Source organism: Telmatherina bonti (genome assembly GCF_933228915.1).
Source record: "Telmatherina bonti genome assembly, chromosome: 17".
Classification (NCBI taxonomy): domain Eukaryota; kingdom Metazoa; phylum Chordata; class Actinopteri; order Atheriniformes; family Telmatherinidae; genus Telmatherina; species Telmatherina bonti.
The window spans coordinates 38,657,720-38,789,646 of NC_136615.1; the positions used below are offsets into that span (position 1 = coordinate 38,657,720).

Here is a 131,927-nt window from a genome sequence, read left to right on the forward strand (position 1 = left end):
TATGGAACTATAAGATCTTTTATGTCCAATGGAGCTTGGTCATGGAGAGCTTTATATGTGAGGAGAAGAATTTTAAACTTTATCCTGGATTTAACAGGGAGCCAGTGTAGAGAGGCTAAAACTGGTGAAACATGATCTCTCCTGTAGTCCTCATCAGAACCCTCGCTGCAGCATTTTGGATCAGATGGAGACTTTTCAGGGCATATTTGGGACAACCCATAAATAAGGAATTGCAGTAATCCAGTCTGGAAGTAATAAAGGCATGGACTCATTTTTCTGCATCTTTCTGAGACAAGATGCTCCTAATTTTTGCAATATTATGCAGGTGGAAGAAGGCGGTTCTAGAAACCTGTTTTACATGTGATCTAAAAGACAAGTCCTGGTCAATAATGACTCCAAGGTTCCTCACAGTGGTACTGGAGGCCAGATTAATGCCATCCAGATTAATTACATAACTGGATGATTTAGTTCTGAGTTTTTCAGCCCAAAGATAACGACCTCTGTCTTGTCTGAGTTTAGAAGGAGAAAATTCAGAGTCATCCAGGTCTTGATGTCTGTAAGACATCTTTGTAATCTAAGAAACTGATTGGTTTCATCTAGCTTCATGGAGAGGTAGATCTGAGTGTCATCTGTATAGCAATGAACATTTATACCATGCTGCCTGGTGATATTTCCTAAGGGAAGCATGTATAATGTGAAAAGTATTGGTCCAAGTACAGAACCCTGAGGAACTCCATGACTTACCCTGGTGTGTGAGGAAGACTCATCATTTACATTTACAAACTGAAATCTATCAGATAAATATGACTGGAACCAGTCTAATGCGGTCCCTTTAATCCCAATAACATGTTCCAGCCTCTGTAGCAGAATATTGTGATCAATAGTGTCGAATGCAGCACTGAGATCTAAAAGAATGAGTCCAGACGGAAGTCCTTTATCTGAGGCCATGAGAAGATCATTAGACTTTCACCAGTGCTGTCTCTGTGCTATGATGAGCAACGGCAATGCCATCTCAAGACGCTTTACAGACAGAGGGGAAAACATCATGAAAGCCAATTCATAACAGCCTATATAAGGAAACCAACAGATTGAGTTGAGTCCAACTCAATCTCCCATCCTGAGCAAGCACACTGGCGACAGTGGGAAGGAAAAAACTCCCTTTTAACAGGAAGGAAGCCTCCGGCAGAACCCGGCTCAGGACAGGCAGCCATCTGCCTCTGCTGTGTGGGGGGAAGAGGACAGAAAGACAACAGACAACAGGAACTGCTACTCCCGGCCAGGGAGACCTGCTGAGACAGGAGACATACATGTTAATGATGCAACACTGTTATTGGGGGGGATAAAAGAGAGAGATAAAGAGAAAGAAGCTCAGTGTATCAGGAAATGTCCCTCAGCAGTCTAAACCTATAGCAGCATAACTAAGGGATGCTAACCATCCCTAGCTATAGGACTTATCAAAAAGATAAGTCTTCAGCCTAGTCTTAAAGGTGGGGATTGGAGGAGGCTCTTTGAGACTCCATGTACCAGTAAGCCTGCAGTCTGGGAACGAAGTACTCTGCTTGGTATATAAGGAACTATGAGGTCTTTGATATATAGTGGTGCCTGGCTGTGGAGGGCTTTATATGTAAGCTAAAGTAATGCCATCCAGGTTCATTACAAAACTGGAAAATTTAGCTCTGAGTTTTTCAGATCCAACGAGAATTACTTCAGTCTTATCTGAGTTTAAGAGGAGAAATTTCTAGACATTCTTTATGTCTATGAGACAGTTTTGTAGCCTATCGGGCTGATTTGTTTCATCTGGTTTAAAGGATAAGTATATCTGAGTATCATCTGCATAACAATGAAAGTTTATTCCATGTTGTCTAATAATTTTGCCTAAAGGGAGCATATATAGCGTGAAGAGTATTGGTCCAAGTACAGAACCTTGAGGAACTCCATGACTTACTGTAGTTTGTGAAGAGGACTTGTCATTTACATGAACGAACTGAAGTCTATCAGATAAATATGATTTAAACCAGCTTAACGCTGTACCTGTAATTCCAACCACCTGTTCTAGTCTTTGTAACAGAATGTTATGATCGACTGTATCAAATGCAGCACTAAGATCAAGCAAGATAAGTACGGACACAAGTCCTTTGTCTGAGGCCATAAGAAGGTCATTAGTAACTTTCACCAATGCCGTCTCAGTACTATGATGAGCTCTAAATCCTGACTGAAACTCTTCAAATAAATTATTTCTGCTCAGGTGGGCATGTAGCTGAGCTGAAACTATTTTCTCCAGAATTTTGGACATAAACGGGAGGTTAGATATATCAATACATGGCGGAGACACAGAAAGGAACCAGAGGAGCCAAACATCAGCTACTGGTTGACAGAACAATCGCTTGAGACTGTAAAACCATAAAGACAAACCTGTGTGCCGCCTGGATTGACAACCAGAAAGCCTACGACTCGATGACACACACGTGGATCCTGGAATGTCTGAAGCGATACAAGATCAACGGCAACATGAGGACCTTCGTTGCAAACTCAATGAGGCTGTAGCAGACCATCCTGGAGGCCAACTTCAAGCCAATATCACAAGTCTCCATCAAATGTGGCATGTATCAAGGAGATACTGTCCCCGCTGCTGTTCTGTAGAGGCCTGAACCCCCTCAGCCAACTAATCAACAAGACTGGCTATGGATACCGACTCAGGAATGGAACCACCATCAGCCGCCTCCTGTACATGGATGACATCGAGCTGTACGCTAAGATTGAGCGGGACATCGACTCACTGATCCACACCACCAGGATCTACAGCAGGGACATCGGCATGTCATTCGGACTGGAGAAATGTGGGCGGATGATAACAAAGAGAGGGAAGGTAATCCATACGGAGGGCATTGCACTCCCAGAGGGCAGGATAACAGATGTGGAGGAAAGCTACAAGTACCTGGGCATACCACAGGCGAATGGCAACCATGAAGAAGCCACAAGGAAAGCTGCCACAGCTACATACCTGCAACGACTGAGGCAAGTACTGAGAAGTCAGCTCAATGGCAAGAACAAGATCCGGGCAATTAACAGCTACGCCCTGCCAGTGATCCGATACCCTGCTGGGATAATAAGCTGGCCAAAGGAGGAAGCTCAGACCACGGATGTCAGAACACAGAAGCTGCTCACCATGCATGGAGGGTTCCACCCCAAGTCCATTGTCCAGCGACTAGACACTAAGAGCAAAGAAGGGGGCCGGGGACTAGTGAGCATCAAGGCCACTATCCAAGATGAAACATCCATGCTCCAGAAATACATTAGAAGGAGGGCACCGAGGGATGAAGCACTTAGTGAATGTCTCAGACAATGGAGTCTGGAGGAACACAAGATGGAAGAACCATCGTGGGAGAAAAAAGCTCCTGCAAGGGATGTACCACCGGCAGATCACCGAAGTGGCCGATATAAACAAGTCCTATCAATGGCTGGAGGGTTAGACCAAAGGACAACACAGAGGCAGGAATCATGGCAGCACAGGAGCAGGTCCATACCAGGCAGGATCCCGGGTGCAGACTATGCAAATGAGCCCCTGAAACAATCCAGCCCCTCACAGCAGGGTGCAAGATACTGGCAGGCAACGAATACATAGAGCACCATAACCAAGTAGCTGGCATAGTGTACAGGAACATCTGTGCAGAATATGGACTGGAGACCCCTTAGTCCCAGTGGGAAACTCCCCCCAAGGTGGTGGAGAATGAGAGGGCTAAGATCCTCTGGGACTTCCAGATCCAGACAGATAAAATGGTGGTTGTAGCTGGCAGCATATTCGGCACAATGTTTATGTGTTGCCATGGTAACGCCGGAAGTCGGCATTCGCGCTGTTTTTTTCTTTGTGGGTTTTTATGTAAATTGAAGTCCTTTTTTTACACAGTTCTGGAGTGTTTGATTGTATTATTTTGGAAATGCTCTGATGATTTTGGCCATTATTTGATCGCTGTGCTGCTGTTTCTGTGGGAATAGGTTTGCGTTTTGAGTCATGTGACTGCGCCCCGGAAGCTGTTCACTAAGCGCCAAAAAGAGTAAAGTAATAGACATCGGGAGGAGTTTTATGCTCTTAATAATTCTACTGCTGGTCTGAAAGGCGAACACGGTATGTTTGATGAGGTATTTCTTTTGTTTATGGATATATTGTAAACAAGGTTTAAATTGGATATTTAAAACGTAAATGTATTCTTATATTTGTGATTGGAAAAGAATATTTGAGCCTTGATTTTGAAAAGACATTTTTGTCTTTCAGTTTTCACGGTGTTTCGTGGTTATAAATAAAGAAAAGTATGCATCAGTAAGAAGCGTAGTGATCGATGGATCCATCCCCAATGATGGAAATATCAGGAAAAAGGAGAAACTGGAGAAGTACCAAGGCCTCAAGGAAGAACTGGAGAAGGCCTGGAGGGTGAAAGCAACAGTAGTACCCATAGTGATGGGAGCACTGGGGGCCATGTCCCCCACACTGGAGAAGTGGCTCCAACAGATACCTGGTGGAACATCAGACATCTCCGTCCAGAGAAGATCAGTCCTAGGAACAGCTGAGATACTGAGTAGTAGAACCCTCAAGCTCCCAGGACTCTGGTAGAGAACCCGAGCTGGAGAGATGAACAGCCACCCGCCCTACCCTGGGAGATGGGAGGGGGAGGTGAGGGAGGAGGATTAATATACATATATATATATATATATATATATATATATATATATATATATATATATATATATATATATATATATATATATATATATAATATATATATATATATATATATATATATATATAATGATGAGGGAAAGGCTATTTACCATGGAAACCACAAGTTTGAAGAATACCATGGGTCAAGATGTTTCAGAAAAAGGTATAACTTTTATCTACCACAAAAAAATTTTGAAATAAAAAGAATCACATGCTAGATCCACAAGAAAAAAATAATAACTTTATCACTTTAGCAAAGGAAGGGAGGAGATCACACCAGGGCAGAGCCCAATCGGGCACCAAAACCCTCCACTCAAACAATCTTTTCATTTATACTAGAAAGATATAATCAATCTTAAAAAAAATTCATTTGAGCCATACTACATAAATCTAACTTCAAAAGCTGAATAAACACATCAGAAACTGAAATACATGAACCTGACACTATCCTGTTTTAAGAGGACAAACGATAATTGGATACCTGGCTCCGCCGTAACACAAACCAGGGCCAGGGCCAACTTTATTTGTCAGGACATATACATGTATACACTAACACACACTAACCCACACTAACCCACACACACTAACCCACATATACATGTATGCAAGCATGTAATTTTGGTGCATAACAAGGCCAAACATGGATTAGTGAAACAGATAACCAAAATAAAAAACTGTATGAGAAACCTCATGCGGCTCTGGAGCCCCATGCGGCTCTTTAGCGCCGCCCTAGTGGCTCCCTGGAGCTTTTTCAAAAATGTTTACAAAATGGAAAAAGATCTATATTTTTGTTTTGATCTGGTTCTGTAGGAGGACAAACATGACACAGACATTCTTAACGTTTTCCAATGCTGTAAAAATGTGTAGAATAAATATTAAATTTCAACATTTCTGTCAAGGAAGATTTGCGTCACAGCCTGCGACACATGTAGCCTATCAGCAGGGCGGGAGGAGGCAGGTGGCGTTGTTAACAAACCGGGGCTGTGTGATGGGACATGGATCCCAAAGGGAAAAAGAGAAAAATAACCGAGGAGAACAGAGGATTCAACGTTTCTTGGACCGAATCATTTGCAGTCATTGCCAATGCGGAAGGATTGCCTGAATGTTTGCTCTGTAGCGAGAACCCGGGAGATAATAAAGCGTAGAAAACCATTCACAGATGGTGACTACATGAAGGAGTCAGTCATCAGCATATCAGGACACGTATTTCCAGACTTCAAAAACAAAACCGAGATCATACAGAAAATCAAAGACATGCACCTCTCCGCTAAGACAGTGAAGGAAAGGACCATTAAAATGGCGGCAACATCACCGATCAGCAAATCAAGGACATTAATTCAGCACAAGTTACATCTTACATGTTGAGAAGCTGACCAGTGATGTCCGACAACAGAAGTCACATTAAACGGGGAAGAACATCATCCTTCATAGACACAGACTGAGTAACAAAGTGGATGTTTTTATAAAATGATTTCTGATTATTGTCAGTATATATGTGGAATGACACGTGGTAATGGTGCTCAGGTCGGAGGATAGCTGCGTTGGTTGCGTGTCTAAAGAGAAGAGGATGCTGCTGCGTTTCACCCTCGCACTGACTTGCTTGGCGTTTGCACAGTAATCAAACTGTATTAATTTGATTTGATATACTTTACCTTTTTAAAAGACTGCTGGTTTATATTTTATAAATGCAGGCTGCGTTTTATTGCGCTCTGTTTGCCCAGATAAGGGGCGCGTTATGCACATTCTACTTTGTTGCTTTTTTCGAATCCTCAAAATAAAAATGACATCAAAAGTCAGATTTCTTTATTGCATTTTTTTATTTCATCAAAGCAATGAAACATAACTCATTAATATAGTAATGAAGTTAAACATGAGTACAACAGAGTCGTCACGTGGTGCGTCATTCTCTACAGGATGCGCTGCAGGGAAAATAAACATTTTATCATTAAGGCTCATTATGTATTTGTAGCCAACTTAGTCATTTTGATAGTAGGCTGATATAGCTAATATAGATACATAAAGCATGTGTTGCCTTCATGATAAGGCTTATATTAGGCTTTTAATTTCTTTTGCGGCTCCGGACATATTTGTTTTTTGTTTTTTTGGTCCAATGTGGCTCTTTCAACATTTTGGGTTGCCGACCCCTGGTTTAGACAGATCAGATAGGGATATGACGCAACACGTTTTAATCAGTAAAAGAAAAAAGAGGAGAAGAGGAATAAAACTAAACTTACTCAATGAGGATTCAAGGGTTTGTGGGGGCATTCACTTCCCAATCAGAGCTTAATTAGAGAGGTAACCATCAATTTATCAAAAATGCTGCAGATGCCAAGGCAGCCATCAGCAGAATGAAAAACAGGCCGTAAGGACGCACACAGATGTGCAAACTCAGCCTCATTACTTCTTCCTCTTCACCCTTACATCCAACCAGTAGTATACGACTGCCACCTAGCGGCAGGTCATAGTGGCAAACATGACTGTCATTTCCACGGTATACCGATTCGTCTGTCCATCTCACGCTCCATCCTTCCCTCACTCGTGAACAAGACCCCGAGATCTTTAATCTCCTCCACTTCAGGCAGGACCTGACCCCCGACCCGGAGAGGGCAATCCACCCTATTCCGGCTGAGGACCATGGTCTTGAACGTTGAGGTGCTGATTCTCATCATGGCCACTTCACAATGGCTGAGAGTTGCTTCAGTAAGAGCTGGAGATCACAACCTAATGAAGCTAACAGAATCCTATCATCTGCAACGAACAGAAACCCAATCCTGAGGTCACCAAACCGGATGCCCTCAACACCTCAGCTGCACCGAGAAATTCTGTCCATAAAACCTCTGAATAGAACCGGGGACAAAGGGCAGCCTTAAGGCAATGCAACCCGAGCTCTGACAGCGGTTGTACAAGGACCGGACAGCTCGTACAAAGAGGTCCGCTACCTCATACTGCCAGAGTACACAGGGAGTCCCCGGCGGACACGGCTGAACACCTTCTCCAAGTCCACAAAGCACATGCAGAGTGGTTGGGTAAACTCTCACGCCCCCTCCAGGACCTAAAAAGAGCTGGTCCACTGTTCCGCGCCCAGGCTGAAAATCACACTCTTCCTCCTCTTCCTGCAACCTCAGTTTTGAAGTCCCTCTTCTTTATGAATTATAACCATCAGGTAAATGCTACACTGATGTAGACTCTCGTTATCTCCTGGTTATTATTTCTTTTTCTTTTCTTGGCTATTTCCCTCCCTCTCACAGGGCAAAGTGGATGAACAGTCCTCCATTTCAATGGCAAATGGCAAGTTGAATGATCCATGGTTGTCTTTGCTTGTTTCTTTCTTCTCCCCATGTCATGTTTGAAATAAAATAAACTGATGAAAGAAATTTCCGTCTGCTTTCTGAAGACACCACACTGACCACTTGTCTTTGCTTTCTGGAAGTGTCCGGTGGTCTGAAGAGACACGTTGATCGCATCTGTTACCTGCCTTTCTGGTGTTGCCGATGTCTCCAACATTTCACAGTTTTACATTTTACAACCCTGTCTGGTAGAATTTCTACCTCACATTCCAAAAAATTCCTCCTTTTTTGTCTTTTCCTCTTAAGCCGTCATGAAAATAAGATTGATTAGTATTTATCAGGGTGATCCCCTGACCTTTTATAGCCAACATGTCAGTGACAAGATGATCCCACATACCAAACGTAGTCTTGATCCTTATAAAGGGAAACATGTGTGGAACTGTTTTATAAATCAGGAGGGTTTCGTATGTCCTGTTTTCCCTTCGTACATCACGTGTAGTCTTCGTGGATATGAACGATTTTATAAATGAGGCTCCTGGACGACTGAGGTTTTCTTTGGACCTGAGGAAGACTGTGTAGTTGTGGAAGTACTCTGGCTGGTTTTCTGTAATACAGTGTGAAACCTTCAAATAGTTCTGGTCCAGGATGGCCAAGGTCTTGTTCCGGAGGCTGATGGCTGCTGGCAGGAATGATCTTCTGTATCTTTCAGTCTTACATCGGACCTGAAGAAGCCTCTCACTGAACACACTTTGTTGTTTCATCACTGTGTTGTGGAGAGGGTGTGAAGAATCCTCCATCATCTTCATCAGCTTGTGCAGCATTCTTCTTTGGACAATCAGCTCCAGCGGCTCCAGAGTTACTCCAAGCACAGAAGCAGCTTTCTGGATCAGTTTGTTGATTCTCTTCAAGTCTCTGGTTCTGATGCTACTACCCCAGCAGATGCTGCAAAGCTGACTGCACTCTCCACAACAGACTTATAGAAGATATGCAACATCTTGGTGCAGACGTTAAACCATCTCAGCTTCCTTAAGAAGTACAGTCTGCTCTGACCTTTCTTGTAGATGTAGTCAGTGTTGCATTTCCAGTCCAGTTTGTTGTCCAGCTGAACTCCAAGATACTTGTATTCCTCCACCACCTCCACCTCCTCTCCCAGGATGGAAACAGTGCTTTGTTTATTCTTCTTCCTCCTGAAGTCAACAATCATCTCTTTTGTTTTGCTGCTATTTAATATGAGATGATTGTCACCGCACTTGGGCTCTATTTTGTCTCAGACTAGTGTTTAAAAGTATATATATATATATATGTGTGTGTGTGTGTGTGTGTGTGTGTATTAGTGTTAATTTAGGTTTATTTTATTCTTCATTCATTCTTTGTTAAATGTAATGTCTTCTCCCCACTTGTTGTCTCATGATTGTCCTTTGTGCAGTACATTAAATCCTCCAGCGCTCTGCTTCGTTACTCATATATGAAGCTACGCTTTTTTTCTACTCCTACTTTTTAATTCTGTGTTGCCTCTACTGGGTTCTTGGTGAGCAGGAATAATTCTAATAATATAATAATAATTCTAATAATTCACTTGCATTTAATTATGGAAGCCCATTCCCGCCACTTGAAACAAAAAAAAAATTACAAACAGTCTCATAATTATGAGATATAAAGTCATTATTATGAAATGAAAACTCATTATTTTGGGATAAAAACTCATTATTATGGGATAAAATCTCATAATTATGAGATTTAAAGTTATAATTATGAGATGAAAAGTTATAATTATGATATTTAAAGTCATAATTACAAGATAAAAAGTCGTTATTATGAGATAAAAAGTTATAACTGTGAAATAGAAAAGAGAAATGTTCCATGTTTATATGTCTAGGGATAAGACAAACAAGTGTTTGGTTTCATTTAACACGTGAATATTGTGCCTTTTTCTCTTTCTAATGGATTGTGAACTCATTGAGGAGTATTTCTTAACTAATGATGAAATCCTTGCTTTACTGGCTGAAGTGCATGGGATTGTTCTAAGCAAGAGGACTCTGGAAAGGATTCTAAGAAATAAGAAACTTTGGCGCAGGAAGAACAAGAGTGATGTGGCTGAAGTGGCAGCTTTCATACAACAGCAACTTGAAACCTCTGGACAGTCTCACGGATATCGGTGGATGCACCAAAAATGCTGGATGAATGGTTTTGGAACAGACAGGGAAACTGTTAGGGTTCTGCTACGTCTCGCAGATGGTGAGGGAGTTGACTTGAGGTCAAGGAATTTATTACAGCTGCGGTCCCAGCTACATTTGGCACATTGATGGCTATGATAAGCTGAAGCCATTTGGAACTGGAATTAACGGTTGTATTGATGGCTTTTCTCAGAGCATTTTATGGCTTGAGGCTTACAAAACAAATAATGATCCGAGAATTATTGCTGGCTACTTCATGGATGCAGTTATTAAGGCTGAGGGTTGCCCTCAAAGATTAAGACTGGATTCTGGGACAGAAAATGTTCACGTGGCTGACATGCAAAGATTTCTGCATATTTCAGATAATCCACCTGAAACGGACGTGTAACCTTTGGTCCAAGCACTGGAAATCAGCGAATTGAAAGATGGTGGCTGATCCTTCGAAGTGAATGTATCCAATTATGGATGGACCTGTTTGATAAACTGAAAGCGGACGGCTACTTCTCTGACACCTTCTTAGACAAAGCACTGGTCCAGTTCTGTTTTCTTCACACAATACCGGTAAGCATAACTGCTTGGGTAATTTGACTTACATGGAATTTCTTCCTTTTATTGAAATCACAGCAGAATTTTCAAGGTTGTACATTTCTTTAAAGTATAAATGCCACAAAATGGTGTGTGATCATATGATTTTCAGAATACATTCCTGAATAGCAGACAGTTCACAGAACTAATTAAAATGTAAAATGTTTTTATAACTTTTAACTCTTTAGTACTAAATTGCTTTATACTTTCGGCCATACCATGTCGGTTCTCCCAGGGCTTTTCTGGTTTTCCCATGGTTTATTAAAACGCAAAATGTTCAAGCTGAAATGAATCTGAATCTTTCTGAAATTAATTTGATATGAACCGAGTTTAGGTGAGTTTCAAAATGATTATCAGATGGATCCATTTAGCATTTGCATTCACTGTAATATTTGATAACGTTTTAATTTTTTATACATGAATACCTATGATGTGATTGGACATAAACTGTGAGCTAGTTTGCACCTAGCTTTTTTTGTTTAGCTTTTATATGCAGGTTTATTTCAATCTTTTCATTTTTTGTCTACATTAAGTTTGAGTATTTCTTGCTTTCTAGGAAAATCTAAACGAGGTTGCTTCAGCATGGAATAACCACAGGATACGCCCAGCGCACAACTCACGAAGCCCTCATGGCCGTCCATTTATCATGCATGGATCCATACAGCTCAGTATGGATCCAGAGAATATCTGCATGGTGTAGATGTGAAGAAGGTTGGAATCTGCTTGGAACACTGTGGATTTAAAGACGTCCCATGTGATGAAGATGTGTTTAGCATGTGTGTGGACCTCATTTCAGAGCATAATCTGGAGGTAACAGATGATGTGTATGCAAAGGTTGATCTTTCCATAAGACTTAGAAATCTTATTACCAGTCAGCTGGAGCCTTAAAGTCAAACATTTGAGTTCCTGTTAGATTGACAAACTGTTTACCTTTGTATTTTAGAGTGACTGGTTGCAGCAGTGGATAATTTTCACCCAAACTGAGCTTTGCATCTTTTCTTTAAACTAACTGAATGAACTTTAAACTTGTGGCAAAGCCAGAGTCTTACTGGTTGAAGGAAACATTGTTAGGGAGACAAAATCATCGGATTTCTAAGCAATCAACAAAACATTTGTTTTTTGTCATACTTGTAAAGTATTAAAGTATGATTTATTTTAACTAGGTTATGTTAGTTCACCAATACAAATAAAAAAAAAAAATACAGTGGCAAATAAAAACACAATTGTAACTTGATGCATCGTGATCAATAAGTTGTAATGTTGATTCATGGCTTATGAAGAAAGAAAATCTGATTAATTCAACAGGTGTTTTATTATTTTCTGACTTTAATGCAGTCTTTACACTCAAACTCAACAAGTCTTGAACAGTTTCTTGAAACAGGTATAAAGTGAGAAGTAAAGTGCTTCAGTAGCTTCATGTAACATAAATCATAAACTGTGATGAATGTTCAAGCATTTTCTCCAAAGTATATGTAAAACCATTATGGAAGGAGCCAAAACAATTATTTGAAGAAACAGCATGAAAATGAGGTGCTTGATGCACTCCAAAGCAAAAACACTGAATTCTTCCTCAGATCTAATTATGAGTCTAAATCATAATTAAATGAGCCGCGTTATCACTGCCTTTCCACATAATGTTGTTTACATCAAGTCTTTGTATTTTCATTTTGTTTGCTGACACTAAGTTGAACACAATTAAGGAGTTGGAGCTCAAAGCAAAGCAAAGCTTAAAGAGAAATAGCAGTGAAAAAACTAAAGGTTTGTACGGACAACAGCACCCAGAACATATCTGAGCTACACTGCCTTATAGTCACAACAATATGCCAAAACTCTGAACAAAATCAGAACCAGAATTTACAATTAAATATTTGTTACCTGCACTTTTCTTCATATCAGCCACAAAGACATGAGAAGGTTTTATTTTTCTGTAACTTTGAACCAAATTAATCATATTTATTATCATATTTATCATACCAAATATGAACTTTTCCCAAGAGTATTTGTACTTGTATGTTGATTTGGAGGAAACAGGAACAGCAGAACACCTACTGCTGATGCTGTACAGACCAATATGTTGTGTCAAGTAATGTAGTACTGATATAGGAGAAGAAAACATGTTTAGCATGTCTAATAAAAATCATCTAAGGTCTAGTATTTAGACTAAAGAAACGTTTCACTGTTAACCCAGAACTGGCACGATCTCTTCCTCCAGATGAAGCTTGTCCATCACCCAAACACTGCTTTCCAAAACGTTCTTCATTTCATGCTGGAAGTCAGGGTAGTTTTCACAGTTAACTGGCAACTCCAAGAAGCAGCCACATGTGGGCAACTGGACGTCGCTGTGTGAAGCTGACGCTGATGCTCTTTCCAGGAAACAGATCAGATCCAGTGCAAAACGGCAGGAAAAGGGACTGCTGCCTCACATTCCCTGAGATATGAGCCCAGATACTTGCTAATGTGTTTCTGCTGAGTATCAGGATATATAACTGATTTCATGACCTTTCTTAAAGTTGGCCGTAGGTTTCCATATGCAGCTGTAACGCCTTCCAGTTCTGAGAACTTTGCTCCACTGCTCAGTAACAAAGGCAGGTTCCTGAAGCAGCTGTTGGTGGGCGAGCTCCTCCAACATTAGTTTGATGTTATCAGCTGTTGGAATTCTTCTGCAGCTGTGAAGATCCATGACTTCCAGCAGTTCTTCATGGTCCACGCTCGCAACATCTGAACAGCAAGATTCAAAGACCATTGGATCTGACCGTGTACGTGAGAAAGCTGGTAACAAGAGGACTCTGAATACAGAACTGCTGGCTCCAGGATTACAGGGACAAGTCCTTCTCTTTCTGCCAACCAAAGGCAACCATTCCACCAATGCTTTCCCACTCCTGCTGACCATAATCATGGCGTAGGTAAGGCACCTTACAGTCGTTCCCCATCGAGCATTGCTCATAAAAGTCTTGCCAGAACTCAGAGAGCACATCCCTCTAAACTCCCCCAGCATCAACAGCTTTTTCCAGCCGTCCATCAGGAAGTATCACCTGGATAGAAACGTCATCCTGCATGAACATGTGAAGTTAGTTCTTTAAGAATCTGGCCACGATGAAGAATCAGAATTTTCTTCATTCTTTCCCTCTGGCCGGTGGGTTCCTGTAGGGCATGAACAGGTGGGGGAGGAGGCACAGGGATAGGTGAGTGTGGAGACTGTGGAGAAAGTGGTACGGTATCATCAAGACTGAAATGGTCAACTTCACAGATGTGCCCTGTGAAGAAGGTAGCAGTGTCACTATTCTCAAAAACATCCACAGCGACGGCAGCATCAGGTTCTTGCACGCTGGACAAATCAGTCATGTCAACAGTGGAGTAAGCTAAAGAAACATTATCACTGTGTGGAAAAGTGCTGCTTGTCTGTGGGATTTGCTGCTTCAGACTCAGGCAGGCATGAATGATGGGAGCAGCGTGTTTCTGGTATTACTGAAACTCTTTGTGGAACTGTTCCTCTGTTGTTCTCCTTGTTTCTGCTTGTTAAGTAAAAACGCAGAAGAGGCAGTTTGGTCTGTTCATACAGTTTTCCAGCAGTGGTCTGCTCCTCTAATGAGGGCTCCTTAAAATCTGTTAAATCAACCACAACATCTGTGATGTCACAGGGAAAAAACAACTCCACAGCTTTTTCTATCAACTCATTTTTACAAACGTCCTTTGATACACAGATTTTTCTTGTTCCTCCACCTTTCTTGGTCCTTACTTGCAAAAACCTTCCATTGCGAAAATGGAACCACCCTATCTCAACTTTTCTCACACTTAATTCACACTTGCATAATGAATATTTATCATGTTTGGCATTTCCCTTAACATGCTAACTACCTTCTCCTTCTCCTGTATGATTTCTTCTGAAACATGTCTTGACCTTAAGAAGTCATATAGCTCATCCATCCTGTCACAGTTCAACACAAATATCTAATAAATATTGGCTATTAAAATACAGGCTTTTATAAGATGTAGCTTACTTTACAGTTCTTCATTATGTCAAGATTCTGCATCTAAACAGAATTATCTCAAAATCACATATTGTAAAATTTCACTAAAATGACAAAAACTTGTCAAGAACAGTTTAAGTTATTACATCACTGCAGTTTATTTTATTGCGATTATTGAAGAAAAAGAAATGAAAATAAACCATTATAGCATACATAGCCTATACACGAACAAAAACAAACTAAATTTATGGATTAGAAACTAAAAAACACGGGACAATGCAGTGAGAACATTTCCATCTAATTCCATCCAGGCTAAAGAATGATTCCCTCCGTCTTTGGGTGCCGGACGGAAAACGGAACAAAGTTTTCACATTGAACTTCATAACAGGACATGTTTGGATTAATTGGTCAATATAAATACAATTTGAAAAAAATATTTATCAGCTTTAGATAATTTATTAGATACTCCTTATCAACAAACAGGTCATTTTTCATTTTTGTTTATTTTTTAAAGTAAAACCAAAGTGGTAAGAAGTGTCATTTCTGTGGATTACCACGACTAAATTCTGAATGTTCTTCCGACTCACATTATCCATTTTCTGATATGCATAAAAACAATTCCTGTGCTAATTTGGGGAAATTTAGGCTTGATTTGACCAGGAGTTCATCAGACTTTTTAGAAATATTCTGACTCTAAGAGTCTAAGAGTTGAAGAGTAAAAAAAAAAGTTGCACATAAAAGCTACTTCTCAAGCGTCTGACTCACACTTTTAGCAAGGTGTAGGACTGAATCTTGTGCATCTGTCTCAGAGCAGGATTATGACCGTATCTATTGCTGTAAAATTTATTTAATTAAATATTACTTCCAAGCTCATTAAACTGACCAATTGGCACGTTTATTTATGAATATGGAAATATCTTTCAGAGACATCTCAGTGAACTGTTAAATGGACAATAGGAGTGTATATCTAGACAATAAATCAACTAAATTTTAATAAACATCTGCAGTTAATAAAAAAAAAGGTTTTTCTTATTTTACTTCTAAAAAAAATAATTGTACAATTTTGCACATGGTTACTGGATGTGTAGCTGTCTTCCTAATAAAAAAAAAGTGACTTTCTCATGTTAAGGAGACAAGTTTTATGTTTGGGAATAAAACTATTGTAATGTGATATTGTGATAACGATGTGATAAAGCAGACAGGTTTTGTCTTCCCAGTCCCAGCAGTGTATTAAACCTTTATCATTTTATTTTTAGTTTTCAGAAGACAGTACACCGATAGTTGTAAGAACATGTTAACAAAAAGCAACACACACCCAGACACACCGTCTGACTGCTGCTGACAGGTGACCTGTTGCTCAGATTTATCCACATTCCTGATTAGTATTCCAGAGTGGAATACTAATCCCAGACAAATTATGTTGATCCGATACTTCTGGGTCGAAACATCCAGAACTTCATGTTTTTACAATAAAAATTGATCGGAATAAGAACGCGATACGTTTCACGTTTTTACAATAAATGATGACGCTATGAGGAGATAAGGTCCCGGATCTTATGAGAGGAACTCTCTACGGTTCCTTCCTGGTCCCTAAAACCTCTAACATACCTGATATCCGCATTGTTCAAACAATACAGCCTGATCAGCTGCTTGTCATGACATAAAGCCAAAAGATTCCGGAACATCAGCGCAGATCTCTCTTTCCTCCGTTCACCGAGGTAAACTTTCATGTTTGATATTCAACAGATATTCGGTTCCATCCTCTACAGGAACTCATCACCACTTAGGACACTAAACATTAGAAGGAGGAGAAGTAATACGTAGGTTTGGGAACTTTGATGAATAGCTTTTATTCTTGAGTTGGGAAAAAAAGACTAAAATCCACAAATTCTCAGCACTTAGGAGTAAAATGTCCCCCTGAGACACTTGATGGACACGGCCCCTCATCTTTTTATTTAGTTTTAAAACAATATAAATTCACACTGACACAGACAACGGTTTATACATCTATAAATCCTCCGCAAATTGTAGAAGAATAAAACGAGCTTGATGACAAGCATCCAGCTCACGTTAGCTTTTACAAATCACTGCTCTTTAATCAGGCATTTCCCTCAGAATATGAATATGAATACAAAAAGCCCAAGAACCTCCAAATGCTGTTATTATACTCACAAGTCACATGCTAATTGACGAAGCTAGTTAACCAACACACCTGGATACTTATTCACATGTACGGAAGCCGAACTGGGAAATGTCACCTCTAATGCAAACTGAATCGCTCAATCATAATCTGTACAGATATGTTATTACACTTCATTATAATACTGACCTTTTCGAAAAGACTTCAAGATCGTCCAAGAACAACAGCACACTAGGGCCTCTGAAGGGGACTGTGTCCAAGTGCTAAGGGATCTCATAATAATGACTTTTTATCTCATAATTATGACTTTTTTTTATCTCGTAATAATGACTTTCAATCTGATAATTATGATATTGTTTGTAAGATGTTTTTTTATTTAAAACGGTGGGAATGGGCTTCCATATTTAGTAGATTATTCACTGTGTTAATATTATTTATCAACCAACTATGTAGAAAAGTGTTTTGTTAGTGAGTAATATGTACGCGTTGTTCCACAAAAAAGAGTTTTGTGGGGAAACTCCGCTGCCGCGGAGACCCATCCAACATGGCGGCGGAGACCCATCCAACATGGCGGCGACGCTGGTTCACTCTCCGCTCCGTGAGGCGTCTGCGTATATATGATGTCTATGGGCGTGGAGAGCAGGAAGGCGCGTGCCAGTTGACGCACAGCGTGCGCGGCCCCGCTGCGAGCAGGGGCGCGGCCAGGCGGCAGCTTTCACCATTCATCCGCATCGTTGGAGAAGGAAGCGCGGCCATGATGCAGGCTCTGAGAGACCGGTTCGAGAGGTTCCTCCGCGAGAAGAACCTGCTGACGGACGTTCTGGCCAAAGTGGAGGCCAGAACCGGCGTGAACCGGACCATCATCGCTTCCGGTGAGTTTCCAGAGCGCTCGCGGGAAACACGCCGCGTGGAGCTGCAGCTGACGCAGAGACGTGATGTGTTTCAGGTGTGGTCCTGATCACCGCGGTCTACCTGGTGGTGGGGTACGGAGCCTCCCTGCTGTGCAACCTCATCGGCTTTCTCTACCCTGCCTACATATCGTGAGTGTTGTCCGGGAAGGGGCGGGCTTGTCTTCCAGGAACCCCTCCCAGCGCCCACGCACGCACGCACGCACGCACGCATATCATCCATCCATCCATCCATCCATCCATCTTCTGCCGCTTATCCGGGGTCGGGTCGCGGGGGCAGCAGCCTAAGCAGGGAAGCCCAGACTTCCCTCTCCCCAGCCACATTTGCCAACTCTGCGGGGGGGATCCCGAGGCGTTCCCAGGCCAGCCGAGAGATATAATCCCTCCAGCGTGTCCTGGGTCTTCCCCGGGGTCTCCTCCCAGAGGGACGTGCCTGGAACACCTCACCAGGGAGGTCCAGGAGGCATCCTGACCAGATGCCCGAGCCACCTCAACTGGTTCCTCTCGATGCGGAGGAGCAGCGGCTCTACTCTGATCTCCTCCCGGATGACCGAGCTCCTCACCCTATCTCTAAGGGAGAGCCCGGCCACCCTGCGGAGGAAACTCATTTCAGCCGCCTGTATACGAGATCTCCTTCTTTCAGTCACGACCCACAGCTCATGACAATAGGTGAGGGTAGGAACGTAGATCGACTGGTAAATCGAGAGCTTCACCTTCTGGCTCAGCTCCTTCTTCACCACGACAGACCGGCGCAGAGTCCGCATTACTGCAGATGCCGCACCGATCCGTCTGTCCATCTCACGCTCCATCCTTCCCTCACTCGTGAACAAGACCCCGAGATATTTAAACTCCTCCACTTGAGGCAGGACCTGACCCCCGACCCGGAGAGGACAATCCACCCTATTCCGGCTGAGGACCATGGTCTCAGATTTTGAGGTGCTGATTCTCATCCCAGCCGCTTCACACTCAGCCGCGAATCGCTCAAGTGAGAGCTGGAGATCACGACCAGATGAAGCCAACAGGACCACGTCATCTGCAAAAAGCAGGGACCCAATCCTGAGGCCACCAAGCTGGATCCCCTCAACACCTCGGCTGCACCTAGAAATTCTGTCCATATAAGTTATGAACAGAATCGGTGATAAAGGGCAGCCTTGGCGGAGTCCAACCCTCACCGGAAACGAATCCGACTTACTACCGGCAATGCGGACCAAGCTCTGACACCTGTCGTACAGGGACCGGATAGCTCGCACAAGGGGGTCCGGTACCCCATACTCCCAGAGTACCCCCCACAGGAGCCCCTGGGGGACACGGTCGAATGCCTTCTCCAGGTCCACAAAGCACATGTAGACTGGTTGGGCAAACTCCCATGCCCCCTCCAGGACCCCAGAGAGGGTATAGAGCTGGTCCACTGTTCCGCGACCAGGACGAAAACCACACTGCTCCTCCTCAATCCGGGATTCGACTATCCGGCGGACCCTCCTCTCCAGGACCCCTGAATAGACCTTACCAGGGAGGCTGAGGAGTGTGATTCCCCTGTAATTGGAACACACCCTCCGGTCCCCCTTCTTAAAAAGGGCGACCACCACCCCAGTCTGCCAATCCAGCGGTACTGCCCCCGATGTCCACGCGATGCTGCAGAGGCGTGTCAGCCAGAACAGCCCCACAGCATCCAGAGCCTTAAGGAACTCCGGGCGGATCTCATCCACCCCCGGGGCCTTGCCGCCAAGGAGCTTTTTGACCACCTCAGCGACTTCAGCCCCAGAGATAGGAGAGTCCACCCCTGAGTCCACCAGCTCTGCTCCCTCATGGGAAGACGTGTTGGTAGGATTGAGGAGGTCTTCGAAGTATTCCTTCCACCGACCCACAACGTCCCGAGTTGAGGTCAGCAGCTCCCCACCTCCACTGTACACAGTATTGATGGAGCACTGCTTCCCCCCCCTGAGCGGCCGGATGGTGGACCAGAATCTCCTCGAAGCCGTCCGGAAGTCTTTCTCCATGGCCTCGCCGAACTCCTCCCATGCCCGAGTTTTTGCCTCGGCAACGGCCGAAGCCGCATGCCGCTTAGCCCGCCGGTACCCGTCAGCTGCCTCCAGAGTCCCACAGGCCAAGAAGGTCCGATAGGACTCCTTCTTCAGCTTGACGGCATCCCTCACTGCTGGTGTCCACCAACGAGTCCTGGGATTACCGCCATGACAAGCACCAACGACCTTACAGCCACAGCTCCGGCCGGCCGCCTCAGCAATAGAGGCACGGAACACAGCCCATTCGGACTCAATGTCCCCCGCCTCACTCGGGACATGTTCAAAGCTCTGCTGAAGGTGGGAGTTGAAGCTCGCTCTGACGGGGGACTCAGCCAGACGTTCCCAGCAGACCCTCACAACACGTTTGGGCCTGCCAGATCTGACCGGCTTCCTCCCCCACCATCTGAGCCAACTCACCACCAGGTGGTGGTCAGTTGAAGCTCCGCCCCCCTCTTCACCCGAGTGTCCAAGGCATGTGGCCGCAGGTCCGACGATACGACTACAAAATCCATCATCGAACTGCGGCCCAGGGAGTCCTGATGCCAGGTGTACATATGGACACTCTTATGTTGGAACATGGTGTTCGTTATGGACAATCCATGACGAGCACAGAAGTCCAATAACAAAACACCATTTGGGTTCAGAGGGGGGGGACCATGCCTCCCAATCACTCCCCTCCAGGTCTCACTGTCATTGCCCACGTGAGCATTGAAGTCCCCCAGCAGAACAATGGAGTCCCCAGAAGGAGCCCCCTCCAGCACTCCCTCCAAGGACTCCAGAAAGGGTGGGTACTCTGAACTGCTGTTCGGTGCATAAGCACAGACAACAGTCAGGACCCGTCCCCCCACCCGGAGGCGGAGGGAAATTACCCTTTCATCCACCGGGGTAAACCCCAACGTGCAGGCACCAAGCTGGGGGCTGATGAGAATGCCCACACCTGCTCGGCGCCTCTCACCATGAGCAACTCCAGAGTGGAAGAAGGTCCAGCCCCTCTCGAGGGTTCTGGTTCCAGAGCCCAAGCCATGCGTCGAGGTGAGTCCAACTATATCTAGTCGGAACCGCTCAACCTCGCGCACAAGCTCAGGCTCCTTCCCCACCAGAGAGATGACGTTCCACGTCCCTAGAGCCAGCTTCTGCAGCCAGGGATCGGACCGCCAGGGTCCCCGCCCCTTGCTGCCGCCCAGCTCACATTGCACCCGACCCCTACGGCTCCTCCTGCAGATGGTGAGCCCACGGGAGGTGGGGCCCATGTGACCCTTTCGGGCTGAGCCCGACCGGGCCCCATGGGCGAAGGCCCGGCCACCAGACGCTCGCTCTCGTACCCTGCCTCCAGGCCTGGCTCCAGAGGGGGGTCCCGGTAACCCGCGTCCGGGCAAGGGAACATTCATGCCCAGGTTGGTCGTCATCATAGGGGTGCACGCATATCATGACAGCCCCAAATAAAACAAACTCAGGTAGTTCAGCCTAAAACCACTAAATAACTGTGATTAAATCCCCCAAATCAGAGTTTTTCTGAAACAAATCTGGTTTTTACAGAAGTCCACATTTACAACGCAGCTTCCAGAAACGTGGAACATTCTGTAGAAACAAAAGCAGAACAGGTCGTGTTTTATTCTCAGTAGAAGCTAAACAACATGCCAGATGATGGGAAATCTGTCTGAATGTAGAAGCAGCTGCTGTGATGATGCAGGATGTGGTCCAGCATGGTGGAACCTGCAAGGTCTTCCCTGAAAGAGACGTTGTCTGGATGGGAGCAGATGTTCCAGCATTGATGGAGCTTCCCAGATGTGGAAGCTGCCCACGCCATTGGCACTAATGCAACCCCATCCCATCAGAGATGCAGGCTGATAACAAGCTGGATGCTCCCTCTCCTCTTTAGTCTGCAGGACACGCCGTCCATGCTGTCCACAAACTATTCCACATCTTCATCCAGGTTTCCACTCAGAACATTTTAAATGAGCTTTGGTCCAGAGAAGACGGCGTGTTTCTGGATCCTCTTCACATATGATGGAGCTTTAACCTGCATGTGTGCATTTCAGCCTGAACTGGGTTCACACTGGTTTCTGGAAGCTTCCTGGGTCCATGCACTGGTTTCCAGTAGAGAATCATGTCTGCTGTTAATGCAGAGGAGCACCAGCCTTGTCCCAGCATACAGAGATTCCTTGTGATTCTTTGAGTCTGCAGATGAATTTGTGCTCAGTAGATGATGGATTTTCAGTCTTTGCAATGAAATATGACTTCATTAGATTCACAAGTTATGGACCAAACTTTCTATCTGCTCAGTTTGGCCTTTTGCACAATAACATGTTTGTGATCAGTTGTCAAATTGTCAAATGAATGATGTGCAAGGTTCCAGCATGCGCTGTGTGACGAAGACAGCCTCATGAAGCAAATCATTGAATCACGTGATGCTGCAGATCTCTGAAAACAGACGTGAATGAACTAAGAACAGGAGCAGCACGAAGAGTCACGGAGCTGAAAAGTCCTCACTGCTGCAGCAGCTTATCAAACATGTTTTAGTTGCATTTTCTTATCAGAGATGCTGTGGACCTTTTATGGAGGAACCATGAGGGGTTTTCATCTTCTGCAGGTGGACAGACCGTTAGAATGACAAACCTGTTTTCCCCAAGTGGGAGGAAAATACAAACATGAGGCAACAGAACAAGTTTGTTCTGTTTTCTAAGAAAACCAGGGAGGAATTTAGTTGAACTCAAAGGAAGACGTAGAAAAGTCAACTTTTTCTACGAAAAACAAATCAAAAGTAAAAGAAGCACATTTGGACCTGACCAGTTCCATTCCTCTGCTCAGGATTAAGGCCATAGAAAGTGCCACGAAGGAAGACGACACTAAGTGGCTGACTTACTGGGTGGTGTACGGGGTCTTCAGCATCGCCGAGTTCTTTGCAGACATCTTCCTCTCCTGGTTCCCATTCTACTACATCGGAAAGGTAATCCCAATCAGTTTTCACCAGGATTCATTCTTTTATTACAGTCAGGAGAAAACTGGAGAGCCGATGCTGTTACATCTTCCATTGTAGGACAACGCAGGAAAAATACAGATTCATAACAGAAGTCTTCGTAAAACATGAAGGAAGTCACAACTGAGGTTTTAAGACAAAAAAAAACCTTAAAACATGGTGAAGTAAAGGTGAAGCTCCGCCCCTAGACTCATACGCGACGTGTCCGGGTAAAGCTCCGCCCCTAGATTCATACGCGACGTGTCCGGGTAAAGCTCCGCCCCTAGATTCATACGCGACGTGTCCCGGTAAAGCTCCGCCCCTAGATTCATACATAATGACTTGTAATGGTGAAGCTCCGCCCCTAGACTCATACGCAACGTGTCCGGGTAAAGCTCCGCCCCTAGACTCATACATAATGACTTGTAATGGTGAAGCTCCGCCCCTAGACTCATACGCGACGTGTCCGGGTAAAGCTCCGCCCCTAGACTCATACGCGATGTGTCCCGGAAAAGGTCCGCCCCTAGATTCATACATAATGACTTGTAATGGTGAAGCTCCGCCCCTAGACTCATACGCGACGTGTCCGGGTAAAGCTCCGCCCCTAGATTCATACGCGATGTGTCCGGGTAAAGCTCTGCCCCTAGATTCATACATAATGACTTGTAATGGTGAAGCTCCGCCCCTAGACTCATACGCGACGTGTCCGGGTAAAGCTCCGCCCCTAGACTCATACGCGACGTGTCCGGGCGAAGCTCCGCCCCTAGACTCATACGCGATGTCTGGGTAAAGCTCCGCCCCTAGATTCATACATAATGACTTGTAATGGTGAAGCTCCGCCCCTAGACTCATACGCGATGTGTCCCGGTAAAGGTCCGACCCTAGATTCATACATAATGACTTGTAATGGTGAAGCTCCGCCCCTAGACACATACGCGACGTGTCCGGGTGAAACTCCGCCCCTAGACACATACGCGACGTGTCCCGGTAAAGCTCCGCCCCTAGATCCATACATAATGACTTGTAATGGTGAAGCTCCGCCCCTAGACTCATACGCGACGTGTCCGGGTGAAGCTCCGCCCCTAGATCCATACATAATGACTTGTAATGGTGAAGCTCCGCCCCTAGATCCGCCCCCAGTCATGACAACGCGTCTGGTTGAAGCAGATCAGTTAATACAGGGTAAAACCATCAAGCGGTTAAATATGAGCAAGAAAAGATTCTTAGCAGAAGCCAGGGAAAGAATGGTAAAGTTTAAGTCGTATTGCAGCAGGGGGAACCCTGGATAATTCCGTGGTCATTTCTGTAGGTGGTGTCTAGACAGGAGCGATTTGGTTTCTCAGAGCTGTCTCTACTGATGGACTGGTCTGATGGTTGATGAACCAGCTTCTGTCTTCCTTCACAGTGTGCCTTCCTGGTGTGGTGCATGGCCCCGTCTCCATCCAACGGCTCGGTCCAAATTTACAACCGCATCATCCGACCCTTTTTCCTCAAGAATGAATCCAAGATCGACGATGCGATGAAGAACCTGAAGGACAAAGCCTCTGAGGCTGCTGATAAGTTCAAAGATGAAGGTACGTTGAGAAGGTCCAGTAGGATCAGACGTCCACAGCGAACAGGAAGGAAAAGTTCTGCTGGCTCGCTGATGTGCAGGAACCAGGAGAACCCGTTCTCAGGAACAGGTTCTCCGTTCCCACGAAGTCTTATGTTTCAGGTTCAGAATGAGACGTCGGTTTTATCATCCATCACCCAAACAAACCTGATTTTCCTGATCGTAAACAACTTTTTGTTTTTCTGCTTTTGGAGATGAAACGCTGCTGATACCGGTTAGAACGTTTAATCTGACTTCATGTCAGGACCGCTGTGGAATAACCACGTCATAGCTTTAAGCTAGCTGCTAACCCTGAAACACACTGCTACGGTGGAACGAAAACTCCTCCCGTCTGAAGGGCCGACGTGGCGTGGAGCCAACCTGCTCTGGCGGTGGCGCATGCTTTGCAGCGTAACACCAAACCAAGCAGCTTCTCTCATGTTTTTAATGTCATCAGTAATAACCGTATTATTATGTAATTCCTAATATTGATCTCTTTGCGTTAACACATTTTTTAAGCGCTGAGGAAATAAAGGTCGATGCGTTGCGACGGAAAAACTAAGAGCGATGTTTTATGAAAACGCTGGAAAGTTTTGATAGTTTTATTAGAGAAGACACACATGCAGGTTCTCCTGATGATTGTCTGCTGCAGAAGCTTTGACGTTTCTTTGCAGGTGGAGAAGCTGGTGTCTGTCTCTTCTACTTTCTGTCGTTGTAGTTTTCTTTTCCCGTCACTATTTTCTTTGCTTCCTCCCATCTGGATGTAATTCAGTGATAAATAACAGAAACAGATTTATTCCAAGCAAGGAAGAGTTCTGCTCTGCATCTGCACATCTTGCTCTCCAACCTGTCCCGGCTTCCAGCACTGAAGTTCTGCCAGCGAAACAAAACACACATTTTAGTCTCAAACTAACTTTTTAGCATTTAATGATAATTCAGAATTTTTATATTCTCCATTTGGATTTTTATCTGTTGTGTTTTTTTTAAACCATTTGAGAAAATATTTGTTTAGTTTAAGTCCATCTGATCTGGTCGACGTGGTCTTCAGGCCTCAGAATGGATCAACCTGGTTCCAGTTCCACTGGTAAACTGGTTCCACTGGTTCCTCTGTTCACTCTGCAGATATTAAACATTATTTATGTTTCCACAGCGAAGAAAGCCACAGCAAACATCATGTTTGAAGAGAAGAAGAGCTCCTGAGTGGGATGCAGAAGGAAAGAGGCCCTGAATGTTTTGTCTTCTGGCTTTTGTGTGAAGTGGGAGCTCGGAGCCGGCTGGAGTTCATGTCCCACATCCGACATGCAGCCCGGTCGCAACTGTAGCTTCATCAGCCAAATAAAAACATGCCATGTCAGCTTGTTGTTGACTGTCAGTCCTTCCAACCAGCTGGGAGTTTAAAGGAAACAAACAGAACGAGAGACATGAATGTGTCCGTGAAAAACCCGTTTCTTCCAGGTGGCTTTGCGGTCCTGGGTTGCATCCAGTCCGTGCTCCTTGCAGATAAACTACACACTGCTGCATCTGGGATGTATGAGACAGTTTCAGCCAAGTTGGACAGATGGACTCTAGATCTAGTCTAGATCTGACTCTCAAGCAGCGATCCTCAACCCAGGTGTCCTGCAGGTTTTCCAAGCTGCAACACACCTGACAACATGTATTTAGCAGGGACACCAGGAAAACCTCCAGGACACCGGTCCTGGAGGATCTCTGCTCTAGAGGACTTCATGGTCCACTCAGTGACTGCAAGGTGTCCAAACCATCAACAGTTTTAATTTCAGCAATACGATGTAGGTAAAATTAGAAGGTCCTAAAAGCTTTTCTGTACATTATTTACTTTTGTTCCATCTTAACAGAGTAACAAAAAAACATGAAAAGATCCCCGAATCCTGCAGGGACCCATGGTCTTATGGTTCTACAAACCTCTTTTACATTCTGGTCAAAGGGCAGAGCCTGGTCCAGAAGGACTTCAAGGTTCCTCGTTGTGTTCTGGTGAAACCATCCAGAGTCCTTCTATAGCTGGACTTCTAGTACTGGACACAGTCTCCTGGAGTTCCGGAATTGTCCAGGTCTTCGTTACGTCCTCGTAATCTGATGAACTGATTGGTTTCATGGAGAGATATATCTGAATATCATCTGCATAGAGATGATTATACTGGTGTGGTTGACATGGACAAAGTGCAGAGTATCAGTCTGAGTACAAACCTAAAGATTTCCTCTGAGCGAGGACGGCTGATGGCCAGCCACACGTGATCATTTCCACTTCATCAGAATATTTCATTTACAGTCAATTCTAAAAGCTCTCCTTCCTTTTTAACACAATGTCAGCTAATATACTCCAGTTTCCTGAACACACCATGGCACTGCAAGGTCAAATCCTGTTTACTTGTATTAACATCTCCGACCGACAGCAAGGTGTGGAAGGGTGTTGGCACATTTATTTTGTGCCTTTTGGTTGGTTAATAACAACTAGTCCAATGCATTTCCTATCATAGCAATCAATCAGCTTCAACAAGCCGCGTGTTGGAATAAAACATCCTGTTTTCATCGTCGCCTTTTTTAAAACGGGAAATCCTTCACTGAGAATGAAAAGCTCTTTCCTGTCCGACACAGCAGAGTATTTACCGACAATCACAACACATGATCTGATTCCTTTACCGATCACCCGGAACATCTGCAGACGTAGCATCCGGCTTCAAGTCCTGCAGCTCTTCTTACGAGTGTCCAGAGAGACCAGACCGTGAGGTTTCAAGGAATTTGGTTGTTTTTCCACACAGACAAGGCAGCTTTTATCCAGGGTTGGAGCGTGCCTCTGGTAGCTGCCCTGCTGGCTTTCATTCATACGGTTACAACCTGTAAGGAGAGGAAATAAAGGCGAAGTGATAAGAAATGATGGGAGAGAGTCGGCTCCTCTGGGAGAACCAAGCCGAGGAACAGGACCAGCCGTCGCCGGTCTGGGGAACCGGACCGGCAGCCGTCGCCGGTCTGGGGAACCGGACCGGCAGCCGTCGCCGGTCTGGGGAACCGGACCGGCAGCCGTCGCCGGTCTGGGGAACCGGACCAGCCATCGCCGGTCTGGGGAACCGGACCGGCAGCCGTCGCCGGTCTGGGGAACCGGACCAGCCGTCGCCGGTCTGGGGAACCGGACCAGCCATTGCCGGTCTGGGGAACCGGACCAGCCATCGCCGGTCTGGGGAACCGGACCGGCAGCCGTCGCCGGTCTGGGGAACCGGACCAGCCATCGCCGGTCTGGGGAACCGGACCGGCAGCCGTCGCCGGTCTGGGGAACCGGACCAGCCGTCGCCGGTCTGGGGAACCGGACCAGCCATTGCCGGTCTGGGGAACCGGACCGGCAGCCGTCGCCGGTCTGGGGAACCGGACCAGCCATCGCCGGTCTGGGGAACCGGACCAGCCATCGCCGGTCTGGGGAACCGGACCGGCAGCCGTCGCCGGTCTGGGGAACCGGACCGGCAGCCGTCGCCGGTCTGGGGAACCGGACCAGCCATTGCCGGTCTGGGGAACCGGACCGGCAGCCGTCGCCGGTCTGGGGAACCGGACCAGCCATCGCCGGTCTGGGGAACCGGACCAGCCATCGCCGGTCTGGGGAACAGGACCAAGAAGCTTTGGAAAAAACAGCAAAGAGGAAGATGATCTTCCTGTGGCGAGAGCGGTGGGGATAAGTGTGCGACAACGCTACCTTGGGAGTTACACCCAAGGAAATGACCTCACAGGTTCACAAAAACAGGAACAAGTTCCACTTACAAATGATTTATTTAAAAGAAATAAAACCAACTAAAAGAGAGAGTTTGGCTTGCTGGTGATGGAACAGGCTAAAACTGGAGTCAGGGATGAAGCCCAAAACCAAGAAGGTGACCCCACAGCAGATCCAATCACTGCATGCAGCAACCATAAGGACGCTCCTCCGCCGCCAGGACCAGGCGACCACACCCTGCAAAGTGCACGGCGCCACATTGGCGTAAATGTTCAGGGTCGCAGCAACAACCCAACAGTGGACTTGCTTCAGGTGTGGTTCCCACACACACTTGGCCAATGCTGAAGGCTGTCCAGCTGCTTCTCCAAAATCCAGTAACTGGTGAAAAGGGACATTTTGCCAAAGTATGTCAATCATCAGCCAGTAAACTTAGAGAGGTGGTGCTTCTGGAGTTAGCAGTGTTGTGTGTACAGGATGTTAAACTGATGGCAGCTGCCCAGGACAACATCCCCGCATGGTGGACATCTTAACACGACGTCTCAGGCTGTGGAACTTCTTGTAGATACTGGAGTGGCTGTATCTAGTTTGCCAGAGGCCATGTGCACACAGTATTTTGCAAACTGTTCACTGGAAGAGCCCGAAGTCATGCTAGTCACCAATGCTAAAGCTGAGTTAGCTGTAATCGGCTGCCTGCATCAGAGTTCTGCTTCCGTCTACATCGTCAGAGTGGTTCAGCGCTGCTAGGACCATGAAAGCACTGAAGGTCAGCATCATTGGAGGCAAAGTGAGCCATGTTGAGCCTACATCCAGCAACCAGCGATCCAAGCTTGGTAGTGTGAAAGCTTTCATCCATAAGGTACAGGTCAACAACACAGTGCAGCCTGTGTGCCAAAAGCTGAGACGCCGACCGCGAAGTATCCGCAAAGAGGAGCCAGCAGAACGAACTCGCTTACTCAAAGCAGACATCATAGAAAAAATGGACGCTGCTGAATGGGCGAATCCTCCAGTTGTGGCACGGAAGCACAGGGGAGGGCTGAACGTGTCGACCTTCATGAACCCAGTAGAAGTATCATCACAACCAGGGAGTTACCATCAGGCAAAACTAGGTGGTTGCCTAGGGCCCCCAGTTCTTTAGGGCCCCATAAAACTTGTCATACACTTATGGTTATTTATTACTTAGTTGCTTATTACTAACATAAATTGTGTTTTTGATTAAAATGCATTTGCTAAACTGCCAGCAGAATGCTTATGATATCATGTGTGTCTCGGGTCCCCCCCTTCAGTCTCCACTATATTGGATCAGTCCATACTGCACATGTGCAGAAAGGATCCAGGAAGACCACAAACCAAATGAAAACAAATGGCGCGAAGAGGTAAGAAAAGATAAGAAAAGAAAAGGAAACGAAAAGGAGCTATTAATTATATTGTTTTAAATTAATTTTTTGATTAAATAAATTCAAAATATTTTTCTGCCAAATATAATTGACATCAGCCTCAAAAAATCCATCTCAGTTGGGCCGCATTATTAACACCACCACATTCTGGATTCCTATCAGTCTTACAGGTTTGTATTGATGTTGTTTTATTGTGTTTTATTATTTACTGATGTAGATGTTTAATGTTAATTTGAAATTAATTAATTTACTATTGGGCAGTTTAAGCATTTCTTATATATTTGCATCACTAGTTTTTCCTTTGACATGTAATCTGTACATTTTCCAGCACGGCTAAGATGATACTTGGAGTTTTGGCTTCACAATTCCCCCCTCAAAGGATTCTTTCAGTTTATCACAAATATTACCACATATTATCATTATTTTGGGGACACTTGGTTTCCACTGAGCAGGAAGGGTTTGAAATATGTAACCAGCAATGCAAATAATGTACACTAGAGGAGTAGAAAGTGCAATATTCACCATATTCCACTCCTGCTCTCAGCGAAGGCGGACGCTTCTATCTGCGCTCCTGTTTCCTCCCACTCTGGCCAGCGACTTTGTCCTGTCTGACTCTGAGCCTCTTTTTACATCTCTTTACTCTACTTTACATCATGGATCTAATCAGCTGGTCTATCAACGCTATTGATCAAATTTTCTCAACCCGAAGATCGGGCAGAGGGGAGCCCGCATGTCCTGAGGGGACGCTTCCGGCTGGATACGTTCAGGACTCATGGGCCAGATGGAGACCTATTTGTCTGGTGGTTCTGTCCTCTGTGGACGTGGAGGATGTTTACATCTTTGATTATTGGTGATCGGGATTCTGCTGATTGGCGCTGATGGAGTCCTGATCGACCTGAAGACCCGTGAGATTCTGGCAACAACTGGCAGGCTGCCAGAGTTCTGTAGAGGTATCAATCAATCAATCAATCAATCAACATAAAATATGTAACTCAAAGCGCTTTACAGTTTAAAATCAGACATTAAGGAAACACACAGACAGACACATTATATAAAAGACTGGATTCAACCTCCCTTTTTAGATACATCTAAATGAGAGAGCTAAGTGCAGACGGACTAGTCGTGGAAACTCCATCCGAGGAGCCGTTTGCACCGGAGCAGCGCAATGGCAGGCACCAGTAGCCCTGCACCCTGTCCACCACCACCACCCCGGTTGCAGACAGCTCCAACAAAGCAAACACTGGAAACACCACTTAAAACATATAAAATGTATTAAGACAAAACCTAAAAAAAATAAATAAATAAATAAACCTAAAATATATGTATATATATATATATATGTATATATATATATATATATATATATATATATATATATATATATATATATATATATATATATATATATATATATATATATGTATATATATATATATGTATATATGTATATATATATGTATATATATATATATGTATATATATATGTATATATATATATATGTATATATGTATATATATATATATGTATATATATGTATATATGTATATATATATATATGTATATATGTATATATATATATATATATATGTATATATATGTATATATGTACATATATGTATATGTATATATACATATATATACATATACATATATACATATATATACATATATATATATACATATATATATATATACGTATATATATATATATATATATATATGTATATATATATATGTATATATATGTATATGTATATATGTATATATATATATATATACATACATACATACATACATACATATTCACACATATATACATGTATATATACATGTATATATACATATACATACAGATATACACACACATAAATATAAAAATGAAATAAAAATAATCAAATAAAAGAAAGTCAAAATGGAATAAATTAACCAATTAAAACTTAAGAAATCAAATAAAGGCCAAACTAAAGAGGTGGGTCTTGAGCCTGCTCTTAAAAACATGAACATCCTCTGCACCCCTGAGGTCCTCTGGCAGACTGTTCCACAGGTGGGGGCCATACCACAGGAATGACGCCTCTCCGTGAATATGTGTCCTGACTTTTGGAATCAGTAAAAGCCTGCTGCCAGAGGAGCGCAGGGATCGTGAGGGCTCGTAAGGTAAAAGTAGTACTGAGAGATAAGGGGGCCCAAGGCCATTGAGACATTTAAAAACCATTAAAAGAACCTTAAAATCGATCCCGAAACACACAGGGAGTCAATGCAGTGATTCTAAGATTAGTGTAATATGGGCCCGCCTCCTGGTTTTTGTCAGGACACAAGCTGCTGAGTTTTGTAAGAGTTGTAAACCTGAAATACTCTTTTTGGAAAGACCAGAAAGCAGGGCATTACAACAGTCAATACGGCTTGTAATAAAAGCATGCATTAGCATCTCTGTGTTAGCCTGAGAGAGAATGGGGCGGACTCTGGCGATGTTTTTTAAATGATAAAACCCTATTTTTGTGATGTTCTTAATATGTGGGATAAAAGTCAGCTCAGAGTCAAAAATCATGCCCAGTTTTTTAACTTGTTGGGAAGGATTAAGAGACAAGGATAGTAGCTTAGGTAAAAGTTTCTCTCTCTGGGCTTCAGGACCAATAACTAAAACCTCAGTTCTGACCTGGTTAAGCTGAAGAAAGTTCTCTGTAATTCCAGGATCTGATGTCTAAAATACAGTTAAAAAGTGCGTCCATTGGCCTGGTGTCATCAGGAGACGCAGATGTACAGCTGGGTATCATCAGCATAACTGTGGAAGTTGTCTCCATGTCTCCTGATGACCCCGCCAAGAGGGAGCATGTACAGGTTAAAAAGCACTGGGCCCCATAATGGATCCCTGGGGCACGCCACATGTGATTTTATGGACCTTGGAGCAGCAAGTATCCAGACCCACCATAAATGTTCTATCTGTGAGGTAAGAGGTGAACCATCTGTGAACAGTACCAGAAAGGCCGATGTGCTTTAAGCGTGATAAAAGAATGGTGTGATCAACTGTATCAAAGGCAGCACTTAGATCCAGCAGGACCAACACTGTAGTCTTTTTTTAAGTCGTAATTTAATCTAAGATCATTTAAAATCTTTAAAATGGACGTCTCTGTGTTGTGGTTCACCCGAAAGCCAGATTGAAATTTCTCAAGAACACTGTGTGTGTTTAAAAAATCAGCGAGCTGAATAAAAGCAAGCTTTTCTAAAACTTTACTTAAAAATGGTAGATTAGATATCGGTCTAAATTTGTTCAGGTCATTATAGTCTAAATTGCTCCCCTTCAGCAGGGGCCCTGCCCCCTTAAAGGCGGCAGGGAAGGCCCCAGTCTGAAGAGAGCTATTCATCATGATTAAAAGTTCTTCTCTAAAATATTCATAAAAGGACTTAAAAATGAAGTTGGGATTGGGTCTAAAACACATGTGGTAGGCCTCACTGATGAGAAAACCTTGTCTATCCCAGCATTAACCAGGCCAAAACTGTCCAGTGTTTCCTCTGGAAAAGGCAGACACCCAGCATTTAAAATAATGTTGCTTTGGTACGATAAAATATTATGTCTTATGGTGTCTACCTTCCCCATGAAGTGGTCTGCAAATGCCCTACGAGTGACTGTTGGCTTAAAAGTAGTTTTATTTAGATTAGGTTTTAAAATTTTGTCTATTGTTGAGAAGAGGACTTCTGGGTTGTTTCTATGGTCGCTGACTATTTTTGAAAAGTAGTTATTTCGTGCTTTCCTTAATGCATCATTGTATATTTTTTTGTTGGTCTCTGAAAATATGATTTACAATTATTTTGTTTTTCCTCCATCGCCTTTCTGCCATCCTACAATTCCCTTTTGATTTGCTTCAGCTCATCATTTCTCCAAGGGGCAGTGAGTTTAGTTGGGATGGTTTGTAGTTTGGGTGGGGCAAGAACTTTGAGGGCTGACTGAAGTCTACTGTTAAAATGATTGACAATAGAGTCACAGGAGGCAGATAAAGCAAGAGGAGGACATTTCTCTGCGACACCAAGAAAGTTTGCAGCCACTTCAGGGGTTAGATGACGCTTCCACATCGTTCTCACTGAGGTCTCCCGTTGGACCACAGCGGTGATGTTAAAAAACACACAGTAATGGTCAGAGACAGCCAAGTCGACAACAGAGGACACAGCGGCATGCAGGCCATGTGTAATGACCAGATCCAGACTGTGTCCCCTGTTGTGACTCGGCTGCCTTACATGTTGAATAAAATCCATATAGTTAAGAACATTTAAAAATTCACTAGTGACAGGGTCTGAGGGGTTGTCCATGTGTAGGTTACAATCACCGGTTAAAACTACCATGTTATAGGAATTATGGATGATTGATTAAAAATTCTGAAAATTCACCTATAAAAGCTGTACATTTCTTCGGAGGTCTGTAGATTGTGACAATCAAGATTGGAGGACTTCTAGAAACAATGGCATGATATTCAAAAGTGTTGTATTGATTAAGTACAGCAGGTTTGGTGGCAAGAGTTTTGGATGTTATTGAAGCAGTGTCACCTCCCCTTTTACCATTTCTTCTGGAAAAAGCAAAGTTAAAATCAGGCGGTGAGGCCTCAGTAAGGACACTAGTCACATCTGCACCCAGCCAGGGTTCTGTTAAAAACAGTCAAGTTTATGGTCTAAAATCAAGTCATTCACAAAAAAGACCTACTCTGGAGAGATCTTACATTTAGAAGAGCCATGTACAGAGATTTGTGGGAGTTTTGTTTTGGCATTTGTTCTGAGTGTTTACCAGTTTTAAAATCTGAGGTGTTCTATTGGACCGTCCGTAGGTCTTCCTGTGTGTAATTCTGGTGGGGATAAAAGAAAGTGGGCGAAAGTTGTCTATGCTGTCCTGTTGGGTGGATGGTGTGGATTGATACGACTGTGGAATAATCATAGGGGGGCAGATGGAGGGACTAATGAGTGATGGGGGTTTTGTACTGGCTGTGGTTGTGGCTGGAAGGACCAGCGAGCTGAGGTGTGTGACATGAATAGTCAGGACTGTACAGATGATTGTATGGAATAGTGTAAGTTATTTGCCAGTACACGAGACCCTAGGTGACTCGGATGAAGTCCGTCAGATCTAAAAAATGAGGGGCGATTCAAGAACAGATTGAAATTGTCAATAAAATCCATGTTCCAGGCTTTGCAGGTGCGTTGAAGCCAAGTATTGAGTCCAAGCAGTCGGTGGAAACGCTCTGCTCCGCGGTTTAGAGTGGGAAGGGGACCGCTGATAAAAACAGATTTACCACTGCTCTCTAAATACTTAAAAAGCTCCTGGTACTGTGGTAAGCAGTGTGTAATGGCGTTGAGAAAACATATATTTCTTACCACGGAGTCTCCTACAATGAAAGTCGTTGGTGAGATGAGGGGAGGTGGATGGGACGATGCAGTCATCTGGCTCCGATGAGGAATCCCGGCGAGTGCTGCCGCATCGTTGCTAGCTGTGATGGCGGAGGACCCTCAGCCTGTAAGGTCCCCTTGTCGTCTCACTACGGTGATCACCGGCTGCAGCGGATACAACCAGTGGGGCAGTTGGAGTCTCTACGTCCATAGGCCCGGGCACCGCAGCAGGATCTTCTCCGGTGTCCGATGGCAATCCCATGGCGTCACTCGGGGGCTGCCGACGCTTTGCCGCAGATGCCGCGCAAGGACGGATGCATTATCTGGCTGAGTTCCTCCAGGCACAGAGCACTCACTCCATGCAGTCGGACCACGGCTGGATGGTGGAGCGTTGGATGTCAGTGCCGACAGGACGTCAAAACGGTTACTGAGCACAAGGCCATCACGATCTGCGGCCCTCTTCTTGCGGCAGACCACTTCAGAAAAAAGTGGGTGTTTCGGTGTTGAGCTGGAAGAGGTGTCTAGATCCCAGGGTACCGTACCTGGAGAGCCGCCTTTCGTGAAGTGATATGCATAGACTGTTGGTGGGCAAGGTCAAACAGTCTGTTCAGCATTTCGTTTTTGGACTGAAGTTCATCGGAGAGCTTACGGATGTCCTCCTTGAGGTTGGTGATCTGCTTATTTGTCAGCTCCAGGTCTTCATCGAGATGCTCCGAGGCAGCCATCTTCCATCTTCTTGGTGACTCACCGCCTTCCTGGACTTTGTGAGTCTTGTTCAGTCTGTGCTTCAGTGTATGAGTTTTTTTCTCTGTATTTTCGGACCGCGTCTTCCTGGCACGGCCCGGAGTTACATGACCTTTTTTTGCCCTCGACCCCCTATGATCCTATTGTATTTCTGTTCTTATCTATTGTAAGGCAGCGCTGGTATAATAGCTGCATGGCCTGAGCCTGAGCTCAGTTCTGTATTGCTCTTTTGTCATAAATGTAACGTTTGTATGTCTGACCTTGGACGAGCTGGCTTGAACTCAGAATTTCCCCTCGGGGATGAATAAAGTATCTTTGATTTGATTTGACTTGACTTTAATAGGGCCCCAAATCTCCTAAATCCGCCACTGATGACAGACTGCCACCCCCTTCCTCATATGAAGGACTGTAGTATGCCACACACTACAGCCAGACCGTTCATTTCAATATTGTTGGACTGTTTGAACGAGGGCCGCATGACTGCAAGCTCGCAATCACTCTCATTGAATACTTGAGCCAATGGCCTTTACTTCCTCTCCTTTACTTCAGTCATGGATCCTTATGAATCCATGACTGATGATGGACCACAGTTCACTTCCTCTGCCTTGGTGGATTCCTTGAAAGAAACACATTATGACAGGTGTATACCACCCCCAAGCTAACGGTGGTGTTGAAAGATTCAACAGAGTCCTGAAGGCCTGTATCTGCTGTCCAGGGGGACCCCCTGTATGCAGACTGCATGTTACACCCCGCAGTGGTGAATCTGGCTAAGATTCGGTCAGGCAACTGTGGATGTGTTTGTGTCTGTGGAGATTGCCCCGTGTCCCTGGTTCTTCTCCTTACACAATCAGAGCCCCCCTGGGGTGGATGCTTTGGCTCACAAGTGGCCAAAGACACTCCTCTATGCCTTTCCCCAGTGGCCCTCATCTCCCCAACCCTGGTTGGAGGGAAGAGAAGCGGTCCCTGATCATGGATTGTCCAGGGAAGCATTGGCTGGCGGAGATCTTTCAGCTCCTGGTGCGGCTAGCGGGGCACTTGCTGCTGCTCAGACATTATCTCAAGCGCGGGAGGAAATTTTCTACCCACATCCAGAGAGGCCTGCGATGAACTGGCGACCTGTCCAGGGTGTAGTGGCTTCCTGAATGAATCCAGAGAGGCTAGTTTTGTGGTCATGGCCTGTAAGCGGCTCCACCTGAGTACAGCAGGAGTGCCCCCTACTGTCATTGACACTATTCAGAGTGCTAGAGTTACATGAACTAGGACGCTGTACAAATGGGATGTGTTTGAAGACTGGTGTTCAGAACGTCAGGCCGTTCCCTTTCAGTGTTCGGGGGCAGTGCCCCTTTCCTTCCTACAGGACCTGATTGACAACCATCAATGTCTACCTGCTGGCAATTTCTGCCTGTCATGGTGACTTAATGGACTGTAGGCCAGCACCTTCTGATGTGCAGTTTTATTGAAGGTGTGCGTCGTAATTTATCCATACCATCATGGGATCTTCCAACTGTTCTGACCAGTTCTCCCTTTGAACCGCTGGAGCAGGTGGGTCTGAAATTCATGTCCTTGAAGACGGTCCTATTGCTCGCTGTAGTTTCAGCTAAGCGAGTTGGTGAGATCTGTGACTCATTGTGCATCTGGTTTTCTCCAGATAATAGTTAGCCTGTGGCCTAACCCTGCCTTCATCCCAAAGAGTCAGGCTCATGTTCCCTTTCAGAGCCAGCAGCTTCTGTCACCGAGGTGCAAAGGACTTTGTGTCCTGTCCAAGTACTTAGGATTTATCTGGACAGAATGGAGCAGTTTGGGAAAAGTGACCAACTGTTTGTGTCTTGGGCCAAACCATTTACTGGGAAACCTGTGTCCAAGCAGCGTCTTTCCCACTGGATGGTGGGGTCCATCGTCTTGGTATATGCCAGTAAGGATCTGCAGCCACCTATTGGGCTCTGTGCACATTCCGTGAGGGGTCTGGCAAGCTTTTGGGCCAAATTTAAAGGTGTTTCATCCAAAAAGTGTGTGCAGTGGCATGGGCATCCCCTCATACATTTGCCAGGTTTTATAAGCTGGATCTTACAGCTCCAACCCTGTCACATACAGTCCTAGGATTGGGAGCGCAGGATGTGGGCCCGATCTAAAAAAAAAAAAAAAAAAAAAGTCTTGTTGGTTGTAACAGTTGTCTTATTACAGGCATGTCTGGCAACTCGGGAGTCAGTATTTCTCGCCACAGTGAGACACAAAACAAATGCTATGAAATGGGGCTGGGCGATATAGATCATCTGGACGATAGAAAATGTCCATTGTTTCATATTGGGCTCTATCGTTTACGCCACAATAAGCTGCTTTACTGCAGTATTTTACGTCAGGATGCGCTTTACGGCACACTGCAATACATAAACATGGAGGAAGATGGTAGCAGACGTGTTTCAGAGGATAATTCACTAAAAAAAAGAGCAGCCAACCCAAACTGATGAGCTTGTTCCTAAAAGAGGGAAATTTCTGTCTGGATGTGGTTTGGATATAAAAAGAGCAACGTGGAACCGACAACAGACTAGCTCACAGTCCCAACAACGGACTCCGACACAACTAACTCATTTGATCACCTGCAGGAAGCAGGATAAAGAATCCAGAATAAAGAATAGAGTCAACCAGCAAAAGCAGCGTCAAGTGGAGGAGAAAGCTCAGAATAAACTCCAGACCAGACGCAGGTTTTTACCTGTGGAATGTCATACGGCCATAGTTCCCCCAGATGGAAGGAGATCCCTGTTGCTGTTGCCTAGCAACATCTGATACATAACTGATGACTGACACAACATTACACAGTTTTATATGGTTATGGATATCGTTATGGAGATGTAGGATGAGCGGTATCAGGATATGACGTTTTGGTGACTGGTGCAATCCCAGTTCTCTGAGCAGCATGGGTGAGTGTCACCAGACCACCCTCCTTGCTGCAGAAGCAGGTGAGCTCATTTTGACCAACAGTCATGTCACACAGATATATTTGGGGCTCAGGGCTCTTCCAGGAGGCCTTCCCCATTGTGAGATGCTACTCAAGAGAACCGGCGTTACGCCAGTAAGCTGAAGGCTCCACAGCTGTTCAGTCCCTTCAGCTCCTTCAGGTGGAAATGTTCTTACTTTCATGACTAAACATGGTCCCGAGTTCTGCTGCTGGTTTTCACCAAATGTTTAGCTATCACTCAGGATGTTCCCCACCATCCTTCCAGTTTTTAACAACATGTTGGCCAGTTCACAACCCAGTTCTGCATCTGCTGTTTTCTCTGCTTGATGCAGATCACTTGACTCTTCTGACAGACCAACATCCTTTTTGTGTCTTTCCACATGCTGGTTTAACCTTTACCACCATCTGAATCATATTTGAGCAACAGTTTGAGACCGCGTCCATCAGTTTTTTTTAAAAAGTTGGATAGCTCTCTTCTGCCCCCCTGGTGAACATATTTTGCACTACAATAATCTGGACAAACTGCAGGATGATAAATGGTTCCCCCTGCAGAGACAGGGATAACTGTTTCCTAATTTCAATCCAATGGTCGTGTTGGAATGGGAGGAAATCAGAAGACAGCAAGACAGGCCAGCAAAAGATCCCTGCAAACCCCACTCACAGGCCTCCACACCGAAGCAGAACCCCCCATCTTTCCAACTATCAGGCCGCTGCTACAAAGTCCCACAATCCTGGAAAAATAAACATCTTTAATTCCCACTCCAATCTGCATTCACACAAGTTTCTTGCTTTTGGTTTGTTTTCATGTGCAAATGTCAGGCCATAAACTCCACCTCATCTTCCTGCAGTTCAGACATTTCCCAGACACATTTTACAGCTTACAACTTCGGGCCCACGTCATGGCCTCCCGGCAGGAACCCTGACGCATGCACCAACCTCCTGGGATATGTTCCGGATCGGACCACCGGCTCTGAGGGAAGAAACCGCCTGCCATCCACCGCAGTGGCTTTCCGTGGTCGTCCAGGCCACCTCATGCTGCCATTGCTGGGGGGTTTGTTCTGTCAGTTTGAGGATGGCCTGGATTCACAGAGAAGCCTCTTGGGACCTCACCCTGAGAGCTGACAGTAACACGTTCCAGATGCACACGTCGCACCTGGAAACAGCTGCTTACCCGATGACACCTGTCCACAGAACAGCTTCTAAATATATGTCTCATGACTTTTGGTCGTTTAAAAAGTGAGGCCTGTCCAGAAACCTGTATTTCCTACACCGTTCGTCGCCTGGATTGGACACCTGCAAAGCTGAAAGTCCACGGGGTGTAAAGATCCCTAAAGTGTGTTTATGTCCCAATATTTACGGTCCGGTCCGGTATCCTGCAGGTTTTTTTTTTCTTGTCTCCCTGCTCCAACACACCTGATCAAAATGACTAACGGGTAGAAAAGAAGCTGCTGGATTAGAATCAGCTGTGTTGGAGGGGAACAACAAACCGCTGCCGGGTACCTCGAGGAGTGCGACACCCCCGCTGTAGAGTTAAACTAGCGTAAACTAATGGGAACGGCATAGGCTGGGACGGACATGAAAAGCTTCCCTCATGTGAACCAGAGCGAAGTGCTGGGTCAGACACGTTGACTGGTTGTACGAGTGAGTACAGTGACTGATTTTAATGGTTTCATAAACAACTATATAAAAGTTAATAAAAATTCATGCGCTTTCAGTGTAAATTCATCTGGAAATATAGAGGAAATCTGTACAAGTCTGACCATAACAGTGGCTTCATTCAGCTGGTTCACAACAAACATACTTGGCTGCATAGAAACGTTGACATTATTATTGCCTACATGAAAAAGAATAAAGTAAAAGTAGAAAGTCTAGCTGGACTCTAACCTGTCTGTACATGTGTTCCTGCATGCCAACACCACGTGTTGTTAAAGTCCTTTCCCTTTTCCAAAAGTTACATTCTGAGCGCATTTTCATCATTATGAAACAACTATTGAAGAAACTCACTCGTAGAACGACAAAAAGCCTGAGTTGACAGGGAAAGTCATGATAAACCCGCCTGAGGATAATCCACATTCTCTATCTTACAAAAACTATTTACATTTAGGAAACAAAAAAACATGATAAAAGTTTCTCTAAAAAAACATTTCTTTTATACATGTAAAAAAATTTTTTTTTTTTTTTTTTTTTTACATGTATGTATTAAATAAATCATGGTTGTGTGGGGGGTGGGGAGCTGAGGAAATGAGGTACTCCAGGTGTTGGGCCTGAGTCCAGACTGGATTCAACCAGACACGTTACATCGCCTTGCACCGCATGACGACGGGGAGAGGACGAAGACGGACAGACAGAATCCAGTGTCACCAGTGTCACCAGTTGGTAGGAAGATGACGTAGCATTCAGGGTCCGTTCGTCCGTTTCAGCGTCAAAACAAACAGAACCTTTAGAAAAGTAAAAAGCAGCTGCAGAGCCGACAACTTCAACTCTTACATAGAAAAATAAGTGTTTGTGCAGACCCAGCAGCCTGGTGCCCGGTGCTCCCAGCAGCCTGAGGGGTCCGTGTAAGGCATTTCCTGTGTAGACTACGGCGCTGCAGGTGGACCCCCAGCTCCTGCTATGTCTTGCGGCTGCTCCAGATCTGCTCCGGCGTGCTCTTGTGGTCCGACGAGTAGTCAAAGGGGGAGCGGCGGCCCAGCGGCGAGCGGGAGTCGTAGGGGGAGCGCTGGTCTCGAGGAGACCGGGTCCCGCTGGCTGAGGCCCGCTGCTCCGTGGACCAGTCTGGGTGGTAGCGGTGGGACAGATGGTGGTCCGAGTGGGACGAGTCCTTGACGTCCAGCCGGTGTTCTCTGCCCCCGCGGTGATCCTCCGTCTTCCTGTGTTTGCCATCATTATAAAACCTGAACACACAAGCAGAAAGGGTTAATCGCCACGCCGACTGAACTGGACCGAACTGGACTCACGACATCCTGGCTCATCTCTACTGGTCCCATCATATCTACTGGTGCCGTTCGCTTCTCTACTGGTCCCGTCCCTTCTCTACTATTGACATTACCATCTCTACTGGTGCCGTTCCTTCTCTACTGGTCCCTTTCCCAGTGGTCCAATTCCCTTCTATACTGGTGCCATTCCTTCTCTACTGGTCCCTTTCCCGATGGTCCAATTCCCTTCTATGACGGTGCCGTTCCTTCTTTACTGGTACCGATCCCTTCTCTACTGATGCCGTTCTCATCTCTACCGGTCCCGTTCCCATCACGACTGGTGCCGTTCCCATCTCGACTGGTGCCGTTCCCATCTCGACTGGTGCCATTCCCGACTGTCCCATTCCCCTCTGTAACGGTGTCTATTCCCTTCTCTACTGGTGCTTTTCCCATCTTGACTGGTGCCCTTTCCATCTCGACTGGTGCCGTTCCCACCTCGACTGGGGCCTTTTCCATCTCGACCCGTGCCATTACCGATGGTCCCATTCCCCTCTGTACTGGTGTCTATTCCCTTCTGTACTGGTGTCTATTCCCTTCTCTCTTGGTGCAGTTCCCTTCTCTATTGTCTACTCCCTTCTCGACTGGTGCTTTTCCCATCTTGACTGGTGCCCTTTCCATCTCTACTGGTAACATTCCCATCTCGACTGGTACCGTTCCCTTCTCTACAGGTGCCGTTCCCATCTTGACTGGTGCCTTTCCCTTCTCTACAAGTACCATTCCCGATGGTCCCACTCCCTTCTCTCCTGGTGCAGTTCCCTTCTCTATTGTCTGCTCCCTTCTCGACTGGTGCTGTTCCCATCTCTACTGGTCCCGTTCCCATCTCTACTGGTACCATTCCATTCTCTACTGGTCCCGTTCCCATCTCTACTGGTACCGTTCCCATCTCTACTGGTACCGTTCCCATCTCTACTGGTACCGTTCCCATCTCTACTGGTACCGTTCCCATCTCTACTGGTACCGTTCCCATCTCTACTGCTACCGTTCCCATCTCTACTGCTACCGTTCCCATCTCTACTGCTACCGTTCCCTTCTCTACTGGTACCATTCCCAATGGTCCCATTCCCTTCTCTACTGGTGTCTATTCCCTTCTCTACTGGTGTCTATTCCCTTCTCTACTGGTGTCTATTCCCTTCTCTACTGGTGCCGTTTCCATCTCTACTGGTGCCGTTCCCATCTCGACTGGTACCGTTCCCATCTCGACTGGTACCGTTCCCATCTCGACTGGTACCGTTCCCATCTCTACTGGTACCGTTCCCTTCTCTACTGGTACCGTTCCCTTCTCTACCGGTACCATTCCCAATGGTCCCATTCCCTTCTATACTGGTGTCTACTCCCTATTCTACTGGTGCCCTTCCTATCTTGACTGGTGCCGTTCACTTCTCTACTGGTACGATTCCTGATGGTCCCATTCCCTTCTATACTGGCGTCTATTCCCTTCTATACTGGCGTCTAATCCCTTCTCGACTGGTGCCGTTCCCATCTCGACTGGTGCCGTTCCCATCTCTACTGGTACCGTTCCCATCTCTACAGGTGCCGTTCCCATCTCGACTGGTGCCTTTCCCTTCTCTACAAGTACCATTCCCGATGGTCCCACTCCCTTCTCTCCTGGTGCAGTTCCCTTCTCTATTGTCTGCTCCCTTCTCGACTGGTGCTGTTCCCATCTCGACTGGTGCTGTTCCCATCTCGACTGGTGCCGTTCCCATCTCGACTGGTGCCGTTCCCATCTCTACTGGTGCCGTTCCCATCTCGACTGGTGCCGTTCCCATCTCGACTGGTGCCGTTCCCATCTCGACTGGTGCCGTTCCCATCTCGACTGGTGCCGTTCCCATCTCGACTGGTGCCGTTCCCATCTCGACTGGTGCCTTTCCCTTCTCTACAAGTACCATTCCCGATGGTCCCACTCCCTTCTCTCCTGGTGCAGTTCCCTTCTCTATTGTCTGCTCCCTTCTCGACTGGTACCGTTCCCATCTTTACTGGTACCGTTCCCTTCTCTACTGGTACCATTCCCAATGGTCCCATTCCCTTCTATACTGGTGTCTATTCCCTTCTCGACTGGTGCCGTTCCCATCTTGACTGGTGCCGTTCCCATCTCTACTGGTACCGTTCCCATCTTGACTGGTACCGTTCCCATCTCTACAGGTGCCGTTCCCATCTCGACTGGTGCCTTTCCCTTCTCTACAAGTACCATTCCCGATGGTCCCACTCCCTTCTCTCCTGGTGCAGTTCCCTTCTCTATTGTCTGCTCCCTTCTCGACTGGTACCGTTCCCATCTCTACTGGTACCGTTCCCATCTCTACTGGTACCGTTCCCTTCTCTACTGGTACCATTCCCAATGGTCCCATTCCCTTCTATACTGGTGTCTATTCCCTTCTCGACTGGTGCCGTTCCCATCTCGACTGGTGCCGTTCCCATCTCGACTGGTACCGTTCCCATCTCTACAGGTGCCGTTCCCATCTCGAGTGGTGCCGTTCCCTTCTCTACAAGTACCATTCCCGATGGTCCCACTCCCTTCTCTCCTGGTGCAGTTCCCTTCTCTATTGTCTGCTCCCTTCTCGACTGGTGCTGTTCCCATCTCGACTGGTGCCCTTCCCATCTCGACTGGTACCATTCCATTCTCTACTGGTACCATTCCCAATGGTCCCATTCCCTTCTATACTGGTGTCTATTCCCTTCTCGACTGGTGCCGTTCCCATCTCGACTGGTGCCGTTCCCATCTTGACTGGTGCCGTTCCCATCTCGACTGGTGCCGTTCCCATCTTGACTGGTGCCGTTCCCATCTTGACTGGTACCGTTCCCATCTCGACAGGTGCCGTTCCCATCTCGACTGGTGCCGTTCCCATCTCTACAAGTACCATTCCCGATGGTCCCACTCCCTTCTCTCCTGGTGCAGTTCCCTTCTCTATTGTCTGCTCCCTTCTCGACTGGTGCTGTTCCCATCTCGACTGGTGCCCTTCCCATCTCGACTGGTACCATTCCATTCTCTACTGGTACCGTTCCCATCTCTACTGGTGCCGTTCCCATCTCTACTGGTGCCGTTCCCATCTCTACTGGTGCCGTTCCCATCTTGACTGGTGCCGTTCCCATCTCTACAGGTGCCGTTCCCATCTCGACTGGTGCCGTTCCCATCTCGACTGGTGCCGTTCCCATCTCGACTGGTGCCTTTCCCTTCTCTACAAGTACCATTCCCGATGGTCCCACTCCCTTCTCTCCTGGTGCAGTTCCCTTCTCTATTGTCTGTTCCCATCTCGACTGGTGCCCTTCCCATCTCGACTGGTACCATTCCCAATGGTACCATTCCCTTCTATACTGGTGTCTATTCCCTTCTCGACTGGTGCCGTTCCCATCTCGACTGGTGCCGTTCCCATCTCGACTGGTGCCGTTCCCATCTCGACTGGTGCCGTTCCCATCTCGACTGGTGCCGTTCCCTTCTCTACAAGTACCATTCCCGATGGTCCCACTCCCTTCTCTCCTGGTGCAGTTCCCTTCTCTATTGTCTGCTCCCTTCTCGACTGGTGCTGTTCCCATCTCGACTGGTGCCCTTCCCATCTCGACTGGTACCGTTCCATTCTCTACTGGTACCGTTCCCATCTCTACTGGTGCCGTTCCCATCTTGACTGGTACCGTTCCCATCTCGACTGGTACCGTTCCCATCTCGACTGGTACCGTTCCCATCTCGACTGGTACCGTTCCCATCTCTACTGGTGCCGTTCCCATCTCGACTGGTGCCGTTCCCATCTCGACTGGTGCCGTTCCCATCTCGACTGGTGCCGTTCCCATCTCGACTGGTGCCTTTCCCTTCTCTACAAGTACCATTCCCGATGGTCCCACTCCCTTCTCTCCTGGTGCAGTTCCCTTCTCTATTGTCTGCTCCCTTCTCGACTGGTACCGTTCCCATCTCTACTGGTGCCCTTCCCATCTCGACTGGTACCATTCCATTCTCTACTGGTACCATTCCCAATGGTCCCATTCCCTTCTATACTGGTGTCTATTCCCTTCTCGACTGGTGCCGTTCCCATCTCGACTGGTGCCGTTCCCATCTCGACTGGTGCCGTTCCCATCTCGACTGGTGCCTTTCCCATCTCGACTGGTGCCTTTCCCTTCTCTACAAGTACCATTCCCGATGGTCCCACTCCCTTCTCTCCTGGTGCAGTTCCCTTCTCTATTGTCTGCTCCCTTCTCTCCTGGTGCTGTTCCCATCTCGACTGGTGCCCTTCCCATCTCGACTGGTACCATTCCATTCTCTACTGGTGCCGTTCCCATCTCTACTGGTGCCGTTCCCATCTCTACTGGTGCCGTTCCCATCTCTACTGGTGCCGTTCCCATCTCGACTGGTACCGTTCCCATCTCGACTGGTACCGTTCCCATCTCTACAGGTGCCGTTCCCATCTCGAATGGTGCCTTTCCCTTCTCTACAAGTACCATTCCCGATGGTCCCACTCCCTTCTCTCCTGGTGCAGTTCCCTTCTCTATTGTCTGCTCCCTTCTCGACTGGTGCTGTTCCCATCTCGACTGGTACCATTCCATTCTCTACTGGTACCGTTCCCATCTCTACTGGTACCATTCCTGATGGTCCCATTCCCTTCTCTCCTCGTGTCTATTCCCTTCTCTCCTGGTGTCTATTCCCATCTCTATTGGTTTTCTAGGTGTTGATGGACTCAGCGCCGCTCCAACAGACTTACAGACCACTGAACAGAGACTTCACTAATAATTATTTGAAACACATACTGTGTGATCGAAGCTGGAAAGAGCTGGTTGCGATGGGGACCCAGCGGTTCCGACAGGCCGGTCTCTAATACGGGCCAGACCTGGTTCAGCACAGAGATCCAAGGACAAAGCTGTAGGGGGGGAGGGAGGGGGGGCAGTCCAGTCCTGAGAGCGGCCATCATGCAACACCTCCAACACTTGAATGAAATGATGACTCCTTCCTTCTGCAGAGCAGCATGCTACCTGCCTCACACGGCGGTCGCCATGGCGATCATCTGGGAGCAACGTGACGGTTGGACGTGTTTTCGGACGGAGCTGTGACTCAGCAGACTGCTGTTTACGATGAAGCCCATCCCTCCATTTTGGCTTTCAGAGATTGCCAACGTTGCGTGAAAACGCCAGTTTTGTCCGTGCATACTTTTAACTGAGACCCCTGAACTTCCAGCATCTGCCTGATTGGAAACCAGTTTATCTGACGGAAACCAGAGAAAATATCAAGTTTCACCACGTTCCAAATGAATCGCTGACATTCCAGAATGGCTGCTGTTCAACTGGAACCAGTGTGGATCTGTGTGGCATTGTGGCAGTGTTAAAAGTGGCATTTAAAGGATTCAAAGCCTGAAAGGTTCTGAGCTGTTCCTCACCTGTCCGGTCTGTCTCGGTCCCGGCTGCCCGGTCTGTCTCGGTCCCGGCTGCCCGGTCTGTCTCGGTCCCGGCTGCCCGGTCTGTAGTGGTCTCGGTGGTCTTTGCCGTTGCTGAAGGAGGAGTAGGGTCTCTTCCTGGACTCCGGGGTCTTCCTGTGCGACTCCGAGCTGTGGCGGTCTTTGTTGCTGCTCTCATGGGATCGACCTGAAGGCCGGTGGCGGTCCGAGCTGTAGCTGTCCCTGCTGCTGTCGTCATGGTGACAGCTGTCCTTCAGCCGTTCAACATCTGCGGGAGAGGAGGAGCACGGAGGTGAGTCCGGACTGGGATCCTGCAGGAGTCTGGAGGAGAAGCGCGACCCACCTGCGTGTTTGTAGCTGTGAGGGTTCAGACTTCTAGTGTGGTGCTCGGCGGCCTGCGGGATAAGAAACAGACCACATGGAGCGGCGGCCCAGCAGACGGACGGACAACCTGCAGCACCACCGCCACTTACCTGACAGTTTTCCTGCCTCTTCTTGATTGCATGCTTGTAGAGTTTATGTAGTTTTCTGGCATCAAACTCGGTAAACTTGGAAACGAATATCCACAAGTTCCTGTTCAAGAGAAGCGACAACCCATCAGGAACCAGACAACAGGAACCTGCATCAGCTGCGGCATGGCAAACTTACTTCCTCCACTGCTTGATTTGCTCGGGGTTGGAGTACTCCTTCAGACACTCCGTGATGTGGTCTCCGATCTTTATCAGACACTGCCTGGTGTGCTCCAGCTGCTCGCGCTCCGACAGGCCTTTCTCCGGCCGGTCCAGCTGCTTCAGGGCGGCCTTCACCGGCCGCATCCTTTCCTTACACTGCAGCAACCACAGCTTCAGGTTACACACACACACACACACACACACACACACACACACCCACGGATCACACGCTTCCCTAAAGGCCCCTTTCTGCTGGACGCCCAGGACAGACACGTTTCACTGGTCTCCTGCAGCGCGTACAGACCTAATCTGGCTTCTTTTCAATGACTTGACACAGAAACACCAGGGTTGAGTTTTACAGCCGACACACAACCAGAGAAAGGAACAAACCACAGAAGAAGAGGAGGACCAGAGAAAGGAACAAACCACAGAAGAAGAGGAGGACCAGAGAAAGGAACAAACCACAGAAGAAGAAGAGGACCAGAGAAAGGAACAAACCACAGAAAAAGAGGACCACCAGAGAAAGGAGCAAACCACAGAAGAAGAGGAGGACCAGAGAAAGGAACAAACCACAGAAGAAGAGGAGGACCAGAGAAAGGAACAAACCACAGAAGAAGAGGAGGACCAGAGAAAGGAACAAACCACAGAAGAAGAGGAGGACCAGAGAAAGGAACAAACCACAGAAGAGGAGGAGGACCAGAGAAAGAGACAAACCACAGAAGAGGAGGAGGACCAGAGAAAGGAACAAACCACAGAAGAGGAGGAGGACCAGAGAAAGAGACAAACCACAGAAGAGGAGGAGGACCAGAGAAAGAGACAAACCACAGAAGAGGAGGAGGACCAGAGAAAGAGACAAACCACAGAAGAGGAGGAGGACCAGAGAAAGAGACAAACCACAGAAGAGGAGGAGGACCAGAGAAAGAGACAAACCACAGAAGAGGAGGAGGACCAGAGAAAGAGACAAACCACAGAAGAAGAGGAGGACCAGAGAAAGGAACAAACCACAGAAGAGGAGGAGGACCAGAGAGAGACAAACCACAGAAGAGGAGGACCAGAGAAAGAGACAAACCACAGAAGAAGAGGAGGACCAGAGAAAGGAACAAACCACAGAAGAAGAGGAGGAACAGGAAGAAGACGACGCAGAAACTGCCAGACAAAAAAACACAATTGTTCCAAAAATTCATGCTTTTTTCCTCTTCTTCTTGTGTTTTTTTCAATGGTGGTTAACCAGTTAATAGTGGTGCGTCCGCACTCCCATCATGGAGGTGAACTCTGATCCATACTGGCCACTAGTGGATGAAGCGCCGTGACAACCATGGTGGCGGGAGACTAATGGCGAGCAGAAATGGACCTTCAAGTCTCCGTAGTTTCAGACCGACTAGAGACGTTTCTGACTGGAAAAGGAAAATGTCATTTTTCCACATCTGCAGGATCTGTCTGCAGATTAGCTTTCTGAGCCAGTTTAACTGGTGCTGGCCCAGTTCCCATGCTGGTTTAAACACATACTGGACTTCCTGATGATCTGCTACTTATTGTGTACTATGGACCCCACAAGGTTCTGTTGTTTCCACTGGAACTGGTGCTGGCCCAGTCCCCATGCTGGTTCCGGCTCCGGTGGACATGCAGAACGTAAATTCCTGCTCGCAGCCAGGACACACAGCAGGACGGTGTCTGTGTGTGTCTACCTGTCTGGTGGGAGGTTCTTTAGGCCACAGGTATGGTAGAAACGCTGACGAGTCTAAAGCGAAGCCCACAGCTCCGTGTGGACGACCGACACAAACGTGGAAATAACCACAGACGTTTATCGCAGTATATTCCGGATGGGAATAAATCCAGGGATAAAACATGGATCCCGTCATGCATATCAGTGTTTCTACTGTATTTTCTATTTCTGCATGAATCAGTCCTGAACAAATTCTACTTCTCTGCTGTTTCTACTTGCATCCAAATGACTGTACGCACCACGCTGAAGGTCCTCTGGTCCAGTTCCTCTGACTCCTCAGAGACCAGAACCGGTTCGGAGCCGGCCCTCTTGCTGTGCTCCCGGACCTCCAGCTTCGCCTCGTTCTGGGGAAACGGTTGGAGAATGAGACGTTGTCATTCCAGACGTCGGGATCAGGAGCGACGGGACAGACTCACCTTCTCAGAGCTCTCCTCCTGCTTCTGCGTTGCCTCCTTCACCTCACAGTCTTCCTCCTCCTTCACCTCCTTCTCTCTGCCCTCCCCTGAAGAGGACAGATCCTGCTCTTCCTCCTCCTCTTCCTCGTCGTCCTCTTCCTCCTTCACCACCACCTTATCTGCTCTGCTGCGTCTGCTCACCGTCGTCACTGGCGCCGCCTCCTGAAACGGACCATCCAGGTTACAGCGAGCGGAGACGGCGGCCGCCAGCGACCACCAGGACCGCTTACCTTGTCCTCATCCAGCTCATCTTCATCATCGGACCTCTTGTCTGACAGAGGATCGGAGGAAGGACTCTTCGTCACCTCGTCCATCTTCATCTTCGGAGTTCTGCTCTTTTTACTTCGTGGTTTCCTTTTTCGTGAATTTGTCTGTAGACGTTCAAAGAGACATGACAGAGGTTTACTATTCCTTCATCATCATCACCATCATCATCACCTGGGGAGGATTGAAAATAGTTTCAGCTCAGCTACATGCCCACCTGAGCAGAAATAATTTATGCGAGGAGTTTCAGTCAGGATTTAGAGCTCATCATAGTACTGAGACGGCATTGGTGAAAGTTACTAATGACCTTCTTATGGCCTCAGACAAAGGACTTGTGTCCGTACTTATCTTGCTTGATCTTAGTGCTGCATTTGATACAGTCGATCATAACATTCTGTTACAGAGACTAGAACAGGTGGTTGGAATTACAGGTACAGCGTTAAGCTGGTTTAAATCATATTTATCTGATAGACTTCAGTTCGTTCATGTAAATGACAAGTCCCCCTCACAAACCACAGTAAGTCATGGAGTTCCTCAAGGTTCTGTACTTGGACCAATACTCTTCACGCTATATATGCTCCCTTTAGGCAAAATTATTAGACAGCATGGAATAAACTTTCATTGTTATGCAGATGATACTCAACTATACTTATCCTTTAAACCAGATGAAACAAATCAGCCCAATAGGCTACAAAATTGTCTCATAGACATAAAGACTTAAATGTCTAGAAATTTTCTCCTCTTAAACTCAGATAAGACTGAAGTAATTCTCGTTGGATCTGAAAAACTCAGAGCTAAATTTTCCAGTTTTGTAATGAACCTGGATGGCATTACTTTAGCTTACATATAAAGCCCTCCACAGCCAGGCACCACTATATATCAAAGACCTCATAGTTCCTTATATACCAAGCAGAGTACTTCGTTCCCAGACTGCAGGCTTACTGGTACATGGAGTCTCAAAGAGCCTCCTCCAATCCCCACCTTTAAGACTAGGCTGAAGACTTATCTTTTTGATAAGTCCTATAGCTAGGGATGGTTAGCATCCCTTAGTTATGCTGCTATAGGTTTAGACTGCTGAGGGACATTTCCTGATACACTGAGCTTCTTTCTCTTTATCTCTTTCTTTTACCCCCCCCCCCAATAACAGTGTTGCATCATTAACATGTATGTCTCCTGTCTCAGCAGGTCTCCCTGGCCGGGAGTAGCAGTTCCTGTTGTCTGTTGTCTTTCTGTCCTCTTTCCCCCACACAGCAGAGGCAGATGGCTGCCTGTCCTGAGCCGGGTTCTGCCGGAGGTTTCCTTCCTGTTAAAAGGGAGTTTTTTCCTTCCCACTGTCGCCAGTGTGCTTGCTCAGGATGGGAGATTGAGTTGGACTCAACTCAATCTGTTGGTTTCCTTATATAGGCTGGAATTGGCTTTCATTATGTTTTCCCCTCTGTCTGTAAAGCGTCTTGAGATGGCATTGCCGTGATGTGACGCTTTATAAATAAAGTTGAATTAAATTGTATCACCAGCAGCTTCATTATCATCACCTCCATCATCATCATCATCACCAGGTGGGGTCAGCACGACATGTTTATTTCCATCACTAGTCCCACATCATGCCTTCGGTAGAGAAAGGAAACCAGTATAACCAGTTTATGGTTCCAGCAGTGCAGACGAGCCAGAACACAGCAGTCTCACCTGGTGGAACACCTGACAGGTGGGTGAAGCAGAGCAGCCAGCCTGGACTGGTTCTTTCATAAGAGAGGACACTGGAAATGACAGATTTTCTAACGGCCATACTGAATGCTTGCCAGGACTAACTTAGGGCCCTGTACTTTCTGCGGTCACAGAATCGTGGAAGGAATTGCAGAATTGACCGATTAAAACCGAATATATATTTTTTAACGCGGAACATCACGGAAGTTGACTTAATTTGACTGCAAAACTTTTTTCGTTTGGAGAAGGAACGTTTGTCCGGAGAAAACTGCATGGAGGCAAAGAAATCTGGTGGCACAACAAGCCGCTTCCACTGTCCTTTCCAGTCCCCTCCAAGTCCTTTCCAGTCCTCCCCAGTCCCCTCCAAGTCCTCCCCAGTCCCCTCCAAGTCCTTCCCAGTCCCCTCCAGTCCTCCCCAGTCCCCTCCAGTCCTCCCCAGTCCCCTCCAGTCCTCCCCAGTCCCCTCCAGTCCTTTCCAGTCCCCTCCAAGTCCTTTCCAGTCCTCCCCAGTCCCCTCCAAGTCCTTTCCAGTCCCCTCCAAGTCCTTTCCAGTCCTCCCCAGTCCCCTCCAAGTCCTTCCCAGTCCCCTCCAGTCCTCCCCAGTCCCCTCCAAGTCCTCCCCAGTCCCCTCCAAGTCCTTTCCAGTCCCCTCCAAGTCCTTTCCAGTCCCCTCCAAGTCCTTTCCAGTCCTTCCCAGTCCCCTCCAGTCCCCTCCAGTCCTTCCCAGTCCCCTCCAAGTCCTTTCCAGTCCCCTCCAAGTCCTTTCCAGTCCTTTCCAGTCCTTCCCAGTCCTCCCCAGTCCCCTCCAAGTCCTTCCCAGTCCCCTCCAAGTCCTTCCCAGTCCCCTCCAAGTCCTTCCCAGTCCCCTCCAAGTCCTCCCCAGTCCCCTCCAAGTCCTCCCCAGTCCCCTCCAAGTCCTCCCCAGTCCCCTCCAAGTCCTTCCCAGTCCCCTCCAAGTCCTCCCCAGTCCCCTCCAAGTCCTCCCCAGTCCCCTCCAAGTCCTTCCCAGTCCCCTCCAGTCCTCCCCAGTCCCCTCCAGTCCTCCCCAGTCCTTTCCAGTCCCCTCCAGTCCTTTCCAGTCCCCTCCAGTCCTTTCCAGTCCTCCCCAGTCCCCTCCAAGTCCTTCCCAGTCCCCTCCAAGTCCTTTCCAGTCCCCTCCAAGTCCTTTCCAGTCCCCTCCAAGTCCTTTCCAGTCCCCTCCAAGTCCTTTCCAGTCCCCTCCAAGTCCTTTCCAGTCCCTTCCAGTCCCCTCCAGTCCCTCCCAGTCCCCTCCAGTCCTTCCCAGTCCCCTCCAAGTCCTCCCCAGTCCCCTCCAAGTCCTTTCCAGTCCCCTCCAAGTCCTTTCCAGTCCCCTCCAAGTCCTTTCCAGTCCCCTCCAAGTCCTTTCCAGTCCTTCCCAGTCCCCTCCAAGTCCTTTCCAGTCCCCTCCAAGTCCTTTCCAGTCCCCTCCAAGTCCTTTCCAGTCCTTCCCAGTCCCCTCCAAGTCCCCTCCAGTCCTCCCCAGTCCCCTCCAAGTCCTCCCCAGTCCCCTCCAAGTCCTTTCCAGTCCTCCCCAAGTCCTTTCCAGTCCTCCCCAGTCCCCTCCAAGTCCTTTCCAGTCCTCCCCAGTCCCCTCCAAGTCCTTTCCAGTCCTCTCCAGTCCTTCCCAGTCCCCTCCAGTCCTTCCCAGTCCCTTCCAGTCCTCCCCAGTCCTTTCCAGTCCCCTCCAAGTCATTTCCAGTCCCCTCCAAGTCCTTTCCAGTCCACCCCAGTCCCCTCCAGTCCTCTCCAAGTCCCCTCCAGTCCTTTCCAGTCCCCTCCAGTCCTTTCCAGTCCCCTCCAAGTCATTTCCAGTCCCCTCCAAGTCATTTCCAGTCCCCTCCAAGTCCTTTCCAGTCCACCCCAGTCCCCTCCAGTCCTTCCCAGTCCCCTCCAAGTCCTCCCCAGTCCCCTCCAAGTCCTCCCCAGTCCCCTCCAAGTCCTTCCCAGTCCCCTCCAGTCCTCCCCAAGTCCTTTCCAGTCCTCCCCAGTCCCCTCCAGTCCTTCCCAGTCCCCTCCAGTCCTTCCCAGTCCCTTCCAGTCCTCCCCAGTCCCTTCCAGTCCTCCCCAGTCCCTTCCAGTCCTCCCCAGTCCCCTCTAGTCCTTCCCAGTCCCCTCCAAGTCCTTTCCAGTCCCCTCCAAGTCCTTTCCAGTCCTCCCCAGTCCCCCCCAGTCCCCTCCAGTCCCCTCCAGTCCTTCCCAGTCCCCTCCAAGTCCTTCCCAGTCCCCTCCAAGTCCTTCCCAGTCCTCCCCAGCCCCCTCCAGTCCTCCCCAGCCCCCTCCAGTCCTCCCCAGTCCCCTCCAGTCCTTCCCAGTCCTCTCCAGTCATTCCCAGTCCCCTTCCAGTCCTCCCAGTCCCCTTCAAACCACACTCTGAGGTCCAGCCCAGACCTGGATCTCCTAACCACCAGCTCAGCTTCTGATTGGTTGTTAATGAGTGTGATTGACAGCACATGCTCTCTCCCCGACGGCGGCGCCACCTACCGTCCCGCTCTGCTTCTGGGCTTCTCTTTTGGCCAGGTCTTTACTCAGTAACTTGATGAGGTAGTCGGCTCGGGTCTGCAGCTGCTTGGCTTGAGGCTTCTTATCAGGATCATCTGGTAGAAGCTGAGAAACAGGTCGCATGGTCTTAGCCATCGTCATGACGACAAACCCAAACACGTCATGTCAATGAAACGTCTGAGGCTGAACTCACCTTGTGTGTGAGGTTCAGGTCTGGATCCATCTTTATCATCTCCCAGCTGCCATAACCGTATTCATAGATTCCTACCAGGAGGCTGGAGTCGTCCTCCTTCCCCCACTCGATGTCAAAGTGTGCTGCCTTGGAGTGACACGGGATCATGTACCTGCGAGATCAGACCAGCCGTCAGCTTTCCTGCCACATGCAAAGGGAAACGGGAGAAAAACTGCCTGATGGGGTGAGAGGAGATAAGATAGGTGGACGGAGCATGGAGCCACATCATGGCCATGTTCCATCCATCTGCTGCTTATCCGGGTCGGGTCGCAGGAGGCCGAAGAACCCCAGACTCAGGTATAGGTTTTTCTTCAATCTTTTCTTCCTGCAGTTTAGAAAGAATCATCGCTGAAAGATCCAGTTTGGTCCGATCGGGTCTCATGTAGAAGACCATCCTGCACACATATGTTCAGTTCTGCTTCTGAATGAAAACATGTTGTGGTCTCCGCTTACGACACAACTGGTCCCAAGCCCTGGTCCAGTCTGAGTGGACCAGTACTGGCTGATGCCACCATACCAAGTTCTCCTTTTGGTACCGATACCATTTTGCTTTTCAATGCTTTTTAGTCGATAGGAAAACACTCTAATGTCAAGATACCCTTTATTTTCCAACAGACTTTGGGAATAGGAACAGGAATATTACCAATAAATACCCGGCATGGGAACTGCAATGTTCCGGCCTTTAGAACAGAGAGAACCAGTGGAACACAGCAACAGCCGTTAAATAAAACTGCAGCAACTGAAACCTCTCTCAGCTTCCTCACCAAGAGAGTGTCCACATTTTCCTCTGTCAGTCTGGAAGCTTCAGTGTTTTAATTCATACGGCGGGGCCATTCCATTTGAAATCGTGATTCATCAAGCAAAATAAAAACTTCAAACTTAAAATGTGATGGTGGAGGATCTGCGCATTTGCAGGCTGTCCGCTGGGGGTGGGAAATCTAATTTTTCCCTCTAGCCAGGTCTGTCTGTCCGCAACGCGACTTGCCGTTCTCCCGTCCCAGGTCCGCCTCGGCGACCACGCCACTCGCCGGCCTCGCCGTGCCGAAAGGCACCGGTTCCAACTTACCAGCTCTTTTGTGTTAAAAGGAAAAAAAGTCGTTTTTAAATGCTGGCATAGCTCCGATATTGCAGTACTATACAGGTACTGGTTTCTTGTGCACCACCAGAACCAGAACTCTGAACCCTCTCAGACCAGAAGAGGCCCAGTTCTGTCCAACAGAATCCGGACAGAACGGGATCCTCACCTCTTTCTCTCCTCCGGATCAGCAGGAATGGCTTTGTGAAGTGGAGCCAGCTCTTCTTCGTGGGAGATGACGAGTTTGGCATTAACCTGGACCCCGGAGATCCTGAAGGTCGGACCCTTCACCTTCCCCCTTCGTCCTCCTGGTCAGAACACAGAAGGACAGGACTCACTTTCCACTGGAAAAGGGATCAAATGAAGTGAAACTGTTGTAACCGGGCCTGGAGCAGGCGGACAGACACCACTAAGCTCATGCAGAATTCCACATTTTCCACCTTCATGGAATGTTGCATCAGCAGCCTTCCCAATGAAACCAGGAGGGGAGGGAATTATCTGTTTCCATTGTGACAGACATCACACAATCTGGCGCAGGATCCAAAACCTGCAAACGGACCGGAAACCTGCACCCAGATCCAAACCTGCCTCCATCCTCCCAGTCTCTGCTGACTTGCAGACTGGGTCAGAGCCAGCACCTGATCCTGTCAGCTAAAACCAAGTGCTGGATCACCTGAGGTCTTCTCCGGTCCGCAGGGGTTTTCCCGTAGTGTTCTCAGGCATCCATTGTGGACCGTCTCCGCCAGTCGTTTCAGGTCGTGTTCAGACTTATCCACAAGCTCAGCATCCCGAGCGATGGCGTCCAACCTGGGGACAAAGCAGGAGCGATCAGACCTGCAGCATCTTGGTGAGTCGGGAGGAAGACCTGCTGCAGCATCTCACCTTTCCAGCGGTCCTCCAAACTTCTTGTAGCTCTTCACAAACCTGTCGGGAATCCAGATGCATTAAACGAGGATGAAAACATGAGCAGAGGAAGGTGCGGACAAGTCGAAGCCTCACCTGCGGATCTCAGCGTCACTAAAACCTTTGATGTTTTCTCGTGGAATGGTCCGAGGTCGTCCCCGTTTTTTTGGTCTTTTCCGGTCCGAGGGGGAGTCGCTGTCGGATCCGGAATATCTCCTGTTCCGACTCTGCCGGCCCTCAGAAGAGTTAAAGCTGATCTGTTAAGGAGGAGCAGAGCTGGGGTGAGGACGGGAGGCAATCCTCCTCCTTCCAGATGAGGGGGAGAGAAGGGAGCGCCGTTACCTGCTTGGCACAGTTCCTCATGCGCGGTAACAGGTAGATTTCTTCCAGTTCCTTCTGTCTCTCCTCCGCCTCCATCCTCCTCCTCTGCTCCTCTGGAATGATGTCGTCCCAACTCCGCTGGCTCCGCTCTGAGTCAATATCGATGTCCTCATCCTCCATCATGGAGAAGTTGGCCACCTGTACGCATCAGATGGACACGTTTACATAAAGCGGCACGGCTCCAGCAGCTTCCTGGATAAACATGGCCGCTCTGACCTTGAACTGAGACAGCAGTTCTTCCCCCACCGTGGAGGGTCCAGGATCGTTCTCCCTGGTCTCTGCTCTTTTCAGGATTTCATCAATGTCCATCTCCTGAACAAAGCAAGACACAAACATCTTGAACAAGGCAGGACGAAACCGATGAATAATGAGAGCAGATCATCCTGTCAGTGATGAACGACAAGCTGAGCATCAGGTCAGTCTGAGGACCGGAGACAAAATTATCCCAAAGATCTGCTTCCGCTCTGATGACTGGAGCTGAATAATTCACTCTGATCCAACATGAGCAGTTAATAAATCGGAAAAAAACAGGCAGATAAATAATAAACGGAAGCTAGCTTCCAGCTAGCACGAAGCTAGCAGAAAGCTAGCAGGTAGCTAGCACGAAGCTAGCTTCCATCTAGCAGGTAGCCAGCAGAAAGCCAGGAGGAAGGTAGCTTCCAGGTAGCATGAAGCTAGCATCCAGCTAGCAGGTAGCTAGCACGAAGCCAGCTTCCATCAAGCAGGTAGCCAGCAGAAAGCCAGGAGGAAGCTAGCACGAAGCTAGCATCCAGCTAGCAGGTAGCTAGCACAAAGCTAGCTTCCAGATAGCAGGTCTCACCAGTACACCCAGCATATTCATGTAGAGGCGACCCAGTCTCACCAGTACATCCAGCATGTTCATGTAGAGGCAAACCAGTCTCACCAGTACATCCAGCATGTTCATGTAGAGGCGAACCAGTCTCACCAGTACACCCAGCATGTTCATGTAGAGGCAAACCAGTCTCACCAGTACATCCAGCATGTTGATATGGAGGCAAACCAGTCTCACCAGTACACCCAGCATGTTCATGTAGAGGCGAACCAGTCTCACCAGTACACCCAGCATGTTGATATGGAGGCAAACCAGTCTCACCAGTACACCCAGCATGTTGATATGGAGGCGAACCAGTCTCACCAGTACACCCAGCATGTTCATGTAGAGGCGAACCAGTCTCACCAGTACACCCAGCATGTTGATATGGAGGCAAACCAGTCTCACCAGTACATCCAGCATGTTGATATGGAGGCAAACCAGTCTCACCAGTACACCCAGCATGTTCATGTAGAGGCGAACCAGTCTCACCAGTACACCCAGCATGTTGATATGGAGGCAAACCAGTCTCACCAGTACACCCAGCATGTTGATATGGAGGCGAACCAGTCTCACCAGTACACCCAGCATGTTGATATGGAGGTGAACCAGTCTCACCAGTACACCCAGCATGTTGATATGGAGGTGAACCAGTCTCACCAGTACACCCAGCATGTTCATGTAGAGGCGAACCAGTCTCACCAGTACACCCAGCATGTTCATGTAGAGGCGACCCAGTCTCACCAGTACACCCAGCATGTTCATGTAGAGGCGAACCAGTCTCACCAGTACACCCAGCATGTTGATATGGAGGCGAACCAGTCTCACCAGTACACCCAGCATGTTGATATGGAGGTGAACCAGTCTCACCAGTACACCCAGCATGTTCATATAGAGGCGAACCAGTCTCACCAGTACACCCAGCATGTTCATGTAGAGGCGAACCAGTCTCACCAGTACACCCAGCATGTTCATGTAGAGGCGAACCAGTCTCACCAGTACACCCAGCATGTTCATGTAGAGGCGAACCAGTCTCACCAGTACACCCAGCATGTTCATGTAGAGGCGAACCAGTCTCACCAGTACACCCAGCATGTTCATGTAGAGGCAAACCAGTCTCACCAGTACACCCAGCATGTTGATATGGAGGCGAACCAGTCTCACCAGTACACCCAGCATGTTGATATGGAGGCGAACCAGTCTCACCAGTACACCCAGCATGTTGATATGGAGGCGAACCAGTCTCACCAGTACACCCAGCATGTTGATATGGAGGCGAACCAGTCTCACCAGTACACCCAGCATGTTGATATGGAGGCGAACCAGTCTCACCAGTACACCCAGCATGTTGATATGGAGGCGAACCAGTCTCACCAGTACACCCAGCATGTTGATATGGAGGCGAACCAGTCTCACCAGTACACCCAGCATGTTGATATGGAGGCGAACGTACCTGAGGCTCCTGCTCTTCCCCCTCCAGCTCTTTGAACAGTTCCTCAGCACCAAACTTCAGGATGGCCGACAGCTCTTCCTTGTTGAACGGCGCTGAACTGCATCACAGAAAACACATCCATGAGACCCAGAGACCAGACTGAACTGGAATTGGCAGACTGAACTGGAACTGGCAGACTGAACTGGAATTGGCAGACTGAACTGGAACTGGCAGACTGAACTGGAACTGGCAGACTGAACTGGAACTGGCAGACTGAACTGGAACTGACGGACTGAACTGGAATTGGCAGACTGAACTGGAACTGGCAGACTGAACTGGAACTGGCAGACTGAACTGGAATTGGCAGACTGAACTGGAACTGGCAGACTGAACTGGAACTGGCAGACTGAACTGGAACTGACGGACTGAACTGGAATTGGCAGACTGAACTGGAACTGGCAGACTGAACTGGAACTGGCAGACTGAACTGGAACTGGCAGACTGAACTGGAATTGGCAGACTGAACTGGAACTGACGGACTGAACTGGAACTGGCAGACTGAACTGGAACTGGCAGACTGAACTGAAATTGGCAGACTGAACTGGAACTGGCGGACTGAACTGGAACTGGCGGACTGAACTGGAACTGGCAGACTGAACTGGAACTGGCAGACTGAACTGGAATTGGCAGACTGAACTGGAACTGGCAGACTGAACTGGAACTGGCAGACTGAACTGGAACTGGCAGACTGAACTGGAATTGGCAGACTGAACTGGAATTGGCAGACTGAACTGGAACTGGCAGACTGAACTGGAATTGGCAGACTGAACTGGAACTGGCAGACTGAACTGGAACTGGCAGACTGAACTGGAATTGGCAGACTGAACTGGAACTGGCAGACTGAACTGGAACTGGCAGACTGAACTGGAATTGGCAGACTGAACTGGAACTGGCAGACTGAACTGGAACTGGCAGACTGAACTGGAACTGGCAGACTGAACTGGAATTGGCAGACTGAACTGGAACTGGCAGACTGAACTGGAACTGGCAGACTGAACTGGAATTGGCAGACTGAACTGGAACTGGCAGACTGAACTGGAATTGGCAGACTGAACTGGAACTGGCAGACTGAACTGGAACTGGCAGACTGAACTGGAACTGGCAGACTGAACTGGAACTGGCAGACTGAACTGGAACTGGCAGACTGAACTGGAATTGGCAGACTGAACTGGAACTGGCAGACTGAACTGGAATTGGCAGACTGAACTGGAACTGGCAGACTGAACTGGAATTGGCAGACTGAACTGGAACTGGCAGACTGAACTGGAACTGGCAGACTGAACTGGTTTGGCAGCAAGTGTCCTGGTATAGGAGTCTACTTGCCTAGAGGGAGCAGCTCCCGTATGAAGGACGGTTTTTCCCGTGGTGTCCATCCTCTGAATGACTAAGTGGTCCAGCACCATCTTCTTTTTGGCCCTCTCAATGATGTCCTCCTCCACAGAACCTTTAGTGACCAGCCGGTAGATGTTCACCTGCCAGTGATACAGGACACACTGGGTTTATCCTCGGAGCAGCATCTCAGCGTTTCAGTGACAGCAGTTTGTGGAGTTATACAGTTACCACAGCAGAGATAATGAGACAGTTTGCTGTCCTGCAGGTTTGAAATTTTTCACTTCTCCAAATTAACAGCAGATTGTCAAGTTCTGCAGAAGACATCAGGTACACTGAAACATCTAAAACCAGTAGGACAGTGCACCTAGTGGACTGGAGTTGCCTGGAGGCTGAAGACACAGACCTGTCTCTTCTGTCCAATGCGGTGGGCTCGGGCCTGGGCCTGCAGATCGTTCTGGGGGTTCCAGTCAGAGTCAAAAATGACCACCGTGTCAGCTGACGCTAAATTGATACCCAGACCACCGGCTCGTGTGGACAACAAGAAGCAGAAGTCCTGGGCAGAGGAGATGTTTAGTGTGTAAAATATCTGGATTTATCAGGTCTTCGATGGGAGCAGTAAACTACTGGTACCTCTGAGCCTTCTGCATTAAAATGGTCCAATGCCTGCTTCCTCATTTCGCCCTTGATGGAGCCGTCCAATCTCTGCACAGATAACACTTCACATTGAAAAACAGGAAACGTTAAAGTGGACGTGTGGGGACAGGGTTCAGATACCTGGAAGAGGAACTGCCGGCACCGCAGGTACTCAGCCAGAATGTCCAGCATCCGGACCATCTGGGAGAAGATGAGGACTCGGTGGCCTCGCTCCTTCAAACGGACCAGTAGTTTGTCCAAAAGGACCAGTTTTCCACTGCTCCGGATCAGCAGCTGCAAAAAGAAAACCAGTTACTGGTTGATTCCCAGTAAGAGCTGTAATGACATGGAATTTAGTTTGTCAGACTGGAGTAAAGTCAACCCAAAGCGGCAGAAAGCCACTGAAAGAATCCTAAATGTGTTCCCAAAAATAGTCATTTCGACTGAACGTATCGGTGACTCCCTCTTCGTCCCGTCTCTTCTCTGAGTCCCTCCCCTAACGACGTCTGATCCTCCATCGTCTTCGTCCCGTCTCTTCTCTGAGATCTCCCGTAACGACGTCTGATCCTCCATCGTCTTCGTCCCGTCTCTTCTGAGTCCCTCCCCTAACGACGTCTGATCCTCCATCGTCTTCGTCCCGTCTCTTCTCTGAGTCCCTCCCCTAACGACGTCTGATCCTCCATCGTCTTCGTCCCGTCTCTTCTCTGAGATCTCCCCTAACGACGTCTGATCTTCCATCGTCTTCGTCCCGTCTCTTCTCTGAGTCCCTCCCCTAACGACGTCTGATCCTCCATCGTCTTCGTCCCGTCTCTTCTCTGAGTCCCTCCCCTAACGACGTCTGATCCTCCATCGTCTTCGTCCCGTCTCTTCTCTGAGTCCCTCCCCTAACGACGTCTGATCGTCCATCGTCTTCGTCCCGTCTCTTCTCTGAGTCCCTCCCCTAACGACGTCTGATCCTCCATCGTCTTCGTCCAGTCTCTTCTCCGAGTCCCTCCCCTAACGACGTCTGATCCTCCATCGTCTTCGTCCCGTCTCTTCTCTGAGTCCCTCCCCTAACGACGTCTGATCCTCCATCGTCATCGTCCAGTCTCTTCTCTGAGTCCCTCCCCTAACGACGTCTGATCCTCCATCGTCTTCGTCCCGTCTCTTCTCTGAGTCCCTCCCCTAACGACGTCTGATCCTCCATCGTCTTCGTCCCGTCTCTTCTCTGAGTCCCTCCCCTAACGACGTCTGATCCTCCATCGTCTTCGTCCCGTCTCTTCTCTGAGTCCCTCTCCTAACGACGTCTGATCCGGCATCGTCTTCGTCCCGTCTCTTCTCTGAGATCTCCCCTAACGACGTCTGATCCTCCATCGTCTTCGTCCCGTCTCTTCTCTGAGTCCCTCTCCTAACGACGTCTGATCTTCCATCGTCTTCGTCCCGTCTCTTCTCTGAGTCCCTCCCCTAACGACGTCTGATCCTCCATCGTCTTCGTCCCGTCTCTTCTCTGAGACCCTCCCCTAACGACGTCTCATCCTCCATCGTCTTCGTCCCGTCTCTTCTCTGAGATCTCCCCTAACGACATCTGATCCTCCATCGTCTTCGTCCCGTCTCTTCTCTGAGTCCCTCCCCTAACGACGTCTGATCCTCCATCGTCTTCGTCCCGTCTCTTCTCTGAGTCCCTCCCCTAACGACGTCTGATCCTCCATCGTCTTCGTCCCGTCTCTTCTCTGAGTCCCTCCCCTAACGACGTCTGATCCTCCATCGTCTTCGTCCCGTCTCTTCTCTGAGTCCCTCCCCTAACGACGTCTGATCCTCCATCGTCTTCGTCCAGTCTCTTCTCTGAGTCCCTCCCCTAACGACGTCTGATCCTCCATCGTCTTCGTCCCGTCTCTTCTCTGAGTCCCTCCCCTAACGACGTCTGATCCTCCATCGTCTTCGTCCCGTCTCTTCTCTGAGTCCCTCCCCTAACGACGTCTGATCCTCCATCGTCTTCGTCCCGTCTCTTCTGAGTCCCTCCCCTAACGACGTCTGATCCTCCATCGTCATCGTCCAGTCTCTTCTCTGAGTCCCTCCCCTAACGACATCTGATCTTCCATCGTCTTCGTCCCGTCTCTTCTCTGAGTCCCTCCCCTAACGACGTCTGATCCTCCATCGTCTTCGTCCCGTCTCTTCTCTGAGTCCCTCCCCTAACGACGTCTGATCCTCCATCGTCTTCGTCCCGTCTCTTCTCTGAGTCCCTCCCCTAACGACGTCTGATCCTCCATCGTCTTCGTCCAGTCTCTTCTCTGAGTCCCTCCCCTAACGACGTCTGATCCTCCATCGTCTTCGTCCCGTCTCTTCTCTGAGTCCCTCCCCTAACGACGTCTGATCCTCCATCGTCTTCGTCCAGTCTCTTCTCTGAGTCCCTCCCCTAACGACGTCTGATCCTCCATCGTCTTCGTCCCGTCTCTTCTCTGAGTCCCTCCCCTAACGACGTCTGATCCTCCATCGTCTTCGTCCCGTCTCTTCTCTGAGTCCCTCCCCTAACGACGTCTGATCCTCCATCGTCTTCGTCCCGTCTCTTCTCTGAGTCCCTCCCCTAACGACGTCTGATCCTCCATCGTCTTCGTCCCGTCTCTTCTCTGAGTCCCTCCCCTAACGACGTCTGATCCTCCATCGTCTTCGTCCCGTCTCTTCTCTGAGTCCCTCCCCTAACGACGTCTGATCCTCCATCGTCTTCGTCCCGTCTCTTCTCTGAGTCCCTCCCCTAACGACGTCTGATCCTCCATCGTCTTCGTCCCGTCTCTTCTCTGAGTCCCTCCCCTAACGACGTCTGATCGTCCATCGTCTTCGTCCCGTCTCTTCTCTGAGTCCCTCCCCTAACGACGTCTGATCCTCCATCGTCTTCGTCCCGTCTCTTCTCTGAGTCCCTCCCCTAACGACGTCTGATCCTCCATCGTCTTCGTCCCGTCTCTTCTCTGAGTCCCTCCCCTAACGACGTCTGATCCTCCATCGTCATCGTCCCGTCTCTTCTCTGAGTCCCTCCCCTAACGACGTCTGATCGTCCATCGTCTTCGTCCCGTCTCTTCTCTGAGTCCCTCCCCTAACGACGTCTGATCCTCCATCGTCTTCGTCCAGTCTCTTCTCCGAGTCCCTCCCCTAACGACGTCTGATCCTCCATCGTCTTCGTCCCGTCTCTTCTCTGAGTCCCTCCCCTAACGACGTCTGATCCTCCATCGTCATCGTCCAGTCTCTTCTCTGAGTCCCTCCCCTAACGACGTCTGATCCTCCATCGTCTTCGTCCCGTCTCTTCTCTGAGTCCCTCCCCTAACGACGTCTGATCCTCCATCGTCTTCGTCCCGTCTCTTCTCTGAGTCCCTCCCCTAACGACGTCTGATCCTCCATCGTCTTCGTCCCGTCTCTTCTCTGAGTCCCTCTCCTAACGACGTCTGATCCGGCATCGTCTTCGTCCCGTCTCTTCTCTGAGATCTCCCCTAACGACGTCTGATCCTCCATCGTCTTCGTCCCGTCTCTTCTCTGAGTCCCTCTCCTAACGACGTCTGATCTTCCATCGTCTTCGTCCCGTCTCTTCTCTGAGTCCCTCCCCTAACGACGTCTGATCCTCCATCGTCTTCGTCCCGTCTCTTCTCTGAGACCCTCCCCTAACGACGTCTCATCCTCCATCGTCTTCGTCCCGTCTCTTCTCTGAGATCTCCCCTAACGACATCTGATCCTCCATCGTCTTCGTCCCGTCTCTTCTCTGAGTCCCTCCCCTAACGACGTCTGATCCTCCATCGTCTTCGTCCCGTCTCTTCTCTGAGTCCCTCCCCTAACGACGTCTGATCCTCCATCGTCTTCGTCCCGTCTCTTCTCTGAGTCCCTCCCCTAACGACGTCTGATCCTCCATCGTCTTCGTCCCGTCTCTTCTCTGAGTCCCTCCCCTAACGACGTCTGATCCTCCATCGTCTTCGTCCAGTCTCTTCTCTGAGTCCCTCCCCTAACGACGTCTGATCCTCCATCGTCTTCGTCCCGTCTCTTCTCTGAGTCCCTCCCCTAACGACGTCTGATCCTCCATCGTCTTCGTCCCGTCTCTTCTCTGAGTCCCTCCCCTAACGACGTCTGATCCTCCATCGTCTTCGTCCCGTCTCTTCTGAGTCCCTCCCCTAACGACGTCTGATCCTCCATCGTCATCGTCCAGTCTCTTCTCTGAGTCCCTCCCCTAACGACATCTGATCTTCCATCGTCTTCGTCCCGTCTCTTCTCTGAGTCCCTCCCCTAACGACGTCTGATCCTCCATCGTCTTCGTCCCGTCTCTTCTCTGAGTCCCTCCCCTAACGACGTCTGATCCTCCATCGTCTTCGTCCCGTCTCTTCTCTGAGTCCCTCCCCTAACGACGTCTGATCCTCCATCGTCTTCGTCCAGTCTCTTCTCTGAGTCCCTCCCCTAACGACGTCTGATCCTCCATCGTCTTCGTCCCGTCTCTTCTCTGAGTCCCTCCCCTAACGACGTCTGATCCTCCATCGTCTTCGTCCAGTCTCTTCTCTGAGTCCCTCCCCTAACGACGTCTGATCCTCCATCGTCTTCGTCCCATCTCTTCTCTGAGTCCCTCCCCTAACGACGTCTGATCCTCCATCGTCTTCGTCCCGTCTCTTCTCTGAGTCCCTCCCCTAACGACGTCTGATCCTCCATCGTCTTCGTCCCGTCTCTTCTCTGAGTCCCTCCCCTAACGACGTCTGATCCTCCATCGTCTTCGTCCCGTCTCTTCTCTGAGTCCCTCCCCTAACGACGTCTGATCCTCCATCGTCTTCGTCCCGTCTCTTCTCTGAGTCCCTCCCCTAACGACGTCTGATCCTCCATCGTCTTCGTCCCGTCTCTTCTCTGAGTCCCTCCCCTAACGACGTCTGATCCTCCATCGTCTTCGTCCCGTCTCTTCTCTGAGTCCCTCCCCTAACGACGTCTGATCCTCCATCGTCTTCGTCCCGTCTCTTCTCTGAGTCCCTCCCCTAACGACGTCTGATCCTCCATCGTCTTCGTCCCGTCTCTTCTCTGAGTCCCTCCCCTAACGACGTCTGATCCTCCATCGTCTTCGTCCCGTCTCTTCTCTGAGTCCCTCCCCTAACGACGTCTGATCCTCCATCGTCTTCGTCCCGTCTCTTCTCTGAGTCCCTCCCCTAACGACGTCTGATCCTCCATCGTCTTCGTCCCGTCTCTTCTGAGTCCCTCCCCTAACGACGTCTGATCGTCCATCGTCTTCGTCCAGTCTCTTCTCTGAGTCCCTCCCCTAACGACGTCTGATCCTCCATCGTCTTCGTCCCGTCTCTTCTCTGAGTCCCTCCCCTAACGACGTCTGATCCTCCATCGTCTTCGTCCAGTCTCTTCTCTGAGTCCCTCCCCTAACGACGTCTCATCCTCCATCGTCTTCGTCCCGTCTCTTCTCCGAGTCCCTCCCCTAACGACGTCTGATCCTCCATCGTCTTCGTCCCGTCTCTTCTCTGAGTCCCTCCCCTAACGACGTCTGATCTTCCATCGTCTTCGTCCCGTCTCTTCTCTGAGTCCCTCCCCTAACGACGTCTGATCCTCCATCGTCTTCGTCCCGTCTCTTCTCTGAGTCCCTCCCCTAACGACGTCTGATCCTCCATCGTCTTCGTCCCGTCTCTTCTGAGTCCCTCCCCTAACGACGTCTGATCCTCCATCGTCTTCGTCCAGTCTCTTCTCTGAGTCCCTCCCCTAACGACGTCTGATCCTCCATCGTCTTCGTCCCGTCTCTTCTGAGTCCCTCCCCTAACGACGTCTGATCCTCCATCGTCTTCGTCCCGTCTCTTCTCTGAGATCTCCCCTAACGACGTCTGATCCTCCATCGTCTTCGTCCCGTCTCTTCTCTGAGTCCCTCCCCTAACGACGTCTGATCCTCCATCGTCTTCGTCCCGTCTCTTCTCTGAGTCCCTCCCCTAACGACGTCTGATCCTCCATCGTCTTCGTCCCGTCTCTTCTCTGAGATCTCCCCTAACGACATCTGATCCTCCATCGTCTTCGTCCCGTCTCTTCTCTGAGTCCCTCCCCTAACGACGTCTGATCCTCCATCGTCTTCGTCCCGTCTCTTCTCTGAGTCCCTCCCCTAACGACGTCTGATCCTCCATCGTCTTCGTCCAGTCTCTTCTCTGAGTCCCTCCCCTAACGACGTCTGATCCTCCATCGTCTTCGTCCCGTCTCTTCTCTGAGTCCCTCCCCTAACGACGTCTGATCCTCCATCGTCTTCGTCCCGTCTCTTCTCTGAGTCCCTCTCCTAACGACGTCTGATCCGGCATCGTCTTCGTCCCGTCTCTTCTCTGAGATCTCCCCTAACGACGTCTGATCCTCCATCGTCTTCGTCCCGTCTCTTCTCTGAGTCCCTCTCCTAACGACGTCTGATCTTCCATCGTCTTCGTCCCGTCTCTTCTCTGAGTCCCTCCCCTAACGACGTCTGATCCTCCATCGTCTTCGTCCCGTCTCTTCTCTGAGACCCTCCCCTAACGACGTCTCATCCTCCATCGTCTTCGTCCCGTCTCTTCTCTGAGATCTCCCCTAACGACATCTGATCCTCCATCGTCTTCGTCCCGTCTCTTCTCTGAGTCCCTCCCCTAACGACGTCTGATCCTCCATCGTCTTCGTCCCGTCTCTTCTCTGAGTCCCTCCCCTAACGACGTCTGATCCTCCATCGTCTTCGTCCCGTCTCTTCTCTGAGTCCCTCCCCTAACGACGTCTGATCCTCCATCGTCTTCGTCCCGTCTCTTCTCTGAGTCCCTCCCCTAACGACGTCTGATCCTCCATCGTCTTCGTCCAGTCTCTTCTCTGAGTCCCTCCCCTAACGACGTCTGATCCTCCATCGTCTTCGTCCCGTCTCTTCTCTGAGTCCCTCCCCTAACGACGTCTGATCCTCCATCGTCTTCGTCCCGTCTCTTCTCTGAGTCCCTCCCCTAACGACGTCTGATCCTCCATCGTCTTCGTCCCGTCTCTTCTGAGTCCCTCCCCTAACGACGTCTGATCCTCCATCGTCATCGTCCAGTCTCTTCTCTGAGTCCCTCCCCTAACGACATCTGATCTTCCATCGTCTTCGTCCCGTCTCTTCTCTGAGTCCCTCCCCTAACGACGTCTGATCCTCCATCGTCTTCGTCCCGTCTCTTCTCTGAGTCCCTCCCCTAACGACGTCTGATCCTCCATCGTCTTCGTCCCGTCTCTTCTCTGAGTCCCTCCCCTAACGACGTCTGATCCTCCATCGTCTTCGTCCAGTCTCTTCTCTGAGTCCCTCCCCTAACGACGTCTGATCCTCCATCGTCTTCGTCCCGTCTCTTCTCTGAGTCCCTCCCCTAACGACGTCTGATCCTCCATCGTCTTCGTCCAGTCTCTTCTCTGAGTCCCTCCCCTAACGACGTCTGATCCTCCATCGTCTTCGTCCCATCTCTTCTCTGAGTCCCTCCCCTAACGACGTCTGATCCTCCATCGTCTTCGTCCCGTCTCTTCTCTGAGTCCCTCCCCTAACGACGTCTGATCCTCCATCGTCTTCGTCCCGTCTCTTCTCTGAGTCCCTCCCCTAACGACGTCTGATCCTCCATCGTCTTCGTCCCGTCTCTTCTCTGAGTCCCTCCCCTAACGACGTCTGATCCTCCATCGTCTTCGTCCCGTCTCTTCTCTGAGTCCCTCCCCTAACGACGTCTGATCCTCCATCGTCTTCGTCCCGTCTCTTCTCTGAGTCCCTCCCCTAACGACGTCTGATCCTCCATCGTCTTCGTCCCGTCTCTTCTCTGAGTCCCTCCCCTAACGACGTCTGATCCTCCATCGTCTTCGTCCCGTCTCTTCTCTGAGTCCCTCCCCTAACGACGTCTGATCTTCCATCGTCTTCGTCCCGTCTCTTCTCTGAGTCCCTCCCCTAACGACGTCTGATCCTCCATCGTCTTCGTCCCGTCTCTTCTCTGAGTCCCTCCCCTAACGACGTCTGATCCTCCATCGTCTTCGTCCCGTCTCTTCTGAGTCCCTCCCCTAACGACGTCTGATCCTCCATCGTCTTCGTCCAGTCTCTTCTCTGAGTCCCTCCCCTAACGACGTCTGATCCTCCATCGTCTTCGTCCCGTCTCTTCTGAGTCCCTCCCCTAACGACGTCTGATCCTCCATCGTCTTCGTCCCGTCTCTTCTCTGAGATCTCCCCTAACGACGTCTGATCCTCCATCGTCTTCGTCCCGTCTCTTCTCTGAGTCCCTCCCCTAACGACGTCTGATCCTCCATCGTCTTCGTCCCGTCTCTTCTCTGAGTCCCTCCCCTAACGACGTCTGATCCTCCATCGTCTTCGTCCCGTCTCTTCTCTGAGATCTCCCCTAACGACATCTGATCCTCCATCGTCTTCGTCCCGTCTCTTCTCTGAGTCCCTCCCCTAACGACGTCTGATCCTCCATCGTCTTCGTCCCGTCTCTTCTCTGAGTCCCTCCCCTAACGACGTCTGATCCTCCATCGTCATCGTCCCGTCTCTTCTCTGAGTCCCTCCCCTAACGACGTCTGATCCTCCATCGTCTTCGTCCCGTCTCTTCTCTGAGTCCCTCCCCTAACGACGTCTGATCCTCCATCGTCTTCGTCCCGTCTCTTCTCTGAGTCCCTCCCCTAACGACGTCTGATCCTCCATCGTCTTCGTCCCGTCTCTTCTCTGAGTCCCTCCCCTAACGACGTCTGATCCTCCATCGTCTTCGTCCCGTCTCTTCTCTGAGTCCCTCCCCTAACGACGTCTGATCCTCCATCGTCTTCGTCCAGTCTCTTCTCCGAGTCCCTCCCCTAACGACGTCTGATCCTCCATCGTCTTCGTCCCGTCTCTTCTCTGAGTCCCTCCCCTAACGACATCTGATCCTCCATCGTCTTCGTCCCGTCTCTTCTCTGAGTCCCTCCCCTAACGACGTCTCATCCTCCATCGTCTTCGTCCCGTCTCTTCTCTGAGTCCCTCCCCTAACGACATCTGATCCTCCATCGTCTTCGTCCCGTCTCTTCTCTGAGACCCTCCCCTAACGACGTCTGATCCTCCATCGTCTTCGTCCCGTCTCTTCTCTGAGTCCCTCCCCTAACGACGTCTGATCCTCCATCGTCTTCGTCCCGTCTCTTCTCTGAGTCCCTCCCCTAACGACGTCTGATCCTCCATCGTCTTCGTCCCGTCTCTTCTCTGAGTCCCTCCCCTAACGACGTCTGATCCTCCATCGTCTTCGTCCCGTCTCTTCTCTGAGTCCCTCCCCTAACGACGTCTGATCCTCCATCGTCTTCGTCCCGTCTCTTCTCTGAGATCTCCCCTAACGACGTCTGATCCTGACACTTAAGTGGTACTTTTACTTTCTGCTTGCATTTTGCTGCCACCGTTTTTAAATGCCACAGTTAAAGAATACATCCAGTCTGAGCTTTTCAACTGGAAATCTTCTCTGCCTCCCCTCCCACTTCAAACCAACGTCTAACAAGTCGTATCTGAACCAGGTACTAGTAAAACCAGTGTTCTTTTATACCTGTAATGCTTCGGCCTTGTTTAGAAAGTCGTTGTCGTCCGGAGGCTTGATGAGGTAACAGTGGTTACAGCATTTCTTCAGCTCCATCATGATGTTCAGAAAGCCTGAGGTGCTGCCTTTGGTACCTTTACTTAGAGCCTTGTAGTTCCTGGTCAGGATCCATCTGATTGCACAAGCACATATAGACTTTTACCACAACAATCAGGCAGAACACTGAAACACAAAGCAGCAGAAAGATGACAATCTTTCGCATGCTCCAGGCATCAAGCATTTCACACTGACTTGTAATATTGCTTCTGGATGGCAGACATCTCCACACGCAGGATCTGCTCCACCTTAGCAGGGAGAGATTTTTCCACATCCTTCTTGACGCGACGCAGCAGGAAGGGCTCCAGCTCTTTGTGAAGGCTGGTGTATCCCGAGTCCCGGCCTTTCCCGTGTTCCTCCTCGAAGAGTTCCCAGGAGTGGAACCTGACAAGCAGAATGGAAAGCAGTGAAGCATCCGGAGCTCTAGATGTTTGTCTAACTGAACATGCTCTGGTCTGATGTCATTGCAACATGTCCACTGGTCGTCATGAGCAGCGAAGGAGGAAACACGTATGACTGAGATGATTCAGATGGATGTAAAATGCAGATGGACAGACAGGTGCATGGACGGATGGATAAGGATGAGACTCGTCTATTCCAGATGATCAGAATATCAGATGAATGTCCAGTTTCCAGTTACAATACAGACATCATCTCTGTCAGGGATCCTTCATCCCGGTCCTGGAGGACCAGAAGCCAACCAGCTCATAGCAGTTTCCTCTGCAACACACCAGACTCGGGCTCAAGTCCAAGTCAGGCGAGTTGGTTCAGGAAGCTTCTACAACCTGCACGACTCCGGTCTTTGTGAACCAGGATGAAGGATCCCTGATCTGTTTCACGCCAATGGCTTTGAATCAAGAGCAGAGTCAATTTTTCTTTCCTTCGTTATTTTAGGCCGGAGGTGAAGAAGCAGCATCAACGCTAACATTAAACATTTCATTCCCTGGATTCTCCATTTCAAAGTGAACCACATTAGAAGTGACGTCTTTTTCTGCTCCCTGTTTCATATAAACTCATGTGCCACACTAGCCCGCGACAGAAACACAGCTCCACTTCCGTACACGTTCATCTTCAACAGGACCTGCTCTCTAAAGAAGTGGAATCCATCAATAGTACAGGTTGTATGTATTATGGCTTATGTACGCCATTTCTGTCACCACATGGTTGGATGATTTATATTCCTGATGCGAGTGCATGTTGCACCCCTGTAAAGGGGAATAATGAAAAATGGAGAGACACGGCGTTGCTGCCGTCACGTCCAGTCTTGTGATGGACAAGCAGGAGCAACACGTTTCCCCTACGTTATCTCAGACATCATCTATTGAGAGATGATCAGCTGGTAAAACTCTCAAAACACAAACTTTAAAGGAAACGCTATGAAATCAGTGTTCAATGAAACAATAAAAACAATATTCAAGTCATGGCATTTTTAACATGGCTAAAGCACCCTTTTCATAGCTGTTTTTTTTATTACATGACCAAAGTAGTCGATCACAGATAACTCGATCAGTAGTAAGTGCATTCACCAAACGTTCCTACAAAGAGTGGTTGCAGAAGAATCTTTTCTCCTTTTTTCCTGATTACCATTATGAATAAAAGCACCTTGCTTTTTATCATATAATATTACAGTTCCACTTTACTCCATCAATCCGTTCTATCCATTACATGCACACAGCTGAGAAAACAAGCTACGGATTTCCTCTGAATGAGCTTCAGCTACGACGTGTCCAGCCCACCACTCCGCCTCCTGTTCCCAGCGGAGGGACCTACTTTTCAGGCATGATGAAGTGCAGCAAGGACCACAGCTCCTTCAGGGAATTCTGCAGCGGTGTTCCTGTGATCAGGAGCCTGTGGTTGGACTTGAAGTCGATCATGGTCTTGTAGAGGAGCGAGTCGTCGTTCTTTAGCCGGTGCGCCTCGTCCACACCGATGAAGGCCCAGTTAACGCTGCCCAGGAATGACTGCGGACAAACAGGAGTCTTCATCAGACAGTGTGGAGGACAGACGCTGCTGGACAGGATGGACACGCTCACCTTGTCTTTGAGGAGAATCTCATACGTGGTGAGGAGGATGTTGAACTTCAGCCTCTTGCTGTGGACGTGCATCCACTCATGTGTTCTGATCTAGAGGTGAAAGACAAGTCTCCATCATTAGACAGCCATGAAACTGGAACGGTTCAGCCCAACTGAGCTTTTGCTTTACCATGTTCCTACTGCTGATGTCTCCAAGGTAGACAACAACGTTCATCTGAGGAGCCCACAGCTGGATTTCCCTCTGCCAGGAGGTCACCGTGGACAGAGGGACCACCAACAGGAAGGGCCCAAACAGCTGGTGCTCATTGAACAGGTAGTTGAGGAAGGAGATGGTCTGTATGGTCTTCCCTAGGCCCATCTCATCAGCCAGTATACAGCTGTTGCCTCTGCAGATGAAAACAAAGTTCAGATGGTGGAAGTCTCCAGAAAGATGCAGCTGGACTTTCAACACAGGAACATACTTGCTCCAGGAGTGTGCCATCCAGTTCAGACTGTCTAGCTGGTAGTCTCTGAGCTCCAGTCCTTCTCCTCCGATGTAAGAAGGCTGCTTCTTCATGGGAACAAAACGAGGTCTCTGTTTCAGCACCTGATGGAGAGAAGAGTCTCAGATTAAGGCGAGAGGCGAGTTGGATCTACACCGTAGACGCTCCTGGTGGAAAGGAGGACTCTGATCTCAGACTGTTTTTGTGGTTTCTGTGATTTTTCAGTCCTTTTGTGCTTTTTGCTGTTTCTGTGAGCCCACTAAAGCTGGAAGTTTGTAAATACTGAACTCAACACCGACCAGGGCTGCTCCATTATGGCAAAAATTATTGTCACGATTATTTTGACTGAAACTGAGATCTCGATAATTTAACACAATTATCCCGTATTTATAAACAACGCTGCGCGTCGTGGTGTTCTAGACTCCGTGTCATGCATTATAACCGTCTAATGGACGGTTCCGAGTTGTTTAATCCGATTTTACCGGCCTGGCCTGGATGTACGTTTTATACCAAACAACCGCTGTCAGGCTGCAGCGCGTTTCTCTCGTTCACCTGTTAAAAGACGGCTGATCTGAACCAGCTGGTTAACGCGTTGCTATGGTAACGCCCCGTAACGGAGGGATATTACAGTGTTTAACTGGCTGAACTATGTATAGGAAAATAATGCAGCCAGTTGTCACTGACAATGGTATAAACTATGTTTAGGTGAACTTCCACAACCTACTGCAGTTATTCTACATGGACCTGCAGCCGGAGCCGACTGAGACTGGCCGCCTGGGAGTGCTTTAGGACGGGAGAGGCTCCCGCTGCTCCTTCCTTACAGTAACTGCAGAACAATATGTGCCTTCAAGTCAGTCGCCAGAACACCAGAAAAGTCTCTAATAACTCCAGTAAAAGCTGCTAGATTTGTCGCTTTTAACAAAAAAGTCTCCAGATTTAGCAGAAAGTCTCCAAGTTGGCAACAGTGTCTGAATGAAAGCAAAGCAGCTGTGGGAGGAGTTTACAGCACAGCGCTGCAACGCCAGAGACGCTCGATTAGCAGCTGAAGACAGCAGGAGAGGAAACTGCCGTCTTATAAATAATCACACCCTTTTAGTTTTATCATCGTTGGAAACCCAGATCGTACTGAGATTAAAATCCGATTAATCGCCCAGCTGGTTGCAGCCTCTTCCTGCCTGTTGCAGCCGGTTCCTGCCTGTTGCAGCCGGTTCCTGCCTGTTGCAGCCTCTTCCTGCCTGTTGCAGCCTCTTCCTGCCTGTTGCAGCCGGTTCCTGCCTGTTGCAGCCTGTTCCTGCCGGTTGCAGCCTGTTCATGCCGGTTGCAGCCGGTTCATGCCGGTTGCAGCCGGTTCATGCCGGTTCATGCCGGTTCCTGACTGTTGCAGCCGGTTCCTGACTGTTGCAGCCTGTTCCTGCCGGTTGCAGCCTGTTCATGCCGGTTGCAGCCGGTTGCAGCCGGTTCCTGACTGTTGCAGCCGGTTCCTGACTGTTGCAGCCGGTTCCTGACTGTTGCAGCCGGTTCCTGACGGTTGCAGCCGGTTCCTGACGGTTGCAGCCGGTTCATGCCGGTTGCAGCCGGTTCATGCCGGTTGCAGCCGGTTGCAGCCGGTTCATGCCGGTTGCAGCCGGTTCATGCCGGTTGCAGCCGGTTCCTGCCGGTTGCAGCCTGTTCCTGCCGGTTGCAGCCGGTTCCTGCCGGTTGCAGCCGGTTCCTGCCGGTTGCAGCCGGTTCCTGCCGGTTGCTGCCGGTTGCTGCCGGTTCCTGCCGGTTGCAGCCTGTTCCTGCCGGTTGCAGCCTGTTCCTGCCGGTTGCTGCCGGTTGCAGCCGGTTCCTGCCGGTTGCAGCCGGTTCCTGCCGGTTGCAGCCGGTTCCTGCCGGTTGCAGCCTGTTCCTGCCGGTTGCAGCCTGTTCCTGCCGGTTGCAGCCGGTTCCTGCCGGTTGCAGCCCGTTCCTGACTGTTGCAGCCTGTTGCAGCCCGTTCCTGACTGTTGCAGCCCGTTCCTGACTGTTGCAGCCCGTTCCTGACTGTTGCAGCCCGTTCCTGACTGTTGCAGCCCGTTCCTGACTGTTGCAGCCCGTTGCAGCCGGTTCCTGACCGTTGCAGCCGGTTCCTGACCGTTGCAGCCGGTTCCTGACCGTTGCAGCCGGTTCCTGCCGGTTGCAGCCGGTTCCTGCCTGTTGCAGCCGGTTCCTGCCTGTTGCAGCCGGTTCCTGCCTGTTGCAGCCGGTTCATGCCTGTTGCAGCCGGTTCATGCCTGTTGCAGCCGGTTCCTGCCGGTTGCAGCCGGTTCCTGCCGGTTGCAGCCGGTTCCTGACTGTTGCAGCCGGTTCCTGACTGTTGCAGCCGGTTCCTGACTGTTGCAGCCTGTTCCTGACTGTTGCAGCCGGTTCCTGCCGGTTGCAGCCGGTTCCTGCCGGTTGCAGCCGGTTCCTGCCTGTTGCAGCCGGTTCCTGCCTGTTGCAGCCGGTTCCTGCCTGTTGCAGCCGGTTCCTGCCTGTTGCAGCCGGTTCCTGCCTGTTGCAGCCGGTTCCTGCCTGTTGCAGCCGGTTCCTGCCTGTTGCAGCCGGTTCCTGCCGGTTGCAGCCGGTTCCTGCCGGTTGCAGCCGGTTCCTGCCGGTTGCAGCCGGTTCCTGCCGGTTGCAGCCGGTTCCTGCCGGTTGCAGCCGGTTCCTGCCTGTTGCAGCCGGTTCCTGCCTGTTGCAGCCGGTTCCTGCCTGTTGCAGCCGGTTCCTGCCTGTTGCAGCCGGTTCCTGCCTGTTGCAGCCTGTTCCTGCCTGTTGCAGCCTGTTCCTGCCTGTTGCAGCCTGTTCCTGCCTGTTGCAGCCTGTTCCTGCCTGTTCCTGCCTCCAGACCCAATGGATGAAGTTGTCACTGTAAGGTCAGTGTTTAGCTTGCCAACGTCTGTCTGCGCTGAACGGAGCAGCAGTCAGGTGGGAAACCGCGGACAGCTACCGCCACGCTGCAGCTCAGTGCAATACATGGTAATAGTTTGTCACAATACAGGACGCATCGTTTAAGACCTAACATGTAAAAGACCAAAACAGTCTCATTTAAGGACTTTTTAAGGTGGAAGATGCTGATATTTGTTCATTCAAGACTTTTAAAGAGCCTACAGGAACCCTGTACAAATCACCTGGAGGAGCACTTGACAAATAACTGGTTTAAATGGGAACAGGTCAATAATGTGGCTTGATATAACAGGAGAATTTCAGAGCGGCAGAGTCTCGAAGATGGAAAGATGAGACAAAATGGATCTAAATAAAATGTTCCTCAAAGATTCAGAGGATCACAAGCAATCTCTGGTTGATCATCTGCACTGAAGGCAGACATGATTATCTACTGGAAACCAGTGCATGGACCCAGGAAGCTTCCAGAAACCAGTGTGAACCCAGTTCAGGCTGAAATCCATCAGCTTCACAGATTCAGTGGTGGAAAATTCAAACAGAGAAAAAGCAGAAAGCTGGGTGTAAAACACGGATTTCCTACACTGTGTGTGACCCTGAAGTTGCTTTTAACTCTTCAATGTGATTGGTCAGAAATGCTTCAGTGATGGTCCAATGAGAGAGCAGCAGGTTTTACTCTGTGAGGTGAAGCAGGTTTACCTTGCAGTCTCGGGATGGAATGGTCTTGGACTGGTTCCTGCTCATGTAGTCATCAATCCGTTTCTGGAACTTCCTGGCGATCAGAGCTCCGTCTTCCCAGCTGCACTCCGAGTACGGTAAACCCTGCCACTTGCACAGGTAGTCCGGGTAACCGGCCGCGGACTTCTGGTTAGAGTGTCCTACGCAAGAAGACAAACACCTGCTGAGTTTAAATGGTCCAGACCCAACGGGTCCAGACTGAACAGATCCAGACCCAACAGATCCGGACAGATGCAACCTCAGTGGGCAGCGTACCTATGATTCGCTCGACGAGCTGATACTGAGAGTGCAGGTCGTCCATCAGCTCCTCCTGACAGTTGAAATACTCAATATCCTCAGGCGAAGCTGCCTTCAACCTGCACAGACCACAAATGCATCAACAGCTCAGAGAGGTTGTGTTTCAGGTCTAACCTGGCGGGTCTCGGTTAGACCACCTCCTGTTGTCAACTGGCCACACTGCCCATGTTTTCCAGAGAGGAGTTCGGTCTGAAGGTGTAGATGTCTGGGTTTCCATGGATACTGAGGAGGGGATCTGACATGTTGGTCACAGTTTCACTGTGTGTAGACGTACACACAGATAGATTCCACATGTACTGCTGGTTCCTACAGGTTCTGAAAAACTGTCAGACAGAACTTCCAGTTTTCAGCCCAGTCTGGCTCAAGGAAGCGAAACCGGGTCCCCGTCCAGCTCTGGGAACCAGAACCGGGTCCCAGTCCAGCTTTGGGAAGCGGAACCGGGTCCTGGTCCGGCTTCGGGAAGCGGAACCGGGTCCTGGTCCGGCTCTAGGAAGTGGAACCAGGTCCCGTTCCGGCTATAGGAAGCGGAACCGGGTCCCGGTCCGGATTCGGGAAGCGGAACTGGGTCCCAGACCTCCTCTCTACCTTCCTCCCTGGCAGGAAGTGAGCTGAAGCTCTTCATCGTCAGTGGAAAAAGCGGAGATGCGATAAAAGCAACCCACCATTTCTTCTTGTCCTGCTCCTTCTTCTTGAAGTTGTCCAGTTTCTTCATGCCTCTCACGTTCTGCAGCTTCAGCGTCTCCTCCGTCTCCCAGGTGTTGTGGATATGGGCCCAGTTCTTCCACTTGATCAGATACTGGATCTCCCCGGCTTCTTTGTTGGGATTAAAGTTCCCATTGGGGTCTCCATCTGCTTCTATGGCATACACGGTGGTCACGCTTCCAGTTGCTATGGAAAAGAGAATGTGATGAAATGACCCCGTTCAAAACCAGTCTCCTACCTGGATCATGTTTCTCACCTCTTTTCCTGCCGAGCCTGCTGTCCATGACCCTCTCTATGGTTTCAAACTCTTCCTCCTCAGGCTGAGGGACATCTTCGCCCAGAACCTCCACCAGGTCATCAGAGTCTGTCTTCATGTCCTCGTCCTCTTTGTAACTGATGTTGACGGTGGCCTGCCGCCGTGGCCCTGCAGAGGCCGCCTTCATGTAGTTATCATTCTCATCTTCAGAAGAGGAAGATTTCTGGGCTTTCTTTCGCTGGGGGATGCTCTTCTTCCCGTTCCGAGACGCCACCCTAGCAGACAAACACGTGGGACATTATCGTCAGCTTAACATGCAGCTGTTTTGTGTTTTATTATTCTGCTCCATAAATGGCAGATGTGTCTGAATGCAACATCTGCACACCTGCTGTTCATCTGCACGAGAGTCACTACGATGTCAACAGAGCAGCATGCCTCCTCATGTGAAAGACTTCCAGAGGCAGCACTACCACGTCTATTTTCTGCAACATTACCAAGCATCTGGGTTCTGTAACGTGACACGGGACGAGGAGGGCTGCCTCAAAGGAGAAGTACAAAAACTCAACGACAACAAACACTGGAAATATGTTTCAAAATGAGGAGTTCATAAAGAAAAGCCACAAATTCACCGTGATGACGAAGTTTTACAATTCGTATGTTGTGTCCGTTTCCAAGACTTTTTTCATGTAAATTCTTTGATTTGGATTTATTCACTCAATGATTATAAAACTTTAAATTTTTCAAATTGGTTAATGAAACATGACATATTAATATGTAAGTAATGGTTTTATCGGTAAACTACCAAATAAATAGATTAAACTACAAACCATTAAATATTTCAGGTTTTTTAGTTTAATCTATGCTCGGCCACTGAATGACAGCAACTTTATTATCATACATCAGTCCTTAAATTAAATGCAGCACTTAGACCCAAGAGATCACATGGAGATAAGATCTGAAACCAGCAGGTGGAGATCTCCTCGTTCTGACAGGGAAACACTTCACATGATGTATGTCAAGTTCTGCCACCTGTTTGCTTGGGAGATGAAAACATTTGCCGACTTGACCAAAATCAGTCTGAAGCGTCATGTTTGTGGTGCAACAGCACAATGCACCACAAACCTGTTTCTGCAAAGGGAATAAGCCATACGAACAGCATCATGTACAGCAGCAGCTACATGTACAGCAGCAGCTACATGTACAGCAGCAACTGCATGTACAGCAGCAACTGCATGTACAGCAGCAGCTACATGTACAGCAGCAGCTACATGTACAGCAGCAACTACATGTACAGCAGCAGCTACATGTACAGCAGCAACTGCATGTACAGCAGCAACTGCATGTACAGCAGCAGCTACATGTACAGCAGCAGCTACATGTACAGCAGCAACTACATGTACAGCAGCAGCTACATGTACAGCAGCAACTACATGTACAGCAGCAGCTACATGTACAGCAGCAGCTACATGTACAGCAGCAGCTACATGTACAGCAGCAACTGCATGTACAGCAGCAGCTACATGTACAGCAGCAGCTACATGTACAGCAGCAACTACATGTACAGCAGCAACTACATGTACAGCAGCAACTACATGTACAGCAGCAACTGCATGTACAGCAGCAACTGCATGTACAGCAGCAGCTGCATGTACAGCAGCAGCTGCATGTACAGCAGCTACATGTACAGCAGCAACTGCATGTACAGCAGCAGCTACATGTACAGCAGCAGCTACATGTACAGCAGCAACTACATGTACAGCAGCAGCTACATGTACAGCAGCAGCTACATGTACAGCAGCAACTGCATGTACAGCAGCAGCTACATGTACAGCAGCAACTACATGTACAGCAGCAGCTACATGTACAGCAGCAGCTACATGTACAGCAGCAGCTACATGTGCAGCAGCAACTACATGTGCAGCAGCAACTGCATGTGCAGCAGCAACTACATGTACAGCAGCAGCTACATGTACAGCAGCAGCTACATGTGCAGCAGCAGCTACATGTACAGCAGCAACTACATGTACAGCAGCAGCTACATGTACAGCAGCAGCTACATGTACAGCAGCAGCTACATGTACAGCAGCAGCTACATGTGCAGCAGCAACTGCATGTACAGCAGCAGCTACATGTACAGCAGCAGCTACATGTACAGCAGCAGCTACATGTACAGCAGCAGCTACATGTACAGCAGCAACTACATGTACAGCAGCAGCTACATGTACAGCAGCAACTGCATGTACAGCAGCAACTACATGTACAGCAGCAACTACATGTACAGCAGCAGCTACATGTACAGCAGCAACTGCATGTACAGCAGCAGCTACATGTACAGCAGCAGCTACATGTACAGCAGCAACTGCATGTACAGCAGCAACTGCATGTACAGCAGCAGCTACATGTACAGCAGCTGCTACATGTACAGCAGCAACTACATGTACAGCAGCAGCTACATGTACAGCAGCAGCTACATGTACAGCAGCAGCTACATGTACAGCAGCAACTACATGTACAGCAGCAGCTACATGTACAGCAGCAGCTGCATGTACAGCAGCAGCTACATGTACAGCAGCAACTACATGTACAGCAGCAGCTACATGTACAGCAGCAGCTGCATGTACAGCAGCAACTACATGTACAGCAGCAACTGCATGTACAGCAGCAACTACATGTACAGCAGCAGCTACATGTACAGCAGCAGCTACATGTACAGCAGCAACTACATGTACAGCAGCAACTACATGTACAGCAGCAGCTACATGTACAGCAGCAGCTACATGTACAGCAGCAGCTACATGTACAGCAGCTGCATGTACAGCAGCAACTACATGTACAGCAGCAGCTACATGTACAGCAGCAGCTACATGTACAGCAGCAGCTACATGTACAGCAGCTACATGTACAGCAGCAGCTACATGTACAGCAGCAGCTACATGTACAGCAGCTACATGTACAGCAGCTACATGTACAGCAGCTACATGTACAGCAGCTACATGTACAGCAGCTGCATGTACAGCATCAACAAGCACTTTTTTCTCGTCTGTCAACATGAACAAAGCTTCATCATTCATTCATCGTTCATTCCATTCTAGATTGCGCCGATTGTTAGCAGCAAATTTTTGTATCTCTGACTTGCTATCTTGATTTTTTTAAAAAGTACAAACCCGTCTCATATAGACATTACTTCAAATTAATCTTTTTTTTCCTGAGGATTTCATGCCGGTTCGGAGGGTGTGCTGCAAGGAAGATTTTCTGCATATTTTTGGCTCTTTCAAGGCTTGTTATGATGAGTCTCCATGGCAACGAAAGACTTGTTTACAATCAGGATCAACTAATTAACCTCTCCCAAATCAGGATTATCAGCAAAACCACACATCAAATCCCGATGGAGTTGAAAAGAAAGAGAAGAGGATGCAGAGCGGGAGTGAGACAGAGGAGAAAGTGATGGAGATTTAAACCATTTCTCCCAACCGTCCTCATGGGTAATGTGAGATCGCTAGCTAACAAAACGGACGAGCTCGAGATGCTAACAAGGTCTCAGAAAGAATACACAGAGTGCAGTATTATGTGCTTCACCGAGACATGGCTGCATGAACACATCCCTGACTGTAATGTGTCTGTACCGGGCTTTAAAACGGTCCGTGCAGACCGCAGTAGACAACACAGCGGAAAGCTAAAGGGTGGTGGAATTGCAGTGCTGGTTAACCAGCGTTGGTGTCATCCTGGACATGTTACTGTCAAGGAGAAGAGATGCACAAGGGACATGGAACTGTTAGCTGTGAGCTTCCGTCCATATTATTTACCCAGAGAGTTTACCTGTGTTATTCTGGTAGCGGTTTATATAATACCTGGTACCGCACCAGACACAGCCTGTGATGTCATCAGCTCCGTCGTTGCTCGGCTACAAACACAGCATCCAAACTCATTCATGGCGATCTCCGGAGACTTCAACAACGTCTCCCTCTCTGCAACTCTACCAACATTCCAGCAGTTTGTCAGCTGCTCCACCAGAGAAAATAAGATGTTGGACTTATTTCATGCAAATATGAATAATGGATCCAGTTGTTCTGCCCTGCCTCCTTTAGGAAGATCTGACCATAATCTGGTTCTTCTCACCTCCACCTACAAGCCCATCGTTCAGCAGCAACCAGTCATCACAAAGACTATCAATATCTGGTCTGCTGAAGCTGAAGATGCTCTTAGAGGAGGCTTTGAGGCTACAGACTGGAACGTCCTCTGTGAACCTCATGGAGACGACATCAACGCCATGACTGAGTGTGTGACAGATTACATAAACTTCTGTGTGGACAGCATCGTCCCAACAAGAACAGTGAGGTGCTTCCCCAATAACAAACCCTGGATCACCAGTGACCTGAAAAAGCTGCTGAACATCAAAAAGAAAGCCTTCAGGGATGGAGACAGGGAGTTATTGAGGGCAACACAAAAACAACTTAAAACACAAACTAAGAAGTGCAAGGAGGACTACAGGAAGAAGTTAGAAAGTCAGCTCCAGCAGAATAACCTGAGGGACGTGTGGTCTGGAATGAAGAAGATCACCGGCTTCAAGTTAAAGGGGGACCAGCCTGATGGAGGTCTGGACAGAGCTAATGAGCTGAACATATTCTTCAACAGGTTCAGTTCACCCCCTACCTCCAGCCCAACAGACCACACACCCTCCATAAGCCCACTGCTTTCCTGTCACGCCTCCAATCTGTCACCCTGCAGCTCAGTCATGGACCAGAACACAGCTTCATCTCCCTCCACATCAGGACATCCTGAGACCTCCACCTTGTTTGTCTCCTGCAATCAGGTTAAGAAGCAACTTGAGAAACTGAACCAGAACAAGGCTGCAGGTCCAGATGGTGTCAGTCCCAGAGTTCTCAAGACCTGCTCAGAACAACTATGTCCGATTCTCCAGCACCTTTTCAACACCAGTCTGAGACTAAATAGAGTCCCAGTGCTGTGGAAAACCTCCTGCCTTGTTCCAGTGCCTAAAAAAACACAACCAGCTGAACCAAGTGACTACAGACCAGTTGCCCTGACATCTCACATCATGAAAGTCCTGGAGAGACTCTTACTGGCTCACCTCAACAAGCAAGTAAACACCTTTCAGGACCCATTCCAGTTTGCATATCGTAATGGACTTGGGGTTGAAGATGCCATCATATACCTGCTCCAGAGAGCACACTCTCATCTGGACCATTCAGGCAGCACTCTGAGGGTCATGTTCTTTCATTTCTCAGTGCTTTTAATACCATTCAGCCTGCTTTGTTATGTGAGAAGCTCCATAAATTCCAGGTGGATACCTCCACAACCACCTGGATCTATGACTACCTCACAAACAGACCCCAGTTTGTGAGACTGAAAGGTTGTGTGTCTGAGATGGAGGTCAGCAGCACTGGTGCACCACAAGGAACTGTACTCTGGCCATTCCTCTTCACTCTGTACACCTCAGACTTCCAGTACAACTCTGAGTCCTGTCATCTGCAGAAATACTCTGATGACTCTGCAGTTGTGGGGTGTATCAGGGATGGACAAGAAGCAGAGTACAGAGAACTGGTCAGTCAGTTTGTTAAATGGTGCGGTGACAATCATCTCATATTAAATAGCAGCTAAACAAAAGAGATGATTGTTGACTTCAGGAGGAAGAAGAATAAACAAAGCACTGTTTCCATCCTGGGAGAGGAGGTGGAGGTGGTGGAGGAATACAAGTATCTTGGAGTTCAGCTGGACAACAAACTGGACTGGAAATGCAACACTGACTACATCTACAAGAAAGGTCAGAGCAGACTGTACTTCTTAAGGAAGCTGAGATGGTTTAACGTCTGCACCAAGATGTTGCATATCTTCTATAAGTCTGTTGTGGAGAGTGCAGTCAGCTTTGCAGCATCTGCTGGGGTAGTAGCATCAGAACCAGAGACTTGAAGAGAATCAACAAACTGATCCAGAAAGCTGCTTCTGTGCTTGGAGTAACTCTGGAGCCGCTGGAGCTGATTGTCCAAAGAAGAATGCTGCACAAGCTGATGAAGATGATGGAGGATTCTTCACACCCTCTCCACAACACAGTGATGAAACAACAAAATGTGTTCAGTGAGAGGCTTCTTCAGGTCCCATGTAAGACTGAAAGATACAGAAGATCATTCCTGCCAGCAGCCATCAGCCTCCGGAACAAGACCTCCTCTAGTTATTATTATTATATACTACAAAACTTTCCTTTGGGGATAAATGAAGTATTTTTCATTCCATTTCATGAACACATTCTAGCTTAACTGGTTTAGAAAATGTGAGTTTTGCTAGTACCATGCTAGAAACAACTAAAAGTGAAATTAACACTCCTTAACAGAGGCTAGCTTTTAGCCTCCCAACATGGCGGCGAAACCATAGACTGTATATAAAAGATGGGCGGAGCCTCCATGACGTCACCCGTAGGTTTCTGAAGAGCTGAATTGAAGCTCGGTGGGCGGTTCCTACCGTCGCCATGTTGGCAGCGTCATGCGCGTCGTCTCGCCCAGAAAATACAAATATGAGGTGGAACTGAGAGGGGAGCTGTAAGCATCATGGTGATGATTGACATTGATTGACAATGATGATTGACAACTCAGCTTTCTGTAGCTCAATGAAAAGGAAAATTTGCCGATCTTTGAGATTAAATTACTTTTAAATGGGTGAGTTAGAAAAAAATCCCCCCCAACAGTTGTCATGAAGGTAAACCTGACCTATTAAACCTAAAATGGATTTTTGATCCAGGTTGTAAACATGTTTATTTCTGCTGTAAACATGTTTATTACTGTTGGAAGCATATTTATTTCTGCTATAAACATGTTTATTCCTGCTGTGAAGTCGGTCTTTTTAACATGGGAGTCAATGGGGATTTGTTCTGTTTTGCAGCCCCTAGTGGATGAAGGGGGAACTGCAGCTTTATGCACTTCCGCATAGGCTTCACTTTTAACTGCCGGAGGTTGCCGCTTGGGCGAAACAAACAATGTGGTGTCACTGAGATGATGTTTAAGTCTAGTTTTTATTCCCATAAAATCTACAAGAGCTTTAAAGGTAAACAGACGGTCTTTATCGTGAATCTGGTCTGGACTGCTTTTTTATTTTTCATCTTCTCCAGAATGAAGAGAAAACAGAACTTTTCAAGAAGTGTTGTTTTTTTGTGGAAGTTGGTGTATGTGTGTTCCAGACTTACTTTGTTTGAGGCTTTCTGCTTTTAAATTTGTGGCTGGGCTCATAATCTGAAGCAGTTTCATTACTGTTGTCCTCTGGGGATGAATCTGACCCAGAATCACTTCCAGACCCAGAATCAGACGAGCCGGAATTTCTTCTCCTATTGGATTCGTTTGACGAGTCAGATTCATCGCTGCTGGAAGAATCCTGATTAAAAACAAAACAAAACAAAAAAAAAACAACATAAAATCAGATATGAGAGATAAAATTAGTGACAAACAGTCACCCGTTACCAGTCAGAAGTGATCAATTTAAAACCAGACTGGATTCAGGTCGGGTTCATTATTTTAAGGTTGTGTGTGTGTAAGAGAATACAAGAGAGACATTTATTTTTATGTTCAGTGTCAGCTGTTGCAAAGTTCATGTGCCGGTAATACGTACAATAAACACACCGCTCAAAAAAATAAAAGGAACACTAAAGTCACATGTTGTAGATCTGGATGAATGAAATATTTTTATTAAATACTTTGTTTTTTCCATAGCTGAATGTGCTAACAAAATCACAAAAATTATAAATGAAAATCAAACATATCAACCCATGGAGGTCTGGATTTGGAGCTCTACTCCAAATGAAAGTGGAAAAACACACTACAGGCTGATCCAACTTTGATGTAATGTCCTTTAAACAAGTCAGAATGAGGCTCAGTAGTGTGTGTGGCCTCCGCGTGCCTGTATGACCTCCCTACAACGCCTGGGCACGCTCCTGATGAGGCGGTGGATGTTCTTCTGAGGGATCTCCTCCCAGACCTGGACTAAAGCATCTGCCAACTCCTGGACAGTCTGTGGTGCAACTTGGCGTTGGTGGATGGAGCGAGACATGATGTCCCAGATGTGCTCAGCTGGATCCAGGTCTGGGGAACAGGCGGACCGGTCCATAACATCAATGCCTTGGTGTTGCAGGAACTGCTGACTCACTCCAGCCACATGAGGTCTAGCATTGTCTTGCATTAGGAGGAACCCAGGGCCAACCGCACCAGCATATGGTCCCACAAGGGGTCTGAGGATCTCATCTCGGTACCTAATGGCAGTCAGGCTACCTCTGGCGAGCACATGGAGGGCTGTGCGGCCCTCCAAAGAAATGCCCCCCCCACACCATTACTGACCCACTGCCAAACCGGTCCTGCTGGAGGATGTTGCAGGCAGCAGAACGTTCTCCACGGCGTCTCCAGACTCTGTCACGTCTGGCACATGTGCTCAGTGTGAACCTGCTTCCATCTGTGAAGAGCTCAGGGCGCCAGTGGAGAATTTACCAATCTTGGTGTTCTCTGGCAAACGCCAAACGTCCTGCACGGTGTTGGGCTGGAAGCACAACCCCCACCTGTGGACGTCGGGCCCTCATACCTCCCTCATGGAGTCTGTTTCTGACTGTTGGAGCAGACACATGCACATCTGTGTCCTGCTGGAGCTCATTCTGCAGGGCTCTGGCAGTGCTCCTCCTGTTCCTCCTTGCACAAAGAAGGAGGCAGCGGTCCTGCTGCTGGGTTGTTGTCCTCCCACGGCCTCCTCCACGTCTCCTGATGTACTGGCCTGTCTCCTGGTAGCGCCTCCATGCTCTGGACTCTACGCTGACAGACACAGCAAACCTTCTTGCCACAGCTGGCATTGATGTGCCATCCTGGATGAGCTGCACTACCTGAGCCACTTGTGTGGGTTGTAGACTCCGTCTCATGCTACCACTAGAGTGAAAGCACCGCCAGCATTCAGACCAAAACATCAGGCAGAAAGCATCGGAACTGAGAAGTGGTCTGTGGTCTCCACCTGCAGAACCACTCCTTTATTGGGTGTGTCTTGCCAGTTGCCTATAATTTCCACCTGTTGTCTGTTCCATTTGCACATCAGGACTTATAAACCCCCAGCAGCCCGCATCTGGACTTATAAACCCCCCTTGTATCTGGATCCTACCCAGGTCTGGAACCAGTTTGATTGGGTATTAGAAACAAACCTTTTCAGAGTCACTGTTTGAGGAGCCTCGTCTCTGCTGCTGCTGTTGTTGTTGCTGTTTCCTCAGCATCGCTGATCTCTGCACTGCCAGGATGCTCGGGTTCGACTTCCAGAACTGCAAACAATTCATAAGAACAAGTTGGACACAGACCTCCAAACTCAAGTCACCAAAACATAAAAAAGACAGATGGGCTCAGATCCCCTCTCAAAACACTGGAAGTGATTTAGACACACAAACCAGGTCCTAGTTGAAACATCTCTGCTTCCTGCTCCGGAAGCAGAGATGTCCCTCCCCCCGTACCTCAGCTCCATCAATGTTGGATTTGTTCTGTGGCTCCATCTTCCTGTTGGATTTCTCCGAGTCAGAATCTGATTGGCTCCCAGAATCTGAACCACTCCCTGAGCTCCCTGATTGGCTGCTGCTGCTGGAAGAGCTGGAACTGGAGCCTGAGCCAGAAGCTGAGCCCGAGCCAGAACCGGATTCATCATCAGAATTGCTGTGAACACAGAAACCACAGTCACGATTAGATCCTGCACATAAGCTGACACAGCAGAATGAACTTCTCTGCATCCCTCTTCACTGAAGATCCAACATTTACTGCAGTGGAGAGACCGCAGGTTCGTGACAGAAACCCAGACCTCTGCCCAGCATCTGCCTGAGGGATCCCAGAGTGCTCCCCTTCCAATGCCTGAGAGTAACTTGTGATCCGTGTGCATGCTGGGTTGTCTGGTGGACGGAAAGCTAACGGTCATGCAGGACATTTCAGAAGTCTGGGTTTGGGTTTCCAGCAGCAGCTGGTCTGCAGCCGTGTCCAGAGAAGCTGCTTCCAGCAGCGAGGAAGAGGACGGAGCGGCAAACAGGATCCAGCTCATCAGGAACAACGAGGCTTTTTACGGCCGCCCACGAAGTCTGTCGGGACTTTGATCACAGTTGTTCCAGAAGTCCTCCATTTTCACCTCTGCTGCCGACGGCACCCAACATGTGCCCACTTCCGTCAGGACCGTCATCGCCACGGAAACTACTTCTTGTTTCCTTTAGGAGTTGGGACACAGAGACGAGACAGACGTCTCCCAGAGTTTCTGTCCCACAGAGACGAAACAGACGTCTTCCAGAGTTTCTGTCCCACAGAGACGAAACAGACGTCTCCCAGAGTTTCTGTCCCACAGAGACGAGACAGACGTCTCCCAGAGTTTCTGTCCCACAGAGACGAAACAGACGTCTTCCAGAGTTTCTGTCCCACAGAGACGAAACAGACGTCTCCCAGAGTTTCTGTCCCACAGAGACGAAACAGACGTCTCCCAGAGTTTCTGTCCCACAGAGACGAAACAGACGTCTCCCAGAGTTTCTGTCCCACAGAGACGAGACAGACGTCTTCCAGAGTTTCTGTCCCACAGAGACGAAACAGACGTCTCCCAGAGTTTCTGTCCCACAGAGACGAGACAGACGTCTTCCAGAGTTTCTGTCCCACAGAGACGAGACAGACGTCTCCCAGAGTTTCTGTCCCACAGAGACGAAACAGACGTCTTCCAGAGTTTCTGTCCCACAGAGACGAGACAGACGTCTCCCAGAGTTTCTGTCCCACAGAGACGAAACAGACGTCTTCCAGAGTTTCTGTCCCACAGAGACGAAACAGACGTCTCCCAGAGTTTCTGTCCCACAGAGACGAAACAGACGTCTCCCAGAGTTTCTGTCCCACAGAGACGAGACAGACGTCTCCCAGAGTTTCTGTCCCACAGAGACGAAACAGACGTCTCCCAGAGTTTCTGTCCCACAGAGACGAAACAGACGTCTCCCAGAGTTTCTGTCCCACAGAGACGAAACAGACGTCTCCCAGAGTTTCTGTCCCACAGAGACGAAACAGACGTCTCCCAGAGTTTCTGTCCCACAGAGACGAAACAGACGTCTCCCAGAGTTTCTGTCCCACATGACGAGACAGACGTCTCCCAGAGTTTCTGTCCCACAGAGACGAAACAGACGTCTCCCAGAGTTTCTGTCCCACATGACGAGACAGACGTCTCCCAGAGTTTCTGTCCCACAGAGACGAAACAGACGTCTCCCAGAGTTTCTGTCCCACAGAGACGAAACAGACGTCTCCCAGAGTTTCTGTCCCACAGAGACGAGACAGACGTCTCCCAGAGTTTCTGTCCCACATGACGAGACAGACGTCTCCCAGAGTTTCTGTCCCACGGAGACGAGACAGACGTCTTCCAGAGTTTCTGTCCCACAGAGACGAAACAGACGTCTCCCAGAGTTTCTGTCCCACAGAGACGAAACAGACGTCTCCCAGAGTTTCTGTCCCACAGAGACGAAACAGACGTCTCCCAGAGTTTCTGTCCCACAGAGACGAAACAGACGTCTCCCAGAGTTTCTGTCCCACAGAGACGAAACAGACGTCTCCCAGAGTTTCTGTCCCACAGAGACGAAACAGACGTCTCCCAGAGTTTCTGTCCCACAGAGACGAAACAGACGTCTCCCAGAGTTTCTGTCCCACAGAGACGAAACAGACGTCTCCCAGAGTTTCTGTCCCACAGAGACGAAACAGACGTCTCCCAGAGTTTCTGTCCCACAGAGACGAAACAGACGTCTCCCAGAGTTTGCCCCACAGAGACGAAACAGACGTCTCCCAGAGTTTCTGTCCCACAGAGACGAAACAGACGTCTCCCAGAGTTTCTGTCCCACAGAGACGAGACAGACGTCTCCCAGAGTTTCTGTCCCACAGAGACGAAACAGACGTCTCCCAGAGTTTCTGTCCCACAGAGACGAAACAGACGTCTCCCAGAGTTTCTGTCCCACAGAGACGAGACAGACGTCTTCCAGAGTTTCTGTCCCACAGAGACGAAACAGACGTCTTCCAAATTTTATGTCCCACCGTTGTCTTCGACATTTCTCAGTGCAGGGCAACATATCCTCAAAGACCAACTTTCTGTCCTTCTCCAGGTCAGAAAGTTGCCACGCCGTCCTGATGAGAACTCTAGACTCGTGTTTGAGCGTTAGTGTGAAACTTGAACCCGTCTGTGATTAATTAAGCTTACCTGGATTCTCCACTGCTGTTGCTTACACTTTTGTCCTCACTGCGTCCAGCCATAATCAAGTGAAATCTGCTGCAACCTGAATTACTCCACAAGTCTGACCTGAGAAAATGAATAAACACAGAGAGGTGGTTGCTGTTAAACTTCTCATGAAACACTGAAAAGAGAACAAATTTCATGCGATGAGTTTAAATCATTGAAATGTACACAGTAAAGTGTTGTTTTAGTGAAGGGAGATAGAGCAGCTCCCCCTCCCAGCCTGGTGAAGCAGAGCGGCAGACGCTTGGATGAAAAGTAGGCAGCTCACCCAACAGGCCGTCCCGCACCGGAGTCTTCTCTGCTCACCGCCCCGCACCGGTGTCTTCTCTGCTCACCGGTGTCTTCTCTGCTCACCGGTGTCTTCTCTGCTCACCGCCCCGCACCGGTGTCTTCTCTGCTCACCGCCCCGCACCGGCGTCTTCTCTGCTCACCGCCCCGCACCGGCGTCTTCTCTGCTCACCGCCCCGCACCGGCGTCTTCTCTGCTCACCGCCCCGCACCGGCGTCTTCTCTGCTCACCGCCCCGCACCGGCGTCTTCTCTGCTCACCGCCCCGCACCGGCGTCTTCTCTGCTCACCGCCCCGCACCGGCGTCTTCTCTGCTCACCGGTGTCTTCTCTGCTCACCGGTGTCTTCTCTGCTCACCGGTGTCTTCTCTGCTCACCGGTGTCTTCTCTGCTCACCGCCCTGCACCGGCGTCTTCTCTGCTCACCGCCCCGCACCGGTGTCTTCTCTGCTCACCGCCCCGCACCGGCGTCTTCTCTGCTCACCGCCCCGCACCGGCGTCTTCTCTGCTCACCACCCCGCACCGGCGTCTTCTCTGCTCACCGCCCCGCACCGGCGTCTTCTCTGCTCACCGCCCCGCACCGGCGTCTTCTCTGCTCACCGCCCCGCACCGGCGTCTTCTCTGCTCACCGCCCCGCACCGGCGTCTTCTCTGCTCACCGCCCCGCACCGGTGTCTTCTCTGCTCACCGGTGTCTTCTCTGCTCACCGGTGTCTTCTCTGCTCACCGCCCCGCACCGGCGTCTTCTCTGCTCACCGGTGTCTTCTCTGCTCACCGCCCCGCACCGGCGTCTTCTCTGCTCACCGGTGTCTTCTCTGCTCACCGGTGTCTTCTCTGCTCACCGGTGTCTTCTCTGCTCACCGCCCCGCACCGGTGTCTTCTCTGCTCACCGCCCCGCACTGGTGTCTTCTCTGCTCACCGGTGTCTTCTCTGCTCACCACCCCGCACCGGTGTCTTCTCTGCTCACCACCCCGCACCGGCGTCTTCTCTGCTCACTGCCCCGCAACAGTGTCTTCTCTGCTCACGCCAACACCCGGAGCCCTGCAGAGACACGCCAGATGTCCAGGTAGCTCAAACAGACTGACCCAACTTAAAAGCAACCTGGTCTCGTTTATTTGCGATGTTGATGATTCTACAGGTTAGCTTACAGCCTTAGCTAGCTAGCACCGATGCTAATGATGTTACTGTTAGCCGGCTGGCTAACTAGCAGCGATGCTAATGGTACTACTGTTAGCCGGCGGACTAATTAGCAGCGACGCTATTGTTAGCAGGCTAGCTAGCACCAATGCTAATTATGCTACCGTTAGCTGGGTAGCCAGCACCGATGCTAATGACGCCACTGTTAGCTGGCTGGCTAAGTAGCAGCAATGTTACTGTCAGCTGGCGGGGCTACTAGCTGTAATGAAATGAAATAAAATGAAAAATACTTTATTAATCCCCAAAGGGAAATTCAATAGTGGAGTAGATAATTCATTTGAGGAGGTCTTGTTCCGGAGGCTGATGGCTGCCGGCAGGAATGATCTTCTGTATCTTTCAGTCTTACATTGGACCTGAAGAAGCCTCTCACTGAACACACTTTGTTGTTTCTTCACTGTTTGTAATGCAGTCTCTGCTGAAGCGCCAGCTTGGGTTTTCATATAAAAGCAAACCAAACATTCATCAACCTCTATAATTTTATATCAGTAAATTTTCAGATCTCTCTGATCACGTCCTGCCTGAAGCCTTACAGTCTATGTTAGATATGTCTATGCTAGAATTTTGTTTTCCAGACTTGTAAAACCCATCAGGAATCAGACAATCAAAACACATCAGCTACAAATCAAGGCAAATGTGTCGAACTAACTAAAAATCACATCTTTTGTTTTGGAACACAGCAAAATCATTAAACAAGAAGCCGGAGGCATCCCAGCCTCACCATGCTACATCGCTAACGATGCTACACGGCTAACGATGCTACACCACTGACGATGCTACATGGCTAACGATGGTACACCGCTAACGGTGAAACCCGGCTAACTAAGCTACACCACTAACGATGCAACCAGGCTAACTAAGCTAAACCGCTAACGATGCTACACGGCTAACGATAAAACCAGGCTAACTAAGCTACACCGCTAACGATGCTACGCCGCTAACGATGAAACCCGGCTAACTAAGCTACACCGCTAACGATGCTACAAGGCTAACGATGCTACACGGCTAAGGATGCTACACCGCTAACGATGAAACCCGGCTAACTAAGCTACACCGCTAACGATGCTACACGGCTAACGATGCTACACGGCTAACGATGCTACACCGCTAACGATGCTACAAGGCTAACGATGTTACGCCGCTAACAATGCTACACCGCTAACGATGCAACCAGGCTAACTAAGCTACACCGCTAACGATGCAACCAGGCTAATGATGCTACACGGCTAACGATGCTACACGGCCAACGTCATGATGCACGAGTCCGCAGAGGAAGCTAACAAATGCGGGGTTTGTCACGTTTCTGCTCACAGCAGCACAGCTCGGTGTCTATTGCCTGGATAAACGTCCGAACTGGCTTCTGTAATATTCCTGGTTGGAGCCAGACTAGCGGAGTATTCCTGGTTGGAGCCAGACTAGCGGAGTATTCCTGGTTGGAGCCAGACTAGCGGAGTATTGCTGGTTTAAGCCAGACTAGCGGAGTATTCCTGGTTAGAGCCAGACTAGCGGAGTATTCCAGGTTAGAGCCAGACTAGCGGAGTATTCCTGGTTAGAGCCAGACTAGCGGAGTATTCGTGGTTAGAGCCAGACTAGCGGAGTATTCCTGGTTAGAGCTAGACTAGCGGAGTATTCCAGGTTAGAGCCAGACTAGCTGAGTATTCCAGGTTAGAGCCAGACTAGCGGAGTATTCCAGGTTAGAGCCAGACTAGCGGAGTATTCCTGGTTTAAGGCAGACTAGCGGAGTATTCCTGGTTAGAGCCAGACTAGAGAACTGAACTCTCTTCCATCTTGTTTTCATTCACATCTCGCGGTTTTTACCGTCAGCGCGCAACGTTAGCTTACTTTCTAGTTGAACAAACGCCACACCGGGAGTTACCGGGCATTGTTACCTTGGAAAGCCCGGTTGGAAAGCAGCATAAAACCCGCTTTTCCACTTCAGAGCTCCTTTCTTCTGGTATTTATCTGTAGAGCTGGATGAAGTTCGCGCTGCTGTTCTCTGCTAGCTGCTAGCCGGCTCGCTGCTAGCCAGACCTCCCGGCCAGGCAGCCGAAGCGGCTGAATCCGGTTTAACTGGCGGGACGTTAGTTTTCCTCCACGGTCTGGAACCACGGAAACACGCTTCGCTGTGTTCGGTGTCCGTGGGTCAGCAGCGCAGGCAGAAAGCTGCCATTTCACGCCAGAAGCTTCCAACAACCGGCCTCCGCCATGACACCGTAATGTTCACAGCGCGAGGAAACCCCGGACTATGACGTCACGACGGCACTACTTCACGCGCCGCGACAATAGTAAACATCCCCCTTCTCTCATACACTCAGAGAAAGTTCATCATCAGCAGACATCTCCCTCTCAGAGAAAGTTTATCAGCAGCAACAGTTTAGACATGTAAGATAGTGCGTTCATGAATAAAAGCTACCATCTTCCTGCACGCGCGGCTGCCACGCGCGCCGTGCCGGTTCTCTGCCACACGCGCCGTGCAGGTACTCTGGGGAAGAACTTCATTTAAAAAGAGAAAACATCAAATTAGATCTCCAACTCTGCTGCTTCTGGACGCGTGTTTGGTGAAAAGTAAACTTGTTTTCCATCATAGAGGAAGTTTCCAGCAGGCTGAAGTCCCAGAACAGGTCTGGAAGTCCGCCAGTACCACCAGCAGACCATCTCCCAGTACGCCCCACCAAACACAGTCAGACTGATTAAACCGTTAAGGTTACGCCAGGAGTCACTTGGTTTTGCTGAAGCAGTGATAGAATTTGGCACAAAAAGGGATGATGGAGCTTCTCTGCAGCAAACAGAAAAATGTCAACCTGTGTTATTAATGATGCAGAAAAACGAAAAACATTTTCTGCAAGAAACATGAGACTGTAAGAAAGATACTATTGAACTGCATCACTAACTGTTTTATGTGTGTTTAAAACGATCTAAATTATGCCTAATAGATTTTTTTTTTATTATTTATATTAACTCAAACAGAAAAAACAGGGATAATTTTATTATTATTAAGATGAGATAAGATCAGATAAGATGAGATAACTAACTTTTTTCCATTCTAGATTGCGCTGTCTAATGGCAGCAAATTGTAGTAGCTCAGACTTGCAATCATGATTTTTTAAAAGTACAAATTCATCTCAGATATGACCTCAAATTAGGTATTTTTTTCTGAGGATTTCATGTCGGTTTGGAGGGTGTGCTGCAAGGAAGATTTTCTGCATATTTTTGGCTCTTTCAAAACTTGTGATGAGTCTCCATGGTAAATGGACTTGTACTTATATAGCGCCTTTCTAGTCATGCAGACCACTCAAAGCACTTTACACTACTTGTCACATTCACCCATTCACACACACACTCATACCCCGATCGGCACATCGGGGGGCAGCTTGGGGTTCAGTGTCTTGCCCCAGGACACTTCGGCATGTAGTCAGAGGAAGCCTGGAATTGACCTTCCAACTTTCCAGTTGAAGGACGACTGCTCTTCCGCCTGAGCTACAGCCGCCGAAAGGCAATGAAAGACTTGTTTACAATCGGGATCAACTAATTAACCTCTCCCAAATCAGGATTATCAGCAAAACAACACATCAAATCCTGATGGAGTTGAAAAGAAAGAGAAGAGGATGCAGAGCGGGAGTGAGACAGAGGAGAAAGTGATGGAGATTAAAACCATATTTACTAACTGTCTTAATGGGTACTATGAGATCGTTAGCTAACAAAACGGACGAGCTGGAGATGCTAACAAGGTCTCAGAAAAGAGAGTGCAGTATTATGTGCTTCACCGAGACATGGCTGCATGAACACATCCCTGACTGTAATGTGTCTGTACCGGGCTTTAAAACGGTCCGTGCAGACCGCAGTAGACAACACAGCGGAAAGCTAAAGGGTGGTGGAATTGCAGTGCTGGTTAACCAGCGTTGGAGTCACCCTGGACATGTTACTGTCAAGGAGAAGAGATGCACAAGGGACATGGAACTGTTAGCTGTGAGCTTCCGTCCATATTATTTACCCAGAGAGTTTACCTGTGTTATTCTGGTAGTGGTTTATATAATACCTGGTACCGCACCAGACACAGCCTGTGATGTCATCAGCTCCGTCGTTGCTCGGCTACAAACACAGCATCCAAACTCATTCATGGCGATCTCCGGAGACTTCAACAACGTCTCCCTCTCTGCAACTCTACCAACATTCCAGCAGTTTGTCAGCTGCTCCACCAGAGAAAATAAGATGTTGGACTTATTTTATGCAAATATGAATAATGGATCCAGTTGTTCTGCCCTGCCTCCTTTAGGAAGATCTGACCATAATCTGGTTCTTCTCACCTCCACCTACAAGCCCATCGTTCAGCAGCAACCAGTCATCACAAAGACGATCAAAATCTGGTCTGCTGAAGCTGAAGATGCTCTTAGAGGAGGCTTTGAGGCTACAGACTGGAACGTCCTCTGTGAACCTCATGGAGACGACATCAACGCCATGACTGAGTGTGTGACAGATTACATAAACTTCTGTGTGGACAGCATCGTCCCAACAAGAACAGTGAGGTGCTTCCCCAATAAATAAATGAAATTAAATTAAAAATACTTCATTTATCCCCAAAGGAAAGTTTTGTAGTATATAATAATAATAACTAGAGGAGGTCTTGTTCCGGAGGCTGATGGCTGCTGGCAGGAATGATCTTCTGTATCTTTCAGTCTTACATCGGACCTGAAGAAGCCTCTCACTGAACACACTTTGTTGTTTCATCACTGTGTTGTGGAGAGGGTGTGAAGAATCCTCCATCATCTTCATCAGCTTGTGCAGCATTCTTCTTTGGACAATCAGCTCCAGAGTTACTCCAAGCACAGAAGCAGCTTTCTGGATCAGTTTGTTGATTCTCTTCAAGTCTCTGGTTCTGATGCTACTACCCCAGCAGATGCTGCAAAGCTGACTGCATTCTCCACAACAGACTTCTAGAAGATATGCAACATCTTGGTGCAGACGTTAAACCATCTCAGCTTCCTTAAGAAGTACAGTCTGCTCTGACCTTTCTTGTAGATGTAGTCAGTGTTGCATTTCCAGTCCAGTTTGTTGTCCAGCTGAACTCCAAGATACTTGTATTCCTCCACCACCTCCACCTCCTCTCCCAGGATGGAAACAGTGCTTTGTTTATTCTTCTTCCTCCTGAAGTCAACAATCATCTCTTTTGTTTTGCTGCTATTTAATATGAGATGATTGTCACCGCACCATTTAACAAACTGACTGACCAGTTCTCTGTACTCTGCTTCTTGTCCATCCCTGATACACCCCACAACTGCAGAGTCATCAGAGTATTTCTGCAGATGACAGGACTCAGAGTTGGACTGGAATGCTTTCCATCTCATTTCTTGTCTTTATGTTGTGTTGTTATCTTCATCATGTCTGAGTTGTTGACCCAGACCAGGACTCGTTTTATTCCCAGTGAGTCCAGTAATGCGGTGCTGGGAGACACAACGCCCCTACTGGTTGAGGCGGAATTTACACCGGCTGGTTTTTCCTGCTGGTTTTACTCAGCTGATAAACTGTTTTAATCACAATCCCAGTGTTTAATTAACCGCCAGATAAACGAAGGAGAGGCTCTCTGATGGACGTGGAGCAGAGTCTCAGACCCTGATTGGTCAGAAGGACCTGGGAATGTGCGGCTTCATGTGGACCAATAGGAAGGTTTCCAGGAACGTAGCAGCTGGGATGGGAAGCAGCTCGCGCGATGGGAAGCAGCTCGCTGTTCCTGGTACCGCAGATGTGAGAGAGAACCCATGCTCCGGTTCTGCTCTCGGCTGCATCCTGTACTGAAACCACAAGGAGGTTTCGGATGGGTTGGGTTCCCAGAGGGTGAGTACTCTGATTCGTTTAACCAGAACGATCACGCTTATCCGGGCCAGACCGGGCTAGTCTCAAAGTGTTCTCTGGAGGCGAGTTTAACTGGTGTCCCGGTTCGGACGTGGTGGTCCGAACCGGACAATAAGGAGGCTGATTGCGGGAACGTGGCGACTCTGGGAGGAGCAGCAGCATCAGGACCACGCACGCGGTCTACAGGCCCATCAAAGGACTGCGCGCGCGCGGGGTTGGAGGCAGGTGAACTGAGTCAGAACCAGTGACCTGGCCACTCCGAGCCCCGAACTTTTCTCATCAAGCCCAGAAGAAATGAGCTTACTTTAACTGAGCCGCCATATGACATTGGGCCAAATAAGAAGGTAGTTTTGTAATTTCCTGGCTTCAGTGAATGCAACACAGGTAATACAATGTGACCAATCAGAATTATTTTAGGAAAGGAGGTTTTATTGACTGGTGTTATATCCTTAATCTGATCTCTGTTGTGATCTTGAGTTCAGTCGATCATCAGCTGTTAAAACACACATCAGATGATTTATTTAAAGAGGAGAAGCAACTCTTGTGATGGCTGCCAATGGACAACAGTCTCTGGGCAACACATGGAACAGGTAAACAAACAAACAAGTCATGTAATTCAATTCAATTCAATTCAACTTTATTTATATAGCGTCAAATCACGGCAATGCCATCTCAAGACGCTTTACAGACAGAGGGGAAAACATAACGAAGGCCAATTCATAACAGCCTATATAAGGAAACCAACAGATTGAGTTGAGTCCAACTCAATCTCCCATCCTGAGCAAGCACACTGGCGACAGTGGGAAGGAAAAAACTCCCTTTTAACAGGAAGGAAACCTCCGGCAGAACCCGGCTCAGGACAGGCAGCCATCTGCCTCTGCTGTGTGGGGGGAAGAGGACAGAAAGACAACAGGAACTGCTACTCCCGGCCAGGGAGACCTGCTGAGACAGGAGACATACATGTTAATGATGCAACACTGTTATTGGGGGGGGGGGGGTAAAAGAAAGAGATAAAGAGAAAGAAGCTCAGTGTATCAGGAAATGTCCCTCAGCAGTCTAAACCTATAGCAGCATAACTAAGGGATGCTAACCATCCCTAGCTATAGGACTTATCAAAAAGATAAGTCTTCAGCCTAGTCTTAAAGGTGGGGAGGGTGTCTGCTTCCCTAACACTAACTGGGAGCTTATTCCATAAGAGAGGGGCCTGATAACCAAAGGCTAGAAAACAAACAGCTTTTGATAAAATGTTATCAGTGTGTATGTGATTCATCACACCGTTGCTTTCCTGTTTTTCTCTTTGGCACCAAACTCCTCTTTAACCGCTTGTGTCACTTCAGAGTTTCACATATTCATCTCTTTGGTACATTCAGGAGAAATATGCTCAGACTTCTGTCATGGCAAACTTTTGTAGTTTTTTGAGATATTTAGCGTTTCGTAAAAATAACTTGTGATTGGATAACAAGCCTTCAGAGCAAATGCAGATTGGATCACAGAATGTATATAAAAGATGGGCGGAGCCTCCGTGACGTCACCCGTAGGTTTCTGAAGAGCTGAATCGAAGCTCGGTGGGCGGTTCCTACCATCACCATCTTGGCAGGGGCATGCGTGTCGTCTTGCCTGGAAAATACAAATATGGGCAAAGAGGTGGAGCTTAGAGGAGGGCTGTGAGCGTCATGGTGGATGATTGACATCGAGCGAACTCCGAGCTTTCTGTAGCTAAGAGCTAACCGAGCTAACCTGGAGATAACAGGCATAACCAGCTAACAGAGGTAAGCAGGCTAAAGGAAAGTTAACAGGCTAAAAACCGCGGTTGTTCTACGTTCTTCTGACTTGAAGCGGGAGATCGGGTACCTGTCAATCCAAAGGACACGCCCCTAAATATGCTGAATTTTGAGATTAAATCACTTTTAAACGGGCGAGTTAGAAAAGAATTCACTCCCCCCACAGTTGTCATGAAGGTAAACCTGACCTGTTAAACCTAAAATGGATTTTACTGGGAGTGGTTGCATAACTGGGTGGCAGGAGACTATTTAAAGGAGGGTTTTGTGCGTGACGTTGTTTGCAGCTTGACAAGTTTGGAGAGAAAACATGAGCTACAGCAAAGAAACGTGAGTGACGCATGAATAAACACTGTATGGAAGCAAATTTATGGAAAAGTTCATGCTGCAAACAGGGGATGCATTAAAAAGACGTATAAAGACATTAGAAGGTGAAGAGAAGAGAAAACAGGCGGGGGTGTAAGGTTTAAGTATGTACTGTCACCTTAAAAAGCAAAGAAAACATGAATGAACATGACGGCCTCTTGGCCGTCCTCCAGACCTTCTGCCACCATCGTCTCGACCTTCGGGCCATCCCCCTGAGCTGGGCCCTCTGGACTTTCCCCCAGGCCCAGTCTCCTTGGAATTTTTAATTCATGCCCTGGTCCCTCTTCCTACCCGTCTCTGGACCTTTTCTTTTGGGCAGTCCGGTGGCCGGCCCTTGAGAGGAGGCACTGTTGTCATGTGATGCTTCAATGTTTTCTAAGTTATGGTTTCCTGTTTTATTTAGTAGTTTTCCCTGTTTAGTTCCCCTTTGTCTTGTTTCCTGTTTTGCCTTCCGCTCATTAAGTACACCTGGACTCAGTTAGTTCATCCATTTCACCTGTGTCTTGTTCTGTTTCCTAGTATTTATAGCCCTTGGTTTCTGTTCCCACTTCCTGGTAACATTGTGTTTGCTTCATTGTGTTAGCTTGTTGTAGTCAACCTCTGTTTTGCTGGTCAGGTTTTAGAGATAAAAAGATCTTGGTTCTGCATCCTGCCTCCCGTCCTCACCTCCGGCGTGACACTTATTGAAGGAGTTTGCAGTTAAATGGCAATAAGTGTGAAGTGTTGTTGATGGAAATCTGGAAATATTTGGAGGTTTTTGTTCAGTTTTCACCACTAATGCGTTTAATTGTATCCTATATTATTATTGTATTAATTTGTTTTCATGTAATTTAACTCAGACCTTTTAATCCAGAATGTGCACTGGTTTTATTTCCAAAAAAAGACAACGCCACAGGTTTTATTGAATCTATTTGTGCTGTCAAGTGAATAGTTTTCAGTGTCAAAGGAAGGAGTCTGGTAGTAAGCCATGGTTATGTGGACATAACAAGCTTTAGTTTTGGTAAAGTCCAAATGTGTGTTTTTTATAAAGTGTTGGTACACAAGGTGGCGCTGTGCTGAATCAGAGTCATGCTGGATTCCAGCAGAAACATCTTTGATTACAAAAATGAGTATGGAGGTCATTTTGGGGAGATCTACATCTTTAAACATTGTCTTTGGGCTTAGATCTCTACTCTGAAAGCAGGACAGTTGAGGAAGTGGAGATGCTTCAACAGCAGTGAAGCGAACACATTTCAGCTCACCGCTTTCTGAGAGGAACTCACATCAGCAGGAAGTTATGCAACTTCCATCACACTGAGAAACTCTTTCAACTCCTTCACACAAGCCAGTCATCATCTGAAGTTAATAATGAATTAATACAGTTAATCATTCTGAAACTGATAGAAAATTATATAAAACTGATAGGAAATGTGCTGAAAAAGTCAGTAAATGAGTGTCTGGTGGATTGTTTCTTCAATGTGACCATGTTTCTTGCTAATTAAGCTTATTAATTTTAATTCAGATTAATCAAGATTTATAAAAAGAATCAAACAGGAAGCACGTACAAGCAACTCTGTTTATTTGTCTTCAAAATAGAGTCACACCTGCAAGGAAACTGTAAGTGTGGGATGAGCAGAATGGTTGGGTTTGTGGGCTGTCTCCATCCAAAGTGTTCATGAAGTCCAAAACCAAACACAAGTTAAGAGCAGAGTCAGCTGTAACCGAGACCGTTTAGCAAGTTTTTCCTGAGTAGAGGCCCCATAACAAACTCTGCTGCTCATCCCACACTCATAATTTATTAAATAAGGAAAACAAACAGTCTTTCCTGGATTATTATACTAATTAGAAATAATTTCAGATAATATTTTATTTAGTTGATGAGTTTTAGAAAAATGATCAATTGGGACTATTAAACTATTAAATGAATGATCACAATTTATAATTATTTTTATTATAAAAAATATTGATTATTTATTTTAAATTTTGTTACTTAGTAAAAAAAAAAGCCAGTGATTGACAATCAAAATGTTAAACTGTCATCGTGTTATTTATCATTTACCCACTGATATAAATGCTGCATTATTCCTCTTAATTTAGGAATTTTAACAAGAAAGCGTGACACACACACACACACACACACACACACACACACACACACACACACACACACACACGTATCTATAGATGGATGGATAAATAAACAACCAGATGGATGGATGAACAGATGGATGGATGGATGGATATATAAATGGATGGATGAATAAACAGATGGATGGATGGATGGATGGATGGATAAACAGATGGATGGATGGATGGATGGATATATAAATGGATGGATGAATAAACAGATGGATGGATGGATGGATGGATAAACAGATGGATGGATGGATGGATGGATGACTAAACAGATGGACGGATGGATGGATGGATGGATGGAGGGATGGATAAACAGATGGATGGATGGATGGATAAACAGATGGATGGAAGGGTAAACGGATGGATGGTTGGATAAACAGATGGATGGATGGATTGATAAACAGATGGATGGATGGATGGATAAATGGATAGATGGATGGATGGATGGATGGATAAACGGATGGATGGATAAACGGATGGATGGTTGGATAAACAGATGGATGGATGGATAAACGGATGGATGGACGGATAAACAGATGGATGGATGGATAAACATGTGGATGGATGGATTGATGGGTAAACAGATGGATGGATGGATGGATGGATAAACAGATGGATGGATGGATGGATGGATGGATGGATGAACAGATGGATGGATGGATAAACAGATGGATGGATAGATAAACAGATGGATGGATAGATAAACGGATGGATGGATGGATGGATGGATGGATAAACGGATGGATGAATAAACAGATGGATGGGTAGGTAAACGGATGGATGGATGGATAAACAGATGGATGGATGGATAAACATATGGATGGATGGATAAACAGATGGATGGATGGCTAAACAGATGGATGGATAGATAAACGGATGGATGGATAGATAAACGGATGGATGGATGGATGGATAAACAGATGGATTGATAAACATATGGATGGATTAATAAACATATGGATGGATGGATAAACAGATGGATGGATGGATGAACATATGGATGGATGGATGAACATATGGATGGATGGATAAACAGATGGATGGATGGATGGATGGATAAACATATGGATGGATGGCTAAACAGATGGATGGATAGATAAACGGATGGATGGATGGATGGATAGATGGATGGATAAACAGATGGATGGATAAACATGGATGCATGGATGGATGGATAAACATATGGATGGATGGATAAACAGATGGATGGATGGATAAAAATATGGATGGATGGATAAACATGGATGGATGGATAAACAGATGGATGGATGGATGGCTGGATGGATGGATGGATGGATAAACATGGATGGATGGATGGATAAACAGATGGATGGATGGATAAACAGATGGATGGAAGGGTAAACGGATGGATGGTTGGATAAACAGATGGATGGATGGATTGATAAACAGATGGATGAATGGCTGGATGGATAGATAAATGGATAGATGGATGGATGGATGGATGGATAAACGGATGGATGATGGATAAACGGATGGATGGATAAACGGATGGATGGTTGGATAAACAGATGGATGGATGGATAAACGGATGGATGGATGGATAAACAGATGGATGGATAAACCGATGGATGGATGGATGGATAAACAGATGGGTGGATAAACGGATAGATGGATGGATGGATGGATGGATAAACAGATGGATGGATGGATAAACGGATGGATGCATGGATAAACAGATGGATGGATGGATAAACAGATGGATGGATAGATAAACGGATGGATGGATGGATAAACAGATGGATGGATGGATGGATGGATGGATAAACATATGGATGGATGAATAAACAGATGGATGGATGGGTAAAAGGATAGATGGTTGGATAAACAGATGGATGGATGGATGGATGGGTAAACCGATGGATGGATGGACGGATGGATAAACATATGGATGGATGGATAAACAGATGGATGGATGGATGGATAAACAGATGGATGGATGGATGGATAAACATATGGATGGATGAATAAACAGATGGATGGATGGGTAAAAGGATGGATGGTTGGATAAACAGATGGATGGATGGATGAACAGATGCATGGATGGATAAACATATGGATGGATGGATAAACAGATGGATGGATGGATGGATGGATAAACCGATGGATGGTTGGATGGATAAACAGATGGATGGATAAACGGATAGATGGATGGATGGATGGATAAACAGATGGATGCATTGATAAACAGATGGATGGATGGATAAACGGATAGATGGATGGATAAACAGATGTATGGAAGGGTAAACGGATGGATGGTTGGATAAACAGATGGATGGATGGATTGATAAACAGATGGATGAATGGATGGATGGATGGATAAATGGATAGACGGATGGATGGATGGATGGATAAACGGATGGATGATGGATAAACGGATGGATGGTTGGATAAACAGATGGATGGATGGGTAAACGGATGGATGGATGGATAAACAGATGGATGGCTGGATAAACAGATGGATGGATGGATGGATGGGTAAACAGATGGATGGATGAATGGATGGATAAACAGATGGATGGATGGATAAACATATGGATGGATGGATTGATGGGTAAACAGATGGATGGATGGATGGATGGATAAACAGATGGATGGATGGATAAACATGGATGGATGGATGAACAGATGGATGGATGGATAAACAGATGGATGGATGGATAAACAGATTGATGGATGGATGGATGGATGGATAAACATATGGATGGATGAATAAACAGATGGCTGGATAGGTAAACGGATGGATGGATGGATGGATGAACAGATGGATGGATGGATAAACATATGGATGGATGGATAAACAGATGGATGGATGGATGGATGGATAAACATATGGATGGATGGCTAAACAGATGGATGGATAGATAAACGGATGGATGGATGGATGGATGGATCGATGGATGGATGGATGGATGGATGGATAAACAGATGGATGGATAAACATATGGATTCATGGATGGATGGATAAACATGGATGGATGGATAAACATGGATGGATGGATGAACATATGGATGGATGGATAAACAGATGGATGGATGGATAAACATATGGATGGATGGCTAAACAGATGGATGGATAGATAAAAGGATGGATGGATGGATGGATGGATAAACAGATGGATGGATAAACATGGATGCATGGATGGATGGATAAACATATGGATGGATGGATAAACAGATGGATGGATGGATAAACATATGGATGGATGGATAAACAGATGGATGGATGAACGGATGGATGGATGAAAGGATAAACATGGATGGATGGATGGATAAACAGATGGATGGATGGATAAACAAATGGATGGATGGATAAACGGATGGATGGATGGATAAACAGATGGATGGAAGGGTAAACGGATGGATGGTTGGATAAACAGATGGATGGATGGATTGATAAAAAGATGGATGAATAGATGGATGGATGGATAAATGGATAGATGGATGGATGGATGGATGGATAAACAGATGGATGGATGGATAGATAAACCGATGGATGGATGGATGGAGAAACGGATGGATGGATGATAAACGGATGGATGCATGGATGAACAGATGGATGGATGGATAAACAGATGGATGGATAGATAAACGGATGGATGGATGGATAAACAGATGGATGGATGGATGGATGGATGAATAAACAGATGGATGGATAGGTAAAAGGATGCATGGTTGGATAAACAGATGGATGGATGGATGGATGGATGAACAGATGGATGGATGGATAAACAGATGGATGGATGGATGGATGGATAAACCTATGGATGATGGATGGATAAACAGATAGATGGATGGATGGATGGATAAACAGATGGATGCATTGATAAACAGATGGATGGATGGATAAACGGATAGATGGATGGATAAACATATGGATGGAAGGGTAAACGGATGGATGGATTGATAAACAGATGGATGAATGGATGGATGGATGGATAAATGGATAGATGGATGGATGGATGGATAAATGGATAGATGGATGGATGGATAAACGGATGGATGATGGATAAACGGATGGATGATGGATAAACGGATGGATGGATAAACGGATGGATGGTTGGATAAACAGATGGATGGATGGATAAACGGATGGATGGCTGGATAAACAGATGGATGGATGGATAAACATATGGATGGATGGATGGATGGGTAAACAGATGGATGGATGGATGGATGGATAAACATATGGATGGATGGATAAACAGATGGATGGATGGATAAACATATTGATGGATGGATGACCAGATAGATGGATGGATAAACAGATGGATGGATAGATAAACAGATGGATGGATGGATAAACAGATTGATGGATGGATGGATAAACATATGGATGGATGAATAAACAGATGGATGGATAGGTAAACGGATGGATGGATGGATAAACAGATGGATGGATGGATAAACCTATGGATGGATGGATAAACAGATAGATGGATGGATGGATGGATGGATGGATGGATGGATAAACATATGGATGCATGGATGGATGGATAAACAGATGGATGGATGGATAAACATGGATGGATGGATAAACAGATGGATGGATGTATGGATGGATGGATGGATGGATAAACATGGATGGATGGATGGATAAACAGATGGATGGATGGATTAACGGATGGATGGATGGATAAACAGATGGATGGAAGGGTAAACGGATGGATGGTTGGATAAACAGATGGATGGATGGATTGATAAACAGATGGATGAATGGATGGATGGATGGATAAATGGATAGATGGATGGATAGATGGATGGATAAACGGATGGATGATGGATAAACGGATGGATGGTTGGATAAACAGATGGATGGATGGATAAATGGATGGATGGATGGATAAACAGATGGATGGATGGATGGATAAACCGATGGATGGATGGATGGATAAACGGATGGATGGATAAACGGATAGATGGATGGATGGGTGGATGAATGGATAAACGGATGGATGGATGGATAAACGGATGGATGGATTGATAAACGGACGGATGAATGGATGGATGGATGGATAAAAAGATGGATGGATGGATGGGTAAACGGATGGATGGTTGGATAAACAGATGGATAAATGGATGGATGGATGGATGGATGGATGGATAAACAGATGGATGATGGATAAACGGATGGATGGGTGGATAAACAGATGGATGGATAAACATGGATGCATGGATGGATGGATAAACATATGGATGGATGGATAAACAGATGGATGGATGGATAAACATATGGATGGATGGATAAACAGATCGATGAATAAACGGATGGATGGATGAAAGGATAAACATGGATGGATGGATGGATAAACAGATGGATGGATGGATAAACAAATGGATGGATGGATAAACGGATGGATGGATGGATAAACAGATGGATGGAAGGGTAAACGGATGGATGGTTGGATAAACAGATGGATGGATGGATTGATAAAAAGATGGATGAATAGATGGATGGATGGATAAATGGATAGATGGATGGATGGATGGATGGATGGATAAACAGATGGATGGATGGATAGATAAACCGATGGATGGATGGATGGAGAAACGGATGGATGGATGATAAACGGATGGATGCATGGATGAACAGATGGATGGATGGATAAACAGATGGATGGATAGATAAACGGATGGATGGATGGATAAACAGATGGATGGATGGATGGATGGATGAATAAACAGATGGATGGATAGGTAAAAGGATGCATGGTTGGATAAACAGATGGATGGATGGATGGATGGATGAACAGATGGATGGATGGATGAACAGATGCATGGATGGATAAACATATTGATGGATGGATAAACAGATGGATGGATGGATGGATAAACCTATGGAGGATGGATGGATAAACAGATGGATGGATAAACAGATAGATGGATGGATGGATGGATAAACAGATGGATGCATTGATAAACAGATGGATGGAAGGATAAACAGATAGATGGATGGATAAACATATGGATGGAAGGGTAAACGGATGGATGGATTGATAAACAGATGGATGAATGGATGGATGGATGGATAAATGGATAGATGGATGGATGGATGGATAAATGGATAGATGGATGGATGGATAAACGGATGGATGATGGATAAACGGATGGATGATGGATAAACGGATGGATGGTTGGATAAACAGATGGATGGATGGATAAACGGATGGATGGCTGGATAAACAGATGGATGGATGGATAAACATATGGATGGATGGATGGATGGGTAAACAGATGGATGGATGGATGGATGGATAAACATATGGATGGAGGGATAAACAGATGGATGGATGGATAAACATATTGATGGATGGATGACCAGATGGATGGATGGATAAACAGATGGATGGATAGATAAACGGATGGATGGATGGATAAACAGATTGATGGATGGATGGATAAACATATGGATGGATGAATAAACAGATGGATGGATAGGTAAACGGATGGATGGATGGATAAACAGATGGATGGATGGATAAACATATGGATGGATGGATGAACAGATGGATGGATGGATGGATAAACATATGGATGGATGGCTAAACAGATGGATGGATGGATAAACGGATGGATGGATGGATGGATGGACGGATGGATAAACAGATGGATGGATAAACATATGGATGCATGGATGGATGGATAAACATATGGATGGATGGATAAACAGATGGATGGATGGATGAACATATGGATGGATGGATAAACAGATGGATGGATGGATGGATGGATAAACATATGGTTGGACGGCTAAACAGATGGATGGATAGATAAACGGATGGATGGATGGATGGATGGATGGATGGATAAACATATGGATGCATGGATGGATGGATAAACATATGGATGGATGGATAAACATGGATGGATGGATAAACGGATGGATGGTTGGATAAACAGATGGATGGATGGATAAACGGATGGATGGATGGATGGATGGATGGGTGGATGGATAAACATATGGATGGATGGGTAAAAGGATGGATGGTTGGATAAACAGATGGATGGATGGATGGATAAACAGATGGATGGATGGATGAACAGATGCATGGATGGATAAACATATTGATGGATGGATAAACTGATGGATGGATGGATGGATCGATAAACCGACGGATGGATGGATGGATGGATAAACAGATGGATGGATGGATGGATGGATAAACAGATGGATGGATGGATGGACAAACAGATGGATGCATTGATAAACTGATGGATGGATGGATAAACGGATAGATGGATGGATAAACAGATGGATGGAAGGGTAAACGGATGGATGGTTGGATAAACAGATGGATGGATGGATTGATAAACAGATGGATGAATGGATGGATGGATGGATAGATGGATGGATGGATGGATGGATAAACGGATGGATGATGGATAAACGGATGGATGGATGGATGGATGGATAAACATATGGATGGATGGATAAACAGATGGATGGATAGATAAACGGATGGATGGATGGATGGATAAACAGATGGATGGATAAACATATGGATTCATGGATGGATGGATAAACAGATGGATGGATGGATGAACATATGGATGGATGGATAAACAGATGGATGGATGAATGGATGGATAAACATATGGATGGATGGCTAAACAGATGGATGGATAGATAAACGGATGGATGGATGGATGGATGGATGGATGGATGGATGGATAAACAGATGGATGGATAAACATGGATGGATGGATGGATGGATAAACATATGGATGGATGGATAAACAGATGGATGGATGGATAAACATATGGATGGATGGATAAACAGATGGATGGATAAACGGATGGATGGATGAAAGGATAAACATGGATGGATGGATGGATAAACAGATGGATGGATGGATAAACAAATGGATGGATGGATAAACGGATGGATGGATGGATAAACAGATGGATGGAAGGGTAAACGGATGGATGGTTGGATAAACAGATGGATGGATGGATTGATAAAAAGATGGATGAATGGATGGATGGATGGATAAATGGATAGATGGATGGATGGATGGATGGATAAACAGATGGATGGATGGATAGATAAACCGATGGATGGATGGATGGATGGAGAAACGGATGGATGGATGATAAACGGATGGATGGATGGATAAACAGATGGATGGATGGATGGATGGATGGATGGACAAACATATGGATGGATGAATAAACAGATGGATGGATGGGTAAAAGGATGCATGGTTGGATAAACAGATGGATGGATGGATGGATGGATGGATAAACAGATGGATGGATGGATGAACAGATGCATGGATGGATAAACATATGGATGGATGGATAAACAGATGGATGGATGGATGAACAGATGCATGGATGGATAAACATATGGATGGATGGATAAACAGATGGATGGATGGATGGATGGATAAACCTATGGATGATGGATGGATAAACAGAAGGATGGATAAACGGATAGATGGATGGATGGATGGATAAACAGATGGATGCATTGATAAACAGATGGATGGATGGATAAACGGATAGATGGATGGATAAACATATGGATGGAAGGGTAAACGGATGGATGGATTGATAAACAGATGGATGAATGGATGGATGGATGGATAAATGGATGGATGGATAAACATATGGATGGATGAATAAACAGATGGATGGATGGGTAAAAGGATGCATGGTTGGATAAACAGATGGATGGATGGATGGATAAACAGATGGATGGATGGATGAACAGATGCATGGATGGATAAACATATGGATGGATGGATAAACAGATGGATGGATGGATGGATGGATAAACCTATGGATGATGGATGGATAAACAGATGGATGGATAAACGGATAGATGGATGGATGGATGGATAAACAGATGGATGCATTGATAAACAGATGGATGGATGGATAAACGGATAGATGGATGGATAAACATATGGATGGAAGGGTAAACGGATGGATGGATTGATAAACAGATGGATGAATGGATGGATGGATGGATAAATGGATAGATGGATGGATGGATAAACGGATGGATGATGGATAAACGGATGGATGATGGATAAACGGATGGATGGTTGGATAAACAGATGGATGGATGGATAAACGGATGGATGGCTGGATAAACAGATGGATGGATGGATAAACATATGGATGGATGGATGGATGGGTAAACGGATAGATGGATGGATGGATGAATGGATAAACGGATGGATGGATGGATAAACGGATGGATGGATTGATAAACGGACGGATGAATGGATGGATGGATGGATAAAAAGATGGATGGATGGATGGGTAAACGGATGGATGATTGGATAAACAGATGGATAAATGGATGGATGGATGGATAGATGGATGGATGGATGCATAAACGGATGGATGATGGATCAACAGATGGATGGATAAACGGATGGATGGTTGGATAAACAGATGGATGGATGGATAAACAGATGGATGGGTGGGTAAACAGATGGATGGATGGATAAACATATGGATGGATGGATAAATAGATGGATGGATGGATAAACAGATGGATGGATAGAAAAACGGATGGATGGATGGATAAACAGATGGATGGATGGATGGATGGATGGATAAACATATGGATGGATGAATAAACAGATGGATGGATGGGTAAAAGGATGGATGGTTGGATAAACAGATGGATGGATAAACGGATGGATGATGGATAAACGGATGGATGGATAAACGGATGGATGGTTGGATAAACAGATGGATGGATGGACAAACGGATGGATGGATGGATAAACAGATGGATGGGTGGATAAAGAGATGGATGGATGGATTGATAAACAGATGGATGAATGGATGGATGGATGGATAAATGGATAGATGGATGGATGGATGGATGGATAAACGGATGGATGAAGGATAAACGGATGGATGGATAAACGGATGGATGGTTGGATAAACAGATGGATGGATGGATAAACGGATGGATGGATGGATAAACAGATGGATGGATGGATAAACATATGGATGGATGGATGGATGGATGGATGGGTAAACAGATGGATGGATGGACGGATGGAAAAACATATGGATGGATGGATAAACAGATGGATGGATGGATGGATGGATAAACATATGGATGGATGGATGAACAGATGGATGGATGGATAAACATATGGATGGATGGATGAACAGATGGATGGATGGATAAACATATGGATGGATGGATAAACACATGGATGGATGGATGGATGGATAAACATATGGATGGATGGCTAAACAGATGGATGGATAGATAAACGGATGGATGGATGGATGGATGGATAAACAGATGGATGCATGGATGGATGGATAAACATATGGATGGATGGATAAACATATGGATGGATTGATAAACGGACGGATGAATGGATGGATGGATGGATAAAAAGATGGATGGATGGATGGGTAAACGGATGGATGGTTGGATAAACAGATGGATAAATGGATGGATGCATGGATGGATGGATAAACATATGGATGGATGGATAAACGGATGGATGGATGGATAAACAGATGGATGGATGGATGGATAAACAGATGGATGGATAGGTAAACGGATGGATGGATGGATAAACAGATGGATGGATGGATAAACAGATGGATGGATAGATAAACGGATGGATGGATGGATGGATGGATGGATAAACAGATGGATGGATAAACATATGGATAAACATGGATGGATGGATAAACATGGATGGATGGATAAACATATGGATGGATGGATGAACATATGGATGGATGGATAAACATGGATGGATGGATAAACAGATAGATGGATAAACGGATAGATGGATGGATGGATGGATGGATAAACAGATGGATGGATGGATGGATAAACAGATGGATGAATGGATAAACAGATGGATGAATGGATAAACAGATGGATGGATGGGTAAAAGGATGGATGGTTGGATAAACAGATGGATGGATGGATGGTTGGATAAACAGATGGATGGATGGATAAACAGATGGATGGATGGATGGATGGATAAACCTATGGATGATGGATGGATAAACAGATGGATGGATAAACGGATAGATGGATGGATAAACAGATGGATGGATGGATAAACAGATGGATGGATGGAAGGATCAACAGATGCATGGATGGATAAACATATGGATGGATGGATAAACAGATGGATGGATGGATGGATGGATGGATGGATAAATGGATGGATGGATGAATAAACAGATGGATGGATGGATAAACGGATGGATGGATGGATGGATAAACAGATGGATGGATGGATGGATGGATGGATAAAGAGATGCATGGATGGGTAAACATATGGATGGATGGATAAACAGATGGATGGATGGCTAAACAGATGGATGGATAGATTAACGGATGGATGGATGGATAAACAGTTGGATGGATAGGTAAACGGATGGATGGATGGATAAACAGATGGATGGATGGATAAACAGATGGATGGCTAGATAAACGGATGGATGGATGGATGGATGGATGGATGGCTGGATGGATGGATAAACAGATGGATGGATAAACATATGGATAAACATGGATGGATGGATAAACATATGGATGGATGGATGAACATATGGATGGATGGATAAACATGGATGGATGGATAAACAGATAGATGGATAAACGGATAGATGGATGGATGGATGGATGGATAAACAGATGGATGGATGGATAAACAGATGGATGGATGGATGGATAAACAGATGGATGGATGGATAAACAGATGGATGAATGGATAAACAGATGGATGGATGGGTAAAAGGATGGATGGTTGGATAAACAGATGGATGGATGGATGGTTGGATAAACAGATGGATGGATGGATAAACGGATGGATGGATAAACGGATAGATGGATGGATAAACAGATGGATGGATGGATAAACAGATGGATGGATGGATGGATGGATGGATAAACAGATGCATGGATTGATGGATGGATGGATAAACAGATGCATGGATGGATAAACATATGGATGGATGGATAAACAGATGGATGGATGGATGGATGGATGGATAAACGGATGGATGGATGGATAAACAGATGGATGGATGGATAAACGGATGGATGGATGGATAAACAGATGGATGGATGGATGGATGGATGGATAAACAGATGCATGGATGGATAAACATATGGATGGATGGATAAACAGATGGATGGATGGATAAACGGATGGATGGATGGATAAACAGATGGATGGATGGATTGATAAACAGATGGATGGATGGATAAACAGATGGATGGATTGATAAAGAGATGGATGGATGGATAAACAGATGGATGGATGGATGGATGGATGGATAAACAGATGGCTAAACAGATGGATGGATGGATGGATAAACAGATGGATGGATGGATAAACGGATGGATGGATGGATAAACAGATGGATGGATGGATGGATAAACAGATGGATGGATGGATAAACAGATGGATGGATGGATAAACGGATGGATGCATGGATAAACAGATGGATGGATGGATGGATGGATAAACAGATGGATGGATGAATAAACAGATGGATGGATGGATAAACAGATGGATGGATGGATGGATGGATAAACAGATGGATGGATGGATAAACCGATGGATGGATGGATGGATAAACAGATGGATGGATAAACGGATAGATGGATAAACAGATGGATGGATAAACAGATGGATGGATGGATGGATAAACAGATGGATGCATTGATAAACTGATGGATGGATGGATAAACGGATAGATGGATGGATAAACAGATGGATGGAAGGGTAAACGGATGGATGGTTGGATAAACATATGGATGGATGGATTGATAAACAGATGGATGAATGGATGGATGGATGGATAAATGGATAGATGGATGGATGAATGGATGGATAAACAGATGGATGCATTGATAAACTGATGGATGGATGGATAAACGGATAGATGGATGGATAAACAGATGGATGGAAGGGTAAACGGATGGATGGTTGGATAAACAGATGGATGGATGGATTGATAAACAGATGGATGAATGGATGGATGGATGGATAAATGGATAGATGGATGGATGAATGGATGGATAAACGGATGGATGGATAAACGGATGGATGGATGGATAAACAGATGGATGGATGGATAAACATATGGATAGATGGATGGATGGGTAAACAGATGGACGGATGGATGGATGGATGGATAAACATATGGATGGATGGATAAACATATGGATGGATGAATAAACAGATGGATGGATAGGTAAACGGATGGATGGATGGATAAACAGATGGATGGATGGATAAACATATGGATGGATGGATAAACAGATGGATGGATGGATAAAACGATGGATGGATAGATAAACGGATGGATGGATGGATAAACAGATGGATGGATGGATGGATAAACATATGGATGGACGAATAAACAGATGGATGGATGGGCAAAAGGATGGATGGTTGGATAAACAGATGGATGGATGGATGGATGGATGGATGGATAAACAGATGGATGGATGGATGAACAGATGGATGGATAGATAAACGGATGGATGGATGGATAAACAGATGGATGGATGGATAAACATATGGATGGATGGCTAAAGAGATGGATGGATAGATAAACGGACGGATGAATGGATGGATGGATGGATAAAAAGATGGATGGATGGATGGGTAAACGGATGGATGGTTGGATAAACAGATGGATAAATGGATGGATGGATGGATGGATGGATGGATAGATGGATGGATGGATGGATAAATGGATGGATGGTTGGATAAACAGATGGATGGATGGAAGGATGGATGGGTAAACAGATGGATGGATGGAAGGATGGATAAACATATGGATGGATGGATAAACAGATGGATGGATGGATAAACAGATGGATGGATAGATAAATGGATGGATGGGTGGATAAACAGATGGATGGATGGATGGATAAACATATGGATGGATGAATAAACAGATGGATGGATGGGCAAAAGGATGGATGGTTGGATAAACAGATGGATGGATGGATGGATGGATGGATAAACAGATGGATGGATGGATGAACAGATGCATGGATGGATGAACAGATGCATGGATGGATCAACATATTGATGGATGGATAAACAGATGGATGGATGGATGGATGGATAAACCGATGGATGGATGGATGTATGGATAAATGGATAGATGGATGTATGGATGGATGGATGGATGGATAAACAGATGGATGGACGGATGGATAAACATGGATGGATGGATGGATAAACAGATGGATGGATGGATAAACGGATGGATGGATGGATAAACAGATGGATGGAAGGGTAAACGGATGGATGGTTGGATAAACAGATGGATGGATGGATTGATAAACAGATGGATGAATGGATGGATGGATGGATAAATGGATAGATGGATGGATAGATGGATGGATAAACGGATGGATGATGGATAAATGGATGGATGGATAAACAGATGGATGGATGATGGATGGATAAACATATGGATGGATGGCTAAACAGATGGATGGATAGATAAACGGATGGATGGATGGATAAACAGATGGATGGATAGGTAAACGGATGGATGGATGGATAAACAGATGGATGGATGGATAAGCAGATGGATGGATAGATAAACGGATGGATGGATGGATGGATGGATGGATGGATAAACAGATGGATGGATAAACATATGGATAAACATGGATGGATGGATAAACATATGGATGGATGGATAAACATATGGATGGATGGATGAACATATGGATGGATGGATAAACATGGATGGATGGATTAACAGATAGATGGATAAACGGATAGATGGATGGATGGATGGATGGATAAACAGATGGATGGATGGATAAACAGATGGATGGGTGGATGGATAAACAGATGGATGAATGGATAAACAGATGGATGAATGGATAAACAGATGGATGGATGGGTAAAAGGATGGATGGTTGGATAAACAGATGGATGGATGGATAAACGGATTGATGGATGGATAAACAGATGGATGGATAGGTAAACGGATGGATGGATGGATAAACCGATGGATGGATGGATAAACAGATGGATGGATGGATAAACATATGGATGGATGGCTAAACAGATGGATGGATAGATAAACGGATGGATGGATGGATGGATGGATGGATAAACAGATGGATGGATAAACATATGGATAAACATGGATGGATGGATAAACATATGGATGGTTGGATAAACAGATGGATGGATGGATAAACGGATGGATGGATGGATAAACAGATGGATGGCTGGATAAACGGATGGATGGATAAACATATGGATGGATGGATGGATGGATGGATGGGTAAACAGATGGATGGATGGACGGATGGAAAAACATATGGATGGATGGATAAACAGATGGATGGATGGATGGATGGATGGATAAATATATGGATGGATGGATGAACAGATGGATGGATGGATAAACATATGGATGGATGGATAAACAGATGGATGGATGGATGGATGGATGGATGGATAAACATATGGATGGATGGCTAAACAGATGGATGGATAGATAAACGGATGGATGGATGGATGGATGGATGGATGGATAAACAGATGGATGGATAAACATATGGATGCATGGATGGATGGATAAAAAGATGGATGGATGGATGGGTAAACGGATGGATGGTTGGATAAACAGATGGATAAATGGATGGATGCATGGATGGATGGATAAACATATGGATGGAAGGATAAACGGATGGATGGATGGATAAACAGATGGATGGATGGATAAACATATGGATGGATGGATGGATGGGTAAACAGATGGATGGATGGACGGATGGATAAACATATGGATGGATGGATAAACAGATGGATGGATGGATGGATGGATAAACATATGGATGGATGGATGGATGAACAGATGGATGGATGGATAAACAGATGGATGGATAGATAAACGGATGGATGGATGGATTAACAGATGGATGGATGGGTAAAAGGATGGATGGTTGGATAAACAGATGGATGGATGGATGGTTGGATGGATGGATAAACGGATAGATGGATGGATAAACAGATGGATGGATGGATGGATAAACAGATGCATGGATGGATGGATAAACAGATGGATGGATAAACATATGGATGCATGGATGGATGGATAAAAAGATGGATGGATGGATGGGTAAACGGATGGATGGTTGGATAAACAGATGGATAAATGGATGGATGCATGGATGGATGGATAAACATATGGATGGAAGGATAAACGGATGGATGGATGGATAAACAGATGGATGGATGGATAAACATATGGATGGATGGATGGATGGGTAAACAGATGGATGGATGGACGGATGGATAAACATATGGATGGATGGATAAACAGATGGATGGATGGATGGATGGATAAACATATGGATGGATGGATGGATGAACAGATGGATGGATGGATAAACAGATGGATGGATAGATAAACGGATGGATGGATGGATTAACAGATGGATGGATGGGTAAAAGGATGGATGGTTGGATAAACAGATGGATGGATGGATGGTTGGATGGATGGATAAACGGATAGATGGATGGATAAACAGATGGATGGATGGATGGATAAACAGATGCATGGATGGATGGATGGATGGATAAACAGATGCATGGATGGATAAACATATGGATGGATGGATAAACAGATGGATGGATGGATGGATGGATGGATAAACGGATGGATGGATGGATGAACAGATGGATGGATGGATAAACGGATGGATGGATGGATAAACAGATGGATGGATGGATGGATGGATGGATGCATGGATGGATAAACATATGGATGGATGGATAAACAGATGGATGGATGGCTAAACAGATGGATGGATAGATAAACGGATGGGTGGATGGATAAACAGATGGATGGATAGGTAAACGGATGGATGGATGGATAAACAGATGGATGGATGGATAAACAGATGGATGGATGGCTAAACAGATGGATGGATAGATAAACGGATGGATGGATGGATGGATGGATAAACAGATGGATGGATAAACATGGATGGATGGATAAACATATGGATGGATGGATAAACATATGGATGGATGGATGAACATATGGATGGATGGATAAACATGGATGGATGGATAAACAGATAGATGGATAAACGGATAGATGGATGGATGGATGGATGGATAAACAGATGGATGGATGGATGGATAAACATATGGATAAACATGGATGGATGGATAAACATATGGATGGTTGGATAAACAGATGGATGGATGGATAAACGGATGGATGGATGGATAAACATATGGATGGATGGATGGATGGATGGATGGGTAAACAGATGGATGGATGGACGGATGGAAAAACATATGGATGGATGGATAAACAGATGGATGGATGGAAAAACATATGGATGGATGGATAAACAGATGGATGGATGGATGGATGGATAAACTTATGGATGGATGGATGAACAGATGGATGGATGGATAAACATGGATGGATGGATAAACAGATGGATGGATGGATGGATGGATGGATGGATAAACATATGGATGGATGGCTAAACAGATGGATGGATAGATAAACGGATGGATGGATGGATGGATGGATAAACAGATGGATGGATAAACATATGGATGCATGGATGGATGGATAAAAAGATGGATGGATGGATGGGTAAACGGATGGATGGTTGGATAAACAGATGGATAAATGGATGGATGCATGGATGGATGGATAAACATATGGATGGATGGATAAACGGATGGATGGATGGATAAACAGATGGATGGATGGATAAACATATGGATGGATGGATGGATGGATGGGTAAACAGATGGATGGATGGACGGATGGATAAACATATGGATGGATGGATAAACAGATGGATGGATGGATGGATGGATAAACATATGGATGGATGGATGGATGAACAGATGGATGGATGGATAAACAGATGGATGGATAGATAAACGGATGGATGGATGGATTAACAGATTGATGGATGGATGGATGGATGGATAAACATATGGATGGATGAATAAACAGATGGATGGATAGGTAAACGGATGGATGGATGGATAAACAGATGGATGGATGGATAAACAGGTGGATGGATGATGGATGGATAAACATATGGATGGATGGCTAAACAGATGGATGGATAGATAAACGGATGGATGGATGGATGAATGGATGGATGGATAAACAGATGGATGGATAAACATGGATAAACATGGATGGATGGATAAACATGGATGGATGGATAAACAGATAGATGGATAAACGGATAGATGGATGGATGGATGGATGGATAAACAGATGGATGGATGGATAAACAGATGGATGGATGGATGGATAAACAGATGGATGGATGGATAAACAGATGGATGAATGGATAAACAGATGGATGGATGGGTAAAAGGATGGATGGTTGGATAAACAGATGGATGGATGGATGGTTGGATAAACAGATGGATGGATGGATAAACGGATGGATGGATAAACGGATAGATGGATGGATAAACAGATGGATGGATGGATGGATAAACAGATGCATGGATGGATGGATGGATGGATAAACAGATGCATGGATGGATAAACATATGGATGGATGGATAAACAGATGGATGGATGGATGGATGGATGGATAAACGGATGGATGGATGGATAAACAGATGGATGGATGGATAAACGGATGGATGGATGGATGGATGGATGGATAAACAGATGGATGGATGGATAAACATGGATGGATGGATAAACAGATGGATGGATGGATAAACATATGGATGGATGGATAAACAGATGGATGGATGGCTAAACAGATGGATGGATAGATAAACGGATGGATGGATGGATAAACAGATGGATGGATGGGTAAACGGATGGATGGATAAACAGATGGATGGATGGATAAACAGATGGATGGATGGATAAAGGGATGGATGGATGGATAAACAGATGGATGGATGGATGGATAAACAGATGGATGGATGGATAAACAGATGGATGTATGGATAAACGGATGGATGCATGGATAAACAGATGGATGGATGGATGGATGGATAAACAGATGGATGGATGGATAAACGGATGGATGGATAAACAGATGGATGGATGGATGGATAAACAGATGGATGGATGGATAAATGGATGGATGGATGGATAAACAGATGGATGGATGGATAAACGGATGGATGTATGGATAAACAGATGGATGGATGGATAAACATGGATGGATGGATAAACAGATGGATGGATGGATAAACGGATGGATGGATGGATAAACAGATGGATGGATGGATGGATAAACAGATGGATGGATGGATAAACGGATGGATGGATGGATAAACAGATGGATGGATGGATGGATAAACAGATGGATGGATGGATAAACGGATGGATGCATGGATAAACAGATGGATGGATGGATAAATGGATGGATGCATGGATAAACAGATGGATGGATGGATGGATGAATGGATAAACAGATGGATGGATGGATAAACGGATGGATGCATGGATAAACAGATGGATGGATGGATAAACGGATGGATGCATGGATAAACAGATGGATGGATGGATGGATGAATGGATAAACAGATGGATGGATGGATAAACGGATGGATGCATGGATAAACAGATGGATGGATGGATAAACGGATGGATGCATGGATAAACAGATGGATGGATGGGTAAACAGATGGATGGTTGGATAAACAGATGGATGGATGGATGGATGGATAAACAGATGGATGGATGGATAAACGGATGGATGCATGGATAAACGGATGGATGGTTAAACGGATGGATGCATGGAGAAACAGATGGATGGATGGATGGATGAATGGATAAACAGATGGATGGATGGATAAACGGATGGATGCATGGATAAACAGATGGATGGATGGATAAACGGATGGATGCATGGATAAACAGATGGATGGATGGGTAAACAGATGGATGGTTGGATAAACAGATGGATGGATGGATAAACGGATGGATGCATGGATAAACAGATGGATGGATGGATAAACGGATGGATGCATGGATAAACAGATGGATGGATGGGTAAACAGATGGATGGTTGGATAAACAGATGGATGGATGGATGGATGGATAAACAGATGGATGGATGGATAAACGGATGGATGCATGGATAAACGGATGGATGGTTAAACGGATGGATGCATGGAGAAACAGATGGATGGATGGGTAAACGGATGGATGGTTGGATAAACAGATGGATGGATGGATGGATAAACAGACAGTGGATTTTTGATGATTGTTTCAGACAGGCTACTGTCTACTGGCGCCTCCTTGCTGTTTTTTCCCTGCGTTTCCTGGACTACAGCTGACGTGTTGGTCACTCTGCACATTTAAAAAAGGAAGTAAAAGATGAAGGAAGTCGTTGAAATGAGGAAGTTTTAGCGCCCTAGTGCTTCACTGCTGTCAGAGGCTTTACATTCTCCCAGCCCGACCACCTGCGACCGGCCGACTGCTTGTCCTCCGTCTGGAGGTCAGTGCTTACCCATGAGCTGCTGTTTTTCAGGCTAATTGAAGAAGATTCTGTGGAACCACCTGATCTCTGAGACCACCGTAAGTCCATCTTCACTGTTTAAATTGGTTCAGAAAAACAGCCGTGAGCTTTGAGTTCTGCCCATAAATGCTTTAAAACAGAAACAGTTTGTCCAGCTTTTATAATAATTAATGAAAATGATTTTTGATGCTTTAAAAGTTCCTGTTCAGTTGTTTTACATAATCTGCTGGATCACAGAATATTCTGGATTATTAGTATGAACACATCTGACCAGAATCTTTATTTTTCACGTGTTAAATACAAGGATTTTTCTGTTAAAGTGAAGAAAGATAAATAAGGATTCGTGTGTGTGTTGAAATGAAAGCGGCTTGTTGCAAAAGTTTTAGTTTCTTTACGGCTTTGTCTTTTTCTCATCTGGTTTTACTTCAGCAGGCATGAAGAAAGATAAGATTAGTGTCTGAAGTCTCGGCCTTAATCGGTTTCTATCACACGTGAAATAACTTAAAATATTAGTTGTCATTTACAAGCTTTTCATTGAGGCTTTCTTTCATCGGGTTACTTTTACCGTCAGTTTTATTTGTGCTGCCATATTCTATTTATAAGGAAATATTTTTATTATACAATTAACATCCACTTTAATCAACGTCACACTCATGTACGACCCTTTTCAGTTCTTTATAAGATAAAAAAAAATACCATTAATACCACATTTTTAATCTCACACTTTCATTTTGGAGAGAAATTGTAAAATTAATAACTTAAACTTGGTTAAATTTAATGAAATAATTTGTTTTTCCAGTTAATATAACAATACCAGGGAAAAATGCAATGTAGGGGGTATTAAAGTGTATAATAAACTTATTAAGTGGAAAAAGCTTAATATTCATTCATTAATTAACTCTTTGAATACCGATCCTTTTATTTGGAACATCTTTTATATACATATAGTTACACATCTCTGCAACCATTAAAAAGAAAAAAGTGAGAATAGTTTTACATTTTCTTCTGTTTTACCAGAATTTACTCGAGCATAGAGCCAACAACCTTTTTTACATGAAGAGCATCTGCAGTATATGTAAAACAATTTCTTTTACATAAATCTCACTTCTGTTTTTTTATTTTTTATTTTTATGGTTTGGTGAAAACAACTCGACGTCTGCAGGGTCAACAAACTAGAAAACCACATTTCAATTCCCTGAAAAGATTTTTTCACAGAACAGGTCTGGCTTCAAATAGTTACACAAATGAAATGACTAAAAACGGTAAACGGACTTAATAATCAAACTTGAATAACCTGAATCCAATCATTTGTTTTTCCAGTTTAAATCATGATTTTTTTTTTGCACACAGAGCTAAAACATTGACAGATCTTGGTGTTAATCATTAAATTAGTCTTGAATGAAAAAAACAACATGATTTTAATATAGAAAAATTAGTTTGGAGAGCAATGTGTAATGATTAATATTGATATTAATTTAGTTTAGTTCTTTAAAATGAATAACTCAATCTTTAAAGCATAAATGTTTTCTGTAAATGATAATTTTCAGTGTCAACACCTGATCACGGTTGGATGGGAGGAGCTGCTTTGAGTAATCTGCTATAATTAGCATACTGTGTTGCATCTTACTTAGAAAGGTTAAAAACATCAACCACTGGCTGCTACATGTTCCTTCTGCTGAACCAACTTACCTTCCTGACTGGTTTTCAGATTCATTTTGCTTCCCTAAGAGAGTAAAAGACCAGCATCACTGTGCAAAGTCTCCTGAAATAATGACCAGATTCTGCTTTAATGAGGTGAAATATTCATGAGCTGCAAGCAAACTGTGGCACTGTGGAAATGTGATAAAAGTACTGTCAGCATCAAAAGCTTCTTTTAATGAAACATTATTTTCCTCATATCTGTGTTATATTTGCCATAAAGAGATTTTCTAACCCATTCATCCATTCATTCATTCATTCGTTAGTTCATTCATTCATTCATTATCCTAACCACTTAATCCAACGAAGGTTCGCGGGGAAAGATTTTCCAACTATTTAAGATAATTATTTTTGTTACTTTAACAACAAAGAAATAATAAATCAAATATCTGTTTTCTTATTTTTGTGCCAATTTTATAAACAAGTTTTTCTTATTTATATTTCTTGCTGTTTCTCTCTGTTGTAATAAATGACACATAATTATTGAGAAAAATAAAATCACATTTTTTCCTGCAGTTTCATTGTATAGAAGACGTTCTAAAAATAGTTTACCTCACATAATACTGACTGATGATTAAGATTAATTATTTCAAAATTGATAAAGGGATTTTAATCATAGATAAATTTCATGCCTTATGTTTTAAGTGGGAAAAACAAGTAATGCCATTAAAGTGTGTATTATCGATATTGCTGTTCATGCTTGTATAAACTTGAGGCACCTGCTGTAGCCCAGAGGCGGTGGTCTGACTTCAGTCTTGCAAAAACCACATTTACATCAAGTTCCTGCTGCAAAGCAGTTGCAAGAACCATCAGTTTATCTAACTGAACTCATCAAGCAAATCTCAAATTTACAGATTTTATCGCATCAAGTTTAATTGACAACATGAGTCAGATTTCTGGACTTTACTTAAATTATGCAAATCTGTGGACATTGTAGCTGTTTTGGCACAAATGTAGCTAATTCACTGAGAAGTTAAAACAACCATGCAAAAAATTTCATTCACGAAAAAACTGCCCGCTTTTTTAAATTTATTGTGATTTTTTTCTCGAGAAACATCATGGTCACAACACTAAACAATTTCTGGCCTTCAGGTGGCAGCTTGATAACTTTGGGTCTACGTTTTATGACAAACACAACAATTCAAACATTTTCTGTAAATAAAATAGTTTTTTAAATCTATCACGGTAACATCCAGCTAAAAAGACTGGCTGTGAGAATTCATCAGCTTGTTTGTTTTATCAAGTTTATTTTTAAATTCTCCCAAACATTTTATTTCTTGTGTTTTTTTCATTAAAGAAAAGGTGAGCATAATGTAATCAAACTGGCGTATACAGGGTTAAACCATAAAAATGACAGATTGTGATTTATTTTGATCAGGACTGAAGTTGTTAAAAAGTGTTTATTCAGAGGAGCATAAACAAAATCTGTTTGGGTTTTTACTTTTTTAAAATGACATAACTTATTTTTATTCTTTTATTGTCATCTATTGATCCTGTAGGTTAATAGATGTTGTCCACCGCTGATGTCTCAGTTACCTGGAAGGATTTAAGCTTTCTATTTTATTCACAGAAAAAAAGACTCATCATATTTCTGAAATTAGGAGTTGGACAAAATCATGACATCAATTAAAACACCGATATTCCAGTATTGAAAATTCTGTATAAACACACACACACACACATATATATATAGGTGTCTATATTTTATATAGCTCTATGGCATGCAGGCCTGCTGCTCCATGTGGGAAATGCTCAGTCTGTCTCAGCTTTTCAAACCTTTCTCCTTTTTGCCTTTAAATCTTAATGGAATTGCTCATTCATACCAAATGCTCTGATTATTCTTCAGCATAATTACCTCTGCCCAGGAGGTTTTACCCGCCGTTTATCTGTTTGTCTTCAACTGAAAAGGTTACGGACGGATTTTCATAAAACTTTCAGAGGTTGTTGGAAATGTGAAAAGGAAGAACTGATTAAATTCTGATGGTGATCCGGACCACCGTTTGGATCCAGGAAATTTTTAAAGGCCTTTTTTGTTTATTTATTTTGTTTTTATCCATCAGTATGATCTGCTGTGTTTGTTTGTTATGCTGTTTTATTATTGTTGTGTGTTTTTTTTTTATACCATTACTATTATTTTGCGGCATCAATAAACATAACCTTGAACTTGGGCTTCTGGATGAGGGAGATGCAGCACAGCAGTCTCTGCTAGACTTCATAGTTCTCTTTTCGAAAAAAAAAGTCAAATATATAATCTCATATATAAAAACAACAGTAACAGTCATCAAAACAGCACTGAAAGAGTTAATATTCTTCAGATCTCAGAATATGCTGGTGTTGCTTAGAAAATATGCTGGAAAATAATAATCTGTAAGATTTTTAAAGTAAATTTATGGAGGCGGACATTTATGTTCTTAATGACTCAGGCATGCAGTGAATTAAACCTACAGCTGAGGGTTGAGTTCTGACACTCAGACTGTTCCACGTCTGACTAGTTCTTACTTTCTATCTATAGTTACGTCAACGTGTTAAATTTTTACAGTTAGCAGTGTTGACTCTGGACTGAGACTGTTCGAGCCAGGAAGCAGAAAACTGATCCAGGAAGCAGAAACACGAGCAGACGAGGGCCTGAAGCTGTGTGACACCAACACGGGGAAATGTCACGTCGCGACCTCCATGGTCTTCAGTGTTTTCTCAGACTAGATCAGGCAGCTACGGTGGCTGGGAAGGCAAATTAAAATGTCAAAAAACACATTTCAAAATTTAAAAACAAGATTACATTTTGAATTAGTATTTATACATTTCCAGGAAACAAATGTACATTTTAGAAAAAAACTAAAATTAAGAAAACAAATTTATATTTCAGGAAACTTTTAACTTGCTTCTTGAAATTGATATTTGTTTTTTAAATTCTGAATCGGTTTTTTAAAATGTAATCTTGTTTTTGAATTTTGAAATGGGTTTATTGAAATTTTAACTTGTTTTGCACATCCCACAGACCGCAGGCAGCAGACCGTGGAGATGAAGAACTTTTTTCTGCTGCTAAAACAAAGCCTGATGAAGAGTCTTCATAAACACACCTCAGTGTTTTAAACAAACCCACAAAAGTCATCGTATTGATCGCCCACAGTTGCATTTAAAGTGTTTTCATGTTTCAGTCAGAACAAGTGACTGATGAAGGTCCTTCATCTCCACATTTTATGTTTTATTTAGTGTTGGGACAGGAAATGTTTCTTCTCATATAGATTTTAGTGACATAATTAAATATAATAGCTATTATATCATTATAATTATTATATTATCATTTAAATCCATTTGGAATCATTTTGGTCCAAGCAGTAAGAGTCATGTTTCCATGAAAGAATGAAGAATTAAACAGCAGAAACCAGTGAAAAGTTAGTTTAACTGGGAACAGCTCAGTAGAACTCCAGGACCAGTACAAACCAGAGCAGACCAGTTCAGTTAATCATACCACCTTTAAATGCTTTGTTGCTTATGCAATAAATTCCACAAATGCAGCTTCTGCATGGTTTTTTTGGCAGCTTTAATCAAAAGAACAGGATAAATATGGTTCCAGTGCAGAATATTACGTGCTTAGGCTTCAGAAGCATAAAACCTACTGGACACATACGTAAAATATGCTTTAACACCGCCTGTAGAGACAGTAACTTCCATTTATAAACAGTAGTAGCGCGTTATCTGAATATCAGGCTTAAACATTCTAACATAACATAATCTGGACCATTTAACCAGAGAGAGCTTTCATTTGATAGCTAGAATATTCTTTAAGTTTTCTGTTTTTACTCGGGAGGACACCCCGAGTTGTGCTGAGACAAATGAACTTCCGTATTATCTGCACAGCTTACCACTGTCTCACTATCTTTTTTTGTTCTTCCTGTTTTTCTTCTTTTGTCCCACACAGCTAACTTCTCTCATTTAGATAAACCTGCTTTCACTTATTTGTTTATGTAAGACATACTCCCAGCAAGAGTGACAAGTGAGGGTGGAATCCCTTTGGGAGTCCATACTGTCATATCAAAGTCAACATCTGTAGGGATGTCGGTCCACGGGGCCCAAGATTTATCCAGGAATATCAGCGATTATTTGTTGTTTGCTTACATCTGACAGTTACCTGAAGACAGGACGTTCTCACTGATGCAGCATAGGAATGGTTACACATGAAAACAACGTAGCAATAGCTACTGTTGCACGCTTCCTCAACTTGCACCATTTTGGCAATGCTGGAACAAATTTACCACCCCCATTAAAAACATTTCTCTGCTTCTGCTCATGAAGCCAAAGGTTGTTCTTGGTATAGTGGTGGTGACGATTGTCTGCAATGTGGTTGAAATCCAGCATGTTAAATAGCACCATGTAGCTTGTATCAGTTTGCACTTTGAATCTTAAAAAATGTAAACAACCTCTTGTTCATTTTGATGAAACATTCTGATGGCATACTTTATTCTAGAGGTTCACAGATCTACTGTGCTAAGTGTGCAAAGACCGCATCGGCTCATGAGAAACGCATGTTTAGCAGGAATTCAATATTTGACTAATTTTTATTCTAAAAATAATAGTTATGTGCTTTACTGGCTGTGTCATGTTTACATTTAGGCTATGTTGTTAGGACATTTAGTTTAGTGACGTTCACGTCTACCTTAACCCATTGTTTCACCACTGGTTGGTAATCTCAGCAATTTGCCCATGTCTTCCAAAAAATACCAAATCTGAAGGAGAAGACTTAGTGTTACAGTGGAATTAAGAAAGATTTTAGAAAAACGGAAATCTTGAACCCCACAACCTTTCTAAGAAATTATTTTGATTTAACTGAAATATTCTCTCTTATCGTCTGCAGTAATGCGGACTCTGCGCCGGTCTGTCGTGGTGAAGAAGGAGCTGAGCCAGAAGGCGAAGCTCTCGATTTATCAGTCGATCTACGTTCCTACCCTCACCTATGGTCATGAGCTGTGGGTCGTGACTGAAAGAAGGAGATCTCGTATACAGGCGGCTGAAATGAGTTTCCTCCGCAGGGTGGCCGGGCTCTCCCTTAGAGATAGGGTGAGGAGCTCGGTCATCCGGGAGGAGATCAGAGTAGAGCCGCTGCTCCTCCGCATCGAGAGGAACCAGTTGAGGTGGCTCGGGCATCTGGTCAGGATGCCTCCTGGACCTCCCTGGTGAGGTGTTCCAGGCACGTCCCTCTGGGAGGAGACCCCGGGGAAGACCCAGGACACGCTGGAGGGATTATATCTCTCGGCTGGCCTGGGAACGCCTCGGGATCCCCCCGCAGAGTTGGCAAATGTGGCTGGGGAGAGGGAAGTCTGGGCTTCCCTGCTTAGGCTGCTGCCCCCGTGTCCCGAACCCGGATAAGCGGCAGGAAGATGGACGGATTCTCTCCTATTTGTTCAGTGTGGTACTCCATGAACATAACAGGGCTATGGTTTGTGGATTAGCATATCACAGTTTCCTGGTAATTCTCTGCCAGAAACTTCTGTTTTTTATGAAGTATTTTCTGAAGTAAGGAGGGGGTGGAGAGTCGAAATCTGAAGGGCTCGGAGGTAGACACGCCTTCCATGCTGTCTGAGCTAAACAGGAAGTGTGGCACATTTTAAAGAAAAAAACTGTTGAACCAATAATTTCAACCCTCAAGTACTTATGCTGATGACTGGGCCCCCACCAAAATGGAGCCCAATGCCAATTGTGATGTATGAGATTTTCTGTGTTGGGTATGGTCATTGAGTGCATCTGGGAGGAAACCCTGTTTGTTGAAAGTGTGCTGTTGGAAGTGGCCTGCTGGTTAAATAAAGATGTCATTGGAGAGCTTCGTGTTATTCTTCATTTTTGCATAACGCCAGCAGACGTTACACCAATTATTACAGAAAAGAAATCAAAGTTACCGATTTTAAAAAAAAAAAAAAAAAGTATACATACATATATATATATATATATATATATATATATATATATATATATATACTGGCTTGTGATGCTATGCTAGGTTAGCATAACTACACCAATGTTATTGCTAACACACAGACAGTGTAAAAGTCTCTTTGCTAACTGTAAGGCCTGTGTATATCAACAGGGAAGGTTTACTCAACTCGATGCTATTAACTGATCGTTTATTTTGACGAGTCATTCTTTATGTTACAGATTGAACTCACCGTCCGCATCTCTCTCACACACACACACACACACACACACACACACACACACACACACACACACACACACACACACACACACTGATCACAGTTCGCATCAGTGCGCAGCACTACATTCTGCAGACAGGGAGTAACTTAAGCTAAGTCAGCGCAACTTTAGCAATGCAACGTAAATGAAGAAGCTCTCATTACTCAGGGTAAAGAGTTAAATTGAAACTGGAGACATGTTGAGTCATTACTTACTTCAAAACATAGTTATGAACTTACCTGTTAGCAAGCTCTGCCCACATAATAGTAGCCTGACTGCAGCTCCTGTAAATTACTGATGCAGCGGTGAGGATTGAGGGTTAAATAGAGTCTGGGCTCCATTTATTGGACAAAAGCCACAAAGACATAATTCTGCATGAATCCAATATTTACAAAATTTATAAGAAATAATAAATGGGCATTTATCTGCAAAACTCCTGAGATGATCATTTTCAAAAGGGCTATAATCGGCCTATGTCAGCCAAACAATGAATTGGTCAAGCCACACGGTGTGGGCACCAGTGGTTCAAATTTCAACTCTCCGACAGGGTAAGACACTCTCCATTTCCAGCATCGCTATGCTGTGGGATCCCTCAAGGCCGAGTTCTTGGCCCATTTCCAATTTTTGTTTGTCCTCTTGCTGTCCTCTTTTGAAAACCTGCCATTTTTTACATCTGTTATGCTGTTATTTGCACTGAAAAAACAATCAAAGGCCCCTGATTCAGTTAATGGAATGTTTTAAAGAAGTCAAAGGCTTTCCAGGAAATTTACAAGATTGACGATATGTAAATTAAATTGATAATAAGACCATTATTTATCCCATTTTTTTTATCACATAAAAAATGTCACCATCACTACTATGTTGCTAAGAGACCTCTATTTTGACATGAAAATGATAACACTTCCCGTCAATCATTCTACTCAAGAGCTTTAATTGATGGTAATGTCCAATCAGGAGCAGCCAACAATCAACAAGTTCACAGAAAAGAAGAAAAATCAAAACCTCAAGCAGCATCTATTGAGTCCACACCTCAAGCTCCCTCCCACCACCCACAAGGTATGGTGTAATGTGTTAAGGACCTAACAAATTTGAATGCTGCCAATTTTGTTGCAGATCCCATGTATTTCTGTGGAGATATGAGTAAACCGTTTCATGGCGAGAAGGCTAGGTTAGGTTAATTGCGTACTCTAAATTGCCCATTGGAGTGAGCGTGAGAGGTTGTTTGTCTCTGTGTGGCCCTGTGATGGACAGCTCGCCCGTCCATCACGGGCGAGCTGTATATATATATATATATATATATATATATATGTATATATATACACATATATATATATATATATATATACATATATATATATATATATATATATATATATGTATATATATATATATATATATATATATATGTATATATATGAAGAGGCCACAACAGTCAGTATTGGTCATACCACGTCTATTTTATTTTATAACTTTAAAACTCAGATAAAAGCAGATAAGAAGCAACAAGATGACAGAATATCATGCTGAGACTGGGAGGCCAACCACTCACCACGAGGGGAGCTGGGAGTATACTACTCAAACAAAGGGGTCTACATAAACACAACTCAAATGAAAACCACCACACCAATAACTATATACAACACATCACCCTCCCAGCCTCCAAAGCGAGCCGGTGTGATGGCGGACCACA

The 131,927-nt window shown here is 46.4% G+C and overlaps 2 protein-coding genes across 2 annotated transcripts; one reads left to right on the forward strand and one right to left on the reverse strand.

Moving 5' to 3' along the window:
* Nucleotides 1–17,565: 17,565 nt before the first annotated feature.
* Nucleotides 17,566–25,686, forward strand: reep5 (receptor accessory protein 5). The gene is made up of 5 exons (XM_079256181.1): nt 17,566–17,740; nt 17,815–17,908; nt 22,606–22,744; nt 24,159–24,327; nt 25,495–25,686. Exons 1-5 carry the CDS (start codon nt 17,623–17,625, stop codon nt 25,542–25,544), a joined length of 570 nt encoding a protein of 189 aa, XP_079112307.1. The 5' UTR covers nt 17,566–17,622; the 3' UTR covers nt 25,545–25,686.
* Nucleotides 25,687–40,217: 14,531 nt separating this feature from the next.
* Nucleotides 40,218–90,715, reverse strand: chd1 (chromodomain helicase DNA binding protein 1). Its single transcript, XM_079256828.1, has 36 exons — nt 90,530–90,715; nt 90,226–90,324; nt 87,494–87,689; nt 87,194–87,307; nt 85,214–85,398; nt 78,025–78,299; nt 77,729–77,954; nt 77,025–77,125; nt 76,731–76,909; nt 73,107–73,231; nt 72,815–73,031; nt 72,646–72,735; nt 72,383–72,573; nt 70,808–70,996; nt 70,526–70,688; nt 61,203–61,355; nt 61,059–61,130; nt 60,832–60,981; nt 60,420–60,568; nt 59,058–59,154; nt 56,989–57,084; nt 56,734–56,910; nt 56,488–56,648; nt 56,371–56,412; nt 56,162–56,295; nt 55,658–55,796; nt 54,375–54,525; nt 54,164–54,286; nt 49,927–50,067; nt 49,658–49,858; nt 49,481–49,585; nt 47,496–47,674; nt 47,321–47,420; nt 47,191–47,242; nt 46,830–47,115; nt 40,218–41,400 (listed from the first exon to the last, which is right to left on the reverse strand). The coding sequence occupies exons 2-36, from the start codon at nt 90,276–90,278 to the stop codon at nt 41,118–41,120; spliced, it is 5,295 nt and encodes a 1,764-aa protein (XP_079112954.1). The 5' UTR covers nt 90,279–90,324; nt 90,530–90,715; the 3' UTR covers nt 40,218–41,117.
* Between the last annotated feature and the right edge of the window lie 41,212 nt (nt 90,716–131,927).

Coding starts and splice junctions, on each gene's coding strand:
- reep5 (XM_079256181.1), top strand. CDS start 17,623: ATGATGCAGGCTCTGAGAGACCGGTTCGAGAGGTTCCTCCGCGAGAAG. Junction 17,909..22,605: donor CTCTACCCTGCCTACATATC/GTGAGTGTTGTC, acceptor TCCTCTGCTCAG/GATTAAGGCCATAGAAAGTG. Junction 24,328..25,494: donor TGATAAGTTCAAAGATGAAG/GTACGTTGAGAA, acceptor ATGTTTCCACAG/CGAAGAAAGCCACAGCAAAC.
- chd1 (XM_079256828.1), bottom strand. CDS start 90,278: ATGGCTGGACGCAGTGAGGACAAAAGTGTAAGCAACAGCAGTGGAGAA. Junction 76,910..77,024: donor GCTCGTCGAGCGAATCATAG/GTACGCTGCCCA, acceptor CTTCTTGCGTAG/GACACTCTAACCAGAAGTCC. Junction 73,232..76,730: donor TTCCATCCCGAGACTGCAAG/GTAAACCTGCTT, acceptor TCTCTCCATCAG/GTGCTGAAACAGAGACCTCG.